The sequence below is a fragment of the Tribolium castaneum genome, chromosome 9 (assembly GCF_031307605.1).
Source record: "Tribolium castaneum strain GA2 chromosome 9, icTriCast1.1, whole genome shotgun sequence".
Lineage (NCBI taxonomy): Eukaryota > Metazoa > Arthropoda > Insecta > Coleoptera > Tenebrionidae > Tribolium > Tribolium castaneum.
Genome location: NC_087402.1, coordinates 4,832,503 through 4,976,681, shown reverse-complemented (window position 1 = coordinate 4,976,681; position 144,179 = coordinate 4,832,503). Strand labels below are relative to the sequence as shown.

The following is a 144,179-nucleotide window of genomic DNA, read 5'->3' as shown; positions in this document are numbered from 1 at the left end:
GAAGACAGACGTCGTCGCTACCGATACCGCAACAAGACATTCGATTACAACTTTTCCTCCAGCTTCGACAATAATTAATAGATGTCAGTCTGAAACCATAATCCTGAACCCATTAAATATACAAGAGCCGGAGGAAAAGACGAATTTGTCACACTCCCTCGTGGCCGTTTCCTGTGCACAATACGCACGTAGACTGAGGGTCGCACAATGAGGATATTGAGCGGAAACTACCTTGTTGAGGTTCGGCAGAACCCCTGATTTCGCATTTGTATTCTTGAGGAAGGCGATCGGGAGCTAAAGCGAATTAGACAACAATTTCCACCGCGAAATTGTTTACTAACTGATTTTATTGCATTTATCGGCGACAAAAAGCACCACCCACGAGCGAGTTGCGCTCTGCCCTTTAAAAATTAATTGCCTCGTATTGTTTCTTGCCTTTGGCGTGTGGTGAGTGTCGGGATCCGGTCCTGCGCCATCCAAGGTGTGAGCGACCATAAAAATCCTCATAAAGTACGTCGTCAGTTGCGGCGTTTTACCGCTAGAGCGCCAATTAAATAACTTAATTAAGCGTCTTAATCAACTTGTCATACGGGAATCAATCCGTACTCGTCCCAGCCGCCACACACCGGAATTTCCGCATACTTTTCCTTTTGAAGAAAATAAGCGCGTAGGCGGCTGCCGCCCCCTTCATTCAATGTTTGGCCAAGTCTGATTCCCCGCTTTGATTTCGTTTGATTTCCTTGTTCCATATTTCTAATTATATTTTTCTTTTAAGAGTCTTCGCTCCTATTATCACCCTCCTGTTCGTAATTTCTTTTTTCATTCGAGTCCGCTCCGAAATAAATTTGCCTTTTCAATTTTTCCATGTATCCTTTTATCAGGCGCTCGGATTCCTTGTATATAGCGCTCGGAAGATAATGAGCCGCCGTGCCCGCCTTCGCCCTCCCGCCGCCGCCGACAAATTGCGTATATTGTGTCACAGACGGGGGGTAAATAAAAATACGGACAGGAGCACCGGAGGTAATTACACTGTCGCGAACACTCCACATCGCCATTGTCCCGCTCCAAAGACATAATTAGACGAATTACGACCGCAAGGAACAACATTGCCACCTTGCAAATTCACCAAACTCACACAAACGCGAAACCCACCCATAATTAACTCACAGTTTTTTTCCAATCAAGAAAATCGTTCACAACATCAAAATAACACTATCCGGAACATTACTCCACAGGAAATAATGCTGTACGGACGGTTGTAGACTAGGTAAAGTGTTACTACAATTACTCAAACAGTCATAATCGAACGAATCAGCGCACGAAAGAGTAAAAAGAGTGTTTATTTCGAACGTAGTTCATATACAAATGTAGTTTACTTTATTTTACTATCTGAAAAAAATTAAAGAAAGGACAATTTCTGTAACTTTTGGTGACAGAAGCGGAATAACATCCTGCAGTCGGAATCATTTATGACAGATAAGTCAGTAGAATAAGTAGAAGAGACGAGAGTTGACAAAACACGAGGCAAAAATGGGACGAAAACTATTGGAAAAGTATAAAAAAAATTTGAAGAATATCAGTTGATATCACAGAGAAATTAAAAAAAAAAACAGAATAATCGTGAAAAACATAAATGAGCATGTGGTAGTTGTTAAAGAAAAAGTAGAGTAAATTAAGCTGAAGTACTCTCTATTCAGTGAAACCACTGAAAAACATGAAGAGAAACTTTGAGAGATGAAGAAGCAAGTATTGGAACTAGTCCTGAAGTTGAAGAAGCAGGATCTGACTTTGTAGCAGATGAAGAAGTCTGATAGGGATGATAAAGATTTACGTCTTATTGCTTCAGAAACTAGCGAATGATACGTAATACCTACTGTTCGCTTATTCGCTTATTCGCTTACTCTTCATGACCAAACGCATCAAACCTAAACTTTTTTAAATTTTTATTCGCCTAATTGAAATACAGAATTAGAGAAAAGAGTGTTCCATCTTCCATTCGCTTATTCGCTTTGACCTCGTCGCTTATTCGCTTAATTTTGAGTATTGAAATAAAAAAAGAAACATTGCTTGAAAAGTTTCTTGTGAGAGAAGGTGGTGGAGTTCAGTGTAAATGAAGTTCTGGTGCGGTTTTTGGCTTGTGTGTGTGTCGAGGTTGTAAGATTTCATTTGGAACAATAGGTGATTTGGTAGGCAAGACACGCGTGTCATGTGGGGCACAATGTCGAATTGGGCTGTAGACACCGTCCTAATCGGATTAATCCGTGTGTCACCGGAATCAAGTGTGTTTATGTAGCGACATGCTCCGGGCCGCGAGCCGGAGTAATGACGAGTAATTCAATAAATACCGCGCCGAGTAGATAATAGCATCGCTCCGGCATTCTGTTTTGTCTCGAACAATGACACTTATAACGACAAATTATGAAACAACTTCGTTAAAATTCCGCTGTCAGAAACGGCCGTAATTTATGCCTCCCGTTTTTCTCCAACTTGTGCCATGGTACAATCATTAATTATGGTGGCGTTCGTATAGCTTCACTACAATATAATTCTTTTGTGATATATTGTAATTAAATTTTTATAGTGCTTCGCATTTATTACGCTCCCCGTATATAACGTGAGATAGTCGAGACTCTTAAATTCTTTAGGTGACAGCGCTTGAGACTCCATTGTGATCCCGGCAACAGCTTTACGAGCTTTCTGATTGATGCTTGAGTACATTTCGGTTAACAGGGGAAAAAGCGCACCTTAATCTCAATTAACAACAATTTGAATTTTTTTCGGTTTAATAGTAATTAAGTGGAAAAATGTCCCGCATAAAGCGAGTGTGACGGCCGGTCGCGTAATGAAGGATCCATAAATTAACTTTTTCTGCAATACTGCTTGCATCTGGTCTAATAGCTGAATGCGAACAAACCAGATTTTCAAACGATATTTCAGGTTTTAATAACTTGAAAGATATACCGTTTTCTGTTATTATAATGTAATAATTAATGATTTACGCAAAAAATTACGAAAATGCGAGACTGGAATAATGATGATAAGAATGTTGAGCAACTCGACCAGCGAATGGCGATAGATACTAATTCGTAATAGCTGTCGTCGCGCCATTTTCTATCATCTGTGTTTACCATATGGCTAATTCTCTTGTTAAAGGTCTTCCCACGGTGACCAACGACAATCGAAACCAACACACGAACTATCACTAATTATGCTAATTTTACGGCCGACCATCGAGCTCCTATCGATCATAACACGTTGTTGTAACCTGCTGTTACAGCCGCAACAAAAGCGGTGCTCTTACAAACCTTGCTTTGTGCTTGCTCTAATTTGCAAATCGACAATTAACCAGTACTTTCCACAAGAACACAAGAAAAGCTCAAAACTTAAAAAGCTCGTACTCTAAAACAAAAAAAAACTGAACTCAATTACGTGAGATAGAAAAGTGTGTGCAACCATTTTGAAACATTAAAATTTCAACTTCTTTGATCTTTTTGTGAAATATTCTTGGGGGCATGGACCCGCTGAACTCTGGTTTGAAAAACGTGGTTCTTTGGTTTTGGTTGTGTGATGTGGCCGTTTACACCGAAACTACAAGCACTTCCTAAATAGTTTAGTGTTTTATGTCTCCGAAAACACCGAGACAACAACAAGTTATCAGCATCTTTAATCTGGACCTTTCACGAAATATGTAAATTAAATTATAAACCAGTATCGATTCGACGACTTCTCCAAATAAAAACAAAACATTGGGACGATCCTCGATATCGTTTAGTATTAAAAGAATGTCAATTTAAATTATCTAAATGTATTTAGTAAAATTTAAAACCGGTTAACCGACAGTTATATTGATGGCCATTCTATTTCAGTTTCGGATTCCGATTATGGCCATATAAATTAAGATAATGGTGAAAGTTTTTTTAAAAATTGAAATTGTACAGTGGATGAGCGAAAGCGTGTTCCAATTAATTATTTTACACATCCGCAATGTAGGAATTTCTGAAATAGTTTTATGTGTGCGCCCACCTTAATAAACAAATTTTAAAAGTCGACCGACACAAAGAGAATAATTTTATGATCCATAAAGTTTCAGCTTCAGCCTACGTTTCAATCAGTACTGCTGAAAAAACCTCTCAAGAGTAGTTACGGAAGTACAATTATCAGCGCTTAGATTGTATAGACTCGGCAAGAAAATTATGCGTTCAACAAATTATAATTTAATATTCACGTATAGAAATAAAATGCTGTTAATCCACGTCGTGAGAGATTTCCTAGACGTTTCAGCAAACGACGTGTTTTGCATGCAAATGAAGCCAGCGTTTGAAAAAACTAGAACCATTATTTTGATGTTATTTATTTGTGTATCTCCTCGTGACGCAATTAAAGGCGACTTTTCAGGAGCCCGAGTGTGTGTTATTGATTTATCGCGTAATAAGATTTGGGCCCCTGAGAGAAGGCGCGAACAATGCGAGCAATTTATTGTCGGATTGTTTGACACGACGGCAAGGGTTCGGCCGAGATTGGACATTGTTTCACAACAAATCGAACGCCCGACCTATTCACTCGCAAAAATCGGCTAATAATCGGGCGCAAAACTCGGATTTTGGAGCGGCTTGAAATATTGACGATGACAAAGGATTTGTTGCTGACTCGGCTAATGTAAATGTTTTAGATATTTGCAGAGGGCCGGGATGGTAAAACTCCGAGGAGCCATTAGTACCCATCACACTCACAATGCCGTCCGGACATTCCCAACTAATAGACTGACCACCTAACAGATTGCGCCACTCGCATTCTTCTTATTTATGCGAGCCGACACACATTTGTTATTAGCTTTGTCGGGGAGAAACACAACGACAAAACGAACGGATTCGACGATCTTTTCGGGGGAAAAACCGGTCCGAAATGATGCATATGAGCAAATTTCAGCGTACACGAGATCTTGCTGCGTTCCGGAAGACCACCAAAAGAAAAATCCTTTCCAAATTTTCAAAACAGTTATCGAGATCATCGAAGAAATAGATTAACGTCAAAAATTTGCAAAAATCTAGTCGGAAAATCTTTAATTTGATGGAATTATCGATTGGAGCCAGTCTTTATTTTCAAATGAGAAATTTTTCGGTGCACAAAGTTGTGATCAATTAAGATGTCGCCGATAAGACTTAACTGTTCCGTCTGTCTGGCGATAATAACGTCCGTTATACGCTGATTAATTTCTAATTACGTCTGTTGTAATTTTTGCGCGGAGTCGCATGGCGGCGTCTCGTCGCCCAGCAGCACAGTTAGGCCGACGTCGGTCTGTGTAAAACTGTGTTAAAAAATGTGGCGACTTGGCCTCAGTTGTCGATTTTTCCATAATTATTGTTACGTCAGGTCGGATGAGACAGTTACGCACAAATGCCCCAGAACAAATTTACATCCAAAGGAATCGCTTGACATGTCTACTTATCTAGCGGCTAAAGAATGTCCTTATACGTATTTAGATTGTGTAGCGACGCATGGAAGAATGGGTTCTATGCGACAAAGGATGCCGCCCGATTTTTCTTGTTTTACAACAGACAATGTTACAGATATTGCAGGATTGAGGAGAGAGAAACAAATAAAACACATTGTCACTTTTTTGCTCGCAGGAAGAAAAATTTTGGCGCGGCTACGTGGGCAATTACCTCGCAGTGCTTCAAATTAGTGATAGAAATTTGTCGTTTATTTTGATCAGCGCCGTGCATCCGGGATGAAACATTGTAGATGTAAATCAGCGATTAATGGTTGATTTTTCAAGCTTTTAATTGCCGTTAATAATTGTTTATTGCGCCATAAACCGAATGGAATTATGAACTTGTTTGCAATTAATAATCACTTTGGTATTGTTTGGATTTTTTCGCAATCGGACGAGCACGCACATGTTGCTGATGAACTATCTCCTGCTAGTACCATCGATTGTTTCTTTTAATTGGCCATTGTTGCTATAATTAACGTTACGCCACAAGTAAGCGATTTTCGATTTTTGGCTCCGGGGTGGTCGGCGAAAAACTCTGGGAGAAACTTTCTAGCTACCTGTTGTTGTTGTTACCGTAATCTATTAACAAATAGTGAGTGAAGCATATAAAATGAGTAATTAAGTACCGCCTCTACACGTCGCGAGGAATGCTACTGTATCTGGATCGTAATTTGTAAACGTATTATTAAGCCCCAGGCCTGCATACATTTCTATTCTATTTTATTATTGTGCGTTCGAGATATCGGCGCGCCGGATTCCTCCGGGCGCCGTTTATGTAAGCTCCCATTTCATTGTTTGGACTTTCACGGAAGAGCGAAAATTTTTAAACTACTTGGAACGATTCGCGCTATGCCACCACTTTTTCAGATTGATCAATTATCATTCTTAAGATGAAGAAAAACCTGGCTGGATTTATTACCCGATGCTTGAAATATAACGATCATAATCACAATAATCAAGAAAATTGTTTTACTTTTACTAGACGTACGCATAGGTTGCTGTCAGCGCTATGACACAATACTTAGGGGAGAGCTGGCTACACTGAACCCACGGACTCAGACAACGTTACAAAACCAAACACCATCTGTATAAATTAATTATAAAAAACTGATACAACTGTAGACAACCGGAGTTTAAAAAATAGAAAGATGAATGTTACGAAAGAAAAGAAGCTGAGGAAAAAGGCGTACAAGTGTTGAGTTTAAAAGAAGAACAGCAAGAAAGTAAAAAAAAATTTTCCTTTACATGATATAGTCCACTTATCTCTTTAGAACTAAATTTACCTCTCGAATATTTTCCTTCCTGACTACGTTTACCTTCCATATTTTCAAAACTTATGTTTACTTCTTCTAAATAATCAAAAAACTACATTCTTCTTTTTCTTCTTGTTTTCTTCATCGTTCTTATTTCTCTTCGGGTCTTAGTTTCTCTTCTTTATGTCTCCTCCTTTGCTCTTCTTTTTTTCACCATTCTAATTTCTCTTCCGATCTTTGTTCTTCTTCTTCTTGTCTCCTCCTTTGTTCTTCTTTTTCTTCGCCATTCGATTTATTTTCCGTTCTTCGTTTCTCTTCTTCTTATCTACACCTTTGTTCTTTTTTTGTCCTCGTTGCAATAATTGCGCGATGATTTTTTTAAGCATTTCTATATCTTCTCGAGAAGGTCCTTCTTCTTTTACAGCAACTACTCTTTCTTGGTCTTCTTTTTCCAAAATAGGTTTCTATAGTTTAGAAAAAATTTATTAAATCTTTAAGATTCAACAAAAACTTATTTAATTGTCAAAATTTTTTTAACTATCTCGATTTATTTCCAATGTTCAAAATTTCATTTTTCTTTTTTTCATTTAAATTTTGATTAATCCTAAATTATAATAAGCCTTGTAACTATTGTTGTAAGAAATTTAAACCAATAAGACATTAGTTCTAGTATTTAACGTTTCTTATACTTTTCTGCGTACTTCGCTTATTTACTATACAGATTGAAAAACTTTAAGTTATTAAATAAAAAAATTACAAAAGAAACTGTATAGTATGTAATAGTAGGTACTCATGAGTAATGAAATGTAGCAAAAGATGTATAGAAGCTTAAAAATTGCCTTAAAGTCTTGCATAAATACTGCTATACTAAATTACAATCAAAATTTATGAGTTTAAAACATACTACGTAGATTTTTTGTTCCAAAATGCAAAAATATTTTGAAAATGCAAAAAATTCATGAACGCTTTGCTAATTATTTCGGGTTAATTTGGAGTGTTATGGACCGGTTCAATTTGGGCAGCTTTCCCTTAGAAAATTCCTGCATCGAGAAATTGTTTCCAAATTGGCAAAACCTCTAAATAATCTGTAAAAAAATGTAAATAGTGGTTGCGTAATTGGTCGATAATGTTAAATCCGTGTTGTTTTCGTCTCCGGAATGCAAAATTTCGTCCGTATCTAAAAAAATTCGGCCAGTTGTGTTCTATTCGAAAGCTAACGGTCTCCAATAAAATTTATCGGATTTACACGTTATTAAAACAAATTAGCTCTCGCGTTATTTATAGTTTTTAATAAGCGGTCGGTAAAAATGGCTTCACGTATGCGTGGAATCCTTCGTAAATTACATAGTAGTTTTAAAATCGGTATTTCGGTACATGTCCCTCGGATTTCGATGCCGACCCAAACATAGTCTTTCGGGAACAATGAACCTAACTAATAGGTAAACGATCTGACAGGTAGTCGATCCGCATTTTCCGTGATGATGAAATTCTATATAAATTTAAAAGGCTAATGCGTCGTTTACACGCTCACCTGTTGTGTCGAGCTGACCGTTCGCCTTTTTCCAACGATAAATTAACGATACAAACACCAGGTTTTATCCTACGGACACAGGTGTTAACGTGGATTGGGTTTCGAGACGATTCCCAGGTTTTGTCACTACCGAAAACGGCTACCCAAACTGAGAAAAATATTGACGACCACGGAACGACCGCCAGATTGTTAAACGTCCAATTTAATATTCGAAGAGATGTATTCTAATGAGAAAACTGCACCTGCCCACGCAAATACATAACCGATTCGAAAATATCTATTTTATTTATGTTTACAATGTCATTGGGACGGCCAGGGATTAATCATCACCATAATTGCCATTACCAACTCTGCAGGAAGCTCGACGGAAAAATCGGAGCTTTCTGAACCGGAAAAAGCTCTCACGTTGGAGCTCTTACGCTTGCGTTTACAGTCCCCATTACGTTTACAAAACTGCTCTTCTACAATTACTACGTTTACGTTTGCTAATTGTGCAATAATGCTTTTAGTAATAAATAAGCTACTTGTTTCTGAAAGAAAGAAAAAAATAATAAAGCGAATTATGGGACATTATTGCAAACTGCAAAAAACTGCCAATCTAAATTCCACTTGACCATCCTACTGGTTTTTTTAGTGGACCGATCCTCTTGTAGCGTTTCCTTATGTAACTTTCGCCACCTCTCTCCATCTCCATCCATAAATCAAGATTAGTCTCAATGGTTGAAACCCATTTGGGTTAAATATTTGGTTACGTCGAGGAAGTGTCATCCTGGTGCTTGCAGGAGAAAACCTGCGAATCCTCACCTGTCCACGTAATCCGCTTGTGGACAAATGAGTCCTTTGTTTGTCGATAAATTGTCCGATTAATTCGTTAATCCTCTCCTTTGGGAGCAAAAATCAATCGAGCGTCGGTCTCACAAAAACCGATCGCCTATAAATCATCCGATTTGAATTTTTCAACGAGCAAAACAAATCGATTACAGCGCCGGATTAGAGCGTAATCCTTGTGAGAGAGTCTCCGATCCGGAATCGGTCACTTTACGACTTAATCAGCCCCTGTGAATTTATTATCTCCCAGCTCACAATTAAGATAAGAATCGCTTTTTCGCGTCTAATTGCTGGAAATTCAAATTTCGAATTGATTGAGCGCAATAATGGCGCAATAACTCCCTGTTTATGCGCGACCAAAAAAAGATAATTGTGTAGACCGCTTCTTACACGGCAATTAATGTTCTTCGCGCAAGAAGAAGAAAGAAGTGGATCTCTGACAGATGCATTAACTCCGGTGCTCGTAATCTCGGTTTCAATTGAGATGCAGATGGTGATAATACGCCTATTATATACCAACTGATTTGCGAACGGAAAAACGACGCAAGGATTTTATTTATTGCAAATTACAGGAGAGGATGCTGCGGAACGCTCAACTGACACTCAAACACGGACATTCCTCAACACTTCGACACGAATCTCGCCTAATAGGACGCCGATTTTTAATGTTGGAACGCTGTCGCGATAACAAACCACTAAATGCCCAGAATTCCCAAAATTTCTCCAAAAGTGAAAATTGAGCATGAGCTCATCCCAACAAAATTTTAAAAGCTGGTTTGGAACAGTTAGAGTTTTTGAATTTCTAGAAATTCCTACGAATAAATTTTGATAGTAGTCAAAAATTCGTTTATTTGGATTTGTTTTGGCTGGTGGTGAGTTGGGCGAGCTTTGAAGGCAGTGCGGACACAAAGGTTCTTTGTCGGTGTGTTGGTCGTTATAAAATTAGCGAGGTGGGCATCGGTGTAACGTAGTAAAAGTCCATAAATAAATTTTATGCGTTGTAAATGAAACAATTAGTATAAATGGTGTTGCGTAAGTAACAGTTGGAATGAGTCTCACAGTCGGTAGCCCCTGAGCCTTTTATTTCGGATGACTTGCTTTTTACAAAGCAAATAGATGAGCGAAATTGGTTTACCGTAATGTTTTGTTTTTAAACGGCGAGTGCTTTCGTTTGGGAAAAAACACTGGTGGAAGCCGGTGCTGAATCAATCGCGCGAGCTTCTCCGAAGCACCAAGAAAAAATCCTCGGTTGATTGATGATGAACAGGCAGCCAGTTCCGTGTTACGAGAAACAATGAAGTGTTTATCTGGCAAACAAAACCGAAATCCACTGATTGTTTTACGAGTCGGTATATTTAGCTACTGGATTCAACAGAAATGAGCCAGAGTGGGACGCTTTAGTGGCAACGTAATGGTGATGTTGAAAGAGCCGCGAGCGGGGAAACAAAGCAGTTCATAAATCGTCCGGAACACATGGAATTGTTTAACTTTCGAGCGATGATTGAGTACATAAAACATCCGTGTAAATAAACACGGTTTTATGGAGTCTTTCTTTTAAGTAGCGAAATCAGGTTCGAAATTTCTTTGAAAAGCAAACGCAATACGACGCTAAATAATCATTTTCGGATCGGCATTCTGCTGTTTGGCCAAGACGACTCGAACAAACGCCTCTGAGGCTTTCCATTAACTTCTTTCCGAAGCTCTTTGACGAACAACTCGTAATTTCTTTCTGTTTTCTTTTCATATTTTTACTAATGCAAAGCCGGATACAGAAATTCACCAAACAGTTTTCGCAGGAGCTTTTCTCCAAACGAACCAATACAAATTTGAACTCTTTTCAATCACGTTTCTGATACCAACACCTACCATTGTAGGCAGATTAATGACTCCGAAATGACTCCAAGAAAATTCTGTGCTGTAGGTCTGACAACGCTTTGCAAAACAAAACCGTTTAGTTAAGTAATTATCCTTTCTTTCGTCGCGTTTTGTGAGTAATTGTGGGGCTCAGCGTCGGTATGAAGTTAATTATTCCCTCGCCAAAATATTTAGAATAACATTTTAATGTGGCTGAAAAGCTTCGTTAATTTACGAGTATCTCGGTGGTTTATTTGTGTCCTTAATTCCCGGCATCATCGTGACTTTCCTACAAATAAACGGACAATAAAAGTTAAGCCAAGACAAAAGGAACATTTTACGAGATACTAAACAAACATGTTCTCTAAAAATACCAACATCGAGTCCCATCAGCGCCTATCATTGTTTCCCTCGTCAGTCGACGCTCGGCAAAAGCACAATTAACAGGAACCCGTGTAAATATTTCACTTCAGCTCGCCAGCGGTCCCAAAACAACAATGGAGGTATTTCGGCGTAAAGACAATGAAAGATTACGGCGCTATTCATCTTTTGATAGACGCTTTATGCGCGGAGGAAACGAACAGCGAGTTGTTTTATATAAAGGGATGCACACAAAGGCATTAGTCCGACATTATAACCGGCCACGGTAGCTCCTCTCCGGTGAAAAGAATCGCCAACAACAAAAGCAGATGGATGCACTTTAATGCTCACGATCTGACGTGTCATTAATTATAGGTAATCGCCGTTCAAGCCGCAATCCCACAAATATCTCATTGTCATCGACCATGAGAATATTTAACAACCAAACATCCCCAGCACCATCATTAGAACCCTAATGATCCGATCAAAAAGTTGAATAAACTTCAACCGTTTCCAGGCCTCGAGCGACGCCCGAAGACAGCACCATCATAGAAACACCAACGGTGTGTGTCATAATTTCGACTAATTGCGCCTGGTGGAGACCTGTTGTGACTTAAAAATGTCAGCGACTACATCAGTTCGACCAGACAGTGCTATTATAACATTGTTACATTGACATCAATGATGCAACTAACTCTCCGAATTGGGGCCGCCGAGGTGCCAATTTGCGAATCTAGGACGATAGATTCGGAGAGAACCGAGGATTTTTAACAAAAATTAATAAAGCCGCTTGCCGGGCATAAAATTCCCCGTTCCAAAAACTGCTGATTTGATTAAAACCCATTTGTTTTTCAAAGAACGAGATTTATAATTTCGTTTTGGCAAAAGCACAAGCAAATAAAGTATCCATCATTTAGGATAATAATTAATTGTGTGTTGACGCCCGACAGTAAAAATACTTGCCGTGAAAAAGCCCAAAATAATTTTCTCTTTTGTATACAAATTATCTGAACAAATTTTGGCTCGCCTTTTGTCCCGACCTTCCCCAATAGAGTGATTGAAGGGACTTTTGTCTATTTTTTACCTGATACCTCTATTATCAGGTAAGAAACAGCTCAATTAATGCGTGTTGTCAATGGGAGTGTTTGCAATTAATAAAGTTCAGTTTGATTGTTATCAATGAACGAGTAAAATAAACTTTTCGTTTGTGTTTCATTGTCAGCGATTCTCTTTGATGTGATTTTCGAATAAACATTTATTCAAAAGTTTGCAAATACGCCCGAGGTCGCTGTTTAAAATATACACAGACAAGGGAGACTTTCCAAACACAAGAATACCGAATCCTCTGAATCTATAAATTAATTGATGCATAATCCTTGTGCCAGTGTCGACTCCGGTCTCCGGAGTCCTGATCTGCATATCAAGCCATCTGACCCCGGCAAGGAGCAATCTGCTTTTGCGTTGCTAACAAATACAAATGAGTCCTTCCCCCCGATGCCGAGCACAAAGGGAATTGCTTGTGTAAACAAGCCCGGCTAATATGATTAATGTTCAGGTTTAAAACAACGGCCTTTTTCCGGAAATGCGTCGGTTTGAGGTCGTTTTAACAAGTCGGAGCGCGACTAAGACGACGCCTTTGATCTTCCTCTATTAATTAGCAAACGACAAAATTGTATTTAAACAATGTCGAGAGCGCAGAGAGCATTAGCGAGCTCAAAGACACAATTCGATCGATTATTGCGCTAATTAATTCGCCGGCAGATGTTAGGTGACGAGAGACGAGTAATGAACTCGCACAAGTGTTTTCCATCATTTCCATCCGGAAAATAAAAGCTGAATATTGCAAAACCATAATAACCACTCTTGCTCAGTGCATTCCACAATCGCCCGATTTGTCACCAATTGAGTACTTATGGATTACATCGCAAATGGGAAATTAACCTCATTCTTTACATAATTAACAGAGATTTCGTTTTCAGTCAGACATTAATAATGTTATTATGCTATTACCGCAAATGCAGTAAGCAGCCCGATTTGTTCCTGCTTGAAATCGCGTGGTTCGTAAAATTTTAGCATTGGGCGACTTTCTCCCGGCTTCGATTATCTAAAATAAGCTCTTGTTTATCCGTTTAAGTCCCGGCGATCAGTCTAAGCATCGTTTATCTTTAAACACTCAAAAGTTTCGAGTGTGTCGAAGCACCTGTTCTGCAAGCGTGACTAAAAGTAAAAGCAGTCAGACACACCGTTGATTGATTCGTGCCGTTAGTCGGCATATCCACTCGGTCCGGTCCATCAATCATCAAGACCCCCAATAAGCCCGAACTGATACACAATGCTACAAAATATTTACGAGTGGCACCCTTCTAATTACAAGACCGATGAAGAGAAGATTGATCGCGACAATCGCACTACCAAAACATAATTAAAAGCTCGTCCAAGATAATGTCCGCTCATGTTATTGCGTAAGCGATTGTCTATTAAATCATCGGGAGAAAATAGAAATAAAGTGCCCATACGATGACCGATGGTGGGAAAAACTCGTATGGTGTATTCTCAGTGAGAGAGCGGACGTATGCTAATGGGCCACGCGAACCGGCACTCTGGACGAAAAACAACAAATATACTATATTTCAACATTAAATCCCATTCAAAGTTTTTTACAAACTTCTAACAATCCGAGACACTGACAACCAAAACACACAAAATTATTTGTTCAGGATACTAGAAGTAACGGTTCCTAATTCTTTGAAAGAGAAGATCTTAGAGTTTTTCAGAAACAATTTTTTTTTCAGATAATAGACCTTTAAATATCAATTTCTATTAAATATCAAAAGAATATCTACCTATGTTAAAAAGCTAAAGCTTTTAATTACTACTTAAAATTTGCAAAGAAAAATCAAGAACTCTTTTTGAACTCTTTTGGAGAGAGCTTACGTGTGTTCAACTCGTTAGGTACAATAATAGTGTATTATTATACGAGTTTTATAAAACGTTCTATTGTGACACGAATGGTTTTGGAGCACGACGAAGGAGTGTCACAATTAAGTCTTTCAAAACGAGTGTAATATACCATTTTTTCTACCTTCTATTTTTGTTGTTTGTTTTTGTTTACTTATCAAAATCTGTTCAAACTATTTCCTCTTAATTTTGTTAATTATTCGGGCTTTTTTTGAGTAAAAAAATGATGATCTGACAATTACTAGTTAGAACCTTAATCAAAAGATATAATTTTCTTTGAGTATAAAAAAGTTGTAAATCTATACCTTGACAATCCAAAAAAATAGGTATTACTCTGTGTAGATTTTGCAGAAAACAGAATCTTTCCGAAGGACCTTAGCTTTGAAAACAAATATATAAAATAATAATAATAATAATAATAATAATAATAATAATAATAATAATAATAATAATAATCATCTATTGTGACACGAATGGTTTTGGAGCAAGACGAAAGGGTGTCACAATTAAGTCTTTTAAAACGAGTGTAATATACTATTTTTTCTACTTTCTATTTTTGTTGTTTGTGTTTGTTTACTTTTCATAATGTGTTCAAACTATTTTCTCTTAATTTTGTTAATTATTCAGGCCTTTTTTTGACTAAAAAAATGGTGATCTGACAATTACTAGTTAGAGCCTTAATCAAAAAATTAAAATCTTTTTGACTATAAAAAAAACTGTAAATCTATACCTTGACAATACAAAAAAATAGGTGTTACTCTGTGTAGCGATTTTCTTAGATTTTGCAGAAAACAGAATCTTTTCGAAGGACCTTATGCTCTTAAAAAAATGGTGAACCCCCAATAATTATAGCTACGGCCTCAATAAATTTTCATGGCTTTTGAAATTATTTTGGCAACGGGTTGTTTTAAAGCGAACTTTTCGTAAAATTTTGTTGATGTTTGCAAAAAAAGAAGCATTGCGAAAAAATTGTGAGCTGACAATCACTTTAATAATAATAATAATAATAATAATAATAATGATAATAATAATAATAATAATAACAATAATAATAATAATAATAATAATAATAATAATAATAATAATAATAATAATCATAATAATAATAATAATAATAATAATAATAATAATAATAATAATAATAACAATAATAATAATAATAATAATAAAATGAACTAGACATTTTAAATAACTAGAACTATTTTAAATATTTTCTCCAAGTACATTTTTTAATGAATTTTGAGATTTTCGTTAGCTTTCCATATGAGCTAATTGCTTGTAGTTTTTGGGAATTGGGAGTTTTAATAATGAGCTGGGGCCCCCCACGACCGCACACCGGGGGTTAGCTCGGCGACCTCTGTCGGCCAACTAATCATCCAGCTAACTAACACAATTATTAATTTACATGAAAAAGTGGCCACGATGATAGGTTCGTTAAACGGGCTGTGGTTTTGTTTGTTTGAGAAATGCTCACACACGAGCGACTAGCCTGTCATAATCATATATTATGACTGTTAGGTAACACTGCATAAAATATCGAAAAAATATATGTTTAAATTGGTTCCCCAGTGCGTTTCGACTCTAAATTATCGTTGTCGAGGCCCTTAGCCCCCCTAATTTAATAAATTTGCCAGTAAAAGGATAATTTATCGCGCGACATCACCGTTTGGTAATCACTTTCCAAACTAAGCTTGTAATTCAAATTCTGTTTAATTATCTAACTAATGTGAGAATTAGATCATCTTTCACTCGGTTTTGGCGATGTAGCCGCGTTTTTTAGCAAGGAACCGTAGGCAAATATTTCAAAAATTTTTAAGTATAAATTAAAAAGCGTAATTACCGAGGTTGTGTTTGCTGCGTTCAGATAGGATCAGAAGTAACTATACATAAATTTATATATCCATAAAGATAATGCTAATCTTGAATTCTAATGAAGCAACAGCCACTCTAGCGACTTCTTAATATTTACAACAAATTTATTTACCTAATTGGTTTTTACTGTATTTTTTACTGTTCAATTTAATAATAAAAATAGTTTGCCTAATATGAAATATTTTAAGAGAAACACGTTGGGAAATAACTGATTTCACCACGTTTCTAGTACAAGATTTGACGTTTATGGGCAAAAAATCCTCAATTATTCTCCAAGTGCAGTTACACCTCAAAAGCTCGAGCTTTGCAGACTCAAAATTTGAATGTATATTGAGATTTTTTTTGTCATGTGTGTCGATTGCGCTTGGTGTTGGGTTTTCAGGAGTCAGTTGGGCTGTCCTTTCTCGCGATTTTGTCACATCTGTTGAATTTTTTCAAAGGTATTTCATTGTCATTGCCCATCAGGACTTGTTTATGAAGATTAAGTCTGGTTTTATTATTACTTCTGCTAGGAATAAACGGCCGGCATTACGATCTTTGAGTTTGAATCGGCCGATATAAACACTTTGAAGAGATATTTGTTATATAAAATTGCGCGTTAGGCAAATTGCCTTTCTGTTTTAATAGTTTTGGTCCGATTGAAGCTCGGTATTTTATACGTTTTCAAGTTTTCTAATCAATGTTTATTGCAAGACATAAAATAATATTCCATGTTTTACGAGTTGAATCACTGGAGATGTTTTAAGCAATCATCTCGGTATTGTTCGCTGGTCCATCATGTCTCCTCACACGCTCAAACAAAGAGAAGAAAAATGTGAAGGTTGTGATTAAACGCGTTGTTTGATGAATCCTCGTCGCACAATAGAGCCGCTGAATTCTAAACAGTTATTAAGAGAGGCTCCAAAACAAACCGTAAGATAAATAGCGTCGGTCGAAAAGCCAAACAATGAGTGACCGGTAATTACATCATTAGTCGCTGCCAAGACGGGCATTCCATGAATATTAAGCAGTTTGTGCATTTCTCGGATCAAATCCCGGTCAAAAATCGGCCAACACAACAAAGCGTGTAGCTCCGGCTCGCACTCGGATAATGCCACCATAAATTATATTATTACCTTGTCTGCCGTGTATAATATAAATTGATTGGAATTTCACAGCGAGCAAACCGGACTTTGCTCCAGAAAAATTCCTGCCGAAATCTACTGCAATTACCCTCCACAATACTCGGTGATTTCCCGAGCTTTCATTACCTCGCATTGTACGAAAAGTCTTTGTCGATCCGAAACAAAATGATAGCCTCCACGAACTTTCCCAATTCAACGCCGTTTCTAAAGCACGAGTTTTCTTCTTTCGGGACTCGAATGCAGTTTCATTGAGCAGCGACAACCCCGAAAGGATTAAATTCGAATCAAGAGAATATTAATTGGCATGTAATGGCTTTATGGCGACATTTGCCAACGACACGCATCACACACATTAAGAACAGACACGAAATTAATCCGTTTAAGCGAAATATAACAAGGGGGACGCGTACAAAAAATTTGTCATTTTTCAACATGACGTCAAATCACACGGCCACCCAAACCAAAACCTATACCTACCACCTTTATTAATGCAATCTGCTCTACGTATAATAAAAAATCTTTAGCCACATTATCTAAACAAATGTACATTAGAATGCCCAACTTTTTTTTATAAAAAACTAAAATATATACTAGTAAAGGTATAAATCTATCTGAATTTAAAATCATCCTGTATATTAATCATAAGTTGCTGAAATCACATAAGTCGATAATACAACTACGTACGTTTTTTATTTTTATAATTTGGTATTATTATTATTATTATTATTATTATTATTATTATTATTATTATTATTATTATTATTATTATTATTATTAATTTTTTATTCCGCTAGTTTTCTCTCTACTCTAATTTTGTTATTCTTTAAGACTGCGCTAAGTTCTGTGGTGTTTCTGTTTCTGTTTCTCAATTATCTATATCTCAAAAACTAACAGTCGCACAAAAATGAGCTTTTGCCGTTAAATATTCCGAATTCTTCGCTAAACATGTCAATTTTTTGAGAATTTTTTTGCAATTCTTATAATAAATATTAATTAATGAAAAATAAGGCGATCTTTGATAACTCTAATTTTTTGATAACATTATGGAATTATTGGGAATTTCTTACTACGAAAGCCGCAAAATTTTAATGTTTATTATTTGATGACTCAGTCAAACTTCGACTGAATTTCTTCGTCGAAAAGTCGAACTTTTTCCACACTATTTATTCATTAAGTTTAGTAAAAATTGTTTTCACGTATTTTTTTACAAAACTACACTAAGGCATTGTTTGTATTAGAATGACATCAGAAATAAGTGTTTAATACATTTTTGCAAAATAGTACCTATGTATTTTATTATGATTATCATTGTTATTATTATTTAGGAGTATATCGCCAAAATTCATGCCTTTTCTGCGAATTTACAAAACGGTAATATCAAGCTATTGTTCGATTTTTCCTTTTAATTTTTAAGACCAAAAATTTTGGTGGTGTAATGATATGTGTATTTTACTTTGCTACTTTTATATTTCTTTAATCTTTTTATGGACGTATAATTTATGTTACACTGCCGTTTATTTCTATTTTTAAAACATTTTCGGTGTTTTTTTTTTAATCTTTTGTAGTGAGTTTTCTGACTCAGAAAAGAGTCACTCAGAATTGGCAAACGTAACTAATTTGATTCAGAGGTCAGTTTGATATCGTCCTCTGATTTAATAAATAAATAACACAAAAACATATTTTTGAAAAAATATTTTTTTCTCGAATTTTTAAAATAAATAAAAAATGTTTTGTAGTTTTCTGATGCATTCCTTTAAATGTTTTTAATTCTGAACTCAGAAATCAGAATAATTAAGAAATCGCTATTTTTCTACAAAAATAAGAGATTGAATAAAGTTCAGCGAACCATTGAGACATTTTCATACAAAAAATGTTGTCCAACAGTCGTACCGCTAGACAAACTACACAATAAAGCATTGAACAAACTTCTATCTACTCCAATTTTTACACCACTGAACTGATAGTTTTGTTAATTTTGTTTCCGAAAATTCGCAAAATTATACACAAGTCAGAATGTAATTTGCGCGAGTACATAATTCTCTATTTATGAGTGGTTATTTGCCGTTGTTTGTTGCCTTCTTTTATCACAAATTACCCATTATCGAAAAAATACATTTTAGAAAAGTATTGTTTACTCGAATTTTTTTAAGGACTTTAGGTACTTATTATTTTTGATACAAATTTTTCAGCAATTTTCGATAGTTATATTACAATAACATGCACTTCTGTTTATATGAAAGATTTCAGTGTTACTACACTATGGTGTTGTGACAATTTCTAAATTACGAGCATTCTTAATTTGAACAAAATCGTCATAACTGCCAGTAGCAAAACTTTCGAATATTGAAAGAGAACATAACTTGAATAAAAAATTTCAAAATCGAGCTATTTTTCAAGAAATATATCTTTCCACTCGTTTGTAGACTTGTGTTACCTCATTAATTAATTATTTATATCACACATTATTTACTACTGCGAATTGTAACGAGTAAAATTTAGGCGAGTCTAGTGAGTGGTCTGGCGAAAACCCTTAAAGTGTTATAAATAGTTTTAGCAAACAAAAATATTGTTAATTGAGCAATAGTTTTTTTGCATTATTTTGTTCGACAAATTGCAGGAGAATCTTGCTTGAGCCTTTCACACTAGCAATATTTATTGTTGGACGTCGCTGGAAACAATTCCTGCATTGGTCAAGTCGCAATAAGGAAATGCAAATTTGTAAAAGTCAAAGGTGTCGCAATGAATCAGAGTTTTGAGTGATCGTTGATTCCTGCTTGGGATCGTGTTGAATTTTGGCGTAGTCGTCGCTCGCCTTTAAACTTTTGGTTTCTTCTCTCGGCATTTCACATTCATTGGCTAACAAGTGTCTCTTCGCATCCATAAAGAGTGAAATTAATGCCGGTCCTGGGCCCGTTAATGTCTCTAATCTGATGCGCCCGGCAGTAAACGGTCGCGGAATCTCGCAACTATTAATTCCTGCGACCGGCTCGTATATTACCCGGACACAATGACTCCGGACCCTCCAGCTTGAATTTTTGACTCCGATGATCGCTAATTGCGATTCATCCTGGACTTGTACTCGTGTTGCGATACATCGGCCACTGTGATATGTGGCTGTGTAAGTGGACAGGCGTTCGCAGGAACACGGCCCAGGTGACAATTGACAAACCTTTGCTCGTTCCTGCTGCGGTATGCGCTCGGATTTTTACACTCGCATAATGGAAATTGCATGTGAACAATTATTTTGTTCCGGAGATGGAGCATCGAGAGGAACTCTAATGGGAAGCACAATACATTAGTATTGACTCCACGAGTGACAAATGCACACCGCTCCGATACACAAAGCTGCTTTTTTACGATTCAACCAAGAAAGAATTTCCGTGTTCTCGCCTAGAGCTTTGCCCAAGTGCATTCAATCGTTAATCATGGAATACGGTCCGAGTCCGTTTCGAGTGTTGTTTGTTCAGCTAGAATAGTTGAGGTCGCATTTCGGCTCAGTGGTGAATAATACGAGTAATAGCCGATAAAAGGGGACTTATGATGGATTGTTACCGTTTTTTGGCGACTCGATGAGCCGAAAGCTCCGAAATTGACTTACTATTGCTGAAACTTTATTGCTTTTGTTGCCGCTTCATTATCTTGTAAATAATGCGCCTACCAATTACAGTAATTATGTAATAAAGAAGCCAGATTCCAATTCGGTGGTGCTTTGAGTAGCCCGACCCCAATAAACGCTTGCGAAACAATTTAAGTAAGTTCAAAAAGCCAGGTATTTACAACCATATACCTCTAGCATCCGGTAAAATACCACAAATCTCAATTTGAAATTTATTAACATCATAAAATAATAAATATAGATGCCTCCTTCGCGTAAAAAACACGTGTCTGCCCACTTTAATTAATTTCAAAGGTTTAAAGTAATTATTTCTAGAAACATTTAAAGGTTGCGATTCCTTTCCCAGGAAGCCGCAAGAAAGTGTTGAAAGTATCAAAAATGAAATTAATCGATTCCTGGATTTTTTATAGTGACTTTCGGCAATAATTTTGGAAGTGTCACATCGAGCGATTTTTCAAAGAGGGGAAACATTTGTAAACATATAACCGTATTTGGTATTATATCACAGCTTTCACTGTGTACTACTAAGATGGACGGTAATATTAAATTAGAATTAATAAATAATGAGTACGACAATGATAAATGTGCCTGAAATGCTGAAAAAGAAACTGACACAGATATACAAAATCGATTAATTTGTAATTGAATTTCGGGTCATTTTTACAGTGAAAGGATCATTTTGCCAACTACACGACATAAAAATGCACCAATTAACCCACCACACGAAATTATCATTACTTTCGTTCGAAGGATCGGCATTATTTTGTGAAAAATGTGAGGGGTGGGTGATGCATTTTTGAGGCGAAGTGGCTTTATTTATGAATGGTGTGAATCGATGATTCGTTGTCGTCTCGGTCAAGCAATTTATTTGTATAATTTATGGGAGCACGTCGGAAAATGGCCATTCGGTGCGCTCGCTCGTAAAAATTGTTTTTTGTGTGTAGGAGTAATAAAACCGCGCCGACCACCCGACGGGCGAAAAAGCTCAAAGAAAATAATCATCACCTGAATAGTAAAATATGCCGATTTATTTGAATAGTGTCGGGTATATTTTGCTAACTTCAATAATAGCCGAAAGTTCCAAGTAATTCCGTAATTAATTATAGAGGCACGTAAGAACAGAACCGCGGTGTTCTGTTTATTCTGTATTTGCGGCAGGGGAGATATGGAGGAGGCGCTCTTTATAACTTGACGGTGTTTGTTTCTGTTTAGGCAAATCTCTTCGTTCCTTTTGATTTTCCATCAGCAGCTCCATTTACTGAATAGTTCCCTGGTCTGGTTCAATACGAAACCAGAGTTTCATTACCCGACTTACTTGCGATTGGTTGCCGGATTCTTCTCTTATCTCAGACTTATTTACATGCGAGCTCCGGGGCTTTACCCAAACCGAAAGAATTTCTCCTTCTTTTAGTAATGAGTTTTAAAGGGGGCTCACCTGTGCCACAGGATGCCCGGGCCCCACAATGCCCTTCACCGTACACAGATGGGTACACAATGCCAAGATTGTTGATGGAATAATAGAGCAGTCTGAATAAATAGAGGGGTTGCGAACAATAAATATTCTTTCGAGACTATTGTAGCGTGATCGAACGCAAAGCCACTGTCTTTTACGGGGTTACAAACAACAATCGGATGGGACTGGGATGACCCAGAAACGACAGCGCCTTTAAACGAGTTACTTAGAAGCGAATAAGCGAATACATAAAGCTGAATTGTCAAATCGCTCTAGTTAATTACTTGTTGGCCTGAGCCGAATTCGGTAGCCGTTGAGAATAATAGGCCGGACATTTATAACAGCGTTAGCGCGTTGGTTTGTCGCCCCAGGTCTGGGCGTAAGCAGTCGTTCAGCATGACTTGCAGATGGTTTAGGGCTAATCGGCCTGCTGCTACCGTAAAGCACGGGCTCCAGTGGGTGACTCGAGCAGAGCGAGTGACTCGCAGGATTCATAAATCATCCTTGCAACAGTTAACGAGCGACGGATACGAGATGTTTGACACCGAAATTCATTCATCTTTTCGAGACCGTGGTACCAGCGCGCGATTTTTTCCAAACAATAGAGAAGACGATCCGGTGTCGCAGGACAATGGATCGAATCGTTAAATATTCCGCGGCACGTCCGATTTTGCGAGGGGAAAAGCTCGATAAAAATAACAATAGCGGAGAGTTTTGCGACCAGACGCAGATGCGAGGTCAAGATTACGGAACGGCACAATGCTCACGTCACGAGCTGATTAATTAGACGAGTACCAGATGATCGAGTTTAGGTGGTACTGGGACACGGACGAGCTTTAATTGGACGTAATTGAGCAAGAGATGGATGGCTGGGACAAGATGCTTTCCAGATAATTATTCGGTTATCTTACAATCAGCAAAATGAATACAGAATTTTAAAACATACAAAAGTCGTATTCTTCTAAACCTCCATCCTATACCTAGATCTTCCTACGTAAATTAACTTTTCAATCTTAGAAATCAAGAAAAAAGCAACAATTTTTGTATTCAAATCAATTTTTTCTTATTAGTATTCGCTTATTCGAGTAATGGCGATCACAACAGCTTACAATGTGCTCCTATTAATTGAAATCTCAGCTGGTACTTGCTTTTATTCGCTTAAGTTTTCGCTCTAGTGCTGCTTGTGAGAAGATTTTGTTTATTAAACCAAAACTTCTCCTATAATTTTTTGTGGTTTTTAAAAAGTATTAATATTTTGATTTTTAATATAGTGCACTTAGCCAAACCACGTAGCAATATTTAGATCTACAAAAAGTTAGCTCACTACAGTGAAACCTCCTTTAATAGGAATCTCTGAATAGCGGACAAACCCTACATTAAAATTTCCATCTCCTATTAGTGGACACCTCCCCACAACGGACAATCAAAAGTTTCCCATCGGTGTACGTTGTTGAGAAATCTCTCAACTGTACTGTATTTGTTTTAAATCTTGTTTCTCCAAGAAAAGATTTGAGCTCAGGGTGTTAAATAAAGTATGAATAAATTGTTCAATACAGTGAAACCTCCTTTAATGTACATTTCTGAATAGCGGACACCTCTTCACAACGGACATTTTTGTAGGAACGTAACAAAACCTATATTAAAATTTCCATCTCCCATTAGTAGACACCTCCCCACAACGGACAATTAAAAGTTTCTCATCGGTGTCCGTTGTTGAGAGATTTTACTGTATTTGTTTTAAATCTTGTTTCTCCAAGAAAAGATTTAAGCTCGGGGTGTTAAATAAAGTTTGAATAAGTTGTATTGAAACTACAGTTTATCTATTTTTTCCAAGACAAGGTCAACTGAATCGTTTTTAAAAACCTAAGTGTGGACTTATTGACAATTTCTTGACTGTTTGACTGATTTTATTAACATGTTTGGTGCTAATTGCAAAATACAAACGTCGTGGTAGTTGAGAACGTGATCGGAAGAAGTGTAGCCTGCACACGAAAATTCGTCAACATCATTGAGCTTAATAGAAGAGATTTCAGAACAATGATTTTGAATGATTTCAAAAAGAGGAAACTTTTAAAAGTTTTTTTGAAACTCTTCTCCATCGAAGAGTTAAAGACAGTTAGACAAAAATATAAGCAGCATATTGTTCGCTTCCAGCGCTCGCTCGTGGTAATCGCTTAGTCGCTGATGGCACGATTCGCTCGCTGAGCTTTGGGTTTTTGTGGTTCGGGGTCATGGAAGTGGCGAAGTTGCAGCTGCGAAGCTTTCAGCGTTGTGCAAAAATTGTTGGCGCTTTCCCGCCTTCATCATCCGGAAGAAGTTAAAAGATCGAGTTCGAAGGCCACGTAAAAAGGCCGTACCTCCGTCGGTTGAATGACAGACAGTTCGTTGATGAGTTGTGTGATGTTAAAAATGCGTCGTGATGGTTGCATGTGTATCGTGTTGGTCTTAGCTGATGAGGAGGCTTTACATGCGTGTCGCATTTTTGCGTCGTATTTCAGTATCGCGGGCCGAGGGGCGCTCTTGAGGTATACATCCAAGCTCGTCGTATGTTATTATAATACGACTCCAGCAAGGCAAGTACAACTGGTATGAATTATCGCATGGTAGAATTAACATAGCTCCAGCAGACAAAGACAGTTTTTTGTCGTCTTCGCTGGTGGCTATCTATCAAGCGATGCTTTCGCACCGGGAAAACGAGCGGCGATTTTGTTGGCGTTTTTTATATCGCGGCCTAAGTGCCGGAGTTTGTGGCTAGAAGTGTCCGATTATGGGGATTCACACTCCTAATAAATTACCGGAGATTTATTGGTACTGTCATAGCGAGCTGAGGTTATGAAACACTGTTTATCTGTTTCTCGGCTCTTCTTTTTTTATTATTAATTCCCGACCTAAGCGTACACAATCTGTAATTTATACCGAGGCCTGATGCCGCAACCACATATTATACTATTTTTTCCGAGGCCCGAATTATCCAAGATTCGCTCGGACGCCGATAAGTAATTGAATCTACTGGACGAAACACCCAGGAGAGAAAAATTACCACTTATATAGACACACTATATTCTTCATGATTCAATGAACAATTTCGCAATACGAATACAATACAAATATAACCGGCCACAATCACTTGAATTACAACAAGCTGAAGTTTCCACCTGTATCGACTTACAATTATAGGTTTTAATAAATCATTGAAACCGGACAGATAACACTATAATAACCCAACAAATGACCTCTGTGGTCGACCAGAACTTAACCCAACTGCCGCATTGTTTGTGCCCTCGAAAACTCACATTTTTTATGCAAACTATCCAATTACAAAGCTTTGAACACATTCACACATTACATTTGTCGCAATCAGCAGCAGAATATGTAAATTACTAGTTTGTTCTAACAACAAAAAATTAATGATTCTCCAAATAAGGCTACGACTGCTTCTAAATTTATTTCAAATTTATTTTATGTGGTTGCTCCATGGCGTTTTGAGCACCTAGATCAAAAATTAGAAAAATGAGAAATGTGGAAAGAGCCGTAGCTGATGAGCCAAGCTATTTTTGGACAATTTCAGACTATAAAAATTATTTATATTTATTTATAGCTTTTTAAATCATTGAACGAGATAAAAGTTTCTCATCTGCAAATGATACTTTACACTCAATGCGTGAAGTTTTATCTGATTGATATCTTTTTGGTCAGCTAAAAATAAATTAAAAAAAATTGTATACGGATTTTGATTAACTAATTCTATTGTCTGAACAATTAAAAAAAAACTCAAGATTTACAACCAAGTTATATAATTTTAATTCTTGGTGATATTGCCTTTGAAAACTATAATAAAAGTAAAACCTTTTCCTTGATGCTAATTTGGCATATACAGGTTGATCAAAAATCGACGTATTAACTCCATGAGTAATATCAAAGTACAAACAGTAAAAAATCCTCTGTACATATTATTAAAGTTATTGAAAAATAAGGAATTTTAAATACATAAAATAATATGTAGCAGTGTGGCAACTCCTATTCTTACAATAATTTGTGATCGCAAAATGAATTTTTTGGAGACCTTAGTAACGGCTTTCTACGAAATAATACACAGAGTGGTTACATCTACAAATATGGATTTTTCTATAGATTTTATTTTTTTTAAACTGCTATAGACTGATAGTTAATTTAAAAACGTTTATTCATTATTATGTTATTTAGTATGTAAATATGAAAAGAAAACATAAGAAGTTAATAAAGTTAATAAAATATGTTGGGCTCTAGATTTTTTAAAATATGACTAGGAATTTTTTTCAAGGTTTTTTTCTGTAATTTACACTTGATTCTTAACAAAGTATACCGACCACTAAGTTGGTGTGCCAATTTTTTTAGCGTACTACGTAGAGATATAAAATAAAATCAGTGAAATAGGTACATCAAAAATATTTTTTGACTTACTTTCTTTTTTTCTTCAAGTATATTATTATTATTATTATTATTATTATTATTATTATTATTATTATTATTATTATTATTATTATTATTATTATTATTATTATTAAATTTGTAGCAGAAATATTAAAGTAACAAACATCCAATTACATTTTACAAATGACGAGTACATCTTTTATAGTTGAATGTATTTTTCAAAATAATTAAACTTAGGTGCTACCTCTGTTTCCAAGATGATATACACTTATTGCTACCCAAACTGCACTGTTATTATTGAGTTCTAAAAAGGTACGTATAAATTTATTCAAAATTAGGTAATATATTTATAAATAAATAAAAAAAATATTTTGTAATCATAGAAAATACGCCACATCACAGCAGGAATAAGAATGAAGGTAAGGAGAACCTTTAAGGTCAGTTCACGTCTGTACACACTACCATAGCTTACCAATTAAATGGTATATTAACTTAAATAAATTCGACAAAATCCTGAGAAAAAAAATTATTTTGTCTGACTACTGCATATTTTTACCTTATTTTTTAATTTTCTTTTTCTTTCCTTTCTTTATTTAAAAATTAAGTGTGATTCACGACTTAAAGTTAAATTTGAATTCAAAACATTAGCAACGGCAACACATTTTTAGTTCATTTTATTATGAAATTATTGTCAAATAAAGAAATTAAAAAATTGTTTTTTCATAAATTCTTTCATATTTTCATGTTTCTGTAGGTGTGCAAATTTATACATGTGTCACACGTGAACACGTGTGCCTAATTTATTTACCCAATTTTTTTAAATAAACCGAAATGGAAATTCCATTTAATGGGTGTTCGCGGTTTTCCATGTGACACCGTGTGACAAATGGGAGCACTTGTCAGGAAATATGATTGGTTTCGTCCAACTAGCTCGAGTCGGTTTAAAAATAGTGAAGGCGAAATTAAAAACTGCCGTATGCTTATCGATTGGTTTGGGGTCCCTTCGGGCTAATAAGCCTAATCAAGTCATGTATTGTGGGTCTGTCCTCATCCCCAACCTTTGTCCATTATTCTCTTCGAGTTAACTAAGTTTGTAAGTTCGCGCCGTCGAGACAATGGAGCAATCAATAGGGTAATGAGAGGACAGTATATCAAATTATCGGTGCGGTCTGGTCCATCGAGGCGCCAAGACGCCCGTCTAATGGATGCGGCCCCTTTGTCGCCGCCGTGCAGTGCACCTGGAGCAGTCTGGCGAAGAAGAGGTCCGTCGGAAGTCCGCTGCGGCCTACCTGGGAATGCTATATGTCCCCCCACCGGGCCATTCTTACCTTCATGAGTGTGTGATCAGTGTAAGAAGCGAGGTCTTCGGGAGAGCACGCGACTCGTACAGACGCTGCCCATGAATGGAACCAAGGGATGAGCTAGTGGTTGTGACAGTGACACCCCACGGGATTATTGGGATTAGCCGAATGTGTGACAGTGCGGGATTTTGGGTGCAGTGAACCAGCATGGAACCACTCTGAGCCAATCAACAGGTAAGCTGACTTAGTGTAAACATATGTCACGTGCTTTCCAATGACATCTGCTCCAAGTGGTTGTGACGCAACGATCGGACAGACAATACCAGGAAAGTAAAAGCTCGCCTGACGCCGAACCGGGAAAAGCTCGGGAAAATACCCGCGGTTCCGATCCTTTCCGAGAATTCCTCCGAGCAGATACACGGTTCTAGTTTTTTTGTAAATTACTTTCTCTAATAAAGAATTTTATTAGTAAGGAGTTTCACTTTTATGTTTTTCCAAAAAAACTACTGATAATTGAATTAAATGTTCAAAATTTTCTCTTTAGAAATTGATATATTTTAACAGCAAAAATCGATTTGACCAAGCCAGGAGAAGAATGTTTTCTAATCCTCCTAGCAAAATTTTTGAAATGCTAACAACATTTTTCCAATTTAAACACAATGTCCAAGAATGCATTCAATTTAAATTTCCATTAGAGACCTTCCCTGGAAACTTAAAAAATCTCATTCTTCATTTTTTGGCATTTAGGAAGCTTTGGGAAAATACCGAGGAAAGTTTAAAACTAAATAACTTTACTTTCCTTATTTATCAATTTTTTAAAAATTTTAAAGCAAAACAAGACTATAAGATTGTCATAATAATCTATTTAATTTATGTGTTTACAGAAATCTTTAATATTTTGTCAAAACCCAAGAGCTTTAAAAAACAATAAGGATCATCAAAAGATCGCTCTTTTGAGCCTTTTTCTCTGATTTAGCAACGTTTTTGACTGCAAAGTAAAAGACGACAACTGTTTAATTATTTTCTTTATTTTTTTAAAATACAGTAACGCGGTTAAACGTTTCTTCTTTTACAGTAACTTAATTATTAGATATAATTAATATAATTATTAATAATTAATTTGGTTCAAAGTTACTAACTCAATTCTAAATCTAAATTGAGGTTATTTTAAGAACCTAAACCTTAACTTTCAGTATCAACTTTTTAATAAGAGTCTACAAAAATTTTTAGTACATAACATTCAAAATTTCAGTTTTTTAAATGAGTAAATGGCGCAGTAACTTAATATTGGTTCAAAGTTATTACAATTTATTCTTGACCTAAACGAAAATTTTTTCAACACTGCTGAGTTTATTTTAAGGAACCTAACATGGCATTTTAATATTTGTAAATAGAACTGCTCGAAACATAAGGATTTACAATACATAATATTTACTTCATTTTTGAGTTCTGAATTTTTTTACTTCAGTGAAAGATCACAAGAATCTTAGTCGATATCTTAGAAATATGAATTGTGATAATATATTTTTTTTATTGAATTTAAAGTTAGAACATGAGTCAGCTTATGACACAGTAAGGTATTGATTTCACGAGAGCATAACTTGCGACTTGACTGAATTTAGGAACCTATTTAGACGTTAAAAATTGAGCTTTTTTCTGTTTTTTTTTGAATACAAATAGTTTATTTGTCTCATTTTGAACAGAGCTTAACACCAAAATATTTTGATGTTGATGTCTTAATATTTACACATAGGAAACCAAACTGGGATAATTTTTTTTTTGTAAAACTGAAAGCAACGTTTCTTACCGCATTTTCCTTATACTTTTAAATTAATATTTCGAGTCAACAATTGGGATTGTGGTTTTATTTTTTCAATTTGAATAAAATGATTGTTGGGCACAATTTTTGTAAACACTTCTCCGAAATTTCCCACACCGCTGATCATAAAATACTGTTGTTCTGGGTATAAATCTTCGAAAATCTCCGTTTACACGGCAGACCAATTCCCCTTAACCGTCATGAGTCACGCAATTGGGATAATACGAAAATCACAAAAGAAATTACTCGTAATTAGGCTGTTCTCCGAAGTGCTCTTATTCGCGCCAAATCGTATATTACTCCTGGCAGCAAGTCCACCATAACTCTTGCACAAATAATAGCCCCCATCTCGTATATTTATCAATCCATAAAGCTGTCGCGATTACATCAAAGCAATCACAAATTCGTAAAGTTTGACAAAACGATGATTTAGCGTCGTCCACCTGCTCTTCCGTTTCAGCTCGGCCCACTTACAGCATCCGGTGCCACAATCGAGCTTTGTCTTTGCCTATTTCAGGCGCTGAAACCTCATCGTTCCAGATTTTCTCCCATTACGAAAAATCGAAATAATTGCTTCAATCAACTTTTCATACATTAACGTACGAGCAATTTCGAAAGTGCGCCTCCGGCTCTTATTATTATACATCAGCGCCGACTTTTACAAAGAAACAAGATAGTAAATGCCTTACAATGCAGCAATCAATTATTCCACACATATTTAGATTTTTTTAATCGTTTACAGTTATGTAACAGTAAGCGTATGTGATTTATAAGAATTTCACAATTGGATAATCGGACAATACGATTCTTTCCTCAAATTCATTTCGGCTCCTTGTACACAAATCGATTGTTGCCCGCAGTCCCATCCATCATAGTGGAACAACATTTTAATTGTAAGAAGCTTCGTTAAGATGCGAGGAGATAATCCGAGGAATTAATTGATATGTTATAACTGTACTCGAATTGAACTCCGAAGAACGTTTCACAATTTTTAACCAATTATGTGGAAATAAACATAATATTTTAATATTTATCCTATAATTTACGACGGAGCATTTTCATCTGTAAATGCTAGGATTGCTTCGGTTCTGACCTCAGGCGCGAATTTAGGAGCTCGAAACGCTTCGGAATTATTTTAGTAGCTATTGAATCACTTGGGAAAGTATCGCATTTATCAAATTACTTAAATTGAGAGGAAATAACACGAGGGACATGATGACGAGAAACGTTTAGGCAGGCCGGTAGTTAAAGTATTTTCTCAGGTATAAAACTGAAATCGAGATGAATTTATTTTTATTGCCTCAAATCAATTTTCCATCGAGGTTTACGATTTTGTAATCGGTTTCAATCTAATTCGTTTTTATCACATATTTATTTTTGTTGATCATTCTCTCTCTGCAGAGGTGTTAGTGGTAAGTCAATGCCCAGTTGACAGTGACTTTATTACTCACTGATTTTTTTAACCAGAAACCTGAACAGTGCTTATTTATTCCGAACAGTATATACTGTGTCTCAAAATTGGCGAAGTCCGAGTTCAGAGCGTTGTAGAAAATCACTTCTGTAGTTCAAATATACTTAGAAAAATACACATTGGTTTGAAGATCATCCTTTGTACAGCGTTTTCTTCAAATGCAGACTATGGAACACAATTTCTCAAAAAATTAGCTCCGAATTGATTCTAATGAATATTATAAACGCAATAAAAAACTTGATCTTAGCATTTTTTTCAACACAAGTACTTTATTATGACTCCGAAATCTAGTCTTCAGTTTTGAGACCTGAACTTAAGTTTAAAAATTGATGAGTGGAGCTTTTTCATCGATACCTCAAGTTAAAACCTAAGTACATATTTTAAAGATATGTTGCATCTTAATCTCGTCTTGAAATCAGTGCCAAGACCAAGACAAGACTTTTTTCAATTAAGAAGAGACCAAAAGACAAACCTTCACTTTTATTACACACTAGGTGCCCAGAACCGTCGCTTCTGTATCGAAAAATGAGGAACAAAGAGTAAAGAATTAGGAATTAAAAATAAAAAATAAGAAAGTTAGAAATGACCGATACAAAAATTGATTTTCTTCAAAAAAAAATTGTTGATAAATTACCTATTATATATAATTATATATAAATGATAAATAACCTATTTATACTACTTTTTGGTATGTCTTATTTACATATCGTCAAAATAACGTAACGTCTGGTTTAAAAATCTTGGTCTTGCTAAATCTTTATAACACAAGACCAAGAACAAGACCACATAGCTCAAGACTCTTTGATAGTTCCTAAGGTAAGGCTATGTTTTAATGTCATCCTGCTAAACTGCAACTGGAATTCCAAAATTTCATCAGGAACTATCCAAACAATACCGAGCTTTGAGAGCTTTTCACTATAATCTGAACTGAAGAGTTAGGAATTTTCTTTGATTTAAACCTCCATTTACCGTTGAAAAGCCTTGTAACTTTTGAAAAAATAGAAAATTTTGGGATCAAGCTTAACATTTTTGTGGCAAAATGCACTTTAGCGAAGAAACTACTCGGATAATCTGTTTTAGTGCAATCAGGCTTATCAGTTATTGAAGGATGAATTGTCACAAATAAGCTCGCAGTTCTTTTGGTGCCATCGATGAAAGTGATGATGACAATCTTTATTTGTGAATTTTGATACTGAATTTATTAATCTATTTGTAAAATTAGCATTTATCTTGTATTTTGCTAGAAATTCCGCTCGGTGTTTTCCTAATTTTGTTTAATTAAATTCTCCATTCTGAATCTTGTTTTTTTCGTTTAATTCTCCGAAAGTTGTAATATTTTTGGTTCATAATTTTGGTTCCAAGTCTTTTTTTTATAAAAACAAGGATTCTTTTATTGTGTGACATGACTTTTATTGAGCTTCCAAAAATTAGTTTATCTATCGGTTTTTTTTTCTCTGAGCACATTTCGTTTGCAGATGAAAATGAAGAGACACAACTTGAATTTTGGTAAAATTTGAAAAAGTTTCTACATTCTAATGCTTCCTTTGACGGAACAGAGCTATAAATCATCGCCCGAGAAATTTTGTGCTTGCAATGAATTAGAATTTTCGCAATATCAAGCCTAATAAAATTGAAATAAAAATCTTTGTCGATTGGTTGGTGAGTTTTTTTTATTTTGAAGCCTTGGTGACTAACGTATTTTAGTCCGAAAACGTCTTTATTCACGTAGTTATAGTTTATTTAGTACTATATTTTTTAAATTTTTTTAAAAGCCATTTTGTAGATATTATTTCTAAGTTACATTGAGTTTTGAAACGACGTTGATATCTTTTCAAATGACTTAGTTATAGCCACAATTCTTTTACATTGAAAGGCCATAACCTAGCCTTAAATTATCATTGCATTGGGAATTTTCTTGAATCAGTTTCTTGAGATTTAGGGTCTGAAAGCCTAGCAGCTTTTGGTCTTGGGACCAGAATCACTTTCAAATTTCTGAGAAATCTTTGAACTTATTCTTTAGTTTGGTCTACCTAATGAACCTTCTTTATGACCTTATTTAAAAAAAATGAGTTATGTATCTGCAATTTGCGGACGCGAAAAATTCGACTGTGACTTGGAATTGTTTCCATTGTCTTTTGACTTTTGGCATTGCACCTTCTAACTCCGTGTGTTGGCCCCCTGCGGTTCGTTTCTTCGGCCCAATTAGCCTCGCCCGTTGAACCCTCCGTCACGTTTTCGGTGTAGAACCTCGTGAGAATGAACATAATGAAAACGCAATCAAAGGCCGCGATCAGTGTAGCTGTCCTTTCTGACGGGCGCGAGATGAGCGTGTGTACGTATGACGTGTGCCCCAGACGGACCCAGCGGGTCGTGGGGTCACACCACTTGGTCAGCACCATCATCGGGAGGTGGTGGATGCGATGACCAAGGCCAAGGTCACCCGGAAGAGTGGACAGTGACGTCACAGAGGTCAGGTTGCCGATCAGGTGTATACCTAACGGTCGCTGCATCATGACAGGTAGGAGGCTGAACAATCACGCATCACACACGCCGACTCGATTCGGTCACGTCCACCTGTTTCGGTAATGATGTTGGTTTTTCGGGGATTCACACGGGATGCGGATAATGAGCAGGACGATTTGCTCGCCCGAAGCCCGGAATCCAGAGGCGGATGAAAGTGTGCGTGCGTGTGTGTGCGAGAGGAGTTATGTCGTGGAACTGTCATTTTGTTTGATTAGTTGTTGTGAGATGAAAGGAAATTAGAAATTTACATTTTGTTCGCTCTTTTTACGCTGCGATTGGAAATTACTTTCATTTTTCCTTTACATAACGATTTTTAGTCGCGTTTTATAGCCCAAGATTGGACTCAAATGCGAGCAAATCCAACAAAAACGCAATTGCACAGTAAAACGTAATTAAAAGCTTCCAGCTTCAGCTAAGCAAAACTGTAACAAAGTCCAAGTAAATGAGAATAGTTATTACGCAAAAACGTAATTCCAATTTAGTTTTATTTAAATTATTCAAACCCAAAACTAAAAACCGGCGGAAACACTTGTCAAGGCTTAAGTACTTCTACGTCGTTTAATTATTACTTTATTCTTTTCTTGGCCTAGCGTTGACGTGCGCCTGTCTTCATGGATCGCTATTTTAATGCATGAAATATTTTCCAGGGTTTAGAATTTTCTAAGTTATTTTCTTGCGTCTAGACTAGGTTTCGCAGTTTCAGTTTGCAGTTTTAGAAGTACAACAAGTAACAACAAATATTTGGAAGTTTTTTAGATGGGAGCTTAAATCTAGACGAGCTTTTGAAAAATATTTTACGCTTGAGCTTGTGCTAAGTTAGAGACTTAAAGTACTTAAAAATTTCTTTAGTGAGGTTTTATGTTCAGTAATCTTGCAGGCCTTCTAGGCTCTAGAATTGTCCGCTAGCAAAAAGTACTTGCGGTTTCGCAGTTTTAGATCAGAATTGAATGTTTTGCAAGATTTGGATTTGAATGCGATTAGAATCGCTTGATTTGATCCTTTTGTAAACCGGTCAGAAGTGGTAGAAAGTGCGAGTTGTGTTAGCGCAGGTGAATACTTGGTAATTAAGAGCACATTGTGCGTTTCACCGATCCTGTTGGCAAGTGCATATACCAGTTTACATTAATTCCCGAGGTAAACACACGGTACAACATACTCGGCGGCAAAAACCGCAAAAACGCACATCCGCTCGCATTCTGCAGCAGCAGCAGCAATCCTTGCAGCTCAACCGATCAAAAAACAATAGAACAGTCCTGAGAGGAAATCTGCGAAGCTAAGCAGCACCGGTATCATACATAATGTATTTAGTAACGTGGCTCTTTAGAGAAGAATTGCATCAGGTCAGACCGGAACAGTGAGATTATTGGATTGCCATCCAATCGGCGGATCGTGACGAGAATGTACCAGACTTACCTTGCCCTTAGCTTGCTGCCGGTGTGCACAGCTAATAAACGCTCCTCGCTATCGGATTTAGCCATCTGCACGTCGCACCGCGTCTGCCTCTAATCCATTACTCACTACTCAATTTTATCAATTTCCTAAATCTACCACGAATATCTTTATAATTCGCCCAAAACGAAAAACTCCAAACAATATGCAATGCAACTTCCTATAATTACACAGCTACGAGTACGCGGAGAGAATCCAATTTCTCTTTCGCCTCGGCGGAAAAAGAGCACCGAATCGCAAAAATTACATTCAAGTGAGAATATACTGCGTACCACACGCTCTTTAATCTCAGTAATGTATGTAATTCTTGGCGGAGCAACGCGCGTATTTTACACACTTATTGCGGTCTTCCGTGAAAGTAACAGAGCCGCTCTTTCAAAATAATCCCCAGATAAATTATTAGATTATTGCATGGACTAGTACCGGACACGCATACGAGACTTTCAACAAGTGCAACAATGGAAACACCGATGCTGGAATCGATAAATCACTCATAATTGTACACGAGACGCTCTAGCCAGCGTGTCCTAGAAATCGGGCCATTCGCAGGACAAGAATCAATAAATATGCATTTCTGGACCTACTTGTACCATGTTTTGATGAGAAAATTGTCGTCGTGACCACAAATTTTGTTTTTTTTTGCTTCACTATCACACCATTTGATCATCAGTTTTATGCTTGTTATCTAATTAATTAATTAAATGTGTGCTTTTAAGTTGAATCCAGATTCGAGTCATTGGCACCGAGGCCGCCAGAATCAATGAGCATATTAATTTTCGAAACAAAGCAGTTGAAAAAATCGCTGAATTATTATGTTGTATTATTAGCATCTTTCAAGCAATAGGAAACGTTTAAAGTTTTTCTCTACAGAGTTACCGCTATAGAGCTGCAGTAACGGCTTGATTATACGGATGGATTTTTCTTTTGTCGGGTTATAGGTTGTTTGTAGTTGCATACGCAATAAATATTAGTAAAATCAAAGACGAAATGCTTTCGCTCGTGAATCTTTTTGCCATCTGTCTTGGCCACAAAGTAAACTCTTTGAGTGAAAAATCGATTTTGGTGGCGAACAAAGTGCAACAGTGTGATGCAGCAAGTGCTTTATTCAAAATGCAGCGCTGTTATTGTCAGGTGGAGCAACTACAAAGCCAGTCATTGTTATCTTTTAATGAACATTTTTTTCCTGAATGTATTCGAGGGTTAGCAATGACCCTCCACAAACGACGCAGAAATGTTTGTTTTTCTCGTTTTTTGTATTCCTAACCTTTACTCTCATCGTTCAATAACGAGAATAACAAGTAATTAATATAAAGCGAGGGTTTCGACTTGATTAGTTTAGATAATTAATTATGCGCGCAACGGGACTTGATTAAATGTTGTTCTCGTATCGATAAAATTTTTTGTCCGCATTTTAACTGTTTTTCGGTTGATAATAACCCTAATTATGCATTGTTATTCAGCACCTGTACCAACAAACCTGACATTTCAGCAGCGATATTACGAAAAGCAGTGGTCCGCGAGCGGCGCCTTGGGGCACCCGCTGCCCACTGCCAATTTCGTCAGACTGCTGGATCGCCGAAGGCCCGAATCGATTCCTCTTTCTAATCACGAAAAAAATTCCGATCGATTTTCATTTAGCAAATGGCCTCATATATGTCCAAACGGCATCGGTATTAGATAATTTTAAATTTATGTGGACCGGTTCGAGTAAAAAAGCCATCAAACAAAGTTATCAAACAAAAACAACCTACTTGCCGGGAGAACTCAATAAAGTAGGGTCTTTTTAAAAGGCCAGTCTGACCCCTGCGTTCATTAATTATTGATGCGATTGTGTGCAATGAATAAGTAAGGTGCATTATAAAACCTGGAAAGCGAATCGACCACTCGGAGGCCTCCTGCAGCATGCAGGACACGGAACCCGGACGAAATCGAACCGGAATTGTTACAAGATCAGATTACGAGGGTTTGGCCAAATTTCGATGATTTAGGCGCACGTGAACGATAAATAACGCAGGGGATGGGGCGAATTATCCCGCCAAATTGAAAGAAATCCACGCTAAAAAACCTGGCACTTTTAGGCTGCGAACCGCTTTAGGGTTGTGCGTCCACGTGAGCGACGAGCATGAGGCAAATTGCTCGACCTCACGCATTCCTCACGATAATTCCATCGTGCATACGACTAAAATTACTTTTCCATTAAAACGAAATTTATATAAATTTAAGACGCTCATCAAGTGGGTTACGGCCTAACTAGGATGGTCAGAGCGATGATTAATGATGCAGGAAGCGACCTCCACACATAAACCGTTTAATTGTTTCTGTTGTCTTGACTCGAACTGGGCCACCTTACATCACACGAAATCTCCTCTTCAGTTGCCTCACTTTCATTTCTAACAATCCAAACAGCTACTTTTACCGGACACTCGGCACCTGAGGACATCTAAGACCACATGGTCGAGGGACGAAACAATAATTTAATCTCTCGGCTTTTAATGGATAGAAAGCGGAGTCGTTTTATGTATAGCAAAAATCGCCAACCGACAACAAATTTAATTATTCAGTGTTTAACGACGGCAGAAAAACACTAATTCCAACTCGTCATACATTTTAAATTTAGTTGCATGATGCTTTGCGCGGCGGATCTGAATTATTCAATTTTTGAAACGGTTCGAACGCAACTTTGCGCTATTTCAACTCAACTGCATCATTATCACATGCACAAAAATCAACATTTTTGACACACAGAAAGCTTGCTGATTTACTCAGCTTTCAAACATGGTTCCGATGCAGAAACAGTATCCAGGTTTTTCCATTCAAAAAATATAGATTGGATTGTCCACTGAGTAATTCTAAGTAGAATCGTTTTAAACTCATAGGGATTTTTCACGCACAAAATGCCTGTCTTGAAGGGCAAAAAGGCTTCCACGTTGAGTTTTACGTTCAGTTTTTACGAAGGTGAGAAAAAGATTATTTAATTATCTTTGTGGGTTGGTTAGGAGCTAAATATATCTAAATTTAGGATAAAACTTTACTGGTAGTCCTGAAAATTTGCAAGCCAACGATCTGTCTCTAAATTAATAATCCTGTCGATGTTTGGTGACTGGACCATAGATGGGTTGGTGTTAATCTACGATTTTGTATTTATTGTGCTGCTTATCTAAATCTTTCACATAAAATACACATATAAAATAAAAAATTCGCAAAGATATCAAACCATTATCACAATGTAAATCCACAACTCAAAAATTTCCAATTTTATCAACTTAATTGAAAAGAATAAATACTGAAGTATGTAGGTACGCTATTTGTAGATCGATTGACTACAAATCTACAGTCATCAAACAGTGAAATAAGTAAAATGTTATTTCTTGGAATATTTGCGGGATTATCAAAAAATAAACAAAAGCTTTAATGATTGTCCAAAAAGTACAAACAGTTGTTATCAATAAAGTGACACTTGAAAAATGTTTTTACATTAATATGTGCACGTCGGTAGAGTGAATTCGCGTCAGGAAAAGGTGTCATTGCCCCAATTCTCTCAGCTTCTTGGAGCTTCTGGTCGAGTCAGTGTCCTCTTGTTTTTATTTATGGAGTGATCGTCCGGCGCCACTTGGCACATTTAATTAGATCAGCGTAAAAATCCCTTTTATACCTCGCTTATCCCCGATAAATAAATCGCAATCAGAGGCGCTCCAAGGCCGGAATAAGGCGGGAATGTCTGTCAAAGAGTGCAGAGAGTTTTTTCTCGTGCACTTCCAGACACTGAGCAATGCAATCATACGATTCTAATCAAAGGCGATCCCTCGAGATCGCAGCTTTGTGGCTGAATCAGATGAGATGTGTTTCTTCCATTAGCGACTAATTCGCTATTATAAGGAAATGTGTTTGTTATTTGGCCGGGGCCCCCTTTCGCGATCCCATTTCCGCTCTCTGGATATTTAATTTCGATCCGTCGAACAATCAAGCGACGTTAAAAAACCGTGTCTACAGCGATTGGGGAAAAAATGAGGAAATGACAATTACGGGACGTATTATCGAAAGATAGGCACTCCCTGTAGGCACTTTCTGCAATAATGATTGTCAACAATTTTATCGAAAGATTTAGTTTTCTCTGTAATTCGGGCTGTGGGTACACAGAAGTAAGCCAAACAAACGCGAGTGATAACATTATGGTAGAGAAAAACCATCCCTGCTTCCACGCCGCGTTTCTCATCCCATCATTCTTTCTGTTGCAGAAGTGGGCGGTTTTGAAGAGGGAGTTCCCCGATGTCATGTCCCGGTAAGTCATAATCTAATAGCTTTAAAAGCGGCGAATTTCGAGGCCGTAAAAGTGACCATTACCGTTTCGGAATTTTATTTCTCGGGCTATATTCGAGAAACCGGCACAGGTAAGTGCTTTGATTGTTATTGCTCGATGCTTCTTCGATTCGACATTAGTCCCGTTTCAACGCGCTAATGAGAATGGACAGAGCTTTCGCCCATAAACATCCGCCTCTTCGGATGACCCACAACATCGCGGATCTCCAACAAAGTAAACAAAACGAACGAAAAAGTCCCATATTTATGTAATATTGTCATTTGTTATTAGAGACACTTCAGATAATTACTTTATCGCTGAAGTGACTTATGAAATGGAGGAAACGGTTTCTGATGCATTTGCGAACTGATAAAGTACTATTGTTATGTAACACTGCTATTGATACCAATTTTCGGCAAGGTTTATGACCCGTTGTTGTAACAGGAAATGAAATCGTCAAAAAGTAATTTGTCCAATTAAAAATTAGTTTCTCTTGTATTTTCATAACGTAGCATTATCTTATTATCCTTTTTAGAACAAGGTTCAGATTACATTGTCAATAATTTACTTATTCAAGGCGCAAATTACGATAATAATGCAATTTTTTCATAAGTAGATTAAAACTAAAACAGAATCTTTTCTGTTGGACTAATTAACAATTTTGTTAACTTTAAATAATCTTTTTGTAATAACTGTAGGTAGGTATGTTTATAGTTTTTGCAAAATGGTAAAACGTCGTGACAATTTCTATTTCTTAATACAGTTAGGTATTTTTTTATGAAGGTGTTGACAGGTGTGAACTAGAGCTTTTTAAATCAATCCTCCAAAAATATCTAAACAATATTTTTGATTCATGAAACAGCGTCTCTATCGAAAACCTTATAGATAAAAATAAAAGGAATAAATGGAGTGCCCACTTAATGACTAATATCAGAAATTGTGTTAACAAATAATAATGATTTTAACTTCGTCAGATGATCAACAATCGAATAAAAAATAGCTATACTTCTAAATAACGATGACCAATTACCAATTTGGCCATCATTTATTTTTTTCAAAACGCTACGAATTTGGTAGGAGATACGAAAAAGTGTAGAGAACAAATTTTTTTTTCAAAAAAGTTTTTCAAACTATATTGTACTGGGTGAGGCAACCTTATGGCGCATCCAAAAAAATCGCGACTTCTAATAAAATGAAAGTTTTGAAATTTTACACACCAGCCTGTACGTACATTGGATACAGACCATTTTCGATTTTTTTAAATTTTTTGTCAATAAATAAAGTGGTAACAGTTTTAACTAGAAAGTTTTTAGACTAAGTGAATCCTTACCTGCTAGCCCATCGAACTAGGGTGTCAATTATTATAACTTTTACATGGTTGATTAAATAACCTTTTTTATTCAGACGCAAACCAAACGCGTGATTTATTAGAAGTGCCTTTAATTCAAAATCCGATTGGAATTTTATTTCGCTAAATTCGTAAACAATTATCTGAAGTGAAAACGCGTAGTTTAGTATAAAATTCAGAATTTGACTTTTTGGTCAAAAATTACTTTTTTTAAATTCAATTATTATCTTTATCTCTATGTGTATTATAATTTAATTATTATCTTTATCTGTAAGTGAAAAATTATCAAAAAATTAGTGGAGATACCTTGTGATGATCGTCCAGTCAGCCGTGTAAAATGCATTTTTTTTAATTAACCAGGTTGTCTCATCTGGTATCTTCAACCGTTCTCCCAGCACTCAACCAAAAACGAAACGAATCCGTCGCATAAGGGCTTTAGGGGTCTAAAGTGTTAAAGATGGAGATATGATCCGAACTGTTTGTAGAATTTTATTTCTCTTCGTCTTTTTTTATTGTATCTTTAACCGTAAACGGCGCATTTTGAAAAATAGTGTACAGAGCGAAATTTTTTATTTTAAATATTTTTTTCTCGTTTTTTGGTTTTTCTCAGTTTAGAATCTGCTGCTCAATGTTCCAAGCAATCCAAAAATCCACTTTTTTCGAATTCCGGTCGAATTTTTTCGTGTCAAAGTGGATTTTTGTGCATGTAGTGTTGTAAATAGTTGCCAGTTGCATCTCCGGTTGTCACCGCCGTCACCTGCGCGTTTTTTCCGGCCTCTGCATCCGTCTCTTGACATTTCTTAAGTTATCGCCTTGTGATAGTGTGTCCCGCGTTATGCTCTGCGTTAATTAGGCCCGCGTCATGCTCATCAATTACTCGCTGACAGTCGGCAGCGCTCTTGTCGACCTTTCAAAAAGCAATTTGTTTCGTGTATGTTCGTCTCGAAAGTGCAAAAAGCGGGGGGCCTCTCCGGTAATCTTTATCAGTTAGCGTTGAGTTATCGTCTGTCAAATGAGCACCACCATCCCGAATTTCGAATTTCAATTTGAGTGCTTGGAGGAGCGCTCGCCGGGTCGATGCAGGAGTTATGCGCGGGATTGTTAGAACAAAACGATGTAAAACAAGCCGGAAGTGGTCCTCGGGGACCCATAGGGCGGCTGCGGCCGCTGCGAAATACGACTGTTCCGGGAACGGAACTCGCGGAGAAATGATGCACGCTGGGACGGCAATTTTTAAATAATTGACTCGAGTCCGGCGGAAAATGAATTACAGATCCGAGCCCTCGTAATGTACGCGATCTTAGGTTTATGGAAGATGCAGGAGGAGTCTGCCGGGATGCCTCCTGTCAAATTCCGGGACCTGCTTTGCAACGAGCCATGCATTATGGACGAGGAAAAGGCGAGGATAATAAACCACCGACGCGGATACAGATCGATTCTTAACCGACGATTATTGCCAAAAGCTGAAATATTGACACTGGTTTGATTCACTACGGACAGAGTTTTACTCACGAACTACTTACATAACTAATAGAAGCTCTTGGCAGACTCTCTGCACTGCGTCACTGCTTAGCGGCCTGCACTTAATAACTAAACATCATTCATTTTTCCAACATTTGACAACTTTTAAAAATAATAAGCCCGGAGCCAGCGACTTCACCTTCTTGTTGAAACTTTGATTAGGTTTCAGACAAACCGAGGAAAATTTGAAAATTATGATGTGTCGCAGCTCTGGCCACATCTGGCCCCCTTTTCAGAACATTTCAAAAACCAAAATTAAAAATTAGGTAGAGGAAAATCGGATTAGATGACACACTTAAACTTTCCTGATCTTAGCATTCGCTACAGAAGGGTATTTTTTCGGAAAAATCTTCATACAACTCGCCACTTTTACAAAAAATAAGATCGATACCGGTTCCAGTGCATTTTTTTCTGAGTACAATTTAGTTTTTGCCCGGTATTTTGAAATTTTTTATGTAGAAAATACGTTTAGTTCAAAGATGTTCTCTCTAATCAAACTTCTAAATTACCAATTACAACAAAATATTCAATCTCCAAAGCATTTTAAAATTAAATAAAGAGTAAAATTGAATTTTCAAGGGGATCAAAATCCCATGACTATTTCTTTGTTTCTTTCTTTGTTATACTTTGGGTAAAGCGGTATTATTGAGTTATAACTAAAAATTTTATTTCTCTAAAAAATTCGAAACAGTATAGAGATTCTAATATATTTAATGTCAAACAGTGCAATTTCTAAAAAACTTTTGCAAATAGGTTTGCAAAAAACACTTTTCTTACTTTTGATTTTATCAGATATCTCCACATGATGATTGTAACTTAACCACGTAATTAATAGAAAAAAATGTTTTTTTAAAAGACTAGAGACTTCTCATTTCCAGAAAAGTAAATAATCCTGGAGATTGTACGCCTCCTATTTTTTTAAATCAAAAAATTACTTATGGTACCATGGTAGTACCTTATCAGAAAAATTAATAGCAACAAACTACATTTGAAAAAAAATCAATAGAAATATAAAATAAATAATTGTTACGTTAGAATTTTGAGTATATATAAGCTGTTTCAAAGCTAGAAAAGTTAGTTGTTAAAAGTTATTCATGCACTTCAAAACATTAATAGCTAATGTAATTTAAAGTTTTAATGGGACATCTAATCATCAATGAGTATTTTACAGTTTTATCAACCGTATTTAAAAAAATAATTTTGTAAAATGCGACGTTGGCATTCTATAGTTTTGAAACTGTAAATACATATCTGTCTCCCAAACAAAATGTTTAAATTAATGTTGGTTACAAACAAATTTTTTGAATAAAACGCATTTTTTGATCGTTTTTTGACCAGACATAGCATTTTTTTGTAAATTGTGCTTCTGGTTATACCAGTTCGGACACCACAAGGAAGAAATGCCCTAACTTCAGAAAAAAATAAATATTATTATAAGTGCTTACAGAAATAATACTTTCTCACAGAGAGAGGTATAATAAGACGCTATTGCAGACAAGACGATTGTCAAAAAATACTTTCCGAAATAAGCAAAAAACAACTGTGGGTAGGTACTTCTGTACTTCGCTGTTAATAATTTGCAGTTTAAAACACTGCAGTTGTAGAAGAAACATTGTTTATATTACGTCCGCAAAGCTGTTTTTTGAGCTTTCGAATGTATTTTTCATCTTGACCTAAAGCTCTCGATAAAAAACCTTTGTTTTGTCCGTTTAATATAAAAATAACTACTTCCATCTTAGTATAATACTCAAAATTTTCATTTTAAAAAAGACATTTTTGCTAGATCTTCTTTTTTTTCTTGAGTAATAGAGCTCAACCACGTCAGTAGGTAGGTAGATAAGGAGCTATGATCTCGTCTGAATCATTATTAGACGGAGAGACTTCAGTTATTTCAGTTGCAAACGAAGTTTAAATCTACTTCTTCTGTGAGATTTAGCATTTTTGTAAAAACATGAAAGTCCAAAAATGTAACTTTAATTTGCATGATTAACAGACAGACAGCTTGTGCTTGAGTGAAATGAGTGCACCAAAGTTTATTTTCTTGACTTTGTGGTGTATAAACGTTCGAGTGGGTTTGATTTGAATGTCTGAATGACAGTGATGTGGTGAGCTTTCGTCCGGCAAGTGAGCTTTCGTGTATTGTTTTTTTCGCAGTTGTGTTAATGATCGGTGGGGTCAATTAGGGTTGTTTTGGTCGATTATCCGGCGGTCCGTCGGTCACGGTCCTTGCACCGTGAAGAGATGCGCTCAGTAATTAGAGCCGTGTGCCATGATGGGGCACCGCGGCCTCGAGATATGATGAGTTCGGAAAAAGGACGATCTTGTGCACACCAGGCGCTGCCCGTTGCCCTTTGATCTCGACATAAAGAGATATAACCATTAGGTTTTCATCATGCTATGCGGCCGGTAGTGTGGCGGCCGCTGGTCCGTTTGTGTGCTCTCAGGGATTAAGGAAATATAAGTGGTAGGAGTCTGCTCGTTCATTATGAATTAATGTCCGACCTTTCACATCAAACGCGAATGTTCATTTCTGCAATGGACTGCTTTCGTTCGCTCGCTGTTGTTGTTGTTTCTCTATCGCTTCAAAGAACGCATAAAGAAAATTTCGCCGGACGGGGATTGAGTCCTCAAACGGCCAACAAAGAGATAACGTTGCGTGTAAATGTAAAACAATCCGGTGGGCCGTAATAGAGATAGCCAACAGTTCGCTGATACACTCCGCAACACAACTACCGAATAAATACGGGAGATACAATCGTCTAGAAAGAACATGCTCGCAGATTGCATCGGCTCTACTTCATTAACACTAAACCGATTTTTGACCCAAAGCCAAGCCCGAACGACGATTTATTCCGCCAAACAGTTAACTTGTACGGTGTCAAACACCAACCAACCAGATTAATCAAAACCGCCATCCTGTGGACACTTTATCATAATACCCCCGAAATTCGATACCAGGTCCTCCAGATTAACGACCAGATTATATCGCACCGCCAAAATTCGAATTATTATTTATACCCCGCGTCTCCCCGGAGTTTTCCGGTGGAGATTGGTTCCGTTCCGGGCCGCATCTGCCGAATCAAACTTTAACAATTCCATTGTGGACTGGTTTTTCTCGCTCTCTCATTTGAATCGCTCTTAAAAATGCCTCGTCTACAGGCCTTGTAAGTTTTAAATTACAGCACAATTGCACGAGATTGGTGAATACATCTGCATAAGTTAGCGGCCCGATCGACGGCCGATATCATTGTCGCATGCCGTTTTTGCTCGTTATTTTTTCCGATGAACGGGTTTCGACTAATGAATATTTCTCCGGGACCGAGACAAATGGCCGCACTCGGCTTAAATAATCGCCGTCTGGGTGTCTGCAGGACACCGGAATGCCGCAGGAACAGAAATTTTCGAACCTAATCGATTTTTGTTCGAGCTAATCAACGCGCTCAGGACAAGTCTATTAGATCAAATTTCTGTTGCGTGACGAGTGGGAAAACGCCCACGTGTGAAATCATTTTTCAAATGCTGATTCAAATTTATGGAGATGGCGGGCTGGTTAATTTAAAGAAATGTATAATTTTGCATATTTTTACCGACCGGGCGGAGTGTGGATGCGTGAAAACTGTCACGGACTATTTCACATACATTCCATCACACTTGAAAAATTGATTTTAATTAAGGCGGTTTCACGATGAATAGACGCACAAACATTATCTGCTTGTAAACTAAAAGCGCTCGAAATGAACAGCGAATCGCATGTTCTCTATTCTAAAAATTGATTTATATTGAAACAGATTTTTGTTCTAAATTATTTCCTAGTAAACGACCTCTGGTCCAAATCAAAAGATTAAAAGTGGTCTTTTTGCATTCATTTTTGAGATTAGATAGATACCTTTGTCTCTTTTCTGGGGGAGAAAAAGTACAAAACAAGATAGATTGTTTGGTTTTCTTTATTAAAACACAGTTTCGGTGGTAAAGTTAAAGAAAACAACGATTATGTGAAAATCTTTAGTGATCTGTCGAAGTTTAACTAATTTAATTATCGAAAAGAAGCTGAAGTTTATTGATTAAGCGTAAGTAATTACAGAAGATTTGTACTTAATTTTTGTGCCATTTTTTCTGTGGTCTAAACTAAACTATTGAAAAAACCTGGTCGCAGACGCAAAGAATGTGCGATTTTTCATTTGCAAACGCCTTGTAATGTTCCCTCTTTTTGTAAACTCGCATTAAGCGTCGGCAATAAAGATGTCCATATCGCAATCTCCCCGTCGACGACTGAAAATAAACCAATTTTAAGTGCGCGACCGCAAAATACCTCATATAAAACCGAAACAACCACCACTGTTTATTAAAAGCCGTGTATATGAATTATGTTTCCCGCATTGTGAACGCGTTGTATTTTTATCCGGCGAGAGAGGAGCTTTTAACAGCTCGCGCCGGATTCATATTTAGTATTTATGGGCCTTGTAGCCACTTAGTGCGGTTCCGAACAGCTGAAAGTGTCGAAGGATCCTGAAAATTAGACGCAGCCGGGAAATCCGTTGTCTGAAAATCCGACACTAAACCTTTCAGTCGCCGTGTTTCGAACTAAATCGACTGAAATAATTAACGCTTTCGCCGAGGAGCATCAACCAATTATAAGCGACGAAAGCTGAAATGGATACACCGAGAAATTTTTCAGGGGCATTGTCTAACAACCGATGGGAAAATACTAATCGAAGTAACGGTGTTTCGGAAAAAAAATATAAATTATTATGTTCGAGGCGATTGCATTAACACCGGATTTACATAATTGGATGGCCGGTTAAAGCAAGGATTAGTTAAACGAAAGTTGGGTATTAATAATAACTAACTGTAAACTCATCAGTCATGAGAGGGTTCCTAAAATAATTGTTGTTTAAACAGGAAAAAGGGTTTAAATGCCCCCTTTTTGCAGATTTATGTGTTATTTTCGTTGGAAAGAATAAAAAATCTTTCACTATATTTAGAAAATCTATTTTTATCTTATCGCAGTTGTTTAAGTTGTAAGTGTTAACAAATAAAATTGAATAAACATTCTGCGATCGTGTCGCAATTTCGAGCCGTCCATGAATGATATTTCAAATAAAAAAGTCCAAACGTAAAACTGAAAGTTCATTCATATGGCAATCCTGAATCAGTGCCAGCAACTGCACAAAACGAGCAAGAACCCGCGACAATGATGAGGGGATTACCAAAGTATGCGTCGAAAATATCTCGAAAATTCCTCAAGCGGATTGTTAGCGTCGTAATTAAAATTCGAGCGATTATTTTCGTGTAGGTTTATTTAATATTTGAAGCGAGCGCCTGTGTCCTTTGAGTCGAACTAAAAATTCATGTTTCCGACCGACAAGTTAATGAAGTTAGGACATTTTACATAAAAAAGGAAAAAGTCTTTTATGAAGCCTTTGGTTCTGGCCGAAAGCAAAAGTGTTACATTAACGGGGAACCGGAGGATGATTATAAAAACATTAAAATCCATGCCGGCCCGACGAACTCATTGCTATGCAAGACCGACATCCTCGTACAGCACAAAAGGAAACTCACAAAGGGATGCTTTAACGACATACGGAGGGACACACGGGAGCGACAAAAATTGATTCGAGAGAATTTTGACGAGGCAGCTCGGCACTAAACACATCTGATAACTAATGATAAGACCCGAGGCGTGATAAGCAGCCCCCTCTAGAAATTGTTGCTAAAACTGAGACTGCTTTGCAGTTTTCAGAATATTACCTATTACGGAATTAAAATTCCGATAACTTAAGAATTGGATTTTTCCAGGCATTTTTGCGGTCAAATTATGTTGGGAACGTTTAATCTAAGGCTGTAATAAAATAGCTAAATTGGTGAAACCTTTTAAAAATTTTGTAACATTTAATTTGGTCTTTGTGTTATCTGGAACTCCCGTTATAGTTTACGTCCGAATAAAGCAAACCGCGAAACATTCTTTCAAAAGAATTACAATAAATTTTCAGTCCCAGCCGTCCCAAGCTTGTTAATCGTCCTAATCTAATTAGAAATTCAAATGAGGCCGGTTTACAACAACACAAATAGCTAATTAGCTTATCAGTGAAAAAAGTGTCGCGTTCCGGTGGGGTTGTTTTTCGGGGTGTGTGTGTGTTATAAATAATCTGGCTGAATCAAATGCAGCCGAACTTTTTCCATCATTGTGAGTTGGCAAATTCGAAAAGGGCGCTTTGTGAGCTAAATCTATCCGTCAGAAAACAGCGGTATTATGTGACCTGTAGTGTATTTTCGCTCGGGCCTTTATTCCTTTATCTCGCCTTTCAGTCGAGCTTTCAGAAACTTTTGCATTTGTTCGGGACGTTCATTAACGCGGCATCAATGCAGCGGAAAACGGAAAACTGTAGCGCCTTTTTCCTATAATTAAAATATTGTCAGAGGGAATAATTCAGGAGGTCAGCGATTGTCGCAGCGTCTCCTGGGACGGGGCGACATTGTGGTGCGATGAATAATTCAGCGATTATTTATGTAAAAAGGGCATTGATACAGCAGGAATTACGACGATCACCGTGAATGAGGGAAGCGAGATAGGGCTGTCTGTCAGGATGATTTATGCGAAACCCATTTCAGAACCGATACTCGTTTACCGCGCGCTTATAAAAGGACCCGGAACTGATAGCCGACGCCGGATTAAAGACGACGAGCCGGAAACACACAATTCCTGCAACTTTTCGACGTTTGCGAGCAAAAATTAGCCCCCAAGAGCTTAGCGGCGTAATGGCCCTGCCCGGAGCACTAAAGTATAGATTGGCTAACTTTGTAATGTCTTATCTCATTCAGACAGATCGTAAAACTCGCTTAATGGATGATATTTTCCACGGTATGGACCAACAACTTTGTAACACGTAAACCGCTCCAAATCTCCTTATTTTAGACAGAGTCCGATGGGAGCGGACGGCTCAGGAAGTGCTAATGTTGCCTAAGACACCTACTAATAAAAGTATGCTTAAGGTGCCGTTATTTTTTTTATACAACCGTGATGTTTTAAGACTACTAAAACAGACACATTAACTTTTTTAATGAGCTAATCTAATTTAGTTTATGTTTATAGAGCGGCCACGAATTCATATTTAATAACGCCGACAGAAATAGGCGAGATCAGATGCAACACTCCAAATTTAATTGAACAGATTTATAAGTCACCAACATTTCGCTACAAGTTTCAAATTTTTAAAAATAAAATTATTAAAATGACACATGGTCGCCACTTAAAAAATAATAAATATATCGAGAATTCGGTTTTATTTATGGCTTTTATTTATTTTATGTTTTAACAAAATTATCCGAACTGACCTCTGAAAAAAATTATTAATATTATACCTACTATACCTGATTTTTGTAGAATTTGTTGAAAAAATTATTGATAATAGATTCCGGATCTTAGGTTTTTTGACTAGTATATTTTCAGTTATGATACTTAGAGAAAATAAATTACAATTTTAATAATAATAATAATAATAATTGCTTTTTATTGTGGCAAATAGGCCGAGGTCCAGGTTACATCCACCTGGACCTCGGACATCCTCTGCTCCATCACTTAACCCTAAGAAGCTTTTTGAGCTTTCTTGTTTTTTTTGAGGTACTAGGTACGTAATATTGTTTATTTCTTCTAGTTGGTGATGTAATTTTTTTGTTTGTTAATTTCTTTTTTATTTAACGTTAGTACTATTTAAATTTATTATTTCTTTCAATAATAAATCGATTCTTGTTAAAAATTAAACTAAATCGAACCAAATAAGCAAAAATTTGCAAATTTAAGAATTTATTCTTCTGATTTGTATTTACGTGTGTGTACCCAAATTTTTTAAATCGTGGAACCAACTTGTAGCAAGTTAAGCCTGTTAAAAGCCTCTTGTTAATCTTTTATGTATTGTTTTAATAGTAAGAATAAAGAGAAGAAATAGTTTTTTGGCGTATTTTTATTTTGAACTCAAAGACCAAAAATGGAGAATATCCGAAAAAATTGTCTTCACTGGTTGTTTGTGCGCCCACTAAAAATAAAAAAGTCGGCGCTTATGACTTGAAATGCATTTTTCATGAAATAATTGACAGTGACTTAAAAAACTGAAAAGTGCTCTGAAAAAAATTATCTAATGATCTAAGACAACTGGAGACGAGACAATGCATGAAATCCTGAGAGAAGAAAATTTGGAAAGAGCTCCAGGAATGCATTACTGGAAAAAGCTTCTTTAGTAATCATAATACATGTTTATTAGACCCTCCCAATTTTTTTGGTGGGAACGGGGAGTGCAGATTCTGTTGGAGTTTGGCATTCCTTTGGTCATTAAAGCGCATTTTGTGGAATTCTTTTGGGAATTAAAGCGTCCGAAAAACATTTGGGGAGACTGGTCGAGTGATGTTGTTTATATAGCATTAGATAAAATCGTCAATTCCTGCGGTTTTCTCGTCGACTCCATCTGGTCGGATAATAACCCACATTGTGCGATTTCCTTTGCAGCTTTCCGGTATAGTCTGTTTTAATTAAATAGTGCTCGGAATGTGTTTCTCGCGGAATAAAATAAAACCACGTCCCTGTTAATGAGATAAAATCCCCATTAATTTCTGCATTTAGTCTTGCGGACGACACAATGAATATATAGCATCCTCGAGCGTGATTGTAGCTCCTGTGCAGCATCCCTAATTGGATGAAGAAATAATTATTCTCGTTCTCGTTTAGACGAGTGAATAATCATCCCGACGGCGGCGGTCGAATTCGGCAGGAAAACAAACATTCCGAGAGGAAATTAAGTAGCAGCGATGCTCGACTCTACCGAATAATAAACAACTGTCGAGTGGATTTAAATTTGTTGACGGTGTGAGTTATGACAACGTGTCAGTCAATCATTCGTGCATTTGCGCGATTTTTCAGTTTCGCTTTCGAGATGTTTCAGTTTCAGGATCGGTGGCTTGTGACCGGACTTGTTCTAGAACTGTCGATTGTAATCACAACTACCTGTTTGGTGTAGAAAGCTAACGATTAGTTAACTAACAGTCCGGAATATTTTCACATAATTAAAAATATCATTAAGCCTCAAAGTCCTTTAATAAATATCAAAACTCGTTATTATGCTAATTTATCATTTCGAACAACTTTATTAATACAAAGTGACTTTTGTCATAAACATTCCGCGTTTTTTCCAAAAAATCACAGCTGGATTTTTTTTAATTAGGCTGGATCTCTTCGGTCAGCACCCTGCATCTGTGCGTGGAATTTCTAATTAGAAACCATGAATATGTGCAAGCAATTAGCACAATTACATAACCGCACGAGCGAATTACATGATGTATACAAGGAGCGATCTGAAATAAAATTGGATGTGGTTTCGAGTGACATTTTTCCGGCCCACGCATTGTCATTGAGGCGATAATAAATCGCCTATATGTTTCTATTAACGTCGAAATTTCGCACGAGGGGGTGAACTTTTAAAGCCGCAGCCGATGTCATTCGGAAGACGGATCACCGGAGTTTTATTGTCTCCGATTCAATGGAGACGTGCCTCCAATCTATCATACTAATAACGCCTAATTTCGCCGGGATTAATAGTCCGGATCGGACAATAATGAATTTTCTTTACAAAATCGATTTAATGATTGGTAGCTAGTCACTTGGTGGTTCCACAATGGCTTTACGCAAGTCGCTTCAAAAGCTCTGCCACCACTTAAAACCCAGGAGAGAGCCTCTTCAAGCCGCGCTCGCCTCTCCAACCAAAATAATGCAGGCTGCAGTCCTGTTGGAGTGTCTTCCTAATCACGAAAAAACACAATAACCGCCCTTGCCGACTCTAATTAAAATTTCACAATCGGATTTTCTTTTCTCGTATGGTAAAAGGATCGCGCCGCATTCCATTGCAGGAAATGTACTCTGATGGTAATTAATTGAAACGAGTACATTATTATGCAATCTCATTTATTGCATTAAGCAAATGGGCTCCGACTAATATTTCCATTAAAACCAATGGAAATTATTGACAGGTGAAATAAATAAAACACAATGCCAACAACCAGTTCTGGACGACTGTTCAGGCGAGCATCAGCGCACTGAAACATTTTTTCAGAACTTGTTTTGATTGAAAATAGGAAGCAATTTCTTAATTAAAAGAACTTCTATCATCCATTAAGGTAGGGATTGCAGAAAGTGTTTCTTTATTTTACTATTAAAGTACCAAAAAACGGTGTTTTCAAAAACTGAAAAAAATTGTCCAAATGGTTGATGATCACAGATAAAATTTTATACTCCTTTAATCGCTGGATTATAATTAAGCATGTCGAAAAATGTTGACAAATAGCTGAAACCAACCGGTCTTCTGGGGTACTTGAACCGTGTGGCAGCTGCCTCGTAAAATCGTGTCAACTTTATACTAATTACTTAATTTTTAATTAATTTTTTTCGATTCAAGTTATAAACAACAGCTTCGTCTCATCTTTATCCGTTAATTGTTCGCGAGCATAAATTTCCATAAATAAGCAATAAATATTAAAATTTGTGAATAATTTAAACACCTGCTACCGCTAACAAGTCTTTTTACAATTTTTCAAAATGGAAAAAAAATGTTGGCAGTTGTAAGACTTAAAGTCCAATTAAGCCCGAACCTCATAAACCAGATAATGCTTGCTGGAGTCTCGACTCGAGAACTAATTTTCTTTTATTCGTGCGAGATCATAACGCCAAAGATGCTGAGTTTCCGCGTAATCCTCGGGATTAAATCGGAATAAAGGCCGGACACTGATATTAGACCAGGGGCGTGCTGCCTGCGGCTTTTTATTCAATTTTTAACCGTCTATCGGAAGACGGATCAAGGTTTCGCCGCGGCTTTTTGGCGAGCATTTCCATATGTGCGGCGTGTTATTGTTCCAAATTTGTAAGGCTTTCCGTTAGGATTAAGTAATCGATAATGCGCCGCCTCTGCATCGAATATGGCGCGAGGAGTTCAATAAAGCCCCCGGAAGGTGTCGAAGCGAACAAAGATGCGGATTACTGATATTACGTTCGTGTGTAATTGTGGTCCTTCAATGGAGCTTCGAGAGGGATAAGCGAGTACACAGTGTGTAATCCTGCTTGGCTTTGTCGCCTCAAACTCCATTACAAGACACCTACTGATCCCGCAAGCACACATTGGAATATCGGGGATTAAGGGAGATTTGTTTAGGGAGAGCGAAATTATTAACGAAAATATGTGCTCGACACGGCGGGGCCAAAACAACTCCAGCGATCGAAATTTGCTTATTTTTTGGGAGCGTAATTGGGAACGAATCCCCATTTCTTTATTTGAGTCGATCTCGGTCCTTTCTCTTAATGAGTTGTCTTATTTGTCTCCCGCTGCCATTATTCTTAATTAAGGCAGGCGTTTCAGCTTGTCCTCGTGATAAATTTCAAATTTGATTAAAAGTCACGCTCGTATCCTCTTTGTAAATCAAAATCTTGTAAACCGTATTCGTGAGGGCTGTCGGTCGATTAGTCGTCGTCGAATTCCCGCGCGTTATTTTTACCCGTCCCGAAAATATGCATCATGCAAACAAAACAATGAAAATAGGACACGGGAGACATCAATCCTGTTGCTAAATCCGGGAATAGTTGTGCCAGTCGTCCCATTCATAACTTCCTGTCTCAATGGCACCCACGCATTTTTTCCTCCCGATGTCCACTTGACATTTTTCACTGCCAAGAAAACTCTAATACCGACTTTTTATTCTTCGCCATGCCCTCGCGCTAAGAAGCTTTTTGTTGCGCGTAATTGAAACAGCTACGACTATGATGGGCCAGTGTTCGTGACGCCAGTTGTTGCACACAAGGCCAGGCTTTTTAATCTCCCCATTCAAATTATAAAAGCCATTATGTCGAGTCTAGGCTTTGTGGAGCGCCTCAAGACGGGCACACACCGACGAGGGAATTTGGTCAAATCGGGTGAAAGCTCGCTTAATTTCCTGTTTATCGCCGGTTAATTGCCGGTTCGAAGATGATTGCCTGTGCTTGGTTTCTTCAAAGGAAAAAAGACGAAAACTGGTAATGCACGACTCGCTGTACTGTAATTCAAGACATTCTGTATAATTTGTCTCTTATCGTGTAATTGTTTGAATAATTCATACTAATGGCTCAAACTAGCAGATTTATCGCCGTGCACACAACAAATGCTTCGTTATTTAATAAACCGTAAACACACAAATCATGCCGCAGGAATTTCGACGGGAAAAAATACCAAATAAGAAAGTGTTGGAAGGATAATAGGAATTCGTCCTCTACGAACGACCACATTCACGCAGCTTCCTGAACTGTTACTTTATTTAAACTTATAAAAAAAATACAAGACAGCTCAAGATTTTTTTGCCAATTTTTACCAAAATTATTTGGTAAAAAACCGTTAGTACCTACTTTTTATACGTGCATTTTAATAAAAAACAACTATGTATCAGCATCAGCGTTTTTTTGGTACAGGGCCCGCTAAATGAATGAAAATTTTATTGAAGAAGTTCTTCTGCTGTATAAAAATGCCTGATTTCTGCAGCCATAAAGCATTCCAAGAACTGATCTTTGAGATCCTAGAACATCCCCCTTATAGTCCAAATGTAGCTTTCTCTGATTTTAACGTGTTCACCTAATTTAAAGCCACCGTAAAACGTTATTTCTGCAGTGGCGTATTATTATAGCAGAAGCCTAATCAAAAGCCTGGGCTTCGACTGCAAAAGAAAAAAAGAGGCCAAAACGTTAATTTTTCAAAGAAATAATAAAATCGTGTATTGGTCGGAGCAAAATAAATTCACGGTCATTATTTTATTTGGAGATTAATGAAGAACTCGGATTTTTGAGGTTCTTTTATGGCCACGGGTGAAATAAAAAAAAGTCGATTTAAATTTACAAGGAAGATCTTGATCATACAACTTTCATCTAATAAACACATGGACTTACGAAAAAAATTGAAGCTGAAAAATATTTGCTAACAAGAAAGCCAGAAAAAACCTCCTCTCTTCTGCAGCTCAGTTATAAGTAAAATTGGACTTTTGATATTTTGTTGACGTTATTTATAGATAATCTAAGACGTATTTCAGGCAAATATTTTTGATATTTTTGACAAAGAATGTCTCAGAAAAGTATGACATCATTAATAATATATTTTTTTAATAGCATGCTGTTATTTTTTAGTGCTCATTATGTCTTATATGTCCCCAAAGTTTTTTTTTTGGTTCAGTGATTACTGCTAAAAAAATAAGAACCAAAAAAATCGTTTTTCCACTAGGTACTAGCTACGAAGTTGACAAAATTTTTGCATCTCCTTGCCAGCTGAGAAGTTAAATTTCTCTATCAGTGGTTAATAATTTTTTCTATTGTTAACCTAAGTTAATAATGAATAAATTTTTTGAGAGTCTAAGGATAGTTGTTTAACAAAAACATCAATTATTGTTGTTTTTATTCATCTCTCGTTTTTTCTATTTTTTAATTGTGTATTACTTGTTTCAAAAATATAAAAGCGCCAACTTTGTATTTTATCAATTTTTTTTTAATAAGATTGATAAAATTGTAAAATTGCAAAAAACGCAGCGAATGATGTCTCAAACACTAAAATTTCAAAGAGTTTTGTTGAGATATAGAGGGTAAGTCTACCAAATGTATATTTTTACGACATTTCTAAAGTTTTTTATTAATACTCTATTTTTCTCTTTGCGTATAAAATTTTTTTCAAATTTTTTCTACAATTGCTTATAATTAAAATTGATTAATGAATTAATTAATTTACTAGTAAGTGTTTCTGCAAAAAATTGTTAGACCTTGTGTTATCTGAGAACAAGGAATGTTTAGGTAAATGTTTTGCCATCAAAATTTCGTAAAAAAATTGCTAGCCCCAAAAAATTATTCTACTATTATAGAAAAGAATCAACAAGCGGGGAAATTTTTTTTATATGACATTGAGCACCAAAATGGGTTAATATGCGACTGCATTGCCGCCCATCCAAAAAATGCACTTTACTGCTTTAGAAAATTCGTCAACTGCTGAACTAAGTGTGTTGAAAAGCTGTATAGAAGTGTGGATAAATTTTGACTCGCCCTTGTACTAACATCACATGTCGAAGCTTTGAATATTAATTTTTCTTCGAAGGCAGGGTTTATTACTTTTGTATTTTTGTTTTGAGTGGGTAAGTTTTCTCCACTTTTTGTCCTTTAGAAGTTGATTAAATGCTCGCAGTATGTGTGGTGGGCCCTGGCTTGCTCTTTTGGTGTTTGCGTTTGTTTGTGTAATGGCCCCACCGGCGTCTTTGTCATTTCCCCCGGTGTCATTCTTCTGGGGCCACCTGAGTTCATTTTATGCATCCATCTCCTTATTTTATTCGACTTTTATGTCATTTTCGTCGACTGGTTGCTCTCCGGCATCGCCGAGTTATGTCGACAATAAAGAAACAAGAAGAAGTTTTACAGTATTTGTCCGCTCCGTATATAAAATGTATGGAATAATTTATTCTCGTTGGTCGTAGCGTCGGATATTCGCGCAGAAGAGTCGACTCCAGCGTCGGTCGGGACGTGGGGGGCCGGGGGTCGCCCGGGCCGCGTATGAATAGCCCCGTGCAGGAGGCTAAATCGGTCGCGCGATGTTCATTCATAATCGAGATGCACCCGGAAGGGACACCTTGCCAAAGTTCATTCACAGAATCGGAAAGTGCGGCCGAATTCTTTGGATATTCTTGGAGGCGAGGCCCGAAAACATCCGGCCGTAAATCACGCACCTGGAGGAATTATCCGGGAGCGGTGATAACGCGATAAAAGCTATCGGGAGTCAAGTGATGGACGCTTTGTAACTGCCGGAAATTATAGACTACGAAAGCAAGAGTTGCGTGCCTTCGCGTCGTTTCGATGCGGCTTAAGACGTTTCGGGAATTCACCTCTGACACGAACGCAGACAGATCGCAGATTTGTCGACTGCTTGCGAGCATTCCGCCCTGATTGATGGACGCTCTGGCACGGCGGCTAACTGCCCAATTGCCCATTAACGAGCACTCAGCCACCACAAATTTTGACTATGTATTTTATCCTATCTGAATTCTATCATAGTTTTTTATTCCAATTCCAATTATTTCGTCTCGAGTTACTTCTTTTAGATTACAAACTTATGCAATTGGCACAGTCGGTAGGGTTTCAGAAAGTCATTTATTTTGTTTCCTTGTCTTTTTATTGAATAGAGAAATACAAGATCTTAATCGAACAAGAAGCATTATGGTTGAAGGTTTCAAAGATAAAATTAAGTATGTAAGTTCCTGGGCTTTTCAAAGACAAGAAGTTTGATCCGGTTTTAAAGTTGTTTCAAACCTGTCTGCAGCCTGAGTCGATGTTTTAAGTTAGGATTTGAGTGGGGTTGAGGTTTAGTGTGGGCAGAGGCAAGAATTTTGGTTTTTTGAGCAAAACGGTTGCAAATCCGTGTTGTCGGTGTTTTCATTGTTGTGCTTATTTTGAGCCACACGTGGGGATTTCCATTGTCAGTGTTGGCAGTGCGCCTGCAGGAAGTGGTTTATTTCTGGCGCACTCTTCGTTATCATCCCGTGTATATGCCGCTGAATATCTTCTTCACATGTGTTGCATAATCGAGTTGACTTGGCGAATCACAATGTCAATGGCTAATGCCTATGGTCGTTAATCACGCGTCGTGACACCTCGAGATAGCGGCGCCCATCTGCCGATAATCACTTCCATGTTATCAGCGGAAAAAGTGCAAGGTCCCGTGCGCTAACGAGCCCCAGCCTGGAATTGATCCGGGAGGAAAAAGTGAGCGTCGTCATAAATGAAATATTGCCGATGTCGAATTGAAATCTGCTCATCATATCGATCCGAGATGGGTTTATGAAAGCGCATAAATTTCGTTTGAATAATTGGTCCGAATCGCGTTACGACGGGATTTAGAGGGGCCATGACGGGATCGTAAAACAGTTAGGAGACATCAAAGGGAACGTACAACATCGGTTTACAAATAATTAACTAAGGATTTATCGACGCGGGACGGACGCCGGCTACAGGTGGGCCAAATGAGCATGGGTTCTGGGAGCTTTCCCCCACAAAAGACGCCTCAATCAATTATTTTCGAATTTTGGCCCTTCCGTGGAGGTGCGTCTTGGTGTAAAAAATCGCGGCAATCATCGGTGCCCATCCCGCGCTCAGTGATCGAGTTAAGGCCGGTCCGTCGTTAAACTTCACCTCAAGAAGCAATTCGTTGCCGGTAATCCGTGAACACGTTTTAGTCGTGACGCAACCCTTCATGTGAATTTCATGAGATTTAATGCACCGCCATATAATTGGGTTACCGTTCCGTGCTCATCCGTCCTCGTCTCCGAGGAGCCAACAAGTTAGTAAGCCATTTCCCGGGTCCCATCTTCGGCGCGTCATTTGTTCCCACTCAAACGGCTTCAAACAGAACCTCATTATAAGTTGCCTGATGTTCATAAAATATACACGAGGCGGACGAGAAGCAAGGAATTATTCCGGGTTTGTTACACCGTAGGGCTCACTAGGATAATGCGGTTAACCGGCAACCCTTTGCGCACGATGACGACGCCATTACACGGGGAGTTATTGTTTTTTACCAAAGATTAGCGACGCTGCACAACTTAAATCTCATCTAATCTAAGCGATGTAATCTTATTTCGCTACGTTTTAGATTCTCTCAGTATTGGCGGATGAAATTTGTAACAATAATATAAATTATCTAACTTTAATAAATGCTACTACTACGTCTATTGTATTTTTTTTTCGGTGGAAAACTCCTATACTTTTCAACAGTAGAAGACTATGGGTTAAAACAGTTTTTTTAAATATATTCGTAAATTCAGGAAGTCACAAATTTCAGAAATTAACACATAAGTTCTAACGTACAATTAATGAAGACGGAGAATTCTTTTGTATGTGTATGTGCTGTGTTTTGTGATTCCAAAATGCAGTCTATCAACCTTCTGTTATGAAACTACTAAGTTGCAATGCAAATTGATTGGTTTACGTTCTAGGATGGTTTTTTTAATCCCTTCTTCAGCAAAATAAATTTCTACCAATTCCAAAATGAAAAGTGTTACTGATTGCATGAAATGTTACTATTCACATCACGAGTATAAAGAGTTTTATTTAACCTTTGACAGTGTGTATAAATCGTTAAAAAAAGTTCGAATTGTTTAACGACAAAAAAGGATCTAAATGTCCTGGAGGACATGACATTTTTTTGCAAAACAAAATCGTTGAAATATGGAGGAAATAAAAGTACCTAATTATAATTTAATTTTTCTCTAAAACTAACTGATTCATGACGGAAAAACAGTATGATATGGTGTCCAAATCCTTGTATTGGACTATAAAGTACACATCTCTTCAAACTCGGTTGAGTAGATCTTGAGATCTCGAGATATTTTGCCACCAGTTTGAAAAAAGTAGGCTATACCATCTATTTTTGAGAAATACGTAAAAGAAAAAACTCAGTTTCCTTCCCGGTAATAATAATAAAATCATAAAAATAAATCTAGTCAAAAAGAAAAAACTAGATTACATCCCTACTTTAAAAATGATTTTTTATTGTTGTCAGAACATGTTTCGGCAATCAGTTGCTATCCTAAGCTTAAAAGTTTAAAAAAAAAATTATTTAAAACTGAATTTTGAAACCTAATCAAAAATAAGTACCTTCAGACCTTCACTGTACTTCCTCTTATTTTTTGTATACTCACAATTTTTGTTTAAGTAATTAGAGGAATAAATGTGCTAATTTTATTTCTGTAGTGCCTAACTACCACTTTGTTGTTGTTGTGGGTGGTGAGTATGAAGTTAAAAAATCTATATTACGTGTATGAACGCCGGGAACTCTAATCAACTTTAATCCGAGCGATAAACTCGGTTTAAAGGAGTTTTTTCGAGTTTAACAATTAAAACCGACGTTAACGATGCCGACTACAAATTACCATCATCGTAGACGTTTAAGGAACTAAATTAGTCGATTTACCTACTTATGTTAATTCCGTGTAATTAATTAAGAACCGGAATTAAATTTATGGCGACTACGTAATAAGATACCTCTTTTAGCCAGACATGAGCCATAAAGTGCATCGGCGTCTCCACCAATTTTTTCTAACAAGCTATAATTATAGTTCGTCGAACGGAATTTCTAATTATTAATTATTGACACTATAATTTATTTCGAATTTGATTTAATTAAGATGTCTCGTTTTACATGATCGTGTAAAAGTAAACGAGAAGCTTAAACTAATAGTTGGAAAAAGTCGGATAATTTATTAGTCATTAATTAAATATTAATAGGTCACGGCGTGTAAAAAATTCTACCTTTGGTGTATAAAAAATTCGTTGAAAAGCTCCGCTTTTCTACTTTGTGATGAATCGTTTTTCATCCAAAAAAAGAATAATCATCGTACAAATAAACGTTGCTCCCCTCCGAGCCTAATTAGAAAGTATTTACCATCGTTTGCTCTCTCTGTTTTGTAAAAGGTTATTGTGACATAAACATTCGAATTTTTAACAAGATAAAAGTCCATTTGAACAGCGTTATTAATACACTCGCGAAGCTTTCAGGCGATGTCCTTTTACATGGCTGCAAACACAAAAACTGAAACTCCAGTTGAACGAGCTTTCGAGCGAGAAAGCTCCTATTCCTTTGCCCGAGCACATTCACAAAGATTCGCTCCGACGTTTGCTCACTGCCGCGCTAATCCATGCGAGAAGAAAAATTATAAATGCATTTTTCGTCGCGCCTTTATCTCCGCGTAATTGATATCTCCGAGATGATTCGAGAGATTTTTACGCGATTTTGACCCCAGAACACAACAAAACCAAACAGAGGAGACTGGACCCAAGCGAGACACCATGCCATTCCCCACTTTATTTTTGCTGAAGTGTTAAATACGAATTTCAATCCTTAAAATTTATTTCACAACGTTCTTTTTTGGTCGTACTTGAGTATTTTTAAGCGCCAGTTTACATAAGTAAAAAATCTTTAATTATCTCACTTACATCTAAAAATTAGTATAATATAAATTATAAAATCTTCGTTCTTAAAATGAGAGTACCACAAACTTTTTTCGCATTGAGTTTAAGCAAATTTGAAAAAAAAATATATCTGCAACTACGAACGCTTCTAAAGAAGTTCCTTATGTTGTGAGACACCAAAAAGAAAGAAGGTTTAATTTAATAATGTAGATAAGTAAAGAAGTGACTCAAAAAAGTCGACATTCTTTATGTGGATCAAGATTCTATAGTACCTACGTGTGTGAACTCAAGGAACTCTAATCAGCTTTAATCCGACCGATAAACTCGGTTTAAAGAAGTATTTTTCTATTCAAGAAAACATTCAAAATAAATTCATAATAAAAAGTAGTACCTTGTGGAAAAGTTGTTTAATAAGCTAAAATATGACTCAAAAAGTCTTGCTTTTGAGGGTGGTACTATTTTGTAATCAGCTGCTTACGTAGTTAAAAAAATCTTTAATTATTTCAGTTGCGTTAAGTAGGTACAGTTGGTTTAGTAGGTATTCAGTTCTTGTAAGGAAATTTTGTTATCAATTATTAGGTACTCTATTAGAATGAAAGCTTGCGGTGGGAATCCGTACACTTGTATTGTTTTTTCTAAAAATTTGGATAACTTGGAATGTCACAATTTTTTTTTGTTTTTACTGTGTTCAAAAAAGAAATATGTACGTACCTACCAATAGTACCTACGAAAGGTTCTAAAGAAGTACCTTATTTTGAGACACCAAAATGGAACAAGGAATTAATTTAATAAAGTCGTTAAGGAAAAAAGTCGACATTTCTTATTTAAAGGTGGTACTGTTTCAAGTTTCGTCAGTTTACCTCTTAAAATCTAAAGCATTAGAAAGGTCCAATATTGACTACCTTCCCCTACAATCTTAAATTGTTACTATTTTATTGGTAACCAAGAAAGTGCAATGGGCGGGGCTAAGCAAAGCTCGAACGACTCACTACCTATTATAGTATGAAGTCATTACATGGATTGTTACTTACGGATGAACCATTTAGGATGGTTTTATTGGCTACATTTTATTGTAGGAATGCGTAAACACCTCTAGCGTGTTAATAAAATGTGGTTGTTTCTGTGCGATTCCCAATCCCCTGGGGGGTGCCGTTGGTGGTGGAAGTCTTGGGATTTGGGTCATTTTGCATTGTGTGTCGTCTCCGGCGCAGGTGTAGCGTTGTCCGTTGCGTAACCGCATTATCATTGTCATTGTATTGTGGGAGTCTCATCGTAAGACCCGCCCCTCCCCTGTAACAATGCGAATCGCCGCTGCGTCTTGGCCCGGCCGCTAACAATCGGCGCGGTGGGCGGGCCGCACACGTGAGCCGCCTGGGAGGGGCGGAGGCGGCGCTGCTGGAGGGGGCGCTCGCCGTTCGCCTCGGCAGACGCATCTTGGCACGCAATCGGTGCATACGCACGCTTACGCGTTCCGGTCGACCGCAACAGTGAGGTTAGTGTGTTGTGGGGTGACAATAGCCGGTGGCGGCGGCGGCGGTAGCCTGACAGGTGCACCGCCCGGCCAATCGACAATAGGGGGTGCGCATAGGGACAGGCGCGGCGCATCCTCGAGCCTTTGAGAGGAAACAACAGTGCGGACAGTCAACGGCGACGACACCGTGGCTGCTGCACCGCTACAAGAGGTTCGCTCCCAAGCGAATCTGCCGCCATGTGCTGAGCGAGGCCTCGCCGCACATCTTAGGTGAGTCCCGCATGACAATACGAGATTACATAACTGCTACACGGAAACCAACCACCCTTTGGTGTTGCCTTTGACTTGCACTATTTCAACCGGACTCTTTTTCGGTTTTGTTCTCTCTGATGGGTATATTCTACTTCTTAAGAATTTTTTTACAACTTATTTTGCTTTCTTAGGCCTGGTGATTTAGAATTCTTTAAACAAAACCTCTATCAGGGTAAATGGGTTAAAAAGGATATCTTCTTTTTTGACAATATGTGTTTTGGAGATTGTTTAGAAGAATGACACTCATACAATCGCCCTATTAGTGGGAATTGTGTAAAAGGGGATAATTTTTTATCGTATCCTGTAAAAAAATCCCTGATTTCGATTACGTTTGAAATGCAAAACCAATGTCACATCCCGTCCGCGACCCTTTCTGCTTTTGCTTTTTAAAATTCTGTTATAATAGTTGTCTTTTCTGTGTTTATTTATTTTCATCCAAAACAAGAATTTTTAAGCAAATATTTCACACAGGACTATTCCGGAAAAAAGGACCAGGTGGTTAAGATTTCTTTGAAACTTGGTTTTGTTTGCTGTTTTTTTCTTTGACTTGGTGAACGAGGATCTTTTAAATAAAACCTTCAAAAAAGTGTCCAAAGACTAATTTTCTTTTGTACTTGTCATTGTTTAATTCAGTGCTATATTTTATGGGGTCCAGGTTGTCTAAGAGATGAAACTCATAAAATTACTAGTAGAAGGGGGTAATTGGGTTTTTTTAGACAAAAAGAATGAGAATTAAGTTTCGTCTCAAAAATTACTTCTGGTTTTTTGTTCCTTATCATTGGTTTTTGGGTCTTTTAGTTCTTATTTGTTCTTATGTTTTGTTGTGCTGCTGAAGTCGCATCAGGTTGGAAATCGATTCCTAATAGAAATAAATATCGTATTTCTCGGAAAATGTATGTTAAAAGTTGGTCTAAGTATTATCAATTAAAGATTTTTATCATTTTTTCTTTATGTTTTGGGGCATTTTTTTCTTTTTCTTGGTTATTAGAAACCTGTAATAAATTCAAAACGTATTATTTTTGCGAAAAAATAATTTTGCCATTTTTTTCCACTCTTCCACAATTAAAATGAGCCATTAAAAAAGTATTTATTTTGTATTATGCAATTTGTTCATCTTAAAGTATTTTTTCCTTTTTCTTTTTATTTGTTTGATACAGCAAGTGTATAAAATATTTTTTATGGTATTCCTAATTTGTCTAATTTCATCTGTACCTATTTAATTCGCAGATTTATTTGTTTTTATTAGAGTAGTACGTCAGAATTTTTTGTACCAACCTATTATAAGATTTGTGTAACAAAGTTTAATTTTATAGTTTTCACATGGTGTGCAAATTAAATAAAAATTAAATAAATTTAAATAAAAACTTTGGTTAAAAATGCGTAACGAACGTTAAAAAAGTGCAAATACAATTTTCTGCCTTCTAGTTGACAAGAAATTAAATTTTGTAAAAAAATTGTAATTCTCTTCAACTAGGACATACAGTTATTTCATTGTTTTATTGTTAATCCATTGAATAATCCTGTATCACTCAACAGGATTATTCAATGGATTAACTTTTTTGGTATTCGAATACAATCAAAAAGTTTGTTAAAAAAAACAGTTGTAGATTTATTAAAAAATAATGGTACCATTTGATATATCTACCCGTTTGAAATAATAAAACTTGATAGACGGGCTCATACAGGGTGAGTCAATAGTGGGTTATTTCTGATTTTTTTAATACTTTATGTAACTACGATAATACTAAAAAATACTGGTCTTAGTTGACCAAATCGGTAGTCTCTAAAAAATTTCAAAATTAATTCACGATTACATTGTTCTGATTATTGTCAAGTTTTATTGTCAGTGTTTATTCAATTAATGTTCCTAAAATCAAAAGTAGTATCCAAGTCGTAAGTGCAATTATTATTCATCTTAGGACATGTCTGAAGTAACCACCCGTATTTTATGTTTTGCAGTCATTAAATTATTTTCTTTTTTTTTACTTTACTCATTCGTTAACAAGGTATAGTTTTGGAAAATCTAATTGTGTCTCAATAAGAAATGTTGAAGTACCTTATACTAGAGGGAGAAACGAAATAATCCTTTTTGATTCTTTTGACAAAACAGAAATGTCGTTTTTGTACCACTAATTTGGTATACTAATTTGGTGTTGTGAGTGGTTAAATTGAACAAACTGGGTAACTAAAATGTTCGGGAAGTATTGGGCATAATTATTGTGTGTTGAAAAAGACCTGGGCAACTGTTGACAATTATGGTTCTAGCAGATAACAGAGCCAAAATAGTTTAAAAATGTCTTTCTTTTAATGGAAAAATGTGATATAATGAGTGTTTTTTCTTTTTTTAATTACCTGTTGGAATAAACTGGGGTACCTAGCTAACAAAAATGTGGTTGGTTCAGAGTTTTTTTTGTGACTTTTCTGTTTTTACAGGACCTCCTGGAGAGTAATAGAACCAAAATTGTTAGGAATTCCTTTAATTTTAATTTCAAAATGTGTAAGAATGCCAAGAATTTGGACTCGAAATTATATATCGATTTGGAGTATTCATGAATTAATTAGGAAAATTTGTAATAAATTAATTGGCTATGTTTGAAATAATGACGAAACTAGTTCGTTGAACATTTTAATTGTGAACTTAAGCTGTAGTTGTTTTCGTGAATAATAAATCATAATTCGTTTGACTTTGTTTCAATTCAAAAATTCCCCACCGTTTGGAAAACTAAATAAATACGTATGATGAAATTTTTGGTTGTGGTCTTTGATATTTCTACTTTGAATGAACCAAATCTGGCCATTCGACATCTTTGAACTATTAAAAAGCGTTATCATGTGTGCACTTGCCCTGTAAATTTTATTACATCAAAATACATAACAAAATATTATCGCTGGTGCAATATCTTTGTTATAAACGTGTTTCTAACTATATTTCCAAGCCAGTTATCATCGCCAACCATTTCGATTTTTAACCCAGATTTAGTTTGTTTATGAATTTTTATCTCCGCTGTTCTTTTTGGTAATAATTTGCTGAGTCAAGCAAACACACAGTTGTATAGATAATTATTAAAATTCAAAATTGATAAACCATCGGATGGTCGCACAATGGGACTTTGTAGTCTGTTTACGTATATGTAAACATCGCGATTTATCTGGAATCAAATCGTTCCTCACACAGAGTGTTTATTTATCCGTTGAGCAGTCATAATAAGACCTCTCGAATCAGGTGTCTGAAAAATTCGAGCAGATGATCGAAAATTCCGTCCCGTAATTACGCAATTAACAGGTTGTTGGGTCCGTGGGGACAATTGTTATGGTAATTGTGGAACCGGTTCGTCCGAAAGGTTGTTCACTTGAGCATCAGCGGTCCTCAAAAATCCCGATTTCCGGCCCCGGGATCGGCAAGAAAGCGATCTTTGTTCGAATGCAAAGTGGCACATCTGGTTTAGCTCAAGATTAGGCACTCGACTAATGGCAGCACATATGTGGGTGCGGGGCATTGTTCCCATCGTATCGGCTTTCCGCTGACCCATAAATCGGGTCAGGAGTGCACCCTCGAATTTTCGGCCGGCGCGTAAATCATCGGTAAGGCGATATGCGGCCATATGGGGCGCACAATGGAAGACAACACGGGATTTCGAGGAGACAAAGAGAGCACATCTGGATGCCATTAGCTTGGTGCAGGTTCGGTTTTTGAAACTGGTCCATAATATCTGCAACATCCGTTACGGACGTCTAATTTTAAAATGCTGCTGCATTCGGACAGTTTGCTCGATTAAGTGACACTTGAGGGAGATGCGAGACGTGGAGAGGTCGTATTTTAAAGGGAAATCCGAGTAAGACAATCCGTATTGTCTAAACATGTCAGACAGTGTTACGACGAGAGGTTTAAGAGGAAAAAACGGGAGAGATGGATGTTAGCCTTGGGGAAACAGATTGTACAATTTTTTAACCAGTCGTAAAGTTTTTATACCAAACATGCCACAAACGGCTTCATACCTTTCCAATTCGAATATTTCGAAAAAATGCCCAAAATTTTATTGATTTTTTTCTTAAAAAAATATTTTTCTCGTAATGTAGAGTGCCTATAATTTGGCCCCATTTGATAAAATATACCTAATCAGTAGGAAACGTTCCTAACTCGCACTTTTTTAGGGCTTTTCTTGAAACTCGGATTTTTTGACACTCGTTTTTATTTATCCTAAATTCCTAAATTGACTCGTATCCTAAATGTATCTTAAACATCCTGAAGTTGTTTTTATCCTTCCGAATTCAAACTAGGATGTTTTTTCAATTTTTTATTAATCCTTAGGTTAAAAACAATACATCTGATTTTTTAGTTTCATAATTTTTTAGTTGTACATCTAAAGATTTTTTCTTTTTATGGTTTTGAGTCTTTTAATCTCAGAGTTTTTTTTAGTGTTTCAATCACACAGCTTTTAGGTTTGTCAGTATTTCAGCTTCATTTCTTATTTTTTTCACTTTTTCGTAGTTTCTCTTTATTATTTAGTTTTCCAATTTCTGAATGTTCTTACTTTGCATTTTTATTCCTAGTATTTTTATTTATGACTTTTAGTCACACTGTTTTTTTTTCTTTTTTATTTCAATTTTTAAGTTTTTTAACTTTTGCCTCTTAGTGTACCATTTTTTTATTCGAAATGTAATGTTTCAAGTTTCAAATTTATTAGAGTTTCTTTCAGTATTTCAGTAGTTTAGTTCTTTAGAATTTGAATCTCATTATTATTAGATTTTTTTTGAGTTTCAGCTTTTCTATTTTCTTAAAAACTTTGCTAGTTTTTAAACTTATTATTTTTTAAACTTGTCTTTTAATACTGAAGATTTACGACTCCTTATAATTGCACAGAATTATTTTAGCTAATCCACTTTGGAAAATGACTTACTTCCTCACTTTAAAATTTTAGCAATGTCTATAACGAAATTAGAAATAGTAGGCCTGTCACTTGTTGGACTATTAAACAGTAAAGTATAAATTTTTGTAAAAAGTACTCTAGGAGTTTATTTGGTGACAAACTATACAAAAAATATGGATATAAAAATCTACTGAAAATAAAAATATAAAAAAAAATATCGGTAGGTATCTATCTATGAATTTCCACACAGTCAGTTCTTGGTATCTCAACCTAGGAAATGAACTGAATTTTTTTTTACATATAAATTAACTAATTAAATTACTGCAAATTTAGAATAATATTTAGTTCAACAGTTAATTAACTTCTTTATAAATATCTTTTTTATGTAGTAAAGAATTTTAACTTTTTTACAAACGTATTTGTTTTTGTAATGGAATTGTATTAAAAATTATGTTTTTATTTTTATTTTTCTGTAGTAGGAATTAATAAAAATATTTTTTACAACCTTTTTTGACACCTAAATAAAGTTTTTAACATTTTTTTGGCTGTTATTTTTTTTGACTATACGAAAACAGTTTTCGTTTTCAAGTTTAGCCCACAAAATACTATAACAAAAAATTTAAAAATCTTTGGCCTTCACTCGCGTTGTATTTTTGAGTTGGGTATAAGAACTAGAAAGAGCATAGCTGAAGTCGCCAAGTAAGTTATCTAAGGAGAGAATTGTTGATTTAGTATTAGAGGAATTTCAAAACTTGAGAAAAATTCAAAGTTAAAAATACGATTGCGCCATTTTTCAGAAAATCTAATTTCGCCCGACAACTTAACTCTAGAAAAAATAGTAAAATCGGTGATTTAGTATGATCCGAATTAAAAAAACACTGCTGTACCTACTTAAATTCGTTTATTTTTTCAAACTCATTTCACGCAAACACAAAAATAAATAAGTGAGTCTCTTCGAGTCACTTTGAATTTGAAAACTATTCCCGTGGGGTTTCGCTTTTGTTCTAAATTAACACAATGTGCTCGCAGCTTTGAGAACCCGTTGAAATCTTCGCTTTGACGAAGGTCACGTCAAAAGCATTTTTCCGCGATTGTTTTACTTTGAAATTGGTTGGTGGCCAATAAAAATATGGATTGAGCCATCTTGCCGCGAGGAGAGCCGTCTGTTGTATCACACCACAAAGCCCGAGATTAGAAATATCGAGGCGATTATTTAAATGCGTCCACAATGCAACCTCTGTCACAGATTACGTCCGAGGGATTTGATTCAATTCTCGCCGGTACATAATTGATAAAGATTTTTCACTGTTATGGTAATCCCCATAGAAATGCTAATTTTGATGTTAAAAAACCCGTCTCTTTGTGCCGGCAACAACCTGAAAACATCCCCGACGCGACCGGAAAGGGGAAATCGAATTGTCCGCGGATCGGAATCGGCAAATCGCTGAAATGACAGTAAAATGTTTCAAAGGGGATATAGATGGCCACTATGCAAAGCATCCGATGGATTATGGAGAGTTGGGGGTGGCATAATAGACTCCGAACGGCCCGAATTGTCCCCGTTGTGTTTGTGCAGTGTTTTATGTTATGAGGTTTTCGATTCGTTGTATTCATTAGGATATAACTCCGGTGCTTTCGACGGGGATGCCGAGATCCGCTCGAGCACTAATTAAAATTAGATTCGTACAAATGGAGCTTTGTCGAAACGAAAAAATGGGGGATTAACGACGCACTCGCCGAAGCATTTTTATCCACAAGGATCAAAATTTATTGCTTACTATCACACCCGCATTGGAATAGTTCGGGACTTGTTGAGCCAAACTAATTTGTTTACTGGGGGCTTTTTCGCAAAGTAGTCATGGACAGCAATTGTGACATAATGGGGCCACAACGTTTCAACTGTGACCCAGCCTAAATTCTATTTCAGTAACTGTTGTGGTTTCCGTAAATTTCGGAAAAAAGTGTGAGCTTTGCTGAATCATTTTGAAATCCCCTTATCTGCGCTCACCCTGATTTGGGCGAGAGCTTTTGATCGAATGTTGAAAGTGAGATCGTTATTGTAAAAAATGGGGGCTAATAACACTAATAAAGCATTGGGCAAATGAATTTGTGAGAGAGACAGGGAGGGTGGTATTTGTTTCGAATAATTCTTTAATGAAGACAGTCTGGGGTGATTAGTCCCCGAAAAGCTGTAAGTAGTGTATAGGTCGTTGTGAGGTCGGTGTAGCGATGGCAATAGATAAAAGGAGCTATTGTTCGGAAAGCATTACACGTATTCATGTGTCATTGAGTTGGGGGGTGTCTACCCTCCAGTCTCCCGATAATAAAAGCTCCAGCGTTTACATAATGACCGTCACAATGCGTGTCATCAACATTGCTTGTTCATCTCGGAAGTCATTTTCGATCGAACTACTTGACCCGTCTAGCGAAATTCGCCGTCCATTAAGTTATAAATCTGGCGTTGTTTTTTGTTGCCCATATATGACTAGTCGTCTGATAAACGAGTTGAATAAAATGCGTTTTAGTTATTCCAGTAATTGGATTTCTTGTACACGTTGTCCATTACGAGCTAGCTCTCCTGTTATGTTTGTATTTTCTTAAGTTATGGACGCACTTCTGTTGTTTCTTGTTGCCATACTTTATCGGAGATCCCGGAGCGAGTCGCTCGCTGTTCTTGTTTCCGTTCTGATGAATGTCAAACACGCCACGCTATTATCAAAGCGAATATCGCGCCGGAAAAAATGATACAATAACTCAAAGGGTGCCTTTATTTATTCGACTAACTTCGGTGTATATGTGCGGCCATCAAAGCCTATTTATTTTCCGCTGAGAATCCGGCCAACCGTTTTACTAACGCATCATCTACCAGGGGGTTGAGGACAAAAGTACGACTTGTTTAGGATTGTTCAGAGACAAGGCGATATTTCACCGAAAGGCGGATGTTCGCTTCCTTAGAATAACACACATGATGCTTGTTTACGACCGACACACGCATCCATCATCTTCGTCAGGTCGTGCGAAAGTCGCACAGCACCCCCGACCAACTGACTTTATTTTTACCCCACCTCAAAAATTCAAGACAAACAAAAATACAATTTACTAAGCCAAGTCAGAAACCGATTAGAATATTTTTTATTGTGGTAACGATTTTTTGGCTGAGTGCTTTTGTTAGTGTTTCACACGTGGTGCACACACCCATCCATCACCTTCGTCAGGTTGTGCGAAAGTCGTTCTGGAAAGACCCCTCTTAAAATTTTTTGCTCCCTTTATTGGTAATTGTCGGGAAATCGTGTTATTTGCTTGTAAAGATGGTGAAATAATGGCGCATAAAGGCGCAGCATGAAAGAAAACGTCGCCGTCCTCGAACTGAAACAGAAATAATATAATGAAGCAAAGAAAATATTTATTTGAGAAATTAGATTTGTTTCCCTGCTGTGTCGCGTCTAAAATTGCTCGCGCGCTTCCAATCAATACCGGCGACTGCCATTTCTATATTTTCTATAGTCGGAGTGTTTTCGCAAAAATACATTATTCAAATCAGGCCCTTAAATATTCAGACGTTACAATATAATTACGTATTAAGGTGAGAGAGGAACGATACTTTTAATTAGTTCCTTTTGAAGGGCTGCGACGCCTTGCCTTCATTTCCTCCATTTACCGGCGACGAGAATTATTTCCTCCTCGGACCGGGCGGACGCAGGGTTGACCCCTCACACATATTCTCGACAACGGTATTCGATAATTATATTTGTGTAATTGTATAATTAATTCCACAACGGAGACGTCTTCCGTGTTTCGTTCTTCGACTATAATTAAACCGACGATCGTGAAATCATTTTTGCTCTTTAATACCGAGGCGGCGAATTGTCCGTTAAATATAGTGCCCGGATTTCTCTTTTTTTGCGCTAAAGACTAATTCATACGTCAGTGTATCTAGTTGGCAGCGATCCGGAGTCAAGAATAGGCCTCTTCTTTTGTACACGGACGCGCCTTGCTGAATGTATTATTTTAATTCGACTGTTTTGTCTTCAGGACAATTCCTCTTTCATCTAAACACTCCACGCATTCTTACATTCTCGCCTTTCAAAACCCCTAATCCACAACAATTTCACCAAAAATACCACCTCATAATTCTGTGGAATCAGCTTTAGAAACAATGTGTTCCTGAAGTGAGCATTTGCCTGGACTTTTGAATATTTTATAAGCCATTAAGCTGTGGCCATTTTACGGTTTAATATCCCTTTTTCATGCGACAACGATACTGCCATAATTTTTTATCGTCGCTCTAAAATTAGGAACAGCTGAAAAATGTCTTCATTGCGTCTTAGTTTCCCTCTACGTACTTGTCCACGATTTAGAAATGACAAAAGCTTAGTAAGTCGAAAGACACATGTCGCTGATTACGTAACGTTATAAATAATAGATCGCATTAATCATGTTGTCCTTTTGTTGTATGACATGATCGTGATTTGTTTTCACGCCGCATGCACGTTGTCCATTTGGTACATATAATCCAACAACTGATAAATTAATTTAGTGATTACATTATTATAGTATAAGATGTCATGACCCTCGAGCCGTATCTAATTATCGTGTTAAGAAATCAAGAGAATGTCGCGCGCCATGCGCCGGCCTTAGGCCATCACTTGAGCAAATGGAAGTAATTAATGACAATTCCGGTGCGGAAATCGTTACAAGCCCGATTACCAAAAGTCACTTACTCCCAGATTTCTTCGAAATCGGAGCGGGATGAGGCCACCTCATAAAAACTTAATTGAAACAAGAGGCTTTTGTTTGGTCGTAAAACGAGATTGGGATTTTTTCCTTTTTCAGCTCAACCGACATCGAAATGGTCTTCGTTTACATTTCTCGCCCACAAATCATTTAGGCAACCAAACCTAACTCATTAGGAACTCCAGTGGCCGATTCATCCTCAGCTACTAATTAAATTAGGCTAATATTTAAGGCCAGAAACCTAGGTGTTTGCCTATGTGGGGGTTTAAACTAAAACTAACCAAAGAAGCCTAGACCTGAGCCACCTGATTTAATTCCTTTATTGACACTTTGAGCCTTTGTTTTAAGTGTAACTTGAATCAAATATACAACAGAATTTTCAGGATTACAATTTTTACATTGAAGTGCCTGAATTATTGAGTGTACCTAAACCGGTTTTGGGCTCAAATACTCCCACGTTATTGTTTTAGGTTGACACGGAAACAAATTGTGATTAAGGTTTAATTTTGAGTCGCTGTCCTTTAAGGATTGAGCTTTTGATTTGAGGCTGAATCCGTTATTGGCTTTGCGTGCTGGAAAATGGTTGTGAAAAATGCTTTTGATGTGCGTTTGGTTATTTCTAGGAATCCCTTGTAGATAATAATCGTTTTTCGTTTACGTTTCATCGTTTAAACACGATTGTAAAAAGTCAGTTAAAACAAATGCTAAATAAGTTAGTTATAATAAATTCGTCGTCAGGTTGTTAAGTCTGTTTAGGTTTCGGTATCTGTACACAATTTCGCGTTTTTATTGGATGGTAAAGTCAAACACGAATCGAATAAAGTCGCGAGGTCGCGCATTTCCACTGATGTGAGACTTTGTTGTTGCAGAAACATGTCTTCGAAGCGGAAGAGTCCTCCGACGAAGCTTCAAGAAGGCGAAGGAGGCGGCCCGCTGCCTCCGCTCGGTGGCGGCAGCGACGGCGGCGGTTTGACGGATCTCGACGAAACCAGTAGTAATAATTTAAGTGACGGCGAAGATATCGGCGCCGGAGGCGGCACGATGGTCAATAACTCCAGCGCGTTTTATAAACTATCCGAATCGTCATCTCCGAGTGTTTCAGGCAGCGAACTAGACGACGGCCTCGACGACGACCGAACGCCGCCTCCGACCAAGAGGATGTACTCAGAAGCGCCGAATTTGCTGATGCCGACGCTGAGCGTCGCCGAAAGGCGTCGAAACTCGTCCGAGTGCAGTTCGCCCACTTCCGATATTAAGACTTTACATTACAATAACAATAGTAGTTTACACAATAATAATAGTTCCTCGCATCCGATGAAGAGATCCATGGATGACGTCCTCAAAAGACTCACTTCCAAAATTAACAACAGCACGATCAAAGAAGAAAAAAGGCCGACGCCGTCTTCCACGCCCAACTCCACCAACAACTCGTGAGTGGCTTTTCTATTTTACAAACTGCGTACAATAATATCACTAACCTTGACCTTACGATAACACCACTACCCGATTAACCCAATTCTGTTCCGCTTTTTACACGGTATCGCCAATACATAGATGCATGATTTGTTTTTAATTTTTATCTCCTTATCGGACTATTATCCATTCATTATGTCTACTCTTCAGTTCGATTCCACATAAATCAAACCGTTATCATAAAACGGAAACGGCGATTTATGTAACAACTTATACACAAACGAGATTGTGGCTTTAAAACAATTGGAAATTGGTACAATGGACTGCGCTTATCTTAGATTTAATGGGCTCAAAGTCGTTGGGATGACACCGATGGAATTCTATATGATTTAAAAATATACGCAGCTGCTGGTGCACCTTTTGATGTGTTTTTTTCGGATCATTTATCATAAAAGACAAAGCGTACTCTTGCCAAGAGACCAGACCTATTGTACTATCTACAACATATTTAAAAATGATTTATACCTGAGAAATTCCTAAAAACAAAAAGCCCAAGGACTGAAACAGTTTACACCTTGGGTATTTTAACCAAGTTTCAATTTGGAACCGACGTTGAATATTTATTTTCACAATACTAAAAGGATAATAAAAAACCAAATCACCAAACTTTCTGGGTGGAAATGAACTTTTCCAATTTGTGATTAGGTACCTACACCACAATGATTTCAAATTCATTTATGAGTGTGTAAACAAATAGTTCCTTAAAAGATATTGTAGCAACGTTTTCTTTGTACACCGTAAAGTTTTACAACACATAATGGTGTGCAGCCCTAACAATAAGATGGTTTGGCAAGGGTGACTCAAAAATATGACGATACTGATCGGTTCGTTTGAGAGACTGTAGCCTGTCTGCAATAAATCGTGATGGGGTAATCATAATGAATATTTAATGGTGTACAAAGAAAACGTTGCTACAATATGTAGTACCCGTAGGTCGAAATATTACTTTGTACCACAGAATAGCAAAAATTGTTTAAAGTACATACATCAAGAAATGCTACAATCATAACCAATGATTTTTCTACAACATGCTCAGTTTCTGCCTTATTTACTCTTTACCTACCCGGTCACTACTAGCGGTCGTTAGGTCAGGTCAGAGGCTGTAGATGCGACTTGAAAAGTCTGGCACTTGGGTGATGGCATTACCACCATACGCATATTTATTTTTTATTTTTTTACCTACCGTATACTTTTACAATCTAGGTTTTGTAACTAAATTTTGGATTACATTTTGAACCAAATTCACCTTCCAGCGAATCCTCAATACATATTTTTTCTACTTTTTATTTGCTTTGAACAAAAATCATTTTTCAAATTCAAATCAAGTGATCTGTAAAAGATTTTAATCCTACATTGAGAACATATGCTTAACCAAAATTGAATCACATTTATAGATTAGATTCCGACGATTGACTTACAAGGGGGATTGGGGTTTGCGTTTTGTTTTGATTTATTCATTGTATGAGTAGTCAAATCAAATAAATAGAATCTATCATAGTTATTAACAAAATAGTATAAATATTTGCATAAATACGACTACTTCGGTTATTTTTTTAATAAAAAAATAAAGCTAAAATTAATTAAATCGTAACAAATGAATCACATGTTTTTACTTAGTGTGATCCTGACGATATTGCATCTAATGAAAGATTGATACGTCAGAACTTTCAACCAAATCTCAACGTCGCTGAGTCAAATATGAATCAGATTTCAGGAAATTAGGAATTATACTGAGGTCTGCCGTCTACCGGATCCATTGTACTACTAGTATTTTGTTTTTCGTTGTGTTTGCAATCGGAGGCTGGAATTGAGGGCAGATTTGTATAGATTTAATCCGGAATCAAATTCCCATATTAATCTTGATTCCTAATCGGCGATTTCCGGCAAATCCGCGGCAAAAACCTCTCGCTAATCATCCCAAGTCTCACAATTACGAAATCACGCAACAAACCGCAATTAGCCAAACCGGCCGTACGCACACTCGTTTTTCCCGTTCGTCGTCATAATTAAAGCAAAATCAACAAACAATTTAATCGAGTTCCTCGATCGATCCGATTAAAATTGCATTCGGATGGATAGGAAGTAGTGCGGCGGGGTATCTCGATCGCATTTAAAATTTATATTAAATCTCCACTACTGTATTATGCATTACCTTTATCCGCTCAGCATTCAGATGGAAGTCCTGACGCAAGCAACACCCTTCTCATCTCAACGACGCTTTGCTCCTTGACCGGAGCGTGCATGTTGCACCAGGTCAATGCAGTTTATTTGTAGTGTAATGCATTTCAATGATGAAATTAGTTGGTTCGCGAACGCAAGACGGCTCCTGCATAATTCAGTGTTTTATTAAAAGGGGACTAGTGGTTCAATAGGACTGAAATAATTACATGGTTTCAACAAGTCGAATTTTACGAGCTTTGTGCTCGAGGATGGATAAAAGCCTACGTCTGTTTTTAAATTATCATAGCCAGAAGCAATAAGTGCTTGGAGATAAACAACACTGGAAGAATATAAATGAACTCGGCTATTATTTTTATCTTTACTGCACGAAACGAAGTGAAATTTGTGTCAAATAACGAAATTTTAAAAGGAAGGGAAGGATTCATAAATAATAAAAAGAAGGGTTCGGAGAATCACTTTGAGGCAGTTAAAATCTGCTCCCCTTTTTATAGACTAAACAGCCAAACTAATTAGATTTATTTTTGTACATCTCATTAGAATGAAGAGTGATTTATAATAACACGACCAGTTTTCTAAAATAAAATTTTTGGGGGCACTGGAATCACACAAACTGCCTTTGCGAAAACTTGTTTCCTAATCGCCCAACAAATGTGCAAACAGCCATAAAACCATATCTTGATGTAAAATTACGTGTTCCGCTACTATTATAATTGATAGTACGTGTGAAGTGTTTAAGACAAATTGCTTCTAATTGTTGTGAGAAGCAGGAAGTCTAAACAATTGTTGAAAACGCAAAACTTGGATCAATATTTCAGGACGGAACCCGAATTTTCAGTTGCTTTCAGAAGTTTAAATATCAATTCAAACTTTACTCGGAATTCGTTTATTTTCTGATAATCCGATCTAAAGACAGACTTCACGTTTTACAGACTTTGGCTCATAAATCAGGCCTCCAAAATACTCGAATTTTTCAGCTCGAGTTCGGGGAAAATTTATTTTTTCCGGAATATTAACCGAAAATTTGTAGATGCCATAACTATGAGCTATGAAGAAAAAAATGTGGCGATTTCCCGAATGAGCAATTTCAAAAATTTTCTATGAATTCATACCAATTTATTAGGGACATTGAAGCCCACTAAAGGTTTGATTTTTTAAATAACAAGCTCTTATTTGACATTTGGTTTGTGCTACTACGCTACTACTTTCTGTCACTTACAAAAAAAAATTCTGATGAACAAAATGAATAGAAAGCCTTTATCAAATAAAAATGTATCTGGTAAGTCTTGATCTGATAAAACGTTTCTACTTTTTGTTACTTTACTCCCACCATAAGCATAATTGAGGATTGTCATTAAAAAAAATGGTTGAAATACAAAGAAAAATGGGCAGAAAAGTAAATCAAAAAAGCAGCTTTTCTCAAGTTAAAATAGTTCTGACGATGAAGCTGAGCAGGTCTTCGAAAAACTCCATATTACTTCTATTGTCAGTTTTTTTTTTTTAGTTATTAAGACTGTTATTTTAATAAATTCTTATTTCAAGTTGAAAATGTACTTTTTGTTATAATTTACGATAGGGGCCATCTGAGTACACATATGCCTATTATGGCACTCTTGCAGGATTTCCTAATATTAGAATAAAAAAAAAATAAAGCGCAGAAGAGTCGATAAGGAACACAAACTTAAGCGTGTTGTGATCAAAAAAATTATAATTAAAAAATTGTTATTTTTTTGGGGGGGCATCATAGGCACACTTTCCTTTTTGTAAATAAAATTTGTTAGAAAATTAAACCATTTTGCTATTTTGAACAAAAGATCGATTATTTAGCAAACAGCTATAAATCAAAAGTAACATACCATTTTGAGTAGTTAGAAGTTACGATTTTTAAATGATTATTAAAAAAAATAAAAACTAAATTTATCGCAAAACGTAATCAGTTTGTTATAATTTTTCAGGAATTTTTTAAATCCAGAACCACACTTATTTACTGAAAATTTGTCTTTTCAGTAATAAATTATTGAAAAATGATTAATGACACCAAAACGACATAAAACCATGACGAGTTGGTCAGTGTTGTAATAGATATTTTATTCATTTCAACTGTCAAATAAAAATCGATTTATTTCTGTCTTCAGCAATTCAGCCTAGTTTAGTTTTTCAGGTCGTAAGATTTTTTTTTATTTAACTCAATAGTTCATAAGATTCACTCCTATAATCCAAAAACTCGAATCAATAAGTTAACGACGACGTTGTATGTATGTTAACACAGATTTGGCTTTAATTTTGTGATAATACTGGTAATCCAGTTCAGAGGGTCCATAAATCTAATGCTCCTCTAAGCCGATCGTTTTTTCAGCTCCGAATCAGTCAAGATTTGTGCTGCCATAAATTAAATAATTAATCGTAGTTGCTTTTAATGTTTGTTTTTATTATTTTCCTAAACTTTTTTTAGGGCTATTTTTTACATAAAACACTCTTTTGCAGGGACGTCGAACCCACCGCGGCCATCCAGCAAGCCCTCTCCGGCGACAACTTCGTGGAAAAGGACCGCAAACTGTCCGAACTAATCCTGCAACTGCAGATGGTCCGCGAGCAGCTCATCTCCCAGCAGCAGCAACAGCAGCAGCAGGACACGAAGGTTCGTTCCCTTTTATCCCGATGCAAATTTAATTCGGTCGAGAGAATCAAAACCTCCTCAAAGAAAGAGCAAACAACGCCATCACAAAGACCTTCCGACAATCGTCTCCCTGTGTGTGTCGCGTTGCATATTTTATTTCTATTAGGGTCGGAGTCGTTCCTTTGAGGGCGGCCGATTCCATCGGACATATTTTCGTCTCGCCATTGTTCGAAATGCTATTATCCCACCTGTCAGACAAAACCGACTCATCCGTCACCGGGTGACCAATGGCGATACGTCGGATTTGTGCCAGCCAATGGGCGCGCGCGTGGGTCGCGGCTGAAACAATGATGCTGATTTTTCAGGCGGTTTTCAGGTGACCGACGGCTTTCCCCGCCAATTCGCCATAATTATCACCAAAAACGTCGCGAGATACGACCGCATTCTTCATTCCCCGAGCAAGAACACTGGCGAATTTTCAGCGATTTTTCAGAATTTATTTGGGGTGGTTGGGGTCGTGGTCCCCCGATTTGATTCGTTTTAAATTCCATTTCGCTTAGGTTTAATCCGGGATTTTATCGCCGAGACTTTATCGCTGTCCGATTGCGAATACTTTGTAATGATGGCTTGAATATTTTAATTTATGATTCGCTTTAACCTCGCTGATATAAAACTAAGAACGCCGCTGTTTTAATAGATCGTAATAAAACGAGGCTCAAAGTTCCGATGGACATCATTCGTTGAATTTATTGCGAAGAACGCGCTTTTAACTAGCCAAGTACACCTTTTACAAGCCGCAGGTCTCTCCGAAAATTCCACAAAGAAAAAGCTTTTATGGACTTAAAAACAAAGAACAAATATTTATGGAAACTTAGCGCGGCTCTGCTCAAGACACTCGTGACCGAAACGGTTGTAATTCATTTATTACAAGCTTCATGTAATGTTACGTTGTGTTTTCACATTGACTGCTAGCAAATTTATTCTACAGCTTGTAAATCTATAAGTGGCAGGTCAATTATGCAAATTTGCATGTCGGACGATGACTTTTTACACAATAAATTGGTTCAGAAAGGTAGCGAATATTTCATTCAAAAACTTGAGAAAGAAACGGTATCTTCTGTTATTATTTTTTCTTAATATCTTCATTTGTCATTTCATAAAAAATACTGTTTTTATTTTTTATTGTTTTTTTTAAACTGTAATTTTTCAAATGACAAGGAAAGTACCTAGTTTTTGGTTTTCCGAAGGAATGGGTCTTTCGGAAAGCTCCAAAAATGTGTGATTGTCCAAGCCCTGTTTTTGCGTTGTGTTTTGAATGTGAAGCGTTGTTGAGACCCAGTAAACGGCCGAACCAGGGCCTTGTTTTTTCGTATTTGTTAATGCAATCAGCTTTGAAATTAGCAAACAGCAGTGTGTGTGTATTGTTGGTTGCGTGTTTTTTCCCTTTGCGATCGATTTAATATGCGGTTGGTCCGTTAATTAGAGTTTGTTTTAGTTGAATGCCAGCCGGAATAATTTAATCGAGCACAAAGGTCTTTGTCAAATATTGATATGGATGTGTATAATAACGACTGCGTTTGTGCCGAGTCCGTATGTGATGTATACAATAACAACTAATTTCCATGATTCCCATTGATGTCCCCGATGTCACATAATAACGGTCCTATTAAAAGCTAATCATAATGCGCAACCCCTCCATTTTGGGCCGCGCATTGTCCGAGTCAAAATAAAATTCGCGCGCGATAGCCTTTGATGACCCTTCTGGGAAACAATCGCGTCCGATTGTGATTTTCGGTTATTATTTTGCATCGATTATCATGCGTTTACATAATTGGATCCATGCAAGTCCAACACGAGTGACCCGGTGACATTTTGACCCGTGTACACATTGTTATTAATAACAAAATACACGTTCGAGCGATATTTGGAGTTTGGATAAAGGATGATTTCTTGATTCCGAAGGGAGCGCTCGTCGAAATAATCAAACAGACAAATAGATCGGTCGGAACTGTTGAACAAACAGCAGCATCACATCAGAAGGCACAAGTTTGATTCCCATTACTTAATTACACAGAAACTGGAATGCCAAATCGCGATGAATCAAAAGGGGCTAGTTCGGGATCCTTTGATGGGATATATGGCGGGGTCGAAATCAGATGCACACGGCTAATGATAACGAGGTTATGTACAATTACATCTTGTGCAAATACGGACTCACTTCGAGCTAACGGCTCAAAGCCACTTTTTACACAGGCGGGGACGAACTCGACCGGAAACCTACACTTCACGAAATACTCACCCGGCAAGGAGCCACTCAAATTTATTGTCACAGTTGCCCACAACTCTTTAAACGCAAAAATGGGATTCCTCAATGGCAGGATTCTAATTTAGAGATGGATTCTTTGTTCCTAATGAATGCCTTACGTAGTACAGAAACTTACTCCAATTTCAAAGTGCAATTTTTTAACAACACCTTTGGATGAATTTAGAAAAAAACATTCTTAAATTCTTCCAGTAGAAAAATTTAGAATTTTTTTTAATGTCTAAGCCAATAAATCTAAAAACCCATTCACTAAATTTTAATCAGTTGTTAATAAATAAATCTATGAAAAATCTCTTCAATTTTTGTAACTAACGCAGTTCTTCGAGATATTACAAATACTGTTTAAACTACTCCAAGATTTAGAAACATGTGTCCTGCACAAGGTAGAGTTCCTTTTGTTGTATCGATTTTTAAAAAGGAACACAAAAATCGTTTAAGCTTAAACTATCTTTACTTAAACTATTTGGTTTACGAGAGCATACTTGACATCATTATTCAAAGTGATTAAAATGTTGTTTTCGATTTTTTTTAGTTTTCGAATTCCGCATTTTTTTCATTATGTTTTTTTGTTTCGTTGTGAGTTTATGACGAAGATTTTCGGAACTAGTCAGAGGATTCTGAATATGTAATTAGTGTTTTGGAGTAGTTGGGAGCAAGGCTGGAGAACAGGTGAACTCCCACCATAAGCATAATTGAGGATTGTCATTAAAAAAAATGGTTGAAATACAAAGAAAAATGGGCAAAAAAGTAAAGCAAAAAAGCAGCTTTTCTCAAGTTAAAATAGTTCTGACGATGAAGCTGAGCAGGTCTTCGAAAAACTCCATATTACTTCTATTGTCAGTTTTTTTTTAGTTATTAAGACTGTTATTTTAATAAATTCTTATTTCAAGTTGAAAATGTACTTTTTGTTATAATTTACGATAGGGGCCATCTGAGTACACATATGCCTATTATGGCACTCTTGCAGGATTTCCTAATATTAGAATAAAAAAAAAAATAAAGCGCAGAAGAGTCGATAAGGAACACAAACTTAAGCGTGTTGTGATCAAAAAAATTATAATTAAAAAATTGTTATTTTTTTGGGGGGGCATCATAGGCACACTTTCCTTTTTGTAAATAAAAGGGTTTCAGAAAACCGATACATTTGTTAGAAAATTAAATCATTTTGCTATTTTGAACAAAAGATCGATTATTTAACAACCAGCTATAAGTCAAAAGTAACATACCAGTTTTCAGTAGTTAGAAGTTACGATTTTTAAATGATTATTAAAAAAAATAAAAACTGAATTTATCGCAAAACGTAATCAATTTGTTATAATTTTTCAGGATTTTTTTAAATCCAGAACCACACAATTTTAATCAGTTGTTAATAAATAAATCTATGAAAAATCTCTTCAATTTTCTAACTAACTAACGCAGTTCTTCGAGATATTACAAATACTGTTTAAACTACTCCAAGATTTAGAAACATGTGTCCTGCACAAGGTAGAGTTCCTTTTGTTGTATCGATTTTTAAAAAGGAACACAAAAATCGTTTAAGCTTAAACTATCTTTACTTAAACTATTTGGTTTACGAGAGCATACTTGACATCATTAATCAAAGTGATTAAAATGTTGTTTTCGATTTTTTTTAGTTTTCGAATTCCGCATTTTTTTCATTATGTTTTTTGTTTCGTTGCGAGTTTATGACGAAGATTTTCGGAACTAGTCAGAGGATTCTGAATATGTAATTAGTGTTTTGGAGTAGTTGGGAGCAAGGCTGGAGAACAGGTGCCGTAGAAATGCGATTTTTGTGTTGTGCAAGTACGGCTCGTGGTGATTGAAATTTTGCGGCATTATGTTAATTAAGTCTCAATTCATGCGTCTGATTGTGTGCTGCAAAGTAGATTTTTAGTTGGTGTGTTGGGGGTATTATGTAGTATCTTGTGTTAGTTGAAAGAGGGTCTTAATTTCCGCAAGGAAATAATCATAATTGAGATGTCGGTGGCGGTCGGGGGCGGCAGCGCCATTTCAATAGCTACAATCTCTTTGTAACCGTGTGTATTTATGTTGTTTAAAGTTTGTATCAAAGCGAGCGAGCGCTCAATTCCATCAGAGAGACGTCTTAGAGGGTTGCTTGCGCCGCATTATGCTATCTTGGCGAATTGTTGCCGAAGAGGTTGATTGGTTCAGTTGGCAGAGACAAAGCCAGCCAAAGAGGCAAATCCCCGCCATAATTATGATCGAGTGACGAGATAATGGCGCTGTTTCCATCTTGATAGAATAAGAAGAGCTAAATCAGACGCGCTATCGCTCCAGATTTGCATAGGAGACGGAGGAACATGAGACGATTTCGCAAAAATCCAACGCATAATTATCGGACGATTAATATGCGCGAGAATGAGAGTCCCGCTGGGCTGTCGATACTAGGCTTGTAATGCCTAGGTTTATTGCGGCCGTTTATTATTTTAATAGCACGGTTTCGCCTCTATGCGTGTTCGACACCAATGGGCTCTGCGTTAATACCACAAAGAGGCATATTGCGATAATCGGCCTTTCCCCGGATTTGGACCCCGACAATGATACGTAATATTCCGGGCGGCTTTGTCAACAAATGATGAAGCTGTGTCTCTACACATATTCCATTCTGATTGCACTCGGTACACAACCGGGAATTCATTATGAAAACTTGGGGACAGCTTATTGGGACGCCTAAACAAACTTACAACCAAAGGCATAGTCTGACAACAAATAACTGGATTATTTACTTAGAAAATGATTCAAATTATAATTTTCTAATAGTTTACATCAGGTACTTTACAAATAAATTCAACGTTGCGAAAAAAATCGGTTTCGTTGTCTTGTATAACAAATATTTTTTATGCGTAGATACGTGGTTGCATTTTGGTACTTTTCTGATTTGTTCATGTGGGAAGAATGCTCGTTTGAATATCGCCTAAATTGTATATTTTATAAACTGTTAATTTAGTTTCTAGAGTTTTTGACGTCTAATTTTAATATCTGTTTATAATTATTTACTTGTGAATAAACAACAAATACCCGAGCAATAAATCTTTGTTTACTGATAAAATTCGTCTAAAGCGTGCATTATTAAGCCTCGTCCTTGAAAAGTATTATTCTGTCGTTATCATCCCACGAGGAGCACAAAAGTGGCACAAAAGTCAAAATCTGACACCGGATCCACTCCTCACTGCTGCAGTTCATCTGTCGGCGTTTTATTTTTTAACACTTTCCACCCTTTCGCCAGACATAACATCCTCCGCAACCCTTCTTGTAAAAAATATAAAAAACCGCCAAGGTAGACACTTACCAGCCGGAAACGGCCTAATCTATCCCGATGCCGTCTCAACACGCGCAACCCTTGACAAACCAAACAAAAAACAGTGCAAAAATACAGTTTCGCCCCCGTTTAATCGGCTTACGGGCCATTTAACAATGACTTTTGACAGTGGGAGATAAATGCGTTATTGATGATGCGGCACCTGCATTATTAAATTAAGTCTTATCTGTGAGTGCGGCTAATTTAACACAATTATAAATGCAAGTCATGGGGCACTAAGGGCGGTTTCGCAGCAATTTGCGCAAAGTGCATCGTCGGGAAGACGGGTTAAATTTAAACACTCGAGGAAGAATTTTAAGATGACCGTGGCGAGCCAACTGGAGCGGATACGATTATTATTAATTCGGAGCGATTTGAAAACGACAGTTTTTTTAGATATTGACGTCACGGGCTTTTTTCTAAATTGGATGAGGGACGCCTGAGTGAGGCGGCCAGGAACAGGAAGGACAGGCCGACAATGGAATTTCATGTTACTATAGCCGAAAAATGGGTCACAATTAAATTAGACTAAATTAAAATGCAAATCATGTGATAAAGAGGATACGACCTCTCTGATTGCCAGATTTAGCACCAGTTGAAGGAATGTGGAGTGCGATAATCTGAAATTCAGAAAATACAATGCACAGTATCTCCCTTATCTCCACAAATATTATTTGGAATATCTAAGTCAAAAATTTTACAATATTGTTGATTTTAGTTTACAATTATTTGTGGTTTGCGGGTTGGTTATAAACTTGATACTTTTCGATTTTGCATGCAATTATTCGTCGAATGAGAATACTTACAGATTGCAGGAATTTTGCTAGATTTCCACAATCTTTTCCATATTATTTATTAATTTGTTTGATTCTTTTACTTATATAATAGGTCATTAACATTTCGTATTTCTCGTTAGCTAACTGATTTAATTAATTTATCCAGAATCCAAAATTTGATTGGGAGTTTTGAGGGGGATTTTTTACGAAAAATCTAAGTTCCAGCAACTTAATATTCTGTCATAATTGTCAAATTTTTCAGTAGTTGTTGGTCACGTTTTTCACAGGCAGTTTTGTGATTTGGTGCCAAGTGAATTTCAGAGATGGATGTTTTGTCATTTTAGAAATTAACTTCGTAACAGTTTTAATCTATGGGTCATAAAGAAAACAAACAGTTCATCTCGAATTTTGATTTTTTTCTAAACCGACTAGATACACTCGTAAAAATTGATATGTGAAAAATGTAGTCGAATAAATAAACGAAAACGATTGTATTTTTAGCCGTAGATGAGGTCATCGTCGATAAGAAATTCAAGAAATTATCCTAAGCATTCTTTGAAATGAAATTTAGTGATTTAGGAGTGTGTTTGTTAAAAAACGTGTCGTAAACGGCATGCGCTCGGTTGCCACTGTTATCCCATGTAGGCACGCGTAATTTATTAATTTCATGGGATAACGAAGCTGCTTGACGTCCGCGAACAGGTTCGAGCTTCTCTATGAACCAGTCAATGCCCCAGAATATTATTTAATTCCAACTTATTCACCATTTAAATTATCTGACAAGTGCAGTTTGTTTCTCCCGTCTTGTGTGATTTTTAAACAATTTCGAGCTTATTCAATCTGCATACATTTGTAGTAAGCGAGATTGAAACTGTCCGAGTTTATTCCGCCATCCCGGCCATAAAAATCCATATTTACGACGGCGCATCTTGTTAACTAACGCTCTTACTATGGTAAACCAGATTAATCATAAATGTTAATCTTGATTTTACAAATTATGTGCAATAAAATATCAACGAGCCAGTGTCCTCGCCATATCGGGCTCTAGCCTCGTTACAATCCTTATTATCAAGGCGACTAGCGATTCCGAAATTTATCATAAAAATAGTTAGCACTACGAACATCTGTTTTAGCCATCTTTCAAACCTCCAATACTATCCCTAATTATAGATTAAGTGCAAAATGCGTACGGTTCTATAACGTCACACGCGTTATTTTTGATATTAACCCCTCTATATTTACTCGGGCGATCTATTAAAACATACTAGCGGTTCTATTTAAAAGTAAGAAGCGAGAATTTTGTGCCAATCACTGACGTCTTGTAGTTTTGTTTACTCATCGGAGAGTCCTCACCAACATTTTTCGATACATGACCTCCAACAATCCCCCAAAATGCCGCTTTTATCTCTAATTGAATCAAATTAGATTTATTGCGCCGATCATTAAAAATAACTTGAAACAATTTGGCGCCAATGCAACCAAGTGACCCACAGAGGGCGGCCTAGGTCGCACCGCGCCATTTTTTCCAAACAGCGGCGAGTTTGAATCGAATTTGTCCACTTGGCTCATACTTCTGTGTCAATTTTTTAACCCCGCGCCATCTGTCGTGTTAAAATATCGCTGGAGCATCTTCCCCTTTCTCCCTAACTCCCAACAGCTGTGTGTTCCATTCATGTTGAGTTTAAAATTAGCCGGTCGTCGATGTGTATCAAGATATTTCAAATTTAGTAATCCATATCCATAACGCGCGTAAAAAATTGTTAATTTTCTCAAGAATTATGTGCCTCTTCGCTCATCCAAAAATAACCGGAAAGTAAAAATACACTCGCGTAACCCGAAACTTTTACAATCCTGCTTCCCCAAACCTTGACCAATCGATCGATCCCAGCCTCAACGAACCTCTTGTCCAGTAATTAAAGATATTTCTTCCAATTAAAATCAGGACGATTTTAATAGCGTTCGAATAGTCAAGTGGCCGGCGAATGAAAGCCGCGATTGTTCCGGGTAAACAAATGACTGCTCTTAGGAAATAATACGCACTTGATTCGAATAATACGTTCGTTGAGCGTGTGATCCGATTCGGGCGAGCTTTAAAAGCACAACTTGACGGAAATTGGGGACAAAGAGCGATTTGTTTGAAAAATGGAAATGACTCGAGACTTGTTATATGTGCTGCCACCTGTACACGGCTCGAGCAGGTATTACAGGTTTCTCGACTTGTTTATCGCTTGTTTACGATTATGTAATTGACGAATTTACATTAAAAACAAACGGAGGATGTTCGTTGACCCACAGAAACCGAAATAGCTCCAAAGCGAGTTTCCGCGCGAACCAGAAAAAATGACTATTTATTTCCAAATTTTTGGCCCACCTTCCCCTATGCAGGATTTTTACTTTTATGAAAAGCTCGTCGTTATTATGTGCTTGGTCAAGTCAAAAATAATAATTTCATAAGTGGAGAAATTCCTGCTGAAGCGGTTGATTTTGGTGGGCTTTGGGCTGGTAATTTCGGCATAATTTGTTTGGCGAATCAATAAATCCTTGAATGGTGTCAGAGCAAGGCGTGAAGACATCGAGTGGGGTGAAGCAAAGCGTATTGTATTCATCCAACCCCTGCATATGAATTATGATTTATGGGCCGCAAAGTCATGAACCAACCACTGTTCAGGGTAATTAACCCTGCTTTCGGTGTGGTCCGCCTCTCCCCTTTGTTTCCCCTAATTACCCCAGCGAATTTTATGATAATCGCCCCCGTTTTTAATAAACTCGCCGCTTCATGACCACATATTTGCAGAGATCAAATATTGACTAGGTGGCGTTCGCTCCCCCTTTGATGTCAAGTAGAAACCCTTGTTAAATCCTAAAATAACATAATGGGAGGGGGCGATTCAAAGGGGTATGTATTCATCACGTGGGCACTTGTTTGCGACACGTGTCGCGGTCTCCACGCCACCGCTGATTACCAATTACGACGTTCAATTGCCCCACGATCGGGAGGCGGACACCAACCCTCAGTTTGTTTACGTCAACGCGGAAATGCTGGAGTTATTGTCTTCAAAGATGAAACGAGGACGGAATAATTCGAATTAAAATCACTGTTATGCGATCAGGAAAGCGAAGCTTTGAAGCTCTCACGCACCGGAGGACACGACACGATGAGAGGGTGTTCATACATTGTTACACCACACTCAATTAACAACGGAAGCTCCAGGGGCGAACCAAAAGCGAAATCTCAATTATTACAAACCCACACAAACTTAATCGGATCACCAGATTTTAGATTTTAAAAGAACAACTTACCGGAAAATGATTACGCCACAAAAGCGCAAAAAAAACAGATGACTCATTTTGTAAAATAACTACACTAAAACACCGATTTAGGTCCTAAATTTGTGGCAAGATTCTAGCTCTAAAAACTGCCGAATTGTATTGAACACACCGTTATTTTTCGGTTTTTTAGAAATTTTGACCAAGATTTTCACCAAAAACCGCATTTTTTTCCTTGTTCAGTTACAATTAGAAATGATGAGTACTTTTACTTAGTTTGCAGTTAGATTTTCACTAGTTTAAAGAAGAATTTAGACAAACTTACAACAATTAAGCTATATTTTTAATAGCTTTTTTTCAAAAATTTTGCTAAACCGTGCTAAGCAATCACCTAATTACGTCAAAAATCACTTAATTTTTTTCCTTTTCGGAGTTCTAATGAGTTTTTTAAATTAGAAATGATGAACGGATGTAATTTTCACTATTTCAAACATGAAAAAAACTTCGAATTCAAGCGACATTATCCTAAAAACGGCGTCAAATTACTCTAAATCTCTGCTCTGGAATCTGGAGTTTTATTTAAATCATCGAAAAAAAAAATTGCAACAAGAAATACAATCAAATTTCAACTCGAAAAAAATAAAAAAAATCATATTTTCTAACAAAAATGTTACTTGATATTACATGTCCTATACGCGGACACCTATGGTGACATGATTTTTGTCCGGTTATTGGAGGTGTCCTCTTAAAAGAAATAATAATAACTTCTACATACAGGGTGCTCAAAAACTGGCGCACCAACTCAGTGGTACGTTATTGAGAAGCAACTGCAGATTCCGGGAAAAATGTTGAAAAAATTCCTAAAGTTATATTTTAAAAAATCTGGAGCTACAAACTTATTGTGTTAATTTCTTTAGTTTTCATTATTTTTTTATGTTTTTATGTTTCATACCAGGTAATCGTCCCATAACAAAACAATGAATAATTATTTTTAAATTTACTATCAGATTTTAGCAGTTTTTTTATTTAAAAAAATTAAAATTTATCAAAAAAATCACAATGTGTAGATGTGTCAACACTGGGAATTATTTCCTAGGAAACCGTTTCAAAAATAATTTATTTTTATTGTTGCTCAAATTCTATTGCGATTATGACTGTTAGACAACGTTGCCACATATCATTTATCTAAAATCCGTTATTTATCAATAACTTTAATACAAAGAATTTTTTTACTATTTTGACCTTTATATGTAACCAGTTCTCTACCACACACCATTGAGTTGGTGCGCCATTTTTTGAGCACGCTGTATAATCAAACTAAAAAATTATAAAGGAGTATGTAGCATCATTATAAGTATAGATAGAACAACACTACTTATAAAATATTTCTTGTAAAAAAATTTTTTCCAAAATTTACTACGTCTTGTTCATCAATACTCAAAAATTCTTCAGATATGTACTTAAATCTTATATCGTGACAACTAGTTTAAGATAATAGTTTAACACTGAAATAAAACATGTGATTCCCCGAAATTTCTGACAGATTGTCATAATAATTACTTAATGACATAATGTCCGCTTAAAGGAGAGATTTTGTTTCCAAGGTGAATTGGATTATCCGCGTCCGTTTATTGGAGAGTCCGCTTAAAAGAGAAACAATACTATTTAAAATACATTAGCTCAAAGCGGGGCCAACAAAAATGTCCGCTTGATGGAGCGGTCCGCTTATAGGAGATGTCCTTTAAGAGAGATTTCACTGTACTACTTACGCTGCAAAAAATTAAATGTTGATTTGTGTAAAATACATAAAAAATATTACTACGTTCAAATTATGAATGGTGGAAGAAAAAGTTCGGTTTGGAAAGACAAATTGGGGTCTAGGGATTGTCGGAAGGGTTCGAGACATCAAGAAATTCGACTGTTCGAACGTTTTTTTAACGATTCGAGTTATCAAAAGATTGGAGTTTGACTGCATTAGCTTCTAAGCAGTTTAAATCAAGTGACAAAACTTCGGGAAGGTTTTATTTCTGATCCAAAAACTGTAGGGTTTTGACTAGAACTTGAAGAATCCCAGAATTTTTTTTATGAGTAAATTATAAATGTGAGAATCCAAGTCGTCATTATTTTTCATTTTTGATTTAAAAAGTATGGGGGTTATGTTGGGGTGGGTTTTATCGAGTTTGAAACACGATTCTGGAGTGATCGTAGCTGTCAGGCGAGAGAAACAGTGTGAAATACCAATTTTAGGAGCGCTTGTCTCCATGTGTGTGGCATCTAAAAAATGCCTCAATAAAAATCGTGTAATTCTGTGTTAATCCCCGTTGTAAAGATCGTAATTTGTGTAGTTGGTTGTCATTCCAGTCTAATGACAGTTGATTTGGTGTTTCTAAATATAATCCTTGAGTATGGTATCGTCCGTCTCTTCCAATTTGCTTTATTTTTGTAAAAACTATTCGGATTAGTGTATCTCTTCTCGCCCCGACCCGTGCTAATAAGTTCTATCGGGAAAGCACCTCGTCTCGGCTCTAATCCCTCCTATCCCCTTATTGTAGGTTGACATGACAAATCCCTCGGGAAGCGTCTGTCTGAGGCTTATATTCCTTGTCACATCCACACTCTATTCTGGATTATTTCTTTTTATACTCATCGCCCGCGGCCGTCACACCCGGTCTTCGTTGTTTATAGCAAAGCGATCGCTCGTCGCATTAAACGCTTGAATATTCCGTCGCGAGCGAGTTTATGGACTGGGAACCGAGTCCGGGACTGATTTACTGGCACGGCCCGAGTGAGTGATGGGCCGCGAGAAACAACAGCCTTCACGTGTTACATAAATCCAGCTGGAAAGTGCCAGCACGATGCTCTGCTTTACGACGAAGCTGGGATTGAATGGCGCCCGAATGGGGCACGCATATCGGGCGACAAACCGAGATTAGTTTCAGTGGCGGCGTCAGAAGGCGTGTCGCAGCTCGAGCGTGAAATCGGGAACGACAAGGCGCGTGCATCGCCTCCTCCACCGGGATACGACACGTCGACGAACGCTACTCCCGCAGGAACGCCGGGACTAATCACAATTTTACTCGCGAGGGCGGAGGGGGCCTTATTATTCCGATACACCTGCCAAAGGGCTGGCTACGCACATGACATAGAAACTGCTTTCCAACTAAAAAATCTTCCTGAATAACAAAGATTTCTAACAAAAGATATTTTTTAACAATAAGTGGAGTCTTTTAAACTCATGTTTCTGTGTGAAGCATTAGAATTCTAACTCAAAGTCGCTATTCCGATCCTGCATAGGGGTTTTCAAAAACAGAATAACATTTCCAGTAACAAGATTTGAAATGTAGAAATCATTCTGCTTACAATGTTTAATAAAAATGTGTGATTCTTTTTGCACCTCTTTGATCCCACCATGCTTTTTTAATCATAACCTTTTGTCATCTGAGCCCTAATCCTCGATGGACTCGATTATCCGACATGGCCAAAATAAAATTCTAAAAAAAATCGTTGTTTCGTCCAGAAAGCTGGTGTATATAGACTAAAAAAAACTTCATTCTTTACGCGTTTAATAATTTAATATTTTTTTTAATAAATGGATTCATAAAAAAAGAATTAATTCGATAATCGAAAACTTCGCTAAAGCGGACGATCAATGGCAATGCAGAACTTTGATACACAATGATGTTCCGGTTTTTTATTATCTCATTTTCAATTTCTAGGGTAAAAAAATTTATAGTCCAGAAATATTCGGCTCAAAAATGTAATTTCTAGAATTTCAAGGATGAAGGGCTGAAAATGTTCGTCAGAATCAGTTTAATGTGAATACGAATACTAAAAATTATAGTTTTGATCGATGAATTAATTTGGTGTAAATTACGACACCTAATGCGTTTTAATCTTGTTAAGGTAAAAAGAACGGAGGTAAGTCCCGTATTATGAAACATCTCTGGCCGTTCGTCGTAATTATCGAATTAATAATTGGCCATCGTCCAAGTGGCTCTCTGGATTTCTTAAAAATGCTCTAAATAAGCAGCATTTAGTTGTTGAAAGTGGGCTATGAGGCACTATGGTCGAATTGCTTTGAAACTCAGCCATTATTTTCGTTTTCCGCTAATTATCAATTTGAAAAATTTCCAAAGAAATGGAACAGAACTGGAAAGCGTATCTCTGGCAGAGCCAGCAACCTCTTCCTTAATATATCACTCCGTTAATAAAATATTTTATTCCTGGACAAGATACAACTTTAATAAGCAATTTAAAAAGAGATAAATCCCCGAAGCCGAAACGCCCACTTAATCGTGACTAATAAATTTCCTCGTTTCATTGTTTTTTTCTCGAGTGAGACAATAACTCATGTCAAATTTTTCCGAATAATGGCCACGCGCCTGTTATTTTAGATTTGTTTCTATTATTTCGAAACTGTATCTCATAAATTCACGCAACAATTTCATTTCGGGCGGCTTGACAGGATATGAAAATAAAGCCGGGAGACACATCAAAAAGCGTCAAATCCGGCCAAAGGCTTCGTATTCCGTTTTATCTCACAAAAGCTGCTAAATAATGCAAAATCTCGGTCCAAGTCTGAATCAAAAGTATTATTATTAGATCGAAGCGCTGAAGGAATAATAAACAATAGGAAACAGAAGCGGAAATAATAAAAACGCCAACAAGAAGGCCAGATCGTCATAAATCCCGCATTATGATTTATTGGACAATAAAGCAACAGTCCAGGGCCGGATTTGGATCACCTGTGCGGCAGATTTTGTTCGAGCCGAGTTCCTCATTAAATCGGCGTATTGTCTTCGCGAAATCTGTTCCATCTGTTGAACACATGTCGAGGGCGCGTCGTCTCTTGATTTAAACCAGATCTTCGGGCAACAATAACGTATTGTGTCCCCGGATCATCAGTTAATGAATAAAATATTCACGTAACAATGTAGATCAAAGGGAGATCAGTGGCGAAGATACTGTCCAAACAGGCCTTTATAATGTCAGTCCGAGGGCATAAAACAAATGAAAACGACCTTTGAATGTGTGCTCATTCAAAGGGGTTTTTGTGAGAAGGCGGACGATAACTCTGATTGGATTTTTTCCGTTATTATTTTAAAAAGTTGAGAAAACAGAGCTGTTTATTTTAGAGCGAGGCTTTGATACACTCGGAGGCTTTATTGTTTTAAGAGTTTAATATGCAGAGGGGCCACCAAACTGAATCGAATATTTCCATTAGACCCATGTTGATGTACTTTTCGGGAACTTTGATCTCTCTACACTTCATTGGCGTACTTTATTCTTTATAGTTTTCCTGATACATTATAAACTCTTTCTGTTTCACGTCTATTCACAGTTGACGTCTGCACCAATTTTATGTGTCCCACGTGTATATACAAAGACATCCACTCTATTTTTTCCTGAAACACAAAGACCACTCCACCTCGGCTCTTCCGAATGGTAAAACGTTCAAACGTATTACGTGATAGGAAGGACTTATTAACCATAAACACTCTAAACGATCTAACATGACTTCAAAGGACGGTTTCTGAACACGCCAGAATAACAACACAACAAAAAGCAATTCCTGCAGAGATGATCGACCTCCTGCTGGATTCACAACACCACCCGTTCTTGTTCTTAGCTGGTCGAGTAATTAACACGCACCGGAAGTGATATATCATGGCGTAATAATGACCGACACCAGAATATCTCTCTACTGTCCTTTCGATTTGCTCGTGTTCTCAACGCCAACGCCAACACTATCAAATCTAGAGGAGATGCTCCCAAACCCGATCGATTATTCTCACTAAATTACATATTCGCTTCTAAACTAAACTAGAACGACAATAGGGAAGTTTCAGGAATTAAATGGCAAAAAATCGAGTGTTTAAAAACTTGAAATCTTTTTTTTTTCATTTGTGGTCTTAGAAATCTGAAGCATTGATTTAAGTGCCGAATAAAATGAAAGCTTGAAGAGAAATGTTTAAAGCTTGGATTTTGTGATTACCTATGCAATTTCCAAAATATTCGAATAAAATAATTTTTGATGGCCCACTTTTCAACTAGCTCTACTTACGTCTAGGAGGGCCTTAATTTTTTAAATAAACATCTACTTTTAAGTTGTTGGTAGCTTAATTTAGAACTTAAAAAAATCAACTAGTGAAATGAATTCTACTAGGTCTAAGTAGGTTCGATGTGGGCATATGTCCCCTACGTGAGCGTTGCGGTGCCGCCTCATCTTAATTCTCTTGAAAATTCCAAAATGTGCACAAGAACTGCAGTGAATGGAAGATAAAATTGGCTTCTTGCCTGAGTATATTTAGTAATCGTAGGCGGCTTGGCAACCTGCGAATATTTGGAAAAAAGAACCATGGAGAGTACAGATGAACAATTCTTAGATGTCTTCAGCTGTTCCTTTGTCTCTAACAGTAAAATTCTCTGTTGCAGCCTCAAGGCACCCAACAATTAGTCAATGAAACCCACAAACAATTGGAGTTCCAAAGACGGCAGCAGGAACAAATGCTGCAGCAGCAACAAAAATTGCAAGAACTCCAAGGCCAGATTACGGCACAGTACGCCAGTGGCGTGGGGCCTCAAGGACTTATGTTCCTCCCGTTTTTGGAGCAACTGCGAGGACTCCAGCCCCCCAAATCCCTTGCCAATCACGTAGGAACGCAACCCTTCCAAGCGCCTTTTTCTAATCGCAGTCATTTGTAGATGCTGCCCCCGCACCAAGTCCCCAGCTGGATCTCCGCGACCGCCCATCTGGCCCACATGTCGGCCAGTTCGGACAAGAGGTCGCCCACCCCCCAACGGACCCCGTCGCCCCCAGCGCCGCCGACGGACCCCGACGCCCCGCTCAACCTCTCGAAACCGAAATCGTCGAGTTCCGGTTCGGCGGGATCGAGTCCGCAAAGTGCCCCGGCCGGCTTGCAGACTTTCAACGATCAGCCGGTGGCGGCCACCGCCCCCAAACTTCTACCTCCCAGTTTAGTAATGCCGCGGGCGTTCTTGCCCTACGCCGGACTGCCCCCACAGTTTAGTCCACTGCCGGCGAGCGTCGACCGGAAGGGGAAAGATGAGAAGCAACCTCATTTCCCGATGCATATGTACGGCCTGCCGGCGCCCCCGCACATGGGGGGCAGGCCCAAGGACGACGGCGGCATCAAGGATGAGACCGACTTCATGGCGGCGTGTCACAGTAAGTATTTTTTCAAAAAGTGAGAAGTAAAATCTCTCAAGGAATTTTTTAATTTCATAAAAGGGAATCAAACGTAGTTCCGGGGGAGGAAATAAAGCATAGTTATAAAAATTCTTTTTTTTTTAGTGTGGGGCGGCCCCGACCCGAACTTCAAGCTGGACGAAAACTCCGAAAAGGCGAAAATCATCCGCCAGCAACCGAAACGCGACTCCGAGAACAAACCCCACATCAAGCGCCCGATGAACGCGTTCATGGTGTGGGCCAAGGACGAGCGCCGCAAAATCCTCAAAGCCTGCCCTGACATGCACAACTCGAACATATCGAAGATCCTCGGCGCCCGCTGGAAGTCCATGTCGAACGCCGAGAAGCAGCCCTACTACGAGGAGCAGTCCCGCCTGTCGAAGCTGCACATGGAGAAGCACCCCGACTACCGCTACCGCCCCCGGCCCAAGCGCACGTGCATCGTGGACGGCAAGAAGATGCGCATCTCGGAGTACAAGATGCTGATGCGGCAGCGGCGCCAGGAGATGCGGCAGCTGTGGTGCCGCGACGGCGCCTCCGACATGAACTTCTCGCTGTCGGGGGCGGACCTGGGGGCGGCGACGGCCACGCGGGCCGGCTCCCCCATGAGCATGGTGAACGGCGCGGGGCCCAGCGCCGAGGGGTTCTACTACCCCGAGGGGGCCTCGCCCGACGCGCTCAACTTCGCACAGGAGCACGCGATGATGCACGACTCCAGTCCGAGGAACGAGGACGATTGAGTCTGGCAGAACGGGGAAAAACGGTTCCCTTGGTACTGAGCGGGAGGCTGAGCCTCTGTACAAATGTATAGGTTCGGGGGCAGGTGGGGCGGGGGCTTTAGGAAAGACAAATGTGCCGCAAACGGATTCGAATTTGTCGCACTTGATAGAATTTGTTCGAAAGTTTGTTTAAGAATAGTTGTGTCTCTGCTCTTCCTAAAGTCCTCACCCCATTTTGGAAACGCAAGCAACGGCAGTCATTTCTCGTGCCATCGAATGTGAAGCGACCTTACGCACTCGAGACTATTGGATTTATTTAAAAGTTGGTGTTGTAGTTGTACCTATTGTTATGTAGATATATTACTTTAGATCTTCAAGTTATTTATTATACTAGTTTTAATGTTTTTCTTTTGTTTTTTATTTTGTAAATTAATGTAAAGTTTTATACATAGTTTATACATTGCATCGACGAGGAATCAGCTTTACTTTTTATCGAATTGTTTTATTTTGTTTTGTTAGTTTTTATCGATTCTAGTCTTCTCATTATCAAGCTTTAAAGTCACACAGAAATTCTTAATTTGAGTTTTGGTACAAATTTTGTTTCGAAACGTAATCAGAGGACTAGAGTTGGGCGAAAGGAAATCTTTAAATTAAAAGTGCAATGTACCTATCGTAAAAATAGATTTGTTCTCAACTGTTGATGTTTATATATTTTAATATAAGAGCCAGTACTTTAAGTAATTATTATTTATTTTCAACAGTTTTTTGTACTTGTACAGTGAAACTCATATTAAAAATTAAAATTAGTATGAAACTATGTACTTAGACATTAAAAGTTATCTCTCATATACATAACAATTATATTCAGAAAAGGTCAAAGTATAGTAATGTTAAGCCCCAAAATTTGGTATCCACAGTGACCCCATGCTGGTTATGCATTTGTTTTCTCCTCTCAAACAGAATTTATTTATGCACATGCAAGGTCATTGCAACAAAAAGTACTACAATCATCTCGCAACTTGCGTGCCCATGAATAAACCGTTTTCTTTCTTTTTTCAACACAAAATGTGATACCTGTAATTAGGTATAGTGTAAATTTTTAAGTATTTACTCAGTTTTAAGTATGCACGACTATTATGAAAGAGTTACGAGAATGTGTAGTGCATTTAAAATATTCCATAATGCATCATAGGGCTAGTGAGTGTTTGTAAACAATACCATTCTCAGTGTAAAATTATATTGTAAGTCATATATCGCATCAAATGGTTACAACTGAAATGTCTACTAGGAAATAGGCTCACTGTTCTTTTCTGTGCCAAATTCAAATAAAACTATAAACTGTAAAAAGCCTTTCATTTTCAACGCTGACCCAAAAAAATGTAATTCCGGCTTTGCGAAGATCAACTCAAATTGCAATTTGGAACAGATATTAAATATTATGAAGGCCACATCGCGGCAATTTCCAAGTTCATTGATGCTTGACTAAAGTCTCGCCGTCAACAATAGCCACTTTTTTCTTCACTGGATGAAAACAGCAGGTAACAAAAGTCATCAGTGATATTTATGTGATTTATGACACGGAATGTGAAGGCCTTGACGCTTTCATGGAATCCAGATATTTAATTCTTCAAAAAAAAAAAAATCGAAAAGGTTATTAGAAGATGTGTTTTTCAGCATTCCGGAGTCGTTGGTCTAGACTCGGATTTCTTGACAAGAGCATCAGGTCGATAAACTCACCTTGAAGAATGATTTGCGTCTTATTAAATATACAGGATGATCGGGAAATATCACGGTGGCATTTTGACTCAGTTCCGCAAAAAAATCACATAAATTCAAGTGATGAACGGTTTATCGGGAAACTGGTTTAGTTAAACCGTTCAGATGGGCAAAGCAAGGTCGAGGATTGCGTGCCGTTCCACTCGAATAAAAGTGCGTGGCAATGAAACTTTTTCCAAAAAAATCTTGGAGATACAATTACTCTAATTGAGCAAAAATCTGGACCTGTGCTCAAGATTTCGTCAACAAAACTAATTTAAAATGCTTTCTACGGTTTCTCTTTGTAAACCTTCGGGGAACTAAATCAGAAATATCGTCTATTTTCGATGCACAGCAATAACTTTCTGTTTCGGCAATTTATTCACACCCCAAAATCATAAAACTCAGTTTAGGCTACTTTTTGGCAAAGTTTTGAATAGAACTCTAGAGCGAGTAGGTAATAGATTTTTTTTTGATATTTTATAGATACTATTTTGGTCTGAAGCAAAAAGTCAAATTTTTGAGTTATGAATAAATGTCATCTCTCTTAAGAAGGTTATTCTTAGGTAATTTGTACAAAAAAAAATTCAAAATGTTTCAGGTTCTCAAATCTGAGATGCAATTTTTCTCTCTAGTTATAAGATAGAACATATTTTTTTAACATTGCACAATTTGTAGTGAAGATACAACAAATATAATTGAAAGTAATGAGCGGATTTGGCGTAATTTTTTGACCTTTGGGGCACACCTGTTGGCATATGAATCAGTTGCATAACAATGAGTTTTATTAGATCACCTACAATTGTGCATCTTGTAATTACGTCGGAGACTCTCCCATCATTGATATAAATTAAAAAAAAAAAAAAAACTCTATTTGAATCTCGAATTTCAACGACTTTTTCAAAATTAAACCAGATGTGATGAAAAAAAATATTGGGTACCTATTTCTCGTGAGATACTCTCGATTTTTAGGTAGGAATAAAACAATAATGTGTTCACAAAATGTTTATTAGCTCTTCAAATTTCACAACCGCACCGTACCATCTGTCAGCGACACCTCTAGTGTCCCTGAAGCCTCCATCAAAGTTTATTACCCTCTTTAACACCTCATGGAATGCGAAGAAGTCTTTGCATCATCACCATCTGTCAGCGTGCTTTATTGGCATCCGGCCCACTATATCACTTCGATAATAGCCCCATCATGTCTCTAAAATCTGTACTGCCGGTTTAGCCGCGCTCGCAAACGGACGTGGCTAGGCCTCCACTTTTACCTTCACCGTCCACAAACGGCAATCCTTTGTGTTCCCAAGGTAACTATCGGCGCCCCCACATTTCCCTCAAAAAACCGCATCTTCGCCGTTATACCATGCGCACGAATAACCAGTTCGTGCCCAAATATAGGGCAATGGGTGAAAGTGAGCAGGTGGTGCAAAAACAGAGAAAAAAGCCGCTCCATGGAAGTGGTAGAGTCGTGGTTCGAGCTCGCGCCAGTTGTTGGGCGCCTTTCCTCGACTCAACATCATTCAAACAAAATTTTTCGAAAAATGTGTCTCTGAGAGTGAAGTGTCATTTTTTAGGTTATTTAAACGTCAAATAGTGAAATGTGTCAAAAATGTCAAATCGGAATTTTGGTGTTTTGCCTGATTAGTGGCGGGATTGCGCTCGAAAATGGCCTGGCGCGGACGCCCCCCATGGGCTGGCTGGCTTGGGAGCGCTTCCGGTGCAATACCGACTGCAAAAACGATCCCGAAAACTGCATCAGGTAAGCTAGGTTACAGTGAAAGGGGCCCTTCTAACGCGACTTTCAGCGAGAACTTGTTCCGGACGATGGCTGATATCGTGATTTCGGAGGGCTACGCGGCCGCGGGGTACGAATATATCAATGTTGATGACTGCTGGCTTGAGAAAGAAAGGGACAGGTTCGGGCAACTTGTCCCGGACAGACAGCGGTTCCCTCGAGGGATGAAAGCACTAGCCGACTATGTAAATGACCACCAATCCCCACTAACACTCCAACTAATCAAACCATTGGCTAGGTGCACTCCAAAGGGCTCAAATTCGGGATTTACGAAGACTTTGGTAACTACACCTGTGCAGGGTATCCCGGAGTTCTGGGTTATTTAAGAACGGACGCTGAGACGTTTGCGTCCTGGGACGTGGATTACGTCAAACTGGACGGTTGTTACGCCCATCCCAGTGAGATGGACCGGGGCTATCCCGAATTCGGGTTCTACTTGAACCAAACTGGGAGAGCAATGATGTATTCCTGCAGTTGGCCCGTTTACCAAATTTACGCAGGAATGCAGCCCAACTTCACTTCAATCATCGAACATTGTAATTTGTGGCGAAATTTCGACGATATCCAGGACTCCTGGGCCAGTGTTGAAAGTATTATTGATTATTATGGGAATAATCAGGATGTGATTGTTGCTAATGCGGGACCAGGACATTGGAACGACCCAGACATGGTGAGTCTCATCAATTTTGTCTTAATGAGTGAAAAATCCCGGATTACTTATTCAAGGCCGGAGGTTGAAAAACGATTTTTATTATTTTTTCACGGATTCTAATTTTTATTATATGAAAACTGGCATTTAACTCGAACATGTGTTACATCATTGTATCAAAATTTCACTACATAACGCTTCGCAGATTTCACTTCCGATTACGCCGGTGGCTTGTTGATTTAAAGCGTTAAAGACTTATACAGGTTGTAACAGAATTTGAAACACAGAAGTTTTGAATTTTTATTTTTTTAATATTAAAAATTCTCAGATTTTTTAATATTAATCCTGAAATCTTTAAATTGTGCTTCAAAGTCGTCAAATTTTCTCTCAAGATCTGCTGTAATTTTTGTATTACACGTGCAAGCTTATTTTTTAAGGATTGTTTTTCTTTACATTTTTACTTTACTTATTTTCAATATCTTTTATTTTCTGTTGGTTGTGGGTTGTAAACTGAAAAATGTGCTTGTTTAAACGTAAAATGTGTATTTTGTCAAATAAGTACATCTTAGTTTATGAACAAATAAAAAAAACAAAAAATAAAAAGTGGCAGAGATGTAGATAGTTTCGAAGGATCTTCTTTAAAAAAAGAAGTCCATTAAAAAAATCGTGTTGCATCTTATAAATAATGTGTGTAATGTGTGGAAGTTTAAAAAATTGTCTCGAGAAATACGCAAATGACTAAAATAGTCAGCGACTTTTAAACATAGTATATATTTTTTATGACATGTATTACTTTCAATCTGTGATACTTGATACTTGTTTTTTTAATTTCAAAGCGTTCTAACCCTTTTTTTAGATCATTATGTTTTAAAAATAACAAAATTTCGAGAAGAACTTAGACTTTTATTACTTTCCCCAATACCATTTTTTCAATTTAATATTTTTGAATTTTCAAATTGTTGAATTGCTGCCAAAAATGGACCAGAAACTGATGTTTTTTTGCAACAAGCAGAGAAATGTCAGCTGTTCCATTTTCGAAATGTTGAAAAACGCGCACAATGTGTCAAAATGGGTCACGTGAACCGCAAAGAATCGCGTTTACGCGGCTAATCGACCAATCACGATGAAGTAATCTTACGTCACCACAACCGTCAAGGTCGGTCAAAACGACTACAGTTTGTTGAGCCGATTTTGTACAACGCAAAATCAGCGAAAGTTGGAAAAATTTTGCGTAATCCGAGTCTGGGACACTGTTTGTCGCTAATTAGTTCGTTTTGAATGTTGGATTTAATCTGATGAGGAAAGCGGTCATAAAAGTCCTTTTTAATTTTTTTGTAATTTTTAAATTCCAAGTCGTGTGATACGAATTATGTCATCCGTTATTTGAACCAGATTTAGTAAATGTTGAAACAGTGCACGTTCAAAGACATGACCGGCCTGGCACTTCACATATTACCAATTCCTTTTTATCACAGACGGATTTAGAAACGGAAACGGTGAAAGTCGCATAAATTCGAATAAGTTCAATCCAATTTTCGTCCGTTTTGACGAATATTCACACGAGATAAATATGGGTTTTTTCATTCGATAACAACCAGGAAAACGATTGTTTATTTAAGAAAAACAGTCATGCAATTTCGACCGACAATTATACATTTCAGTGTTTTATTAGGGCCTTGTTGTTGTTATCTCGTCCGGTTGCGAGATAACTTTCTCGCTTTTGTTACATGGGAATATATCGACACTTTCATTTTCGAATGACCGGCCTGAATTTTATGTTCGCTAATGAAGCTTTGACATGCTTTTTAGAAAAACAACACGAGCACTAATTTGTTGACATTTATGCGTGGCGGGATTAATTGTTCGACGAGTTAGGAAAAGACTTTCACTATTGTGCGGTCGAAAATCAAAAGATGGGGAAAAAGGTCACAAGATAACCGACATGACGCAACAAAATCTTCCTCGAAAATGGGTTTTTGAGCAACGGAAATTCACGCTTCCTTAATTTTTACGGCGCCTTATAATTAAGATCGAGAAGATATTACTTTAATATTCAAAATCTTAAGAAGTTTTTTTAATAAGGTGATTCACGTAAGACACTTTACATGAATCATGTTTTATTCTGACACCACGTGACCCAAATGGACAATTTAGAAATGACATCGGACACAATTTATTCTCTCTAAATTACAGTATTTGGCATTTCTGTGTGTCTCCGAAAAACTTTCGATTTTTTTGCTTTTTGGTTGATTAATGTTACGTTTCGAAATGTCATTGAGAAAATTCCAACTGCTTATAAAAAGTATTATAATTTTAACATTCCTGCAGCCATCCAGATAAATTGTATTTCGCTGCTGTAAAATTGCTGTTGTGCCATTTCCGACCAATCGTAAAATTTGTATAAGTGAGTAAAACTTTCACGAATCCGAGTTCCGTTTAGAATTCATGACATAATTCGAATAAAACGAATTTTTCAAGTTACGTAAATTTTATTTAAAAATGCAATTTGAATTACAAATAGTAGAAAAAAATTGTCGCCGGAGTTGGCAACGAAAATGTCAAAATTTCGGCACAACAATCGGGTTCAAGGTTTTCCTCCAGTCGCGCAAATGCGTTTTTTGCGGCACAATTAGGTTTATTATATGATTAATTTGCAGCAGTAAGAACTTGTTTATGGCGAGTAATAATAATAACCTTCGAAGTCGAGCAATAGCTGGAGATTTTTTCCATTCTGACTTGATTCTAATTTGGATGCTATCGCGTCATTCTTATTTGCAAAGCAAACACCGGAATTTCCTCCAGTCGCTGGACAGGAAAAGCGCTCGTGTTTTTATTGTACTTTCTCAAAGGAAACTTTTCAGTTGATTATCGGAAATTTCGGTCTGAGTTACGAGCAGAGCAAGACCCAGATGGCCATTTGGGCCATCCTGGCAGCCCCCTTGCTCATGTCGGTCGACTTGCGCTCGATCCGGCCCGAGTACAAAGCCATTTTGCAAAACAAAAAAATCATAGCCGTCGATCAAGATCCGTTGGGCATTCAAGGAAGGCGTATATACAAGGTGAACAACAAACCGTTGTAACTGTAAAGCGTTTCGAAACGAGACATTTCAGCATAAAGGTATCGAAATTTGGTCGAGACCGATCACTCCTCTCTACCAGAATTATTTCTCCTATGCGATCGCATTTCTGAACAGGAGAACGGACGGAACGCCTTCAGATGTAGCGGTCACGCTGAAGGAATTGGGTTTGACGTCACCGACGGGCTACAGAGTCGAGGTAAGCGACATCTAGTTACGCGTGAAAGCTGCTATTTCCGGCGGTTTGCTCTAGGATCTCTACGAAGATGTGGATTATGGAGTTTTGTCTTCGCAAACGAAAATCAAAGTGAAAGTCAACCCATCCGGTAAATGGCCGCAAAACCCAGCTATTTTTTTATTGCGTTTCGTGTTTCAGGTGTCGTAATTTTAAGAGCCGATGTACAAAACGATTTTAAAAGAAGAATTCCCTACTATACGACGCAACGAACGATTTATAATCCATTAAGTCAAGTTTTCAGAATACGAAATAACGGATTTTAATGTAAATACGACGTAAATTATAATAATTTTAGGTACAGGTTTTTTACTTTTTTAAATTTTATTTACAAAGTACGAAATAAATTGTTAGTCCAAACTGGCTTTCATTTTCACCCAATAAACGCACGTAAACACTTTTTTTATTTTATTTACTTGAAAAATAAAAATTACAAACCACTAGTCCAAATTATAGTGATATTTATTTTTACCTAAAGTTATGGTCACAGACAAACCTCTCGCATTCTTTTTGAGCCGTGAACAAACTAGCGACCCTTCAATCACATCACCTGGAAGAACCAAATGACAAAAATTAAACCTAATTATGCAATAATAAAGTACCTGCACTCATATTTATTGTCTCCTTCAAATAAAAAACACTTTGTTGCCAGTGCGTTTTGGGCGCTTCAGGCCCCGTCGAAAAGTGAACACTTTTTGGTAAGTCAAAGAACGTATCAAAATACCCCACCAAGCATGTCAAAACGGCATCTTTGGTGGCTTTCAACGCAAAAGCCGAGCTAAAATCGCAAGTATCAACGGTACAACTTGCCAAATCAATCTCCTTCAGTGTTATGGGGTCAGTCATGACACTTTCGCCAGGAACGGTTTCGACAAAAGCCTCGGAAATGACTTCACTCTTCATGCATTTCATCGAAAACCCATAAACATTGTCCCAGAAATTAATCACTTTGTCGTAACGCTCTGAAACGATAACTCGGAAATTACAGTTTCCTGTAATTACCTAGACCGCAATACCGGGGTCAGAGCAGCCAATCAGGTTCAAGTTGCACCTGTTTGGCAAAAGGAGGCCTCCTGGGGCCAAGTAGCGATCTCTCGCGTGTATGAAACTGTCCAACATGCCTTCGAACAGCAAAAAATAGCCCATCCATTCCGAGACGATTATGTCGACTTTTTCAACCGGGAGATTAGTGTCCTCGATTCGGCCTTTCATCAAGTGGATTGTGTCGTAATAATTGTTTTCTCTGTTAATACAACAAAAATAATTACGAGTTTCGGAATTTTTGCAATCAACCTGATTATGTCCATTGCTTTGTAAACGACCTCAGACTGGTCGATTCCAATCACTTTGGAAGCGCCAGCTTTGGCCGAAAACAGCGACAAAATCCCAGTGCCACAGCCCACGTCCAGGACGATTTTGTCCTTGAAACTGTCCGAATTATTTAAAATTGCGTCCCTGTAGCTTTCAGTCCTGACTCTATCCTATTTAAAACAATTATAAATTATTGAAACTGAATAATTAGTACCCACATTTAACATTTCGTGGTGAATACCGAAATGTGAATACGAGTGGAAATAATCAGAGTCATAACCAGTGACGTGAAACGGCTTTTCTGGAACATCCCTACTTTCAACAAACGTCCTAGTGATTTTTTTCATCTTTTCGATGTCTTTCACCGCGAGTTCTAGTAACGTGCATTTGTGTTTCAACTGAAACAGTTCAATAAATCCCCCAATGACAAGAAATTAATAAAATACTTGTAAAGTCAAGTCCTCAATTTGCCTCTGCAGGTCGGAAAAATTCAAATTGCTGATGGGCGTCTTGCCGTCGATGGCATAATGGGGAGTGGAGGGGGCACTTCCCAGGTCCTCAAAGTCTGCAAACACCCCTGAGCCCTATTTTCGCCCCCAAATGCCACACCTTACCATACATCAACCATGACTCCATCTCGCCCGCCTTCAAATACACATCATCGTCCCACAACGCGACCGAAGACTCGGTCAAGATTTTCGGGTCCGGTCTTTGCATCCTAATGTAATTAATCATCTTGATGTAGGAATAACAGTCCATGTTATACTTATTTTTCAACTCTAATAAATCAAAGTTGTGCTCAGCACGACAATGGTCCAGCGCCACCGCTATTGTCAGGAATTGCAGGGGGCAAAAAAGACACGTCGTTTGCTCCCCTGTGACTTCCATTTCGTCCCATTCGTCAGAATCGTCATCTCCGTCCCTACACGTGTCTTGGGGCCAAACACCAGTCAAAAACCCTTCCTGACCTCTCCTTATACTTACTGTCCTCATCATCCATTGTTTCTTTGTTAAAACCCTCAGGGGCGAATTATAAACACAAACACGTGTACGGCAACAGATTGAGGTTAAATTTCCCGTAAGAGTAATTCAACCCAAGTTTTGGCACAATTTGGGGCGCTATGGCACCTCTATACGAAATTAAAGCTTAAAACTTGAATTTTAATGATTGTAAATTGAAATTATTGATTAAATTGGTCGTGCCACGGATGAAACGAACAAGCGCACGCCGATTTTGACACTTGACAGTAATTTAAGGCTAGGGGCACACGTGGGGCAAATAAAAACATTTTTCTTGAGTAGTCATTTATTGGGGCGAAAGTATAATGGGGCGTCATCGTAAGTAACACCAAACCACACGTCGCACATTCATATAATTTGGGGTTGTTTTTAGCCCCCAAAAAACCACAAAATGTGGAAGTCTCGACTAAAGACAAGTTGAAACAAATCAAGAAGGAGCGCAAGTTGAAGTTGAAGGAGAAGAGGGCACGGTTGGTCATCCGCAACTTGCCGTTTGAGGCCACTGAGGAGAACCTCAAGGAGCATTTTGCGCAGTTTGGGGAGGTTCAAGAAGTTAAGGTTTTGAAAAAAGAGGATGGGAAGTTGGTCGGTTGTGGTTTCGTCCAATTTAAGTTGGTTCAAAAGGCGGCTAAAGCGCGACATCATTTAAATGGAAAACCTTTCTTGGGGCGTGAGATTGAAGTTGACTTTGCTTTGGCTAAAAATAAGTACAAAACTGAAGACAAGAAGGAAATCAAGGAGGAAGACGAGGTGAAGGTTAAGGAAGAACCGGTGGATGTGGACGAAAGTCAGGAAGTGGCCGAAGAAGTGAAGAGTGAAGATGAAGCTGAAGGAATTGGAAGCGATTCTGAGCAAAAAAAAACGGACAGTGAAGATAATGAGGGTGTATCAGACGAAGAAGAGGAAGAGCAAGAGCCACCCGTTAAAAAACCTAAATTTGAGTCAAATGACGTAACTGAGGGCAAAACAATCTTTATAAAAAATGTGCCGTTCACGGCCACTAATGATGACATAAAACAATGTATGAGTCAGTTTGGGCCCCTTTATTACGCATTAATTTGCGTAGATAAATACACGGAACATTCCAAAGGAACGGCGTTTGTTAAATTTAGAAATGCCGAGGACGCGCAAAAGGCACTTGAGGCAGGCACTGAGTTGACTCTCCTTGGGAATGTTTTGGACTGTCATAGGGCTTTGGGTCGGGACGAAGTACGTAAAAAAGCCGAAACAAAGAAAGAAGAGAAAACAGCTCCAAAAGACTCGAGAAATTTGTATTTAGTTAAAGAAGGAGGTTTGTGTTGTAATTATTTTATTTTGGTGTTTGTAACGTTTTGTTGCAGTTATTCTAGCCGGGGGCAAGGCCGCCGAAGGCGTCTCAGCCAGTGACATGGCAAAGCGACTCCAACTAGAACAATATAAAACCCAAATGTTGCGTAATTTGAATATGTTTGTCTCGCGCGAGCGCCTAGTCATTCACAATTTACCGCCCAGCTGGGACGATAAAAAATTACACATTTTGGTTAAAAACAACAGTCCGAAAAATTCGGTAATTCGGGAGGCGCGAATCATGCGCGATCTAAAAAACGTGGACGCAGATGGAGTTGGACGATCGAAAGAGTTTGGTTTTGTCACTTTCAATCGACATGAAGACGCCTTGGCTACGCTCAGGGCCTTAAATAACAATCCGAATATTTTTTCGGCTCATAAAAGACCGATTGTTGCCTTTTCCATTGAAAATCGGGCCATGATTAAGGCGAAACAGAAGCGACTCGAAAAATCGCGTCTCAAAAACCCCAAATGCAAGGAGTTTAATCCGAAAGTGGTGAAAGAAGACCAGGAAAGGAAACAGAAACGATTAAATGAGACACATGATACTGAAGGCGAATTTGTGGGGGTCACAGCCAAGCCGGGCAAACAAAAAATGCGGAGTAGATATAATCTTAAAACGCAGGCGAGGCTGCATTTAGAAAATTTGAAAAAAGAGAAGAAGAAAGCCAAATTTTCGAAGAAGACACTCAAGGAGAGGAAACAAGATTTTACAAAACAACCCAAGCAGAAAATTAATAAGAAGAAGGAAAACGATAATTTCTCAAAATTGGTGGCTGATTATAAAAAGAAGCTTTTGGCCTTGCCGGTACAGAAGAAAACGAAGTGGTACGAGTGAAATAATTGTGATCGTTGTAAATTTTTTCTAATAAAAAATACATGTTACGCCACTGGTTTCTTTTACCCTATAATTCCCAAGTCTGCCACATTTGCGCTGCCATCGCGCGGCCACGTAAGATTGACAATAATGACAACCAGAAATTGTCTCGTAAAGAAATTATTGTTGAATTTTGATACAAACGCCACGAATTGAATAGGAAATAGCCAATGAATCTATTGTGAGTATTATTTGTTATATTCTGGTAGTGTTTGTGGCAGTGTAGATTGGTTTTTTGTGCCAAAAATTGCAAATTTTGTGCTAAATTCGAGTTCAAAGGTTGCATGTTTATTGCTGTGTTCATTTTTAATTAAATTCGGGTGTATCCAGTGTATGTGAACGTGGCGTATGTGTTTTTCCCCATTTCGTAAGTTTTTAACCTAATTCTTGTCGAGTTTTTCTCGCCGTTCTACTTACCTTGACACTGTTCCAAAACTTGGCCACATATAAAATATTAATTAAGTATTGGCTTTTTTTAGTCTGGTTTGTGTTTAATAATACACGTGCGTTTGTTTCTTTTAGAAATTAAACAAAATGGCTCAACCGAATCAGCAAAATGGTATGCCCCCCCAAATGAAGCCCCCAATCTACAATGGAGTTCATTCGTCGCATTCGTCACGCGACTCGTCCCCCCATGGCAAAAATATCCCCCTTTCACAGCTGCCTCCACGCTCCGCCATCCCCCCAACACAACTCCCGCCATCTAGATCCCCTAATATAACTCAACAGTTGAGCCAACTCAACATCAACAAATTTAACACTTCAACACCTAATCAATCACCGAATCCAAGTGGACTAGTCAGTAGCGCATTTTCGCCAATTGGAAGCACCCAAGCGCCGCCCAGGACCACGCAAGCCCCACCCACCGGCTACAACTTCACCCAAAAGCCGCCCTCAACACAAGGACAAATGCCAGTAATTACCAATCAACAGCCTCAACAAAAACCACCAACAATACAAAATCAAGTCCAAGTCCCGCCCCCAAATCAAGGCCAGGCCCCGCCCTCAACGCAGAACCAAATGCCGCCTCCAGTAAAAAATCAGAGCTTTGTTCCGCCGCCACACAACTTTAATTCAAGTCCTATTAATCAAGGTCAGGCCCCGCCTCCGGCGCAGAGTCAGATGCCGCCCCCTATCAAAAATCCGAATTTTGTTCCGCCTCCTCACAATTTTAACTCTATTGCAAATCAAGGTGTGGCGCCGCCTACAACGCAAGGTCACACTCAAATACCGCCCCCAATAAAAAGTCAGAGCTTTGTTCTGCCTCCAAGTTCTGTTATAAATCAAGGTGTGACACCGCCCCCAACGCAAGGTCAGGGCCAAGTACCGCCTCCAATAAAAAATCAGAGTTTTGTTCCGCCGCCACACAACTTTAATTCAAGTTCTATTAATCAAGGTATGGCACCGCCCCCAACGCAAGGTCAGAGCCAAATGCCACCTTCAATAAAAAGTCAGGCCTTTGTTCCGCCGCCACACAATTTTAATTCAACTCCTTTAACGCAAGGCCAAAGTCAAGTCTCGTCTTCACAGAATTTTAGTTCAATGCAGCCGCCCCCAATCCAAGGCCAAATACCACCTCCGAATAGCCAAATTCATAATAATTTTAATTCGAGTCCTAGTAATCAAGGATATCGGCCGCCTCCAAATCAAGTCCAAATGCCACCGCCTTTAAGTCAAGGCTATCAACCGCCACCAGTTGAAACTAATTTGCCTTCAAACCAATTTAACAATTCGAGTCCACGGCTGCCGCCTCCGGGGGCACCTAAGGCCAATCTGCACTCAAACAGATACCCACAAGGGCCACCCCCTCAGCAGAGTTATAACCCTCAAGCCCCGCCTAGTTTCAACCCCCAGACACAAAATTACCCCGTCTCGGCACAGACGCAGCAACAGTTCTATCAACAGAACAGCGTGACTCAATCTGGTTTTAACAAATTATGGGGCCACGACCACTTTGATCTCCTTCAAAATCCGAACGTTCTACCTCCGGAGAAAGTGGCGCCACCTAAAGTCTACTTAGGGAATGAGCTTCTCGATTCGGCGAATTGCAGTCCAGAAGTTTTCCGATGTACGATGACGAAAATCCCCGAAAGCAACTCTCTGTTGCAGAAGTCGCGTCTACCCTTAGGAATTTTGATTCATCCCTTTAAAGACTTGACTCATTTGCCGGTAATTCAATGTAACGTTATCGTGAGATGTCGCGCCTGTCGCACCTACATCAACCCCTTTGTTTATTTCATCGACACGAAGAGGTGGAAATGTAATTTGTGCTATCGAGTGAACGAATTGCCCGAAGAATTTCAGTTCGACCCTGTTAGTAAAACATACGGGGACCCGACAAGAAGACCGGAGATCAAGTCTAGTACTATCGAGTACATAGCACCAGCGGAATACATGTTAAGGCCTCCACAACCGGCTGTCTATTTGTTTTTGTTCGACATTTCCCGGCTTGCCATCGAGAGTGGCTACTTGCAAAGCGCATGTGCTGTGCTTTTGGAAGAACTGAAAAGTTTGCCAGGCGATGCCCGCACGCAAGTCGGCATATTAGCCTACGACTCGGCTTTACATTTCTTTGGACTCGGCGAAGGGTTGAGCCAACCCCACGAAATGACGGTGCTTGAAATCGACGATATATTTCTGCCTTGTCCCGACAACCTCCTAGTGAACTTGAAGGACCGAATCGACTTACTTACCGATCTGTTGACCCAACTACCAACGCGTTACAACAACAGTTACGACAACAATTCGGCTCTGGGGGCTGCCTTACAAGCGGCGCATAAAATGATGGGGGCTACCGGAGGCCGCGTTAGCGTTTTCCAAGCGTCGTTGCCCAACGTCGGGCCCGGGGCTTTGGTCCCGAGGGAGGATCCCTCCCAGAGGGCTTCGACCGAAGTCCAGCACTTGAACCCAGCCAATGACTTCTACAAACGCTTGGCTTTGGAGTGCAGTGGGCAGCAGATCGCCGTTGATTTGTTCGTTCTGAACTCGCAGTATGTGGACATGGCGACTATATCGGGGATTAGCCGGTTTAGCGGCGGTTGCATCCACCACTTCCCCCTGTTCAAGGCATCAAGAGTGTTGCAGAACGAGCGGTTCGAACGGTGCTTCCGCCGGTATTTAGTGCGGAAGATCGGGTTTGAGGCTGTGATGCGTATTCGGTGCACTCGCGGGTTATCAATTCACACGTTCCATGGCAACTTCTTCGTGCGTTCGACCGATTTGCTATCGCTGCCAAATGTGAGTCCTGATGCTGCGTTCGGTATGCAAGTCTCGATTGACGAGACCCTGTCGGATGTGCAGTCAGTCTGCTTCCAAGCGGCTCTTCTGTACACTTCGAGCAAGGGAGAACGGAGGATAAGGGTGCACACTTTGTGCCTTCCGGTGTGCGCCACCCTATCCGACGTGATCAATGCGGCCGATCAGCAGTGTATTGTGGGCTTGCTGGCCAAGATGGCAGTTGATAGGTCCATGCAGTCTAGTCTTTCGGACGCACGGGAAGCGTTCATAAACGTGGCCATAGATATACTTTCGAGCTACAAGATGTCGCTGAATATGGCCGAAGGCCCCACCTCGTTACTCGCGCCCCCTTGTTTGCGGTTATTGCCTTTGTACATATCGGCCTTACTGAAATCGACGGCTTTCCGGACCGGGACTTGCACCCGACTGGACGATCGCGTCAAAGCAATGATCGATATGAAGACCAAACCGTTAGGACATTTGATACAAATGATATATCCCGACTTGTATCCCGTACATAACTTGGAGGAACAGCCCATAGTCCTGAACAGTGAAGAGGAACCAATCCCGCAACCACCCCACTTGCAATTAACCGCGAGGTGTCTGGACTCCAAAGGCGCGTTCCTTATGGATACCGGGGAGCATATGATCCTCTTAGTCGCACCGGGAGTGTCCCCGATGTTCCTGAGTGAGGCGCTAGGTGTCCGGGATTACATGTCTATCACTGACGAGATGTACGAATTGCCCGTTCTGGATAATCTTCACAACCAAAGACTGCATCAATTTATAAATTTTTTGAACGACGAGAAACCCGCTGCAGCTACGTTGCATGTCATTAGAGATAATAGTCCGAATAGAATAGAATTCTACGAAAGGTTAATCGAAGATAGGGTAGAGAATGCACTCAGTTATCACGAGTTTATGCAACATCTCAAAACTCAAGTTAAATGAAAAGAGGGGACGGGTCATGTTGATGCAAAATTATTGCTCAAAAACGGGGGGAGGAGTTTAACGCGTCTAAGGTTTTACTTTTAAGGTTGACTTTATTTTGATATTTATATATTGTGATATGTATCTTTATATTCACATAAAATGTATAGCAATATTTTTGCATTAATCTCATGCTTTGTTTATTGTACGCCGTCAGAACTCATCGTTCATTATGTTTTGATGTCTATCGATCATTCTCTGTTATAGGTTCAGCCGCGTTATTTTGTCCTACAGGTTATGAAATTGTCTGTTGGTACCAATATAAGTTGTAAAAATAAAGAAATGTATATAATGTACCAAGAATTTCATTTATTGAAAACCCAGCAAGTGGAAAGTATTTTTTTATTTAAGGATTGCTCTATTCAGTGAATAAGTGTTTCTTATTCATTGCTCTATTTAATCAAATAAGTAACTAATTTGTAAAGCAAGAAGCACGTGGAAGTTTACACCATTTTTGTCAGGAAGAAAGGATTATGTAAACGCTGATTATTAGAAAATGCAGGGAATAAAAAGTTGTGTTTTTTTGTAAATAGTTTTATTGGTTTAGAGGTCAGTTTTAAGAAGAATGGACCAGTTTTCGGGAAAGCCGAAGACGTAAAACGCCCGATCGTTTAATTTATTAACGAATAAGATTGGAACACATTTTATCCTTTGAACTTTTTTCGTAATTTGAATACTTTGAGGTAGACATGATATCGCAAGTGAATTGTTATCATTATTATAATGATAGTGTGAAAAATATCAACTTGATCTCACATTTAAACTTTCCGCTATGTTGCTCAAAAGTGATATGAGCAACCAGGGGACGCAACAGTCTTTAAACTTTTTTTATTTTTTTGCGTTTTCGGTCTACAAATAATGCATAAAGTTTATGAATAACAAATTAACTCTAATTATGCGAGATTAACTAAAATTCTCTCAAAATTGTTGGAAAATGATGGTTGAATGTTCGAGTAATTGAGTGGCCTACTGTAGTATTCGCGTTTGTGCGCACCTGTCACCTAAATATCGGCCTTGTGTGTTTCCTTCAACCTAAATTATTTATTTGTCCGTCTGTCAATTACAATTGTCCATATTTTAAACAAATGCTGAGAATTCCTCAATGAAATAAGCGAAAACAAAATGCCTACAGTGTAGTTATGTGTTTTTAAAGTGATTTTTTTACCCCGGTGGCCACTAAGGTAAATCGATATTCGATTATCGGAAATTAGCATTCACAAATTACGTCTTTTACAGTTACCTCATAAAAAATGTCCCTCACAATTCAGCAAATAATCACTGACGCGAAACGCCTAGCAGGTCGTTTGAAAGACCGCGATACAATTGCTGATACTTTGTTGAATGAGACGAACGCAATAACGAAAAAAATTGATGCAATGAAACAGTTTCAAGAAGAAGTCGATGTGTTGAACGAGGTGGCGAACCAAAAGCCGCATTCCCAATTAATTGCGAATATACAAAAGGAGAATAGACACTTGAGGGAGATTCAGCAGGAGAATAGGGAGCTGAGGGCAGCGTTAGAAGATTATCAAACCACACTTGAACATATTATGACCAAGTATCGGGAGCACACCACGGAGGAAATCTACAAGACTAGGATAGACTTCAAGGCGTTGCAAGACAAGCAATACGACGAGATAATCAAGCACCAGGCCGAGAAAATACACGAAATGGCCGCAGTTATGGAGCAGGCTGCCCTGATTGACGAGGACAGGATGGTGTGCAACGAGGAAATAATCGCAAGGCTCAAATTGGAAAACCAGGTTTTTTATTTTATAATACCAAGCTAAATTTTTCATCAAATGGTTAATTTTTTCAGGGCCTAAGGGAGATGTTAGGTATTGCATTTAAACACGGCAATTTAATTAATAAAATGGAAGACAAGACCATCCAAACTGAGACCTCAACTTGAATTTCCCCTCACGATTTTATCCATGTTTTGTTCTGTTTTACTTATGTTTATATACTTTTGCACTGTTAATAAAATTAACATTAATCGGTGAAACTTTTATTTAAAAAATCCCTAACAACAAATAACTTATTACATCCTAGAAGTGGTGTATTCCTCTGGGAACTTGAAAGAGTGTGAGCCATGGGCGAAAATATTAGGCAATAATCCAGCGTTGGGTATAATATTCCAGGAGAGAGTCAAAGTGATGTTTTTATTGGCTTTAAGACCGTTCCCATCATCCCAAAAGTAATACTTGGTGTTGATATTCTTAAAGTCAAGTACGGCATTTTCGCCACGTAAAATAATCTTGTCCCAAAGGACAACCTGAAAACCTACGTCAAACCACCCCAAAAACTCTCCCAACCCCAAACCTGGTTCAGTTTATTGTTGGCGCTCTCATACTCGGCCGTGAGATACAAAAACAGCTGCTTCACATTCCAGTTGAAGAGATGAGTCAAGTTCGTCTGAAGATCGAAAGTTAAGAAGCCCAAGTCGTTCTTTTCCCTGGACGCGCTATAATCCGGCACGTTTTTCCTATAAATAATCAATTACGACCGAATTATCCCCAATCCGGTCACTTACACAACCACTTTGACTGTATTCATCGAAGCATTCGTGCGGTAATCGAGAAATACGGTCGAGATGAAGCAGGCAAAGGTCAGACAAGCGAGGACGCTGAGGGCGTACGCCAAAATCGCGTTTCCGCGTTGTAAAACCGAATGCATTTTGCGGAAATATGGATTTACACGTAATTATTTATTTTCTAACCTAAAACTGTGACAAGTGACACGTAAATCCAGTTTTAGGGTGCCAATCCACGGTTCGAAGAAACCGAAAGTTTCTAGGTAGCTGAGCGTTTCGTGGAGAGATGTCGCTGGAGAACTTATTTCGAATTTCGTTGTTTGAACTGTTGGTTTTATCGGGAAATTGGACTTAATTTGTCACTGTTTGGCGCTAAAAGCATTCACACATTAAGTTAGCCGCACTGCTTTTTATGGCATTTAATTATGCCAATTTTTCAAATTATGTCAATAAGTTATTCGCACATTTACAGACGGATGAAAAAGTAATTTATGAATGTCATGCTGAAATCATTCGTTATTCTTTATGTACCGGTGACAGTCGCTATTAGTTTTATTTAATTTGAGTTCAATTTAATAAATTATGTACCTGCACTCAAATAAAATAAGTTGGGTAAACGTAAATGATTATACTGATTTCCCCCTTTATCTTATCCAATATCCTTCGATTCGTATCAGATTTCTTATCAAAATTTTTTCGTGAATGACAGAACTGCAAATATGAAACTCCTCGCGATTTTTTGTGCCTGTTTTACGTATTTTATTTCAGTGATTTGTAAGTAGTTTTTCAAATTTTACTTTTTTTGACTAAAATTTTACCAGCTCAAACTACCATTACTCCAAACACTAACAATGACACTGTTTTAAACCCGGACGCTTCTTATTGTTTTGAATTCACTTGGATTGGCCCTGGATATGATGAGAATTACATGTATAATGGTACTTGTACCGACTATTTAGACGAAACTAGAGCCAAACATGTGCCCTGCAGTCCCCCGATCGTGGTTTCAGGTAATTTTTTAAGTGGCGCATTTTTTGTAGCGCTCAGTATACTGTGTATTCGTACAGTAGAGCCTCAGTTATCCGAGGTAATTGATGAAGAGAAAACTACCTCAGATAAGTAAACGAAAACTCGATAAAGCGATTTTTGTTTAAAGTACGGAGGACTATAACTTAGGAGACGAAACGAGTCACCAAATCGCAGGATTTTCTGAACCCAAAAAATAGTTCGTTAGAATAAAAATGAGGGCGCTTCGAGTGTTAAACCAATTCACTAATTACTAATTACTTGGAAAAAATGCAGAAATGTTGAGCTTTGCTCTCTTAACAGACTGAGAACAACTGGCAACTAAAATTTTCATAAGAAACATGAGAAAAAAATATTTCAAATTTCCGCTTAGTCTTGTATTTTAGAAGACACTGCGAAAACGGTTAAAGATACGAGAAAAATGGTACGAAGAAATTAGTAGAGGATTATTTTTTTTTAAAAACGTCAGCAAGACCAATCTCAATCTTTATCGTCTACGGTTTAGGCCCCAAAGTCATTCAAACACGCTTAAGCCACAGATTTGTTTCATTATACAGATGGTCGAGTAACGAAAAGATAATTTATACCTAAACTGTAGAAAATAGAAATATGGTGTCGAGTATTTTTTCATAGGAAATTTAATTCTCTACATCTTTGTTTCTTATCCTTTTTTTGTATCTTCAACGGTTTAGGTATAAATCAACTTTCCAATATTTGATCTCCTGCAAAATGAAGCAGGTACGTGTTTGAACGACTTTGGGGCCTCAATGGTTGAAGATAGGGATATAGTCTTTGAAACTTTTTTGTAGGAAATTTAACTCTCTACCACTTTCTTCCTAACATTTTTCTTACATCTGTAATTGTATTTGCAAAGTTTTCAAAAACATAAGACAGTGTACGTAAATGTTTGAAATTAAAAAAACATAGTTTACGGTAAAATTTTTGCATTATGTTCATATTTTATTTGTGAAAATTTAATGCTTTATCTGCCTGTATTTATTGGTTTGCTATCTATGTGTTAACCTTTATACACATACAACAATTTTTTCAAATTTATTGCTCTGAAAACTTAGACGGTACTCGAACAATTGCGCTCTCTGGACGGGAACGTTTTTTTTGTACAGCGTTTCCTATCCTAATCTTTAGATATCCGTAGTTTAAAGAATGTATTTGCTTCACGAAAAAAATAATTAGTAGGTACAATGTGATTATAAATTACCTTCATCATCAAGTAAGCTTTATACAATTTCCATTAGTGGGCTAAAGGCAGTAACTTTATAATCAGCTTCTTCTAGGTACAATAATAAATATCATACACATAAGTAGATAAAAATTCGAATTGAAGCTCGGGTAATCCGGGCTCGGATAACTGATACTCTGTTGTATTTTGACTCCATATTTTAGACGATGGGACCTTTCCCGACATTGACTGGATGTTTGCAAACAAGAGAAACAGTGTTTTGTGCCGGCGAACAGCTAATCAGGTTTGTGCAACTTATACGTACAAGTATGACGGCGTGGGTAAGGAGCATCTCGTTTTATATATTTCCTCTTTCGAATTTATTTTTGTGTTTTTCAGTAAATAATGCAACTTATATGTGTACAAAGGTACAGGAAATAGGAGGAAGTGCAATAACTTCCGGTTGTTATACTCAAACCGTCGCCGGCTACGAAGTGGAAGTCTGCGTTTGTAAATCAAATCCTGGTCTTTGGAAGCCCTGTAACGGCAATTTTTAGTAGACTTGTAGTTCTTGAATAAAGTGATTCGTTTTACTTGCGATCTAATATTTTTTGAAAAGTCCTACTTGTGTACCCACGTGAATGGAAAATGTGTAAAAGCCGGCTTATAAACTCAATCAGTCGTGTGAGTAGTTCCCTTTAGAAATCATGCTTTTTGATATTCCATGATAAGCGTGGAAGCTCTCTTTTCCTCGAGGGAATAAAGCCACCCCCTTAAAACCGCACAAGCGAATACAAACCGGTGCACAGGCCACAGGAATACTCTCTGCTCTTTTATTTTGCAAAATACGCCCGAGAGACTCAACTTTTAATGGACGAAGAACGACTATGAATAACAAAATAAGATAATATAATTTGCTCTTTTTATTGCTTTGATACATTCAACCGACAACGGGACGATATAAGTACATGCCGTTGTTTGCATTCTTTTATGGCGGTGGGGCACTTAGGCACGCCACTGGAGCGCTGTATTTACGGGGGTTTTGACCCCAAATATGGGGCGGATTTCCCTCACAACACATGCATAAAAAACAACATTGTGTTCAATAAACACTCAAGTCAGTGCTTTAATAACCTGATTCAAATATTTATTCGAGATGATAAAATCTCTTGCAAAAAGCACCTTGTCAATCACTCATACTGTCTCTTCGCAAAGGTGAAATTGTGGCAAGGTTCGCATTATCGTGCGTATTATTGTTCGAATCGTCCGTCCAATCGTGTGATGACATTTTAATAGAACCTTGATAAATCAGGCCGTGTTCATATTGATCTTCAATCAGAGTGCAATTATGTAGATGTCAGAATTCCACCTTTGCAAAGACAATAATGATAGTACTTAGTCTAGAAATTTAAATTAAGAGTTGAACTTAGGTGTGACCCGGGCACGACGAGGCCATTAAAACAATAAAACGGAGTGATAAACTCAACCTACGATTTAAGGAACGAGAACAAAATAATTCACAATATGAGGAAGTGTCACGTCGCTCAAATCCTGAATCGATTTTTCCTGGAGACTACTTTTCTTTGCCCTTGACTGGCTTTCAAACGGGGGCTAAATGTGTGGCGTGGTTGAAAAATTCAAACATGCGGACGTTGGTTCAATGATATCGTGGTGTCAATTATTAACACGGTATTATAACGATGTATTTACATTTTTTTTTATCAATATACCTGTCAACTTGGAGAGATAATAGTCGCGTTTTGTTGCTCGCCCAATTTCGGACTTTACAGGTAGAAATTTCAGCTCATATAGCTTTCTCTCGCAGATGGCTTCTGCTAACAATTTTTCTTTATTGAGGATTTTTGCCACGCCATTTTTGAAAACTACTCTGTGGCCAAGTTTCTCTAATCTTCTAACAGATAGCAGGTTGAATTCGAGGTTCGGCACTATAAGGATATTTTTAATGCAGATGATCTCAATTCTACTACTTACATGGGATTCAGTGTAGAGATATCCTGTTGTAGTAGCGGTTAAATAAACTCCTGTTTTCGCAACCTTGATTTGAATCGACCTGTCGAGTTTTTTGACGATCAGATTCTCTCAATCTTTGGCCAGGTGCTCAGAACAGCCAGAGTCTAGCACCCAAGCATTCACAGTCCTCTCTTGTCTCACTCTACTTCCAACGAAACATAGTTCTTGGTCAGTTTCGCAGGCATTTGCATCTATGTGGAAACCATAACTCTTCTTTATCTTCGATTTCTTGCAGTCTGCTTTCTTATGGCCTAGCATGCCACACTCGAAACACTTAAATGTTTTTTCTTGTTGAATTTCTTCGAATGCTTTCTCCAGAAGTAAAAATCCATTTTATGGTGTCTCAAAACAAGGAATGTTGTAAGGTTTTTTGGGTGCTTTTAATGTAATTTTGTTTGATTTTGGATGATTTTCCCATGTTCTAGTGGTCTATTGAGTTTCGAGTATTTTTTGGGAGCATAAAAAATTATGATTTTTAAGGAATTTCACCACATTTGTTTGTAAGGCGCCAAATATACCTCTTTGATTTGGTGTTGTCTTTCTCTTTTTTTTGCATGCGCCAATTGGTCTGGTCCAGAAATAAAAAGCCATTTTGGAGTGTTTAAAAACACGATATGTTGTGAGTTTTTTAGAGTGCTCGTGAGATAATTTTACATGATTTTGGGAGATTTTAACGGTTTTTTCGTGTGCCCAATCTTTGGTGGTCTACACATATTTGGAAACTTTTGGGGTGGATAAAAATTAATGATTTTTGAGAGGTTTTGGGCCCTTTTCGGTTGTGTGCTTTTGGGCAAACAGCTAAATTTGTAAGATTTTGCCTTTTTTTAAGACGCTTTAAGTTGTTTTTCATTGATTTTTCCATGCGCCAATAGGCTTGGTCCAGAAATGAAAAGCTGTTTTGAGGTGTCTGAAATCTAGAGATTTGACAATGGTTTTAGAGTAGTTTTGAGGTAATTTTAATTGATTTTTGCATGCGCCAATTGGCTTGGGCCAGAAATGAAGAGCTATTTTTGGGGTGTCTAAAATGTAGGTAAGTTTTTTAGATCTTTTTCGGATCTTTTTAGAAAAACAACAAATTTGTAGGACTCTACCATGTTTTTTATGTGCCCAATTTTTGGTGGTCTACACATATTTGGATACTTTTGGAGTGGATAAAAATTAATGCATTTTGAGTGATCTTGGGCCTTTTTTAGTTGTTGACTTTTGGGAAAACAGTTAAATTTGTAAGATTCTACCTTGATTTTTAAGACGCCAGAAGTAACAATTTATACTCTACTAACGCCCACACGTAGACGTGGAAAGAAGTGAAGACAACTTTTACATTTCAACAAATTAATTTATTGTTTCATTTTGTGCCGTGTTCTGACTTTTCGCAAACAAACACAAAACGCTTGACCTCTGCGAAGTTCCCAGGGCGAATTACATCCATAAACAGGGCTAATTTTGATTTATAAAATGAAGTGAAAAATTGATTTTCAAATAATTAAATAACGAAAACAAGACTTCTAAAATAAAAAAGTGCGTAGATTACTTAAAACGCGCCTATTTTTTTTTAATCCTTTTTCTTAAGATTTTTAACTTTGAACAAAATGTATGTATTCAAAATGCTCATAAGTTTGTCATTGTTTGGTTAATTATATTTTGCGCAATTAACTTCAAGTTTCAGAATTTTTCAGTTTTCGAGTATTTATTTTGTGCGCTATATCAAAAATTCGCGTGACAATAATCATTAAAACAGAGCGCTCGTCATTAGCACCTGAAAATTCGCACCTCGGAAAAATATCCATAATATCCCTCATTTTATTAGTCCCTCCCGTGTCGTAAAATTCAAAATGAAAAAATGGGCATATGTAGCATCACTGAGATCGTGTCATAATAAAGAACTTAACAATTGCTACTCCTACTGTGAGGCAATAATGGAAAGGAACTGGAACAAGATACATCTTCGCAACATCTTGTGAGACAATAGTAAAAATCGAGGCTTTATGGGCTTCAATATGTCTACATGCAATGTCTTACGACGACATAAATTTAAAAACACACATGATTACCTACTATAACCGAGTCGTGACTCATCCCACTCTCATCCAACCTTCAATAAGAAGAAAAACTGTAATTTTTTATTTCACACCCACCAAAAATAGAAGCATTATAGACTATGATTTGATGCAAACGACTGAAGCGTTGCGAGGAGTTCAAGGCTTCTACACTATAATGCAAAGATCCTTTTCGTTTCCAAAAGATTGGCACAAATAAAAAATGTGGACCACTGGTCCCACGATAGATGTGTGTAATTTCCGCATTTAAGCAGTCCTCTCTTTTGCTCGCTTATCTCCAATTGGTGGAATAGTGTGAAGAATTTCAACTTTTGTTAAACATCAGCGATTTATTTTGTAGTGTTGGCATTACCTCGGCGTTAAATTAATGAAGTTGGGTTTGAATGTCTAGCAGTCACACTTATTCCAGCACACAAAGAATCCGGAATATTGTGCTACGAGCCGAGAGACTCCCGGTATTTGCATAATATCACTATATGCATACCATTTTGCAGCGAGATTTACATACGTTTTTAGATGTCGTAATCACGCTCGGGGTGACTCTTTCAGCTCCCGGGGACTTAATTTCCAACGCACAAGCAAATTTTTGCTTAAACTAACTTTAATGTCGTGCACGACGTATTAATTCCCCGTTCGGTCGTTCGAATCTCGTTCAATCCTATTTTCGCATCAAACTCTAATTCAAAGAGCGAATTGCTCTTAAATGGGCTTTGATGTATTGACATTAAGTCTCTCGACGCCGACTTTACATCGTTCCCAAACTCCCACAACAAAAATTTCCACGATGCCAACCTTTAATATTTGATTAAAGGACACCCAAACTACACCGCCGGCTCAAGAGGGTTCATTGATCTGCCCTTATTTTATGGAGCCATGGAAACGCTCTCACGGCCCCCAAGACATGCATTCGCCCTTCACGTCCCCAGATACACACATCTACGCGCCCATAAAAACTTTACTATTTTAATTCGACAATTTGCGATAACTGGGCCATCAGCCCTTCAGTGCATGTTCCAAAAACTATGGTAGGTCAGGTCTGGTCTTTTTTTACCTTCCTATACACATTGACTGCGCTTGAGCTAAAAATGTTGTTGTCAATATAGGTATAAAACACATTAAACTCAATGGTGGCAAAGGCAAGTTTTACACGTGAGTTTACTCTGTACAGCCAGAAAAAAACGTTTTTTTTTTTGGTCTTGCTATATCTATATCTCCATATCTATAGTGTTGTGAAGCTGAAAGGCCAAATAATTACCATTACCAATAATAACCACGCTGACAACAGCTTTTATACGCGTGCAGTCTACAGTAAGATGTCAATGCCAGTGCCGAAACTAGGTACTAATTGACTATCGGCGAGTTTTCAGTTTGGCGCCTTTAGGCATAATTTTCTTAATACTAGATTGCTACATATTATAATTTCTGTTAGAGACATCTCAGGAAGATGTAAAAACCAAAAAATTATAGACTAGAAATGGTCCCGATCTCAATTTATTAAAAGCATACTTAAAATTATTTAAACAATAAGTACACATTTAATTTCCAATTTGAGATTTAGTTTATGTGCATATAGTTGAATATAAAGACATAAATAAAAAAAAATAAGATTATATGTAACAATTCAATAATAATAATGTAGGAATCCACTAAATTTAATCCAAATATTGAATTTTTTAAAGAAACCTTCCTTACTTTCACCTGGCAAACTTATTTATTATTTTTCATCATAATTTTAATTTAACTTTTGTTTATAATGCTTACATCTGACAGACGTCCTCGTGCCATACGCGATCCTCTTTTAATTTTTAATCATCAGTTTTATTGATTTCGAAATTTTTTTTGCAAGACTTCGCCCCACAGAGTTTGTATATTTATTTATTTATTCATTTATATTTATATTTTCTTTTTCTTTTTATTATTATTATTATTATTATTATTATTATTATTATTATTTAAGCCAATTTTTCTAGTCACACGAATCAAAAGGCCGAAAGCCATTTTGCCGATGAAATGCAAACTGAACTAATTCTTGTAGTATACCAGTAGCTTAACCAGCAAAGACAATTTAATCTCTTATTGAAGAATTATCAGAACTAAAAATAATTAACAACTAAACAAAGTATAAAGGTATAACTTTACAAAATGAGTTTTCCAAAACAAACGCTTTTGCAAAATCATTGTTTATAATGTTGCACAAATTTTTGTTTAATTGGAATTTGGAAAACAAAGTTATACCTACTTTGACAAGGGCCTACTTTGCCTATACCTAGTTTCGGCTCTGGGCCTTGCTTCTGAACGACTCGAAAAAATTGCACCAAAGCGAATATTTCTTTGCTCTTTACTTTGAAACTAATAACAATGATTGTATGGGTAAAATGTGGTATTTATTGAAAGCTCTCGTTATTTTCCGCAATTTGGGCGAGCTTGCATGCAGTTTTTGCTGTTTTACTTTGGTAAATTAGTGTTGGGGTTCGCTGGGAGTAATATCGTCCTTCGGCTCATAATAAAAGCAATAAGCGGATTTGGTCCGACTTGGCGAACAAATCAAAGTCGTACGTGAGCTCGGCGAACAGGAAGACCCTTAGTTGATTATTTTTGTAGGTTCGAGTCTTTTCGGTTTACTTGTTGAATCTCCTTTGTTCGGTTTTTTCAGGCGTGTCGTTACACGAGTAGCGAGGACGCGGACATTGTTAGACGAACTCTGGTCAAATTTGTTCATTAGAACATCGGCCTCGGGGCGTTTCTTCCAGACACGTTGTCGACATTTCGCTCAGCATTCAAGAAGACGCTCACGACTGCCGTAAAATCCCACAGAAACAGCATGTAATGAACCTTATACGTTTCCTATCTCTGCGGCGGCTGTCATCCGCGTCCTAATTGAAATTTCTCTCGATATGTGACACGAGACAATAAGAGACTTTTATTGCTAAACTTTAATTCCGGGATTTACCCAAACTTCATCAACGACACGGAGCGAATATCTTATCAACCCACAACACAGCGAACTTCACACGGCCGTTCATTTCAGACACATTAGCGTTCGATGTTATTTTGCGCAAAAATGAACGGGAACCTTGCGGATGCGGAAGTTTTAAATACTGTGCCAATTATTTTTATTAGAGACGCTATAAAACTAACTCGTTCGTGCGAATGCAACACGCCTAGGTCCCAAGTTTAAAACATTTTTTACGAGCTAATTACCCGAAATTATTATGTAAATGGAGCTTTTTAAGTGACTGCTCCAATTACGTTTTCGCCACTCTCTTATCCCGATGGTAAAAAACTGGAAACATTGACAGAACAAGTACAATTAGTGACAATTATCCCCAATTAAATACTATTCTAGTCCTCAATTAAGTTTTAATTAAGAATCTGAAATTACAGCGACAATTTATGATCCTCTGGAGGATTATAGAAAATTAATAACATCAAGGCTTGAGTAAATTTCGTCACAAATCATTTTTTGCGCAATTCCTTTATCTAATTAGAATTTAATTAATAACAACAAAAGGCAATTACGCTCGTGAATATTGTAATAGATTTCGTCTCGGCGGCGGCTTATTTGTAGTGCAACCGCAAGAACTGTCTCGCCAAAGATACGATCTCTGTGCAATTCAGGGAGTTAATAAAAGGAAAAGCGCGTTTAAAATCAATTTTGATAATTTGGTGTGAACACAGCGGTCCCGAACGCACACAACACATCGTTAAATTTGCATGGACGTGCTCTAATTTGTGAGTAAATTGCCGGCTTAATGGTGTTAGTCCACTTTAAGAGAGACGTTCAGGAATTTGCACTCGGATCGGGCTGTCTGTTATCAGCGGGACGACGACGTCGATTGTAAGCTGGTCATATTGTCCGTGAGGAAAATAATAAGACAACGAGGCGAGGAGATAGAGCGAGAATTGTCCCAATATTGCCGGTCGGACTGATGAAAACGGTCATTTCGCCGAGGATAGCATCTTAGGAAAATGGGACGGACGAAACTAATCTAAATGGGGAAATTGATGGGACGGAGCCGAAGGGATTATCTCCTGATGGGACTGTTTACTTTCTGATGGGGGCGGAAGTGGGTTATTAGCGACGGAATTGGCCAAGAATAACAAAGGGAAGATAAATTCTACGAGATGCGAAAGGAGGCGAAATGGGAAAATTGTATTTTATAACAATGGGGAATAAGACTTTTTGTCTGCTGCGGGAATTCGATAAATTCATGAGGAGGAGAAAATGCAACTTTTTGCGTCGCTGGGAGCAAATTAGCGGCGATTTTTGTAATTGGTTGCGTAAAATTCGCTTAAAAATATTTGCAAGAGAGCGGTTATAAAGTGGCGTTAAGAGCGGCCGTTAATTCTTGAGGAAATGAAGAAGCGCGAGTTTAAGACAGTAAAAAATTCAATTAGTATTTGGGATCGGCTTAGCGTTAGCGGTACTTTGTGGCGAATTGAAGTAATTATTTAGTTTTATTTGATGTAGAGCATTAGAGTTTGAAATATGACGGTGCTTATTTGATGTGGGTTAAAAAATCGCCCGGATAAAGTATACGGCACGTAGCATTTAAAAGCGTATATAAAGTTGTAGGCGGCCATAAATATAAAAGGTAGGTACAGTTTGTATTTGGTGTTTTATGAAATATAAAAAATGGCCCGAAGGAAGGTGTATCTAAAGTTATAAATTGGAGCCTTGACATCGCCTAAGAAATTTCAAAGACAGGCGAAATGAAGTTTGCGATTATAAAAGAATACGAGTCTTGATATGAAAAATACGATGAGGCTATAAGATTTTAAAGGACACCCAACGGGTTTAGTATTTCGTCGAGCAATATGCGTGCCTGGAGAGCGGCAAGATGAAGCTATATTAGCATTGCAAATGTAAAGACATATTTATAGAGCGGTCTCGGAGACTGTAATCCTTTTGTCACCATCGTGTTATAAATTTAAACCTCATTTAAACTTGAATAGGAGCAGTTACATTCGCGCGACTTTATACTTAATATTGCGCTTTTATATCAGGAAACCTGAAACTTGATAAACTTTTAAAAGGATGTACGGCAGAAGGGATTAGCAAATACTACCCTTCCACCTCATCCATCAGACCAACATCGCAAGATTGCTGAATGTGATAGTTAGAAATTTACGAGGACGCTATGTCAAGGAAATAAGAAACTGTGAGGAAGATAAAGCACGATCTGGCACTATGTCCCCACGTGGATTTATTATTTTTAAGACGCCTTACACAAAAAAATACATCGCCGATAAATCGATCCGAACTCTCGCCTGACATTATGATCATTTCAACACTACCGAATCATTTTTTATTTCTTTGGCTCTTCAGCGAGATTAAATTCATTGTGAAAATGTCACATTTTAATGGCTTTCCCGATATTACAAATTTTAACATATTTTTTACACTTTTTCAATTAACTACATTCAAATGAAACGGTTGCAAACTCGATTGCTTAACGCCATGTTATTTATGTCGGTTTATGAGTGGTTTATTGCGTTTACTACCTTACAAAAGCTTATCTCCCGCTTTATTATAGTTTTATTTTAATTTTATCACACACAATCGCACTTTTCGTGCATGTCAACTCATGCATTCTACAACCACGGGTGAATCTAGATTTTAACTAACAAATTCCATGTTGTGAAATAACAGAAACATGATTAAAACGGAAAAAACACCGGCGATCGAGTCTGAAATTATGAAGAGCTGAAAGAAATTTTTGACTATTTCCAAATCCAAAACAATAGATGCCTATTAGAAATCCTATGTTGTTTCATGATTCATTTAAAGAGGAGATGGAAAACATTACAATGCAAAGAATCACCGTTACTTTTACTTTTTGTCGTGCGTGTCTAATTTAGTCGAGGCTTCTCAAAATTTTGATCGAGTCAAGGCAACGATGCACTCAAAAAAATAAATGGAATCCACTTGTTAAACCCGTCCAAATCTCAGGCTATAATCACAATAATTTTAAAGTTTGTAACCTCCAAGCCTGTAATAATACATGAAAATTTCCGAGTTTATTGCGAGTAAGTCGAAGCAGTAACATGATATATTTCGTTCGTTTTAATCAGTTTATGTATGAACCGGCTTCATGTAATTATATCCGTTTAATTCCGTGATGCATCGGTGGTTGTTTGTATCCTCAAAACGTAAAAACGTTGCCTGAAATTTAGGGGTTTTCATTAAAAGCTCATTTTCTTGAAATTTATTCAGTGTTTATTTAATGGTAATTACGCTTCCCTAGTCAGATATCATATATTTAGCAAAATCCGCGAATCCACATAGCGTTTTGTTTTTGTTGTAAGAATTACAACCTCGCAGTATGTTAGCTACACTCCACACACAAAATGCCCATTTTTCTTCCTTTCTCTATTCCACCCGTGCGTAATTCTATCCGCATGCAATTTGTAAAGCTTTACATGCTCACTCGTTATGCGGTAATCTTTTTGTTCGGCTTTTATCATTAACAACTAACTAGGAAGCAAGCGGAGTTTTTTCGCTGGGTACAAGGTAAGGCGAGACTGTTTCAGCCCGGAGCCAAACGATCGAATTTCTTCAGAGGGATGCTCGAAATTGATTTATCACAAAGGAAACTTCCAGAACACCTTGAGAAATTTAATTATCGGTGCATCCACTCGAAGCTTTCTAATCTCACACAAGTTTAAAAATTCAACGCGAGCTCTGATATATGACAACATAAATGTCCTATTATTCTTATTTAAAGTTTAACTTAAACACGAGTTACGGGTTCGCCGCTTTATTTATCGCCAATTTTTGGATGTGGCTACATTTCATGAGCATTCTCACAAATTTTAATTTCTATTTTTGCGGAAAATTAAGCGGAAATGTTGCTTCGACTGTACATAACGGGGAAAATTGGAATGCCGGCGACCGGTTCTTTTCCGTAATTTTCTTTGGCCGGATTGAGTTCGAGTATTGATCTTTCACAAAACTTTCCCAAATGATGTGTTCGCAGCTAATTCTTTTGACGGATGATTTGACAACAAAAACCATCCTTTCAATATTTAGACAGCTTCCGAGCAACATCTCAAAATTTACCAGAACTTTAAAATTGGAAAAGGGTTATCATTATCACCATTTTTAAAGCAAAAAAATCGCTGGAAAAGTGACTTTTCTCCGGAATCGTTCAGCCTTAAGCATCCCGACATTTGGTTTGTTTCTGCGGCCCGAGATGGCGGCGCCGCCGCTTTTTGCCCGTGTCTCCACTCATTGCCGTAATTTTAGGTTTTATTACAAATTAAGTCGAGGCTTTAAACCGATTTGTGACTATTTTGGCGTTGGACTAATTTAGGAAACGAGCGAATTTTCCTTTCTATTGCTCTAATTAAATTTGATCGCGGCGCCATGTAGGGTCGTACAACCCGACAAGAAAACACACAAGACTGATAAAACGGGGAACTGGAGCAAAAAACTTATTTAGATTCGGATTTGAGATAAGGGTGTTTCGATCTCGCGCAATTAAATTTTTTTCCGGTCGAGAAATATTTGTTTTTGGCGGGGCTCAAATTGAGTCAGAGGAGCATTTAGTGTAATAATTGTAGTAAATTTACGTTTCTTTGAGCGCGGTGCGATGTTTTAATGTTTAATAAATACGCTAACCCAAAGCCGTATGTTTATTTTCCGAGGGTAAATAAATATTCGTGTCTCCTTTCGACGATATTTATTTAACGAGTTTTGGTTTTATTTTTGCAATTTCGCTAAAAGCAAGTCGGCAAAAATTCAATAATTTAAATCGACACAAATCACTTGCGAGTGTTTGAATTAAACTTCAAAGCTCACCTAGTTCTAGATTCATGCGCTGCTGATGCCTCCGTCTTCCTATTAAAAAATTGCATCCTAAACTTTTAGGGTGACTGAGGAAATATTTGTAGTGAACGGATTTTTATTTGTTGGCCAGTTTTTAATTACCTAAGGTCAAGAGCAGCTCCGGGGTGATTCAGCTAAAATAAACTAATTAAACTTTTTGTATTAGTTTATTACTGTTAATATTTGTAATTAACACATACTGAAAAAATACCTCTATAATTATATCATTCCATAAAGGAACTGCCAGCATGCGATTTTCGAAGCTTTTCTGATTGCAGAGAAACATTTCTCAATGGTTCTCACACAGTTGTATGAAATGAAACTCGGTGAGGAAAATAAATCGTTAATTATGCTTAATGCAATAGTATTTTATTGTATCAACTGTTATTAAACGTAATTTATTCATTGAACAAGAGTGTTAGGCTATAATTAAATTTTTATTGAGTCTATATATCAGTCAGCGGGTTTATTAGTTGTAAAAAACGGCACAGCTGATTGCTCTATTCAGCAAATTTCCTGCTGAAAAATTTAGCATAATGCAGGAGTTGTTCGTAATAGGTCGAGCATATGTTGCTGGGAGCATATAGGTATAACGTACGATAGTTGGGCGACTTTGCACATAATCGTAAAGTTTCCTTTGGATAGCTGAGAGTCGCCAAACACGATCGAAAGACCACAGGATGTCTGGCGAAACTTGGAGCATCCCAGACGAGCTCGCCTCCCTCGGGAGTCTCCCGATCCTCCCGTAATTACTCCCTTTTTAACATAGCCACGCAAATGTTTAAATAATTGTTTTTTAATTGTCCCGTGTAATTAAAAGTCAAACAACAATGCACAACGTCCCCGTTCCTCATTATGAAATTAAAAGCGTTTCGAGTAGTTCAATTTAATTAAACGAGTTGTCACAAGACACCGGCCGATGCGAAAAGAACGACGTTTTTAATAAAGTAACCGCTCTTTTTTCTCGTTCTCACGCTTTTATTAAAGTTTCTAGTCGAGGTGATGCAAATTCGGGCTACGTAATTAATTAGCGCAAAAATAGATCGATATTTCAGGCGACTTGTCGAATTAGCAAAGTGTCAAGAAAACAACTTGTATCACAACGAATTAGACGACGAATGGCTTCGAACATGTTTGAGTTGTGCGCGAGGGAGGGTTGACGATCCTGTGTTAACAAGATAATGCCAGGCCTTACAAGGGCCAAGACTGCGGACAAACCGATTAATTACAACGCTACCAGCAATTTTAAAACACTCGATGTTGAAACCCTCCATTTTTTTCCACGTTTTTCTTGCCAAAAATGGAGCGAACTTATCGCACGATCGAAAATCTGAAAGTGCTCCAAACATAAATAATTTGAAACAATCACTTGATAGAAAGTGTGACATATGTGCCAGTTAAGGTCAGAATTGCCCAAACCCCATGATTGTGCATTTTGCTCTCAAATTTTTCATCAATCTTTGGTCGGGTGGAATCTAATAACGCTATAATTACAGTGATATATCACATTTCAATGTGAGAAAAGTCATAAAGATGCCATCGTCCCAACTTTGCGCCCTTATAATTTAAACTTTCGGAGCCGTTGGACCTAAAAATTGACCCAACGCCTTGCATTTGCATTCTGAGCGTTGACAATTAATTCACCGTTTATGAGCGTTTACACCTGGGTACAGCAGGCAGGGCAAGGATTTAGATGTCAATTAATCCGATTCGAATCAGCGACAATCGGAGACCATGCGTGGAAAATAATTTAAAGGCGCAAATAAGATCATTTCGCTTGGTTTTTGCACGCAAGCCGCTTGTCCTTTTGATCCGTGGATTAATTAATCCCGGGTTATTCATCTTTTTCAAGCGACGCCTTAGTTCGTTTAGCATAAATGAATTGATGGTAAATCGCGATAGAGCCAACCTTGGGGAAAATGGAGTGAAAACACGTTAGATAAGAAAAGTGTAACTTGTCCGAAGCCAGCAGCAGGCAATTAATTTCGCGTGAAAACGTATCAATAAATAATAAGCGCGACTCGCATTTACCACTAGTTTCCATAAATAAATTACCGGCGTTGTAATAATTTATCGAATGTGTGCATGGAGTGTAATTACACGACGACGTGTGCATGGGAAAAAACAAGAGGGAAATTCGCCTTTCGTAACTTAAGTAATTTTGTGCGACGAAATTGTCCTCTTTGAATAAGTTGAGACAACAAAGGACGACGTGATTGGAAGACGACACGAGTTTCGACACGAGAGAAATAGGCATTGCTAATAGGCGAAGGGAATTCTTAATGCACCGGAGGTGGATTCTTAATGAGCGTTTGGGAAAAATAATAATTTATCAAAGAATTTTGTTACAAAATGGAAAAAAGCTATTAAAGTAACTCCCTGTGACCTGCTTTTCTCTTGATTTGTCTTTTACATGATTTTAATTATTCTGCTGGCTTAGCCCAAGTTTGCCCTTATTTAGAAAAGTCGGTATAATTGCCGTGCTAAACCTCTTTCCATTCTTTAATAACCATTTTCGTCTCGATTTATGTCCTCGTTCGCCCATGATTTATACTGGGCGTTCGGTATCACTTCCAGTCACTCACCAGAAGGTTACAAGAATCAGCCCAGAAAATGTTAAATTCGCGGAGTAAAAGTGTACGTCATGAAAAAAAAGGTAAAAGTGCATTTGTGGCGGTCGCGCCACAACAAAACGTGATCGATATTGTTTATGTCACCTGTTAAGAATGCGAGTCAGGCGAGTTTGCACGTGAGAGACTCTTGTATACGTCCGCGGAGGTATCCCGCGGGGGCATTTTGTTGTTGATCTTACCGCAGCAGGTGAAATAATAACGGCGAGGAGTTATTTATCAAAAGGTGAAAAGACGGTGCTAGATCCGCTCAAAAATTCCTAAATACGCACTAGATGAAATATTGGCGCGTTTATTGAAAAAAATATGCTACAGAATGGGGATACGGCCGGGTAATAAGTCACAGTAGGCAAGATTGTAATATGTATGGTAATGAGATGGTGGTACTCAAGGTTTTACTGTTTTTACATTTTTACTACGTTTAGTCAGGGCGAAAGCGCGAGATTAAGGCTGGCTTTACACGTGAGCTGAATGGTTACGGATGGCTTAACACCAGCCGAGGGGCCTGGTGGATCATAGAACCTTAGCTCATGCTTTTTTGGTTTAAAAAACAATCAAAATTAATAGAATTACACCACAAGTACGTCTGAAAATTTTTAACATTTAAATTATGATTTCAAGGCTTTTTTGTTCTTTGTTAATTGTTTTTACCAAGATTCTGGAAAACGATCAAAAATTCTTCTTTTTAAGTAGGTACAAGGGTAACTCAAGAAGTTACAAAACAATATCCAATTATATTAATTACTACTTTATTTTTTTATTATGTATATCTTCCATTTGTTCTTAATATTCTTTACTTTTTTCTCTTTGCAAGTATGTTATTTTTGGGTTATAGTTTATGTTGGCATTTAAAAGTCGAAGTTTTTTTTGAGAAATTAAGTAAAGTAGCTACCCTGTAAGCACACTAACGTAAAAATAACGTAAAGCAAGAAACGTTAATTATGTTGCAAAAATGTTACTTTTATTGTTGAATCAACGCAGACATGTCCACGGAAATAACGTTGTTAGTAACGTAATACATTAACGTTTTTTTTAGTAAATATTTAAACGATTTTGTAACGCAAAAATATAACGTAAAATTAAAGGGAATATAAAACTAGTAATCAACGTCAACAAGCAACGTTTTAAATATTTTTTGTCAGTTTTTTTATTTTATAATGATTGTCGAAAACAGATCCAAGAGCAGCTATTATTATTATAGTACTTATTGTCCACATATTCTGCGTTATCTATACCATTTATTAGTTACTTATATTTCCTTTCAATTAAAAGGTTACATTAACGTTAGACAGGGGCATAAAAACCAAATTAAGTTTTTTTGAAACGTTGATTATACGTTTGAAATAAACGTTAATAAATACGATTATTAAAAACGTTTTTTAAACCACGTAACATAAACGTTAAAAGAAAACGTAATCGTTTAACCAAATAACTACGTTGTAAATTTCTACCTATAACGGCATATACACCATTGTAACGTTAAAAAAACGTTAAATCTACGTTTGTGTGCTTACTTGGTATACTTGGCTTACTTAGTTTTTCTTTAATAAAGATATGTCTTATTAATTTTTAAGTCGAAAATTTTATAATAATTCGTATTTTTTGTATTTTTGCACATATTTTCTGTGTGAATACGCCTTCGTATTGAATCGTTCACCTCTGCCAAAATAAAGTTATTAAGCCTAATAATACCGCATCTGATGTAATTTATACACCCATAAAATCTTGTAATTCCAGCGAACTCTCAGCCATATACGGCATTATGGTACCTACTGTGCTTGTTTACGTCTCACGACTTGACCCCACTCGGCCAGTTCGGTGTTTTCCCTCCAAATAATTAAAAAAAAAAAAAAAATTCGTTGTGTATCCAACATCAAAGCGAAAAACGTAATCAATAAATAATTTCTTTGAAGTTGCCGAAATACGTCGGTCGCATTTAATCCCTCCTACATGATTGTATCAATGAATAAAATGCGAAATTTCCGTCAAAACATGTCTAAATTTATTCAGCGAGCAATTTGTACCTCTTTTACCGTCTAACGTAATTTGTGCATGTTTGCAGTTGATTCCCTACATTTGTAATATTGCAAACTGCTGTCGGCGTTGATAAATGTGCACAAGAAGTTATTATTTCACCTGTTGAACGACATAAACAGAATCTTTATGTTGCGCATATATGTTAAGATGAGAATTTATTACACACTCGGTGAAAACATCCTCGAGAAAGAGTTTTCTCTAATTATAAGGAAAAAATTGTATTGTTTGGAACTTCATTGTTCGGGAAAGTTTCGTTCGTGAAGAGTTCCACAAAAACAATAACATAAAATGTAACAAAGGGAATCGATTGCCCGGGATTTGATGTACAGGGTGTTTGCGCGCGAGCGGAGTGTGGGAGTATTTCGAAATGAGACACATAAACAACCCCCTTAGGGATATATTGCGCCATACAATAATTGTACGTCTCGTAATGTATAGTTTCCGGTCCATTAAATGTCCTGGGCGTGTAAGGTGTGAGCGTCCTCTAAATAATTTAGTATAATACCGTCTAAAATTCCCCAAAACACATATCACCTCGATCTTCGAAAGCGCAGATATCGTCGAATTTATGTCGTCGTTAAACTTTTCCAACAATTACACCGAGCGCGCATAATTCAAATTAATTACTTGGTCCTTTATTGTTGGCGTAATCGTTAATACTAGACCGAAATTTGATTGGAGACATTGTAATCGAGCACTCATTGTTACCTACCAGTTTTGTCTAAGGAAACCCACATGGGGGTGGAAAGAGCTTTCAGAGTTTCACCTTGAATGATGTTTTATCCCGACAACAAAGCGATCGGATCCGGTTCTCATTAGATTACTTGCCGGCAATAGAATTATTCAAGGATAGGTGAGGAGAGGTTTTTTCGGGATCTGCCAACAATTCTATTTAATTCGAGAACATGCTTTGCCCATTAACGCATTTCATGAATAATGAAACGCAAGCCTTTGAGCTTTTCGCGAAAAAATGCCATCGGTGGCCTGATCGCGCAATAGTGGCATAACCCAAACGATTTGCCAAAAATCCCAAACTAAAAAATAGAAACTAAACTGCCTTACTCCCACGACAGCTTCACCCTGGATAATTTTCTATCATTAAAATAATTAAGGAGAAAGGGATGATTTGTGACTCAATTTGTGTATTTTTGTATTAAAAAGTTTAATTTTATTCGAATTTATAAAAAAATCGAGTTCTTTTTAAAGGTAAAACAATCTTACAATCTAGCAAAGTAATTTTAATAAAAAAGGAGAAAAAACGTCCTAAACAATCCAAACTTCTGTGAATACTTCTGTTTTTTTATTTTTGCTTCATCAGTTTAAATTCGGGAAATTACTTCATTGGTGGTAAAAAAATGAAAATAATGATTGAAGAGTTTTGAATAATGAGGGAAGGAGGCATGGTATAGAGAACATGACGAAAACTATTCCAAAGTTTCGTGAATCCGTAATTTATTTTTGTGCTGCGTGTTCAATTACAGGAAGACGTTTAGGAATTTTTTATGGTAATGTGATGTCGTTTCGGAATTTGCCTAAAAATGCGCCAGGAAAGTGTATGGGATTTGGGTTTGAGATGGAAGATGTTGATATATAAGTAAGAGGAATAAACGTCAGGTAGATAAGTTATAGATTCGGAAAGAGTAAAGTAAGCACAAAAAGAGTGAATTCTGGGTCGAAATAAGTCCCCGAATGTGATATATTCGGAATAATTCCGTAAAATATTTCCTGCGAAGAAAAGAGACATGTAAACATGCCTTTTTATAACTCTCCGTTCCGATCGATGTTCAACATCTTTATGCTGCTTCACTTGACATTCCGCTTGAATAACCCCGAATAGGCATAAACTTCATCCTGAAGAGAGGATTTCGTCTGTGCAAAAAATCCTTAATTAATAGTTGAATGCGTCGGGGTAAAAAGCCGGTATTACAAAGTCTTCGCAATTGTAAACAGTGGGGGAAAATTAATTACGGGCTCTTTCGCTGATTTGGCTTCCGTCGATATCAAGAGGTTGCAGGCCAGTTTTACCACCGACGCAATTAAGACAGTCAACTTATAACAATAACGGCCGGAATTAGAGTCGAGGGCGCACATTACATGGAAATTAGAGCGAGTGTGTTGACGCTTCTCGAGGAATTTAAATTGTAGCGTTTTACCCCTGCCGAGGAAAATAACTAGAGCTTAGGTGGGTGTGCGCAAAGTTCATCTATTATTGCACGGATTCAGATTAGATATTCAACTCGGGAGACCTTCACTATTTCTGATTCATATTTCACAAAGCTTGGACCGAACTTTAATTTTGTTAAGTCTCCGACGAGGAGTTCCCGACATTTATTACGGCCCCTTTTATTTGCTTATTTGTAATCTTGGAAATGCAAGAGAAAGCCCCGCACTTATTTTCATGATATTCGAGCGGAAACTAAGTGAAAATGTTCATTTATTTCATTCGACGAGAACATTTGCAAACGACTGGAGAAATACGATACAACGGAGCCAGCGATTTGCCCGATTTTTTCCACCAATTTGGTAAAAGCCCACGGCCATACAAATACCACCCTCCACTCCTAAACTTTTAACTTTATAAGTGATAATTCAAGACGATTTTTTGGCGAATTTAATATTTCAAAGCCCGCGGACATCAAGTAATAACATCTTATTCCATTCCGACTTCAAAGTTGGAAAACGTCGCCGATGAATTATCTCTTTGATTTCAAACATTTTTTATTCTTTATTAAGCCAAACAACAATCAGAATTAAATCGATAAAGCATTCCTTTTCGTTAAAATAATGCTACTGGAGTGAACATTTTCTAATTTTGCAAACGTTTCGGGTATTTGGTAGAATTTTGTGCGATGTTCTTAGAACGGAACGCTGCTCTTTCGTGGCGGTATTGAATGGCAGACCGTGAACTGGCGACCTACTCCGGCTAAAACCACACCTAAATAAAGGCTCAACTTGACGTATCTTGGTCAGGTTTTCTAAATATGTGTCAGAGTATTTGAAAATTTAATAATTTCGAAAATTCCATTAATAGTTTTAATTGAACGTCAAACAATGTGATCCTATTACGCTGACATTTTTATCAACGTTGTTAAATTACTTTCGGCTTGATTAAGTCGTGGTGACGAATATATTAAATAATTTAGTGTAAAGCATCAGCCGACAATATACGCTGTTTGGAATAAAAGTAAATCAGCTTTGGTAAGATAAACACGATTTTAATCTAGCCTAACGAACTGGGCCTTTAATTTGAAAGCTCCCGTACATTTGCAAAGTTTAAAGTCAATCAAGTGTTGGTCCACGAGCAAAAAGAGTCTAATTGAAAAATTGCAGAATAATAAAGCACGCCATCGCGCTACTTGTCAACTTTGCTAGGCTTTATCATTTGCATACAAATTGAATTCGTAGGTCGAACTAGAGCTTTCCCGCAACCGTGAAATTGTAAAAGGTATACTAGTCGTGAAAAGCGTTCATTTAGCATGCGATCATTACGACTTTTCCACAGTCAACATTTCCACTTTTTTCTCTCGGCCGTCAATGAATAATTAAGCGAGAAAAGTTCCGTCTGATTCGATCCCAATAAACAGTTTAGGCATCGTCTTAATGATCCCGGCCGTTAATTTTCCACGTGCTGTTTTTTCCTCGTCTTTACTTGATCCTGATTGACTCGCCCTCCATGTGTAGCCAATAACATCAAGGCAAGAGATTTAGAAAAGAGGATTCCTCCTGGTCACATTAAATTAGATCCGGGGTTTAAACTTGACGTTTTCCTTTGGTTATCGTCTGTTCTTCCCAACATTCTCACCTGAAAAAATTCGACACGGACACTAACTCAAAGCAAACAGAACAAATCGCTCAGAAAACGGGAAAAATAGTTGATGTGAAATCAGCGTGTAATTTCATTGGAGCTATAGAGGAGATCTCTAGCATGAACTCGCTGCTAGTTTCGACAGGGTGATCGACATTCATGGCTGCTATCTAACTTTGACCATTCGGATTCAACTATCTCTTGTGCCACGAACTCTTCTAATAGAAAAGACAATTCGGATGGAAAAATATTCGACTGACAGACGGCACTTCCTTGACTAATCGATCAACTTTCTGAAACCTAATTTCACTTTTTTTAATAATGGAGATTGAACTTTTCTATAAACTTGCTCGGGATAGAGCACTTTTCAATTTGTATAGGAATAGAAGGCTTGCAATAACAAATGTAGGTTGGTATTAAATCAAAATTGGTTTCGCTCAATTGAACTGTCGTACAAGATGTAATGTCGCTATTGCTGAAATGAATTTCGCATTTTTTAAATTTTTACTCGATTTCCAATCGCAGATTGAGAGAATACATACAAAATTTTTTCCATGCATTTATTTACTCAAGAGATTCTCAAATGTATCGAAATTGAAATACTGGTTTCACGAGCCGCTGGAATAATCGTAATTCTCCACTCATTGTGTCACTCATGATTGACGAATTGTTCAAAGTGTTTCACTTCGCAGTCCCATTTCCCATCGCAACTTAAAGATTATGTGAGAATTCAAACAATGCCGGTTTTAAGTTTTAATTACGCACAATTGCTTAAACATAATTATTCCATTCCTCCAAAAGGCGAGAATATGTTAACGGCACGACTGTAATTATATCGAAGTTACCTAACTACGTGTGCACCACCAACGCAGGAATTTCCGAAATTTCTATTGCTTCGGATAAAAATTTATTTATCATTATCCTGGCACCAGGAAAGCTTTCTCAAATCTAACCTTGTCACCACGTTTCGCTCTGTGAGAAATTTACGCGATTTTTTCGCGCAATCATTCACACAAGGAGAAAAATTGTGCGGGTGTGTACCAGGAAACGTTCTTGAAAGTGGCAAAAATTCGGCCGATTTTAATCAGAACGCGGAAATTACGACAATGCGCGATGGGTTTGCACGCCACACAATGAAAAGAGGGGAAATTGGGTGCGAATCGGGCGAAAAACTATCTTCTAATGATTTGCGAATTGGAAATATCGCGACAAACTATCGCGTTTGCGAATTTGGTTTTACTGTTTTAATTTAGCCCCGGTTTACGTTAAAACTTTTCTAATAAAATGATTTTACGTTCCAATTCGAGTGTGGTATACGTTTCACTTGTTGTAATAACAGAGAAACTGCTCCTTCTTATTTTTACTTTAGATTTGTCCACTTTATGATCGAACCTTTGTTAAAACTTTTCTCGGTTTATTATTATTGCAGCAAGTTTAGAGGATGCAATACAAACTTTGTTAGCTCTAAAACGCTGCACTTATAAATTATTTATAACTATCTGACCTGCAGTTAGAAAAACACGACTTTGTGTATAAATATAAAAAAATAGACAGAATTTATAGCGAGTTTATAATTAATTTAAAACGCTTTTTGGCGCTAAAAATAGAAGAGAGTTTGTAGTCTACCCACGGTAATGACTTCTGACAGGCCTGCGATATTTATGTTGTTGTTTTAGACAATTAATATAAAATTCCATTTGCTCTATTACTCCGGGAAAATTTGTAAACAATTAAGATAAATATTTAAAAGCTTCAAAAGGTTAAATTGTCTTGTTTGACACCGGTATCTATAAAATTTCAGGCCAGTTTTTATCTCCACAAATAATTAATTTCTTTTGTTTCGGTTTCACCACTCATTATGTCTAGGAAATTTCAGTTTTGCTGAACAATAAAAATTGATTGGGTTTTCGTTTCCACAAACCTGTTCCGGGTTACGATTGAAAATAATTTATTGTCGTTTCTGATGGAATTATAATTACGAACGACTCGCAAATAATTTAACGAAAATGGAAAATGTATCGTCCGAAGCCGTAATCAAATGAATAAAAGGAAATGACAAAAATCAATACGCATTTCTTGAACCGTTTTCCCCGTAATAAGGAAAACCGCTGTTGTTGCGTTTTCACATAAATCGCAAGCTTTGTCTGCGCTAAATTTCGCATGCAGAAATGGAAAATTCGGATCAGCGTGGGGTTTTTCTTCCGCTAATGAATCGCGTTGTTTGAATAATTAGAATTGCAATTTCGGCGGAATTTACGCACTTTATGCATTCAACTAGTTCATTAAAAAGTGAAGTGTTTGGATGAATAACACGATGGACCAAATTGTAATTCTAATTGAAACTGGAATAATATCTCAATTACTCTAATCGCTCGGTGTTTATTTTCGGTGCCAAAACACAACTGGAGCTCAAAGCAAGAAAGCTGGGCGAAAAAGATCTGTTAAAACAGACCGAATAACTTATTTTGAGTCAAATGCGACAAGTGGCGAATGTGAATTTAATTACAAGAATCGATTCGGTTTGCGTATCGCAATAATTTAATTGGGAGCCGGTCAGAAACTGAATTATTAAATTTGGCAAAACTTGATTAAACTTAGAGTTGAGACCGTACTGGTTATTTTTCTACGGTTCAAACATTTTTAATCAGGAAACATCATTGTCTTCTGCGATCTAATGGAGCCATCAAAACTATTGTACCAACATTCTTGATGTTTTCCAACCCACTTCATTATGAGTACCTAATCTAATATTTGTCCAACTAAAGTTTAATTGCCGTTGATTCATTACCTAAGGAAGCTAATTATAAAGAGGTGACTGGCAACTTTCGATCACATATACTTTATTGATTTTTTTCCTAGCGAGAGCTATTTAAAACGTCCTTAGAACGATTTGTGCACACAAGAATTCAATTAAATGCACTCTTGTTTGCGAACTTATGATTGACATTTCATATCGCCGCATGAAACTAATAAGTTTTGTCATTTTCCTAGTGAATGTGAAACCTATTTAAAGACACTTTAATTAAACGATCGATTAATCAGAAAATTTTATTTCAGGTCAAGAAACATTTTCTTTTACGTTTTGTAAATAAACAAAAATTTCTTGGGGCTAATCCTCTTAACAAGTTTCTTTGAAGTTATGATTCCTCCACTGCCGAAAAACATGTTTTGCTTCTTTTACTGAAAAACATACATGCTCCCAACAAAGCAAAGCTCGCGTATCTTAATTGCGGCCGTGTAAACAACAGAGGTGTGACCCTTGCCTGATTTGCACTTTTCCAGGTGCACCAGCATTAGCATATTATCTCTGAGCGAATTGCAAAACCCAGTTCGAGTCCTTAAACGCCCGAAATGTCAATCAACTGAGACAAAGTTATTGTTTTCGGGTGTGCTGGTGTCAGCTCATCCCCTTGTATTGCTCTCGGGGGAGTCGGGGCGTGAGTAACGAGGCGTGACGAAACTGTACTCCGGGTATCTAACTTACGGGCCGACAATTATTTTACCTCACGATATCCGCCGGAGGAATCAGAATGTTTAAATGTTAGATCACGCAACGGCACGTCTTCGTAATCATAAAGGATTTCCTTTTATTTTTTCGCGTGGAGATGATGTGGGGTATTGCGACCTCGGTGGGTGCTGCCTCACGATGCAGAGACAAAAAGTCAGCATTCCGAAGAAGACAATCAAATGCCAAACGAAATCGGAGGTGTGGCGGCAGCCACGAACTGAATTGAGAGCAACGGGACGGAAAGGCGAACCGATTTTAACGATGTAACTGATTCAAATTGCGCGATAACTGATTTTCAATCGGATAATTAGGTGCAAGCAAACTCAAAAATTTTGCGACGCTGTAAATCACCTGCTAGTTTTGCTCTTACCCACAATAAGGGGTCTAATAAGGACAGAAAAACATAAATCATTCTGCGGTTCCATTCACCCAAAATAATTGAATTTGAATCTATAGCATATTTAACGTATTAACACACATAATTAAGTTATTCAAGAATTGTGCGTACGAGTAAAATATTTTTTTGTAAAATGTTTGGTGGGCAGTTTATTGAATGATGCTTTCGTAGCCCTTTAAATAGCGCTCTGTTTCGATATATGTGGTGTTATATTGTTTAGCAGGTCCAATATAACTTCTGTAGTCACTTTGTCACATTCCGATATCGCAGTAACACTCATTTGTTCATTAAAAAAATAACAAATTTTTATATTAAAACTGTCCACCTCCCATTAGTGGACACCTCTCTACAACGGACAGCTCCCATCGGTGTCCGTTGATAAGAGAGTTTACTGTACTATATTAATATTGCACTTTTTTCATGAAATATCTTTGGTGAATTCAAATTGTTCGATTTGGCAAAATGTTTAGTCAAAGATGTTTTTTAAACATACTTAAGTAAACGTACCTAAATTAATAATATAAGCATCAGATAACTTAGCTTAATTGTTAAAAATCTATGTTAGTTGTTTCATAACTATAAATCGAAATACCAACGTCGTATTTTCTCAAAATAATTGTTATAAATTATTCATACACACTGTAATTTATTGTTTCAATGGGAGATCTAATGATTAAGAATTATTTTACATTTTTAACAACTTTATTTTAAAAAATAATTCTCTAAAAGGCAACGTTGGCATTTTTATAGTTTTGAAACAGCTAATACATAATACAAGAATATTTAGGGCCGTAATATAGAAAGCTCAATTAAAATTAATTTCGTTGTTAAAAGTTAACAATGAGAATGGACCAACCAAACTGCTTCAAGTTCGTCACGTGATCAGTTACTCATGTATATTAATGAACCCGTCCTTAGGATAATTAATATGATATAAATTTTTGAGTTGTGTTTTTTTACTTTATAATAAAAATTATTATAAACTATGAAATATGTGTTTTATTACTTAAAAGCTAAAACGGCCAACTATGAATAATTTTTTTTCCACTTTTTACCTGTTCCTATCCACACAGGAGATGATGTAATTGTAATTGTAATTAATTACATTTGCATAATTTGTAATTCCGGTCATTATTAATTAAAATTTAGCCAAAATAATTTTGAAAAGAAATTTCAAGATCATTTTTTGAAGATTACTTTTTGAAGTGAAATAAAACCTTTTATCGTTCCAAAGCTGAGAGATGGACTTATAATCGCTGTGGTAAACTCAACGAACTTTAGGTTAACAACAACAATTTTTCAAAATTAACAAAATATTTGAGATATAAACAATTCGGTATAATATTAAATACATTTTTGTAGACACGTACATGTAATTTGGTGACGTTATGTTCAATAAACTTCGAGACTTTTATTTTACTATTTATTTATGGATTTCGACAAATGTTATAAATATTTTTTTGTTAATATTGAATCGGTCAAGCGCTCTATAGTTCTAGATTTTTAGTGTTTGGTAAAAACAATTTTTTTGCCCATTTAGACGGAAAATAATTTGCAAAACTAAATAGACACAAAAGTATAATTTTTTCTTAATAAAATCGTGTCTCATTTTTCTGTTTTAATGAAAAATATTAAGCACTCTTTTACCCTAGATAGTTTTAAGCAAAAAAATATTTAAGACAAAAATAATTCCAAAACAGTTTATTGGCAGGAATAGAATATCTATTTTTGAAATTAATTTCTCTACAAAATTTGTGTAAGAACTGGAATTAATTAATCGTTCTGTCTCGAAACAGGGATGGATGACGTGGCCTAGAATTATTATGAAAAAAATCGAAAGGAAAAAAATGTTCTATTCTTGATCTAATTATTATTGGGCAGCAGAATGTGACAAATAAGCAAGAAAAAAATTATGTTTCACATTTAATAAAAATAAAAATTAATTGGGTTTTCTTTTCCATACCTTTTTCCGGGTTACGGTTGAAAATAATTTATAGTTGTCTCTGATGGATTTGCACCTAATTAATAATTATAAAACGATTCGCAAATAATTTAACGAAGCCGTGATCAGATAAATGAATGAAAGCATTTTTTTCGAAATGTGTCAGAAAGTGCCTAGAAATCATAATATTCCG

The 144,179-nt window shown here is 37.3% G+C and overlaps 8 protein-coding genes and 1 long non-coding RNA gene across 14 annotated transcripts; 6 read left to right on the top strand and 3 right to left on the bottom strand.

Annotated features, from left to right (window-relative positions):
- Positions 1 to 28,069: 28,069 nt before the first annotated feature.
- On the top strand, positions 28,070 to 98,081 carry Sox102F. Of its 4 annotated transcripts, none has more exons than XM_015979436.2 (7): positions 28,070 to 28,288; positions 39,552 to 39,595; positions 73,722 to 74,282; positions 78,988 to 79,141; positions 95,241 to 95,459; positions 95,511 to 95,994; positions 96,121 to 98,081. In XM_015979436.2, exons 2-7 carry the CDS (start codon positions 39,588 to 39,590, stop codon positions 96,753 to 96,755), a joined length of 2,061 nt encoding a protein of 686 aa, XP_015834922.1. In that variant the 5' UTR covers positions 28,070 to 28,288; positions 39,552 to 39,587; the 3' UTR covers positions 96,756 to 98,081. The 4 variants fall into 4 exon arrangements, with proteins under 4 accessions (XP_015834922.1, XP_008192122.2, XP_015834924.1 ...); XM_008193900.2 differs by lacking the exon at positions 28,070 to 28,288 and adding an exon at positions 39,375 to 39,488; XM_015979438.2 differs by lacking the exons at positions 28,070 to 28,288; positions 39,552 to 39,595 and adding an exon at positions 62,879 to 63,208.
- LOC107397826 (uncharacterized) lies at positions 98,074 to 99,446 on the bottom strand. Its single transcript, XR_001574838.2, has 2 exons — positions 98,472 to 99,446; positions 98,074 to 98,359 (listed from the first exon to the last, which is right to left on the bottom strand). It is a non-coding gene; the product is annotated as an uncharacterized LOC107397826 (long non-coding RNA).
- Positions 99,447 to 99,660: 214 nt separating this feature from the next.
- Positions 99,661 to 104,608, top strand: LOC663249 (uncharacterized protein). Of its 2 annotated transcripts, XM_008193899.3 has the most exons (8): positions 99,661 to 99,799; positions 100,067 to 100,251; positions 100,298 to 100,472; positions 100,526 to 100,957; positions 103,798 to 103,995; positions 104,048 to 104,212; positions 104,267 to 104,339; positions 104,390 to 104,608. In XM_008193899.3, the coding sequence occupies exons 2-8, from the start codon at positions 100,091 to 100,093 to the stop codon at positions 104,512 to 104,514; spliced, it is 1,329 nt and encodes a 442-aa protein (XP_008192121.1). In that variant the 5' UTR covers positions 99,661 to 99,799; positions 100,067 to 100,090; the 3' UTR covers positions 104,515 to 104,608. The 2 variants fall into 2 exon arrangements, with proteins under 2 accessions (XP_008192121.1, XP_974398.1); XM_969305.4 differs by lacking the exon at positions 99,661 to 99,799 and having other exon boundaries at positions 99,952 to 100,251.
- Positions 104,609 to 104,641: 33 nt separating this feature from the next.
- LOC663225 (protein arginine N-methyltransferase 1) lies at positions 104,642 to 106,682 on the bottom strand. The gene is made up of 8 exons (XM_969282.4): positions 106,544 to 106,682; positions 106,174 to 106,491; positions 106,006 to 106,124; positions 105,778 to 105,957; positions 105,542 to 105,729; positions 105,265 to 105,491; positions 104,851 to 105,210; positions 104,642 to 104,798 (listed from the first exon to the last, which is right to left on the bottom strand). Exons 1-8 carry the CDS (start codon positions 106,557 to 106,559, stop codon positions 104,689 to 104,691), a joined length of 1,518 nt encoding a protein of 505 aa, XP_974375.1. The 5' UTR covers positions 106,560 to 106,682; the 3' UTR covers positions 104,642 to 104,688.
- A 78-nt stretch (positions 106,683 to 106,760) lies between these two features.
- On the top strand, positions 106,761 to 108,790 carry LOC663199 (uncharacterized protein). Its single transcript, XM_969257.4, has 3 exons — positions 106,761 to 106,897; positions 106,953 to 107,870; positions 107,920 to 108,790. The coding sequence occupies exons 1-3, from the start codon at positions 106,885 to 106,887 to the stop codon at positions 108,741 to 108,743; spliced, it is 1,755 nt and encodes a 584-aa protein (XP_974350.1). The 5' UTR covers positions 106,761 to 106,884; the 3' UTR covers positions 108,744 to 108,790.
- A 23-nt stretch (positions 108,791 to 108,813) lies between these two features.
- Sec24AB (Secretory 24AB) lies at positions 108,814 to 113,305 on the top strand. 2 transcript variants are annotated; one of them, XM_008193897.3, is made up of 2 exons: positions 108,814 to 108,963; positions 109,305 to 113,305. In XM_008193897.3, exon 2 carries the CDS (start codon positions 109,317 to 109,319, stop codon positions 112,968 to 112,970), a length of 3,654 nt encoding a protein of 1,217 aa, XP_008192119.1. In that variant the 5' UTR covers positions 108,814 to 108,963; positions 109,305 to 109,316; the 3' UTR covers positions 112,971 to 113,305. The 2 variants fall into 2 exon arrangements, with proteins under 2 accessions (XP_008192119.1, XP_974325.2); XM_969232.5 differs by lacking the exon at positions 108,814 to 108,963 and adding an exon at positions 109,015 to 109,149.
- Positions 113,306 to 113,945: 640 nt separating this feature from the next.
- On the top strand, positions 113,946 to 115,014 carry Fgop2 (Fibroblast growth factor receptor 1 oncogene partner 2). The gene is made up of 3 exons (XM_969208.4): positions 113,946 to 114,190; positions 114,246 to 114,772; positions 114,829 to 115,014. Exons 2-3 carry the CDS (start codon positions 114,260 to 114,262, stop codon positions 114,919 to 114,921), a joined length of 606 nt encoding a protein of 201 aa, XP_974301.1. The 5' UTR covers positions 113,946 to 114,190; positions 114,246 to 114,259; the 3' UTR covers positions 114,922 to 115,014.
- Spase22-23 (Spase 22/23-subunit) lies at positions 115,002 to 115,896 on the bottom strand. The gene is made up of 3 exons (XM_969181.4): positions 115,543 to 115,896; positions 115,332 to 115,494; positions 115,002 to 115,284 (listed from the first exon to the last, which is right to left on the bottom strand). The coding sequence occupies exons 1-3, from the start codon at positions 115,683 to 115,685 to the stop codon at positions 115,051 to 115,053; spliced, it is 540 nt and encodes a 179-aa protein (XP_974274.1). The 5' UTR covers positions 115,686 to 115,896; the 3' UTR covers positions 115,002 to 115,050.
- A 260-nt stretch (positions 115,897 to 116,156) lies between these two features.
- LOC103312667 (uncharacterized protein) lies at positions 116,157 to 118,341 on the top strand. Its single transcript, XM_008193896.3, has 4 exons — positions 116,157 to 116,316; positions 116,364 to 116,552; positions 117,973 to 118,089; positions 118,148 to 118,341. Exons 1-4 carry the CDS (start codon positions 116,262 to 116,264, stop codon positions 118,303 to 118,305), a joined length of 519 nt encoding a protein of 172 aa, XP_008192118.1. The 5' UTR covers positions 116,157 to 116,261; the 3' UTR covers positions 118,306 to 118,341.
- Positions 118,342 to 144,179: the final 25,838 nt, after the last annotated feature.

What these genes read in the sequence shown, in the direction of transcription:
- Sox102F (XM_008193900.2), top strand. Translation starts at nt 39,390, where the DNA reads ATGATTGTCAACAATTTTATCGAAAGATTTAGTTTTCTCTGTAATTCG. An exon ending in AGCAGCAGCAGGACACGAAG is followed by an intron (nt 79,142 to 95,240) that starts GTTCGTTCCCTT and finishes TCTCTGTTGCAG; the next exon opens with CCTCAAGGCACCCAACAATT. An exon ending in CCAAATCCCTTGCCAATCAC is followed by an intron (nt 95,460 to 95,510) that starts GTAGGAACGCAA and finishes AGTCATTTGTAG; the next exon opens with ATGCTGCCCCCGCACCAAGT.
- LOC663249 (XM_008193899.3), top strand. Translation starts at nt 100,091, where the DNA reads ATGTGTCAAAAATGTCAAATCGGAATTTTGGTGTTTTGCCTGATTAGT. An exon ending in GATCCCGAAAACTGCATCAG is followed by an intron (nt 100,252 to 100,297) that starts GTAAGCTAGGTT and finishes CGCGACTTTCAG; the next exon opens with CGAGAACTTGTTCCGGACGA. An exon ending in AGTGAAAGTCAACCCATCCG is followed by an intron (nt 104,340 to 104,389) that starts GTAAATGGCCGC and finishes TTCGTGTTTCAG; the next exon opens with GTGTCGTAATTTTAAGAGCC.
- LOC663225 (XM_969282.4), bottom strand. An exon ending in TTCACCACGAAATGTTAAAT is followed by an intron (nt 105,730 to 105,777) that starts GTGGGTACTAAT and finishes TGTTTTAAATAG; the next exon opens with GATAGAGTCAGGACTGAAAG. An exon ending in AAAGCAATGGACATAATCAG is followed by an intron (nt 105,492 to 105,541) that starts GTTGATTGCAAA and finishes TTGTATTAACAG; the next exon opens with AGAAAACAATTATTACGACA.
- LOC663199 (XM_969257.4), top strand. An exon ending in GTATTTAGTTAAAGAAGGAG is followed by an intron (nt 107,871 to 107,919) that starts GTTTGTGTTGTA and finishes GTTTTGTTGCAG; the next exon opens with TTATTCTAGCCGGGGGCAAG.
- Sec24AB (XM_008193897.3), top strand. Translation starts at nt 109,317, where the DNA reads ATGGCTCAACCGAATCAGCAAAATGGTATGCCCCCCCAAATGAAGCCC.
- Fgop2 (XM_969208.4), top strand. Translation starts at nt 114,260, where the DNA reads ATGTCCCTCACAATTCAGCAAATAATCACTGACGCGAAACGCCTAGCA. An exon ending in GGCTCAAATTGGAAAACCAG is followed by an intron (nt 114,773 to 114,828) that starts GTTTTTTATTTT and finishes TAATTTTTTCAG; the next exon opens with GGCCTAAGGGAGATGTTAGG.
- Spase22-23 (XM_969181.4), bottom strand. Translation starts at nt 115,685, where the DNA reads ATGCATTCGGTTTTACAACGCGGAAACGCGATTTTGGCGTACGCCCTC. An exon ending in AATACAGTCAAAGTGGTTGT is followed by an intron (nt 115,495 to 115,542) that starts GTAAGTGACCGG and finishes GATTATTTATAG; the next exon opens with GAAAAACGTGCCGGATTATA. An exon ending in CCAACAATAAACTGAACCAG is followed by an intron (nt 115,285 to 115,331) that starts GTTTGGGGTTGG and finishes GTAGGTTTTCAG; the next exon opens with GTTGTCCTTTGGGACAAGAT.
- LOC103312667 (XM_008193896.3), top strand. Translation starts at nt 116,262, where the DNA reads ATGAAACTCCTCGCGATTTTTTGTGCCTGTTTTACGTATTTTATTTCA. An exon ending in GTATTTTATTTCAGTGATTT is followed by an intron (nt 116,317 to 116,363) that starts GTAAGTAGTTTT and finishes AAATTTTACCAG; the next exon opens with CTCAAACTACCATTACTCCA. An exon ending in GTACAAGTATGACGGCGTGG is followed by an intron (nt 118,090 to 118,147) that starts GTAAGGAGCATC and finishes TGTGTTTTTCAG; the next exon opens with TAAATAATGCAACTTATATG.